This window comes from Acartia tonsa, chromosome 13 (assembly GCF_053477335.1).
Source record: "Acartia tonsa isolate MP-2025a chromosome 13, ASM5347733v1, whole genome shotgun sequence".
In the NCBI taxonomy this organism is placed as follows: Eukaryota; Metazoa; Arthropoda; class Copepoda; order Calanoida; family Acartiidae; genus Acartia; species Acartia tonsa.
Genome location: NC_137272.1, coordinates 3,671,624 through 3,815,802, shown reverse-complemented (window position 1 = coordinate 3,815,802; position 144,179 = coordinate 3,671,624).

The following is a 144,179-nucleotide window of genomic DNA, read 5'->3' as shown; positions in this document are numbered from 1 at the left end:
CACACATACAGACCAGTGCTACACACACACACACACACACATAATAGAGATTCTTAGAGAACCCACTTACTACAAGTTTATTCAATATACCATTACCCACTCATCATTACACACATACAGACCAGTGATACACACACACACACACACACACATAATAGAGATTCTTAGAGAACCCACTTACTATAAGTTTATTCAATATACCATTACCCACTCATCATTACACATATACAGACCAGTGCTACACACACACACACACACACACACACACACACACACACACAATAATAGAGATTCTTAGAGAGCCGACTTACTACAAGTTTATTCAATATACCATTACCCACTCATCATTACACATATACAGACCAGTGCTACACACACATAATAGAGATTCTTAGAGAACCCACTTACTACAAGTTTATTCAATATACCATTACCCACTCATCATTACACACATACAGACCAGTGCTACACACACACACACATAATAGAGATTCTTAGAGAACCCACTTACTACAAGTTTATTCAATATACCATTACCCACTCATCATTACACATATACAGACCAGTGCTACACACACACACACATAATAGAGATTCTTAGAGAACCCACTTACAACAAGTTTATTCAATATACCATTACCCACTCATCATTACACACATACAGACAAGTGCTACACACACACACATAATAGAGATTCTTAGAGAACCCACTTACTACAAGTTTATTCAATACAACCCATTCATCATTACACACATACAGACCAGTGCTACACACACACACATAATAGAGATTCTTAGAGAACCCACTTACTACAAGTTTATTTAATACAACCCATTCATCATTACACACATACAGACCAGTGCTACACACACACACACACACACATAATAGAGATTCTTAGAGAACCCACTTACTACAAGTTTATTCAATATACCATTACACACTCATCATTACACACATACAGACCAGTGCTACACACACACACACACACACACACACACACACACACACACACACACTCTTAATAGAGATTCTTAGAGAACCCATGTACTGCAAGTTTATTCAATATTTTTAGATTTAGAAAACATAAATCATCTACATGTTTTTCGTTGCTTTGAATTAAAGCTCAATGAATATAGCATGTAAATGCAAATTCTTTTATATAAAGTAGCATAATTAATTACTGAACCGATAGAGTATTTAAATTTTTAAGAGAAGCTTTATATAGATCCTTTGATTGTTTTATATCATTTAATTTTCTCATGCCTTTCAATGGTTTTAGGCTAATTCTCTATCCCCTAACTTAGAAAATAAGCTGTGCTTGAGTATCATACTTGTTGAAAACTTTTTTCTGTCATAATTTGTATCTTTCTACATAGAATGATGACATATAACATTCCCCATAACCTAGTATTACTCCTCCCACAATGTTAAATCTTCTACCCATAGAATAATAAAATAGAACATCTACCATGTTTTATATTCCCCATAACCCAGCATTACTCCTCCCACTATGTTACATCTTCTACCCATTAAATAATACAGTAGAACAACTACCATGTTTTATATTCCCCATAACCCTGCATTTCTCCTCCCACTATATGTTACATCTTATACCCATAAAATAATACAATAGAACAACTACCATGTTTTATATTCCCCATAACCTAGCATTACATCTTATACCCATAGAATAATACAATAAAACAACTATCATGTTTTACATTCCCCATGACCTAGCATTACTCCTCCCACTATGTTACATCTTCTACCCATAGAATAATAAAATAGAACAACTACCATGTATTTAATATTATTCCCCATAACCTAGCCTTACTCCTCCCACTATGTTACATCTTATACCCATAGAATAATCAAATAGAACAACACTATGTAATAGTATTCCCCATAACCTAGCATTACTTCCCCCACTTTGTTACATCTTCTATCCAAAGAATAATACAATAGAACAGCTACTATTTTTTACATATATTCCCCATAACCTAACATTACCCCTCCCACTTTGTTACATCTTCTACCCATAGAATAATAAAATAGAACATCTACCATGTAATATTATTCCCCATAACCTAGCATTACTCCTCCCACTTTGTTACATCTTCTACCCATAGAATAATAAAATAGAACAACTACCATGTTTTATATTCCCCATAACCTAGCATTACTCCTCCCACTTTGTTACATCTTCTATCCAAAGAATAATACAATAGAACAACTACCATGTTTATATTCCCCATAACCTAGCATTACTCCTCCCACTATGTTTCATCTTCTACCCATAGAATAATAAAATAGAACAACTACCATGTAATATTATTCCCCATAACCTAGCATTACTCCTCCCACAATGTTACATCTTCTACCCATAGAATAATAAAATAGAACATCTACCATGTAATATTATTCCCCATAACCAAGTATTACTCCTCCCACTATGTTTCATCTTCTACCCATAGAATAATAAAATAGAACAACTACCATGTAATATTATTCCCCATAACCTAGCATTACTCCTCCCACTATGTTACATCTTATACCCATAAAATAATACAATAGAACAACTACCATGTTTTATATTCCCTATAACCAAGTATTAGTATTACTCCTCCCACTATGTTACATCTTATACCCATAAAATAATATAATAGAACAACTACCATGTAATATTATTCCCCATAACCCAGCATTACTCCTCCCACTATGTTACATCTTCTACCCATAAAATAATATAATAGAACAACTACCATGTTTTATATTCCCTATAACCAAGTATTAGTATTACTCCTCCCACTATGTTACATCTTATACCCATAAAATAATATAATAGAACAACTACCATGTAATATTATTCCCCATAACCCAGCATTACTCCTCCCACTATGTTACATCTTATACCCATAAAATAATACAATAGAACAACTGCCATGTTTTATATTCCCCATAACCCTGCATTACTCCTCCCACTATGTTACATCTTCTATCCAAAGAATAATACAATAGAACAACTACCGTGTTTTATATTCCCTATAACCAAGTATTACTCTTCCCACAATGTTACATCTTCTATCCAAAGAATAATAAAATAGAACAACTACCATGTTTTATATTCCCTATAACCAAGTATTACTCCTCCCACTTTTTTACATCTTCTATCCAAAGAATATTAAAATAGAACAACCACTATGTTTTATATTCCTAATTATATAGCAGTGCTCCTTCTACAACGTTGCATCTTCAAAATTAAGAAAAATAAAAGAAAAACTCTTTTTGCTACTTTACAAAAAAACTTCTATAATTACTCTTTGATATTCTTATTCTATTTCTTCGCTTTATTTAAACCTGGCTTAGATATTAAATAATTTTTTTTTCTTTGTCCTAATATTCAAAACCTTTACATTTCGCTGCTAGCACTCTAAATTTTGTACCTGGTAATAAGTCCATCAAATATTTATCTATGTTTTCAATACAAAAGAACATCTATACTTACTTTTTTGCTACTCTAGGCTAATCCGCTACTAACATTCTAAAAGTGACTTTTAAACTCATCCTTATTTCTGTTTGAAATAGGGCTGCCAAATCTTGGCAGTTTGAAAATTTATTTTTAAGAGATACTTTTTGGTTCTTATAATAGCATAGGTAACAATTTTTTTGGTCGCTTTTTGTTTGCTTGTTTATTACGTTAGGAAAGGTTACGTTTAGGTGAAATTGGGTACTGGGTAGCCCCGTAGGGTGAGGTTTAAATGTAGGGGTAGGCATAGGAAAAAAACTTTATCCCCCTAGTCTTATATTTTCCCAAAAGTAAGGGTGGGGGGGGGGGGGGGTCAGTGATCTTTAGGCAATTTTAGGGAGGGCACCATAATGTCAGGTCGGGGTTAGGGTGTTTTATTTATCAAAGGTATTTAGTAAACAAACTTTTGAAAGGGTAGATTCATATTTCTGTAAAAAATAAATTTATCTTTGAATTAAGTTGGCGACCCTGGCATGAAAAGCCTCTTTTTTTGCCGGGAAGCTTTAGTTTATATTTTCCCAAAAGTAAGGGTGGGGGGGGGGGGGGGGGTCAGTGATTTTTAGGCAATTTTAGGGAGGGCACCATAATGTCAGGTCGGGGTTATGGTGTTTTATTTATCAAAGGTATTTAGTAAACAAACTTTTAAAACGGTAGATTCATATTTCTGTAAAAAAATAAGTTTATCTTTGAATTAAGTTGGCGACCCTGGCATGAAAAACCTCATTTTTTGCCGGGAAGCTTTAGTTTACACACTAGTTTTTTGTTTAGGTTATTTTTATGCCGTTCTTCTATGACACTTCATTTTGGCTAAAAATAACTAGTTTTTGTGGATTAGGGCCACGAAGTTGAGGGATTTATTATGACATGTTTAGAAAATAAAACATTATTTTATGTACCAACTGACTTCAATGACTACTGCAACGATAGAGTTCTCCATTTTAGAAAAGCTTTATATAAATCCTAGTATGGTTTTAGGCTACTTTCTTGTATATATTAAAGTCTTGGGATGGTTCTATGGTATCTCTTCAACTTAAATAGATGCTAGAGGCGCAGCCGCTAGTTATATATTTAAACAATATTTATTATCTCAAACCCTGCGGCCATAGGACTCCAGCAAACCTTGCTGAATAAGTCATGTATAGACTGTATTACTTTGTAACTTGAGTATAACATGATAATATGAAACTCTATTAGAGGGTTGGATCTACTCACATGTGGAGAGGACAATTAAATATAGAAGCTAAACTTGTTAAAAAAAACCTTCTAACAGAAATATCCATGATAACCCTGGAGTAAGTATGTGATGTGACAAATATTAAGAGGAGTATTTTTCAGGGATGTAAGAATATGTCATCAAAAATTAGTTTCAAATTTTTTTTACCGTCACGGACAGATGGACCGACCTTATTTATATAGAGCTTTGCTTTTCAAAATGGTTTAGAATGCAAATTTAAATTTTGCAATTGTAAAAAGACAAGCGACCATAACTGTCAAAAAATGAAATATTTCAAATCTAAAGTAGAGTTATTCTTGCGCTTAGGGCTTCAACGTTTGTTCTTTACAGCAAAATATCTTCAACAGCAAAATATGCAAAAACGTTAACTACTCCTTAGAAGCGAAGCTACTCTATAAAGATTTTTTATATAATGGTGCTGTCTATTTGGTTGTTCTCTATGCCATTAAAAGTAACTTAGAACTTAGTACTTTATATACACCTATCTTTCTCTCTCTTTCTCTCATTCTCTCTCTCTCTCTCTTACATTTTATCTTTCTCTCTCTCTCCCCTACATTTTATTTTTCTCTCTTTCTCCACTACATTTTATCATTTTATCTTTCTCTTTCTCTCGTTCTATCTGTTTTTCCCTCTTTCTCTTTTTCTCTCTCTCTCTTTCTTTCTCTCATTCTATCTCTCTCTCGTTCTATCTGTTTTTCTCTCATTCTTTCTCTCTCACTTACATTTTATTTTTCTCTCTCTCTCTCTCTCTCTCTCTCTCTCTCTCTCTCTCTCTCTCTCTCTCTTTCTCTCTCTCTCTCTCTCTCTCTCTCTCTCTCTCTCACTCTCTCTCTCTCTCTTTCTCTCAATCTCAATCTCTGTTAATCAATAATCTAGAAATTGCAAAACGCTGGAATTAATAGTTTTTGGAAAGAACACTCTGGGCTTTAAAAACATACATGCATACTCTGACAAAGATAAAAAGGTCCGAACAAATCCTGCAAAAGAACCTTTTTTCACTTAATAAATAGTACAGTAGTGATTTAAGTGAGAAAGACGAAATACGCCCATGGGATTAAAAGTAAAGCTTTTCTACAATTAGGGATAGCCGTCTGTACAATAGTCCTCCGTAACGGATAGCAACGATAGTTAATCTACAGAGTGGGCCAAATAAAACAGGACTTTTTCTAGTTTTAAACAAATGAACATAAATTGTCAATTTTAAAGATTTTATTAAATTTAAAAAACTGGAAAGCAAACTATATACATATATCACTATTAGCTTATTTAAAAAAATCGCCGCCAGCCTCATTCACCGCCTCTACCCGTTATTTTTTGCTAATTTCTCTATTTCTCATATTTGTTGCCCTTGGTTGTGAGTGAATACCAAAAATGTGGAATAGCTGTAAGGATAAAATATTAGGTGTGCTCAATACTTCGTTTTAGGTTATCATACAAAATTGTAAAAAACTATTATTTACAAATAGCAAACTTAAATAATCAAGATATATTGGTATTTACTGAAAAAACAAAGATATGACAGCCTATATAAAAATATTTTTTTTTCATTTTGTTCTTATTAAGACAATTAAGCATTTTTTCTCATCCCTCTTCTATTCTCAATGAATATGAAATAATTTATTTCAAGCAACTTTGTATAAACATATTTATGAGAGGTCTTCTGACATTTTTGTGGGTGCCTTAGAATTTATAAGAAAATGTAAATAAAATATGTTTTGTCTTTCTTTTTAACCAGATTTTTTTGTTATTTCTTTTAATTTTATTAATATTTTATACTAAAACCATTTTTAGAAATCCCTAAATTTTGAAAGGTAGAGCGCAGGGCCATTTTAAACTGTAGGAGCCCTCGTAAAAAAAGAGCCACTTTTCTTCAGTAAGGGACATGTATTATTGTAAAAATTCATTAGAAAATGTATTAAATAAGTGCCTGTAAAATCATCAATAAAAAAGGTTGGACGATTTATAACATTGTGACATTTACTTGCTTGATTGTCGGGGAGGTGTCGGGTTCGAGTTTAGTTCACATTGCGTTCTACAATAAATTTATACTATAGATGTATAACCAGACAACTACCTGGATCCCCCTGTTAAGGACCTTTTTCGTCTGCTAGGAACACAGTAATAGTGCCTGACTGATTATGACGTAACAAAAAAAATTAGCCAATGAGAGGCCACTATAAATGTTACCATTGGTCAATAACGGCCTCTCATTGGCTAATTTTTTTTTGTTACATCATAATCAGTCAGACACTATTACTGTGTTCTCTGCTAGCTAATTGCTTTCTGCTCTTTTGTAGTGACTTGACTGTGTTAATATTCTCAACTCTATTAGTTGATTTTCAAAGACCCAATTGAAACTCGGTTCTTTGGAAGGGGACATACAGTTATTTACCCCTTTCCCCTCTAATGTTTTACTACTAGAGACGATAAAATACTACCTAATAAAATACTACACTTATATTACACTTAAGAGTAAGGGGAATGTCTTTTCCTGTAAATAGATGCAACTTATTACCAGGTACAGTTAAAACTTTCAGACAAAAGTAGTTTGTTTTGTTAGATGTTACTTAACCTAATACCCTTCGATTCTCTAAATGATTTCTGAAATCGAAGGAGAACTCCTTACGAACGAGGTCTTCATTAGCAAAGAAAAAGGTGCATTTTTGAGCTTAATCTTCTTTTTCTTCAGAATATATATACCTACATCATCTTGCAGTACAATGTTGGATGTCAAATATTTAGGACACTTGCAAAATAAGAAGCTTGGTAAAATGACAAAAAAATATTTTGATTTTACTAGTAAAGCACATTCTTCAGATTCAAATTATTGGTTGAAAAGTTTGGAAAAATTAATAAAAGTACCCAAAGTTTTGAGCCAACAAATTAGATTATATAAAACTTTGGATAACAGTTTAATTTACAGATCTTTGTCCCCTACTTCCCTGAGTCCGAGACAAGGCACATCGCTCAAAAAAAAAACATGTGACGTCGTAAAAATGGGTGATGATACATCTCTTTTTTTTCTTTCCCACTTCTCCTCTCATTTCCCTAATTTTTATGACGTCTCATTGAGCGACTATCTCCATTTACGCACATTGTAAGAAACAACCCTCATCCATGGCTGCATAATATCACACTATCTTAACACTATTTTTGATGTGCAGAATTGCTAATATGGTTTATGGGTACTCGTGCTTACCTATCTATCTAGTTAGTTATCAACCCATCCATTTAATATATCTACCTATTTATCCATCCATCCATCCATTCATCCATCCATCTAAGTAACATATACATATGGTCATATATATTACTCTAATTACCATTTTATCCATCCATCCATTCATCCATGCATCCATTCATCCATTCATCCATCTATCCATCCATTCGTCCATTCATCCATTCATCTATCCATCCATCCATCCATCCATCCATCCATCCATCCATTCTTCCATCCATCCATTTATCCATCCAAATATCCATCCAAATATCCATCCATCTATCCATCCATCTATCCATTCATCTATCCATCCATCTATTTATCCATCTATCCATCCATCTATTTATCCATCTATCCATCCATCCATCCATCCATCCATCCATCCATCCATCCATCCATCCATCCATCCATCCATCCATCCATCCATCCATCCATCCATCCATCCATCCATCCATACATCCATCCATCCATCCATCTATCCATCCATCCATCCATCCATCCATCCATCCATCCATCCATCCATCCATCCATCCATCCATCCATCCATCCATCCATCCATCCATCCATCCATCCATCCATCCATCCACCCATCCATCCATCTATCCATTCATCTATCCATCCATCTATTTATCCATCTATCCATTCATCTATCCATCCATCTATCCATCCATCTATCCATCCATCCATCCATCCATGCATCCATCCATGCATCCGTCCATCCATCCATCCATCCATCCATCCATCCATCCATCCATCCATCCATCCATCTATTCATTCATCTATCCATCAATCTACCCATCCATTCATCCATCTAAATAACATCTATGGTTATATGTATTACTCTAATTACAATTTTATAATACATGCAGCGTAGCAACTCTATAAAATTTATGTTTTTCATTTGTTGTCGTTGTTTCATATTTGTTGAGATTAGTGTTTTTTTACCTATGTTGTCATCCTTGTTTTTTTTGAGAATGTAATCACTTGGCTTTGACCACTTTCGCTTCAAGATCTTTAGATAAACATTTAGGTATTTAAAACCAATTGCTTATGGAATTGCAAAAAGTTTGTTTTGGTATGCTTGTTGTTTGAGGGGTGGGGATCATTTCCACATAATACTATTTCCGCATAAGCTAGTCGTTTGGGAAGTGATTGGTTCGAATCTCGTCCCAAACTGCGTCATAACTAAAGACGATAATAGTTGTACCTACTGATGCTTTATCATGTGCGCGCGACATTAATAGTAAGAAATGCCATGACTTAAAACTTCCAGACAAAGATCGTGTAATCAAAGAGTTTGTCAAAAAAGACACAATAGGCAACAAAGAAGGTTGGGGGGGGGGGGGTGGTTATCAAAAATAAAAGTGGAGCAAAGGCGAACCGTTCAGTGATCTAAAGGGATAAGACAATGGCCAATAAATTGATGTAGATCCCCAATTATTAAATTATGATAAAAAATTACACTTCTGTAGATTACAATTGTTGGTTGAAACGTTTGAACAATCACCTCAATAAACCAACAAATCAAAATTTAATAAAAGTCCCTAAAATTGTTAAGCCAATGAATAAGAAAACGTTATTAAAAAACTTTGGGGACAAGTGTAATAAACAGCCCAATGTCCCCTCACTCCCTGCGAAGGTGCAGTTTTGATAATGTGTTACATGTGCGGAAATGATTTCACACCTTGGATAGTAAACTGTTTTACAAAAAACAATTTTAAGAACAATGATCAGTAAATCTTTATAATTTACTGCAAATTTCATGTATGCTCTGTATTGGTCCCAGCAAAAATAGTATCACATTGCCCCCCCCCCCTTTAGACAATAATGACTAATAAATTTGATAGTTTTAACATTTTTTAGTATACTATAATATATTGATTTAAGGTTTTATATTTTCTGAGGCCCCTAATCTTGAAAATTACAGGTCCGAATTAAATGTACATTTCCAGAAAGCTTTACATATGTATTTTCCTATATTAGAGGCAAAGAAAAAAGTAATGTATATTTTAGGTCTGTCTAGATAGGATCTAATATGTATTAACTTCACTATAGGAGAAGAAATTTTCTTCTATTGTCCTACCCCTACAGTTTAGGTCTATAAAAGCTAGGGTCGAACATATATTATAAACTTCGAGATAAGACAAAAATCTTTGGTGTTTTCAGAAAACTGCTAAATTTTACTGTATTCAGTTCATAATTTGAAATCAATAAGATAATTTAAGAGCACTCAGACGGACATTAAAAAACATATAAAAGCTTCTTTTCAAAAAGGAAGCACAAAAATTAAGTGTTAATTTGAAGTAGTGAGACAAAGTGTCTAAAAAATCAGCCATGTGACGTAATAAAAATAAGGGAATATCCATCTCTTTTTTAGGGGTTTCCTTTTCCACTTCTTCTCTCATCTTCCTCATTTTTTATGACGTCACTTGGCTGATTTTTAAGACACTTTGTCCTACTACTAATTTGAATGGTAGAAAAGTTAGAAGCAAAATAATATTTCTATATTTTTAGCTGCTTCGTAAGAAAGTTAGTACAGTATATCTCTCAGGAATCTCAAGGGATAAGACAATGGATTATAAATTGATGTACATCTAAAAATTAACAACCTCTGTAGATTAAAATTAATGGTTGCTAGTTTTGCTAAAGATTTGATATAAATACCTAACGTTTTTAGACTGCAAATAAGAGAACTTGTTAATAGAACATTGGATACAAGTAAAATTTACAGTCCAATGTCTGTTCCCTCCCTCCGTGAGTATATATCTCCAAAAATCTGTAGTTTAAGTGTGAAAACTAAGTGAAATGGCAAAAACTGTTCCTAACAGAAAATTTCAACTATTTACAATGAGACTGGGTGGCGGGGGGTGGCGGGGTAGGCCAATATGTAAACTAGGCATGTTATGAATATCCGATATTATTACAGGGGGAAAGGGGTTAAATAACTGTATGTCCCCATCCAAAGGACCTTGTGCCGACTCTAAATTAGGTCTTTGAAAATCGACAAAAAGTGTCGGGAACATTAACACAGCCAGGTAGCAGAAAACAATTTGCTAGCAGACGAGTAAGGTTCTTAGAAAAGTGGGGCAGGTAGTTTTCTGTATGTACATCTATACTATAGATCTGTTTATCCAATAATCGTATGAAATTCAGGGATCTTAAGGGATAAGACAAAGGAAAAGATCCACAAAATATTTTTTTTTGATTAAAATCATTGGTTAAAAAGTTTGGACACTAATGGTTTGGGAAAACTAATCACAATTCATTAAAAGTACTCTGCGTTTTTGACCCAATAAATAAAGACACGAGGTTAAAAAAACTTTGAGTACCAGTGTAACTTTCAGTGAAATGTCCGCTCCTTCCCCATGATAGACTGACCTAGAGTCAAGGCTTTAGGTATTACAAAAATTAATGATACATTATCAATAAAATTGCGTTCCATGGTAACTTTTGTGAAGTTTCATGTCAATGTATATATCAGTCAAATTCATAATTCTTTTTGAAGCAAGTTTTATCAGCCTTGAGAACTCTTAAAACAGTCAAAATAACCAGAGAGAGAGAGAGAGAGAGAGAGAGAGAGAGAGAGAGAGAGAGAGAGAGAGAGAGAGAGAGAGAGAGAGAGAGAGAGAGAGAGAGAGAGAGAGAGAGAGAGAGAGAAGGGGGGCAATGGGCTGTTTATTACACTAGTCTCTAAAGTTTTATAATATCATTTTCTTATTCGTTAGATTAAAAACTTTGTGGACTTCAGTGAATTTTGATTTTAATTTGGTTGAGTGTTCAAGCGTTTTAACAACTAACTTTAATCTACAGAATATTTAGTAATTTTTGTATCATCATTGGGGATGTACATCGATTCATCGGCCATTGTCTTATCCCTTTAGAATAACTGTATCCTACACCCCTAAAACCGAATATTTGATGAAACCCTAGCAAACAATTTCCATAGATAAAGAAACTGTTTCGCACATTGTACAATAAAAGCTTATATGTGTACTAAACTGAACATAGAAAAATAATAGTTAGAAATTGCCTTTATACTTCTTGGGGTGGTCTATAACAACGTAGAGCCAAACCTTTATGATAGGTCCTAACTAGGTTACAACTATTGTATACTAATAAGCCTATGTTTGTTAAGACCTTGTTTTGAAGTTTTATCTGAGCAGTATAATAATTTGCGTCTGTTTTGGCCAAGGCATTCCCTTTACTCTTAATACCGGTTCAAACTATAGGCAAAACGTACCTAAGTACTACTCTATGTCTTTTTTTTCTAAGCATATGAACTCTAAGCCACATTTTATATACTAAAATGCGTTTGTTTATGGTCGACTTTACAAATTCTTGTAGTGAAAATGCTTAATTTACAACTTCAAATTTTTAAAAGCGACGTTTTTTCCCATTTTTTATATATACTGCAATTTTTTTTAATTTTTATTCAGCAAAAATTAATTAATTCATTTGATGGATATACCTATCCTATAGGTCATGTAATAGTTTTTTAGATTTAATTCTTTGGACGGTTTTAAACTATCTTTCTAGCTCCTATATGCTCTTTTAAATACAAAGCCCCTGTATTACATAGTTATTATATAAAGAAGTAAGGTTTTTTTGTCCGAAGCTTAAGATTTCGCTCAATACAGAACTGATTTAATTGATCTTTTGGGAAGCTTCACATAGGTCTCAGGATGGAATTAGGCTAATTTTTCTTAAGATTTAAGCCTTGGGATAGTTTTAGGCTATTTTTCTCCCCACATCAACCCATTAAAGAAGAGTCACTAGATGCTAGGGGCGCTAGTAACTGATAAATAAAACTTAAAATGAGATTCAAAACTATTGTACGAAATATAATCTCAAAATGCAATTTTAAAGGTTGGTAGAAAAACATTAGATTATGTATAACACAGTATGGGGAATAAGTTAAAATGTTGCATTTCATAGATAAGAATAGTCATACTAGAGATCAAGGACGTACAAGCTTTTTTATTTGGGGTGGAGGGGGGGGGGGGGGGTGAATAATGGAAAATTAAAATTTTGGGGGTGTTCCAAGTTCATTTTTTTTAGGGGGGGGGGTAATCTTTATATTATAGAGACAAGGACGTCTAGGCTTTTTTTATTTGGGGGGGGGGGGAGGGGGTAATCACATTGCACTATTCCCCGAGGTTTTATGATAACGTTTTCTCATTCGTTGGCTTAACAACTTTATTGCCTTTAGATTGGTTGGTTTATTCAGTTGAGTGTCTAAACGATTGAACCACTAATTGTAATCTACTGAAGGAGTAATCATAATTGGGGATGTACATTAATTTATCGATCATTGTCTTATCCCTTTGTATCCCTGAGATTTAATGCAAATACAGGAGGATGCATAGTTTATCATATCAAGTTACTGTAAAGTGCATCTTATTTGTAGACAATTTTAAGAGTAAAGCTTCTCTGAAATTATGATATTACTGTTGTCTGCCATGCTTTATATATATATTAGCGGCTTCGCTAATTAAAAAAATAAGAACCTGCATAAAAAAAGTTAAGTACCTACCTAAAAATAAAAATTGGGAGGATTTTTATTTCTGGGGGATGGGTTGAGGGTGTCAAATCCCCCAAGAAAATTGCATAAAACCACCACAGGACCAGTTTTATATTCCTTAAAGAGTAGAATCCCATCGGTTCAGTGGTTACCAAGATCTCAAGGGACAGACGGACTGACAGACGGATGGAAAGACAACCATCATTCTACTTTGTATTTATAAGAACAATTTTAAGATATATAGATAGATTTCTAATATAATTTCTTAACCCTAAGCTGCGACGGCTGTACATTAAGCTTTAAGCTGTCAGTTTGGCAGCAGGGGAAAATGGAGATAAGGTGCTTCCTCACCAGCATCTTTCCCTTTTATAAAATTGAAAAAAAGGGAACATGTATTTTTTAAAAGCGAGGCTTTTCTATAATTAGGGTCGGTCCGTCCGTCCGTCCGTCCGTACGTCAGTCCGTCACAGAGAGTTAGCTCTTTTAATTAATTTAGGCATGTTAGAAATGTCCTATAGATTTCAAACTCTGCATGGTGATTCCTGTAGTAGTTAGGTACGATTTAGAAAGCGTAGCAACTCTATAATCATTACCCGAATGTCCGTACGTCCATTTTAAACATGTTGATTTTTTTTACTTTTTAACAACAAATTTTTATGTGATCTAATTATCCAATTGATCTGATTTTTCGTATACTGATTCCTGGGACAACAAAGTACAATATTATACGCGAAGCAACTCTATAATCAAGTCCTAAAAATGTAAGTATGTCCATAAACATTAACCTGTATTAAGCAGTTTTTCAACAAATTTACTTATAATTTTGCTTCGACTCTTATACATTTATATTCGGCTTATTCAGAAAATACAAGTGATAATGTTCGTTTGTCTTACCGTTTCAGTGCTTCGCTTTTATGGATGTTGTCATCCTTGTTTTCTATATACTTAAACCCTTTATTTTTTTGGAGAGAGGAGGTAGATAAAAATCTAACACATTTTAGCTATGGTACAGTTCAAACTTTATCAAAAATATACATTTTCACCTATTGTCCTATGATAAATCCCTGCATCTACGATAAAAAAGTCTCAACATATTTTATATTCTACTTTTTATGACACTAGCGGCTTCGCCCCTAGCCTCTAGGGGCTTTGCCCAAGAGGTGATAAAAAAAATTATTGCGAGAGACCATAAAGGACCATGGAAACTCCTTCAAAAAAAAAAAAAAAAAAAAAAAAAAAAATGGGGGGGGATTTTTTGGTTTTTGGGGGGGTTGGGGGTGTCCCACCCCCCGAGAAAATAGCTTAAAACCACCACAGGACCAATAGGTAGATACCCTGAAGAGTAGAATCCGATCGGTTCAGTGGTTACCGAGATCTTAAGGGACAGACAGACAGACGGACGGACAGACGGTCAGACGGACAGACGGACAGACAGACATCGTTCTACTTTGTATTATAGATGAACAGTAATAAAACCTGCCTTTAAAAACAAGAATAAATTTGTTCGTTGACTATTCCTATACAATTTTATACTACTAAACTTTGTAAAAGCAAGGACAATTATATCAACAAGGATGACATCATCAAAAGCGATGCTCCAAAACGGTAGGACAAACAGACATTAACACTTGTAGAGTGTCAAAACTTAATAATCACAATATAAATTAATACAAGTTGAAGATTGTAAGTAAATTTGTTGAAAAACTGCTTGAATACAGGATATTCTTTAAGGACATTTTTAGGACTTGATTATAGAGATGCTTCGCATATAATATTGCATTTTGTTGTTATAGGAATCAGTATTCCAAAAATCAGAACTATCGGATAATCTTATCACATAAAAATTAGTTGTTAAAAAGGTTAAAAATCAACGTTTAAATTTGGACGTACGGACATTATAGTAACAATTATAGAGTTGCTACTCTTTCTAAATTATAATGCAAAGTTTGGAATCGATAGGACAATTCTAACCTGTTTGAATTAACGAAAAGAGCTCACTGTCTGTGACGTACGGACGGACCGACGGACCTACCCTAATTATAGCAAAAGCTTCGCTTTTAAAAAGCTGTTCGATATTAAATGTTTACCTTTATTTATATAAAAAAGGATCAGTATGATGTCTGTCTGTGTGTGATAGTAAAGTAGTTTGCTAAACGCAGAACTGATATGGTTCTCCTTTACAATAAAGCTTCTTTTAGGTCCAGTTAAGTTTACAACTATTTGAGGGGAGGCTGTACATTTCAACCTACCAACAGAAATTGTAAAAAGATTATAAATTTAATTAAAACTGTAGAGGCCTCTAAGGGCACAGTCGCTAAATTTATATAGAGACACTAAATATGGAAAAGTAATATGAAAACCACACTAAATAAAAACATATGTACATAATGAGAAGCTTTGCCCCAATAAAAAATAAAGAGTTTAACTTTTAACGCTTCAATGCAAAGGCGTCGCAAAAAATATATTGAATGGAAAAATGTAGAACTAGGTTAATAAAGAAGATGATGAAAGTCCCTCAATGACGTCATAAAAATAAGGGACGAGGAGAGGAGGAGTGGAAAGAAAACCCTAAAAAAGTGATGGATAATCCCTCATTTTTATGACTTAACATGCTGATTTTTTGAGGGACTTTTTCCATCTTCTTAATAAAGTCCAAGCACAGAAACCTTGATGAAAGAAAAAAACAATAAATTATCAAAATTATTAAACATAGAGTTGTGGGACAAAGTATCTCAAAAATCAGCCATGTGACGTCATAAAAATGAGGGAGATGAGAGGAGAAGTGAGAAAGAAAACCCCTATAAAAGAAGGGGATAATCCATAATTTTTATGACGTCACAAGACTGTTTTTTTTAGACACTTTGTCCAACTACCACATGGATAATATGTTTAGTATCCTTTATATAAAAGTAACAGGATCTGTGTGTGTGTGTGTGTATCAAAGGATCTCGCTAACCGATATCGTTCTCCTGTACAGTGTAACTTTTCATAGGTCCTGGGAAGGTTAAAGGCATTTTTTGGGGGGGAGGTTAACTTAGGAAAACTGTTCAGTCCCAAGCTACTCTATAACGTTCTCGTTAACTATTTTGTACATGAGGTTGTCCTTTTTTAGGGAATATTTAATATAAGACCTGGGATGGTTTTTGGCTATTTTTAAATTTCAAATTTAATTCATGAGTTAGTTTTGGGCTGTTTTTGCTCCATCTCTACTTCATTCGAATATACAGAGCCCTAATAGTCTAGGGGCGCATTCGCATCTAATACAGAAACAAATATTAACACATACATTTACACACACACATCACGCATACACACATACACTTACACACCCACATACACACCCACACACACAAACATACACACCCACACACACATAAACACACACACAAACACATACACACACACACAAACACATACACACACACACATATACGCATACACACCCACACACACACAAACACACACACACACATACACTTACACACACACACACATGTATAAGCACATGCCTGATTTCTGATAAATTGGGTATTGGAATTTTTATGCTGTATTGTCAAATATTATGTTCATACGATACATACAAGAATTTACAATAGCTAAGTTTTTAATATCCGCCAATAGACAAGAAAGATAGACAGACAAACATTTTGAAAATATAGTTTAGGTTAGGTTAAGAAAGATCATAATCCGTAGGACCTAGGTACATGCGGAAGTACTCTAATTATAGACAAGCTGCGCTATTAAGAATAGAAAAAAATAATAAATTTTATGGCAACGTTTTATGTACTTTACCCCTACCTTTCTAAAACGGATCTTTTCTATAATTATGGTCGGACCGTCCGTCACAGACAGACAGTTAGCTCTTTTCGTTAATTTAAACAGGTAACAATTGTCCTATTGATTTCATGGTGATTCTCTCAGTAGTTAGGTACGAAGCAACTCTATAATCAAGTCCTGAAAATGTAAATATGTCCATAACATTATCCTGTATCAAGCAGTTTTTCAACAAATATACTTAGTTTTGCTTTGACTCTTAAACATTTATGTTCTGATTATTCAGTTCTGACACAATACAATTGTTAATGTCCGTTTGTCCTACCGTTTCAGAGCTTCGCTTTTATGGATGTTTTCATCCTAGTTAAAAAATCAATCCTTTTTAACCTTCCATTTTTAGTCAAAAAAATCTCACTTCCCCTTTATTAAACTTATAATCTAAAAGTCAATGTATTTGGATTTATTTATCTTGAGAAAAATCGGTAAAATTCCACATTTTGTCTGTGGTTTAACCCATGCCCCATCCCTCATTTTATTTTAAATTTGTTTTTGACTCTAAATAGATTTGTTTGAACTTTGACTACAATAAAAGTCATTTTTTGACAAATACATATTTTGTTGAATTTGTTTACAATAAAATTTAACTATTACTAAAGTATATAAGTGTTTTCACTTTTATCAAAACAGGGTAAAACTTATTTTTTTCACTTTTTCTGTCATTGTTTTACAAAAAGGAAAACATGAAAGGTAATTTTGTTTAATATCATTTGGCATGGGATACACTCATTTATCCCCAAACATTTCTGAAAATTTGTGAACAGTTATTGTGAAAAGATATTTGGATAGTATTCCTGTTTGGATGGTCAGACACGTTGTGGCAAAAATAATTTTTCTTCTTGTGACTTATTATGATAACAGTAAATACACATAGAAAAGGGAACAATGGGCTGTTTATTACACAAGTCCCCAATTAAAAGTTTTATAACAACGTTTTCTTATTCGTTCCCCTAACAACTTTTGGGACTTTAGTCAATTTTGATTGTTATTACGTTTTAACAACTAATTTTAATCTACAGCAGGGGTAATTTTGTGTATCATCATCGGGGATGTGCATCAATTCATCGGCCATTGTCTTATCCCTTTAGATCCCTGCAGAAAATATAAGAACAGGTTTATAACACTGACTGTGATTTAAAATTTATAACTTTAAATTAACAGTTAAAATTTGAAACAATTGGTAGTATATTAAATTTATAAGTTTATGGATGTGCAATTGTTTCCGCAACTTGATATTATTGCCAAAATCATAAAAGCAAAATGTTGATTTAACAAAACACGCTATTCATGGTTAAGCCTTTCCATATTTAAGAATATATGTTAAAATTGTCTTATCTATTAAAAACTTGATGAAGATAAGAACAATTTTAAAAGCACAGCAACTCTACGGTGGTAATGGTTCACCAAGTTTGATCTGATCTTAAAATAAAATTTGTATGATTGAAAATAAATGATAAAAATCTTAAAATTGTATTTCAGGGAAAGGTCAATGTAAAATGAATAACCCGGTGTATTTGCAACGTGTCGGCTTGCTGTTGGGGACTTGTATGGTTTTAGTCTAGACAACATTGCGTCATACTAATGACGTTAAAAATTGGTAAAACTGTTACTATATCTTGAGCGTGATGTTATAGAAAGAGCAGGGGAATGCATTCATTAACATGTTCGTTTAGGACTTTATGACTAAGGTTTTGCAATGTACATAAGTGTTGTCTGGTGTTTTTTAATTTATCTAAAACCCAGAATGTTTGGAATGAAAAAGAAACATTCCTCTAAATAAATTATATAAAATGAAAGCTTTTTCAAAATTGTAAAGTTAGCAGGCATAGGGCAATAGACAACAAATTATTATTTTTGTAAAAAAGACTACCCCTCTTTCTAACACCTCTATGGTGGAAAGGGTAATTTTTCTTGAAAATAATTTATGAAGACGAAAAGCAAATTATGTGTATGTATGCTTTTCAGGTGTTAAGTGAATACTGCTAATTGCCCAAATTAAAAAATCCTTTAAAAAATAAAGTAAACTTTTTCAGATCATGGAAAGAAAGCGAAGTGTCGTATTTTCAAAGTAGTTTTTTTTTCATATTTCTAGCCCCTGCGTGGGGCTCTATACATGCAGGGTAATCATTAACATTTACCGAACCAAAAATAAAATAACATATCAAAAGCTACTGTAAAAAATACAACGAAACCCGCTACTTTGTTTTCTTTCCATGATTCATTTTTTTCTAGTAAGAGGCTCCGTATGTTAAGTAACACCCAACCCTTTGATTGCATGGCCATGATCTTTCTAACTGGGCTTGGAAGTTTTAACTGTGCATTGTGTTGACTAAGACTTGCACCAGTTTATGGGCTATGGCATTCCCTTACTCCTACTATTAAAGTCACTTGTCCGACATAGCAGCACAATAATAGCACGGCTAGATTATTAAAATTAATTGGCAGAAGTTTTATTCATCAATTAACGTCTTATCGCTGCGCTACGTAAATAACCTAATTGTTATTGGTAGCTGTCTATAGTGCCCTATCAAAATGGGGATAAATATTACTGCTTTTGGCCTACCTATTCTATTAACGTCATGAAATACCCTATACCCCATCTTTTTTTGGAGGGGGAATTTTTTTCTCACTTCCCTTTCCCTCAACTATGACGTCAATAGAATAGGTAGGCCAAAAGACGTGACATATATCCCCATTTTCCTAGGGCGCTAAACTCAGCTACTTGATATTGAATAAATTTAAAATGTTGGTTGGACACTTTTGTTTGTATTATATAGATGGCTTGCTTGTGTGCTTTCAGTGCCGCTAATGTCTCACATCATCAAATTATCAGAACCGCATGATTTTACATTAATACAAACTGTTCCTTTTTTTGTTGGAAGCACTGGAAAGTGTCATATTTGACGTCATAAAAATACGTCTAAAAAGGAGGGATGAGAGGAAAAGTGAAATATTGAGACGCATTTTTATGACGTCACAATTGACACTTTCCAGCGCTTCCTTTTTTGTATTAATTTCATTATTTATCATTCCATCCTTTTTATTTGCGATTAGACCTTAACCATCTTTTCTTTATTCTAACTAAATTAAAACTTATTGCTTGAGGTTTTTTTTCTATGCATACTCAATGCAGGGGTCCCTAGCCCTGCAGGGAAAAAATCCCCACTCTCCTAACCTAACCTAAAGCAAACAAATAAATGTAAAAAATACTCTCTACCCCTTAGTTTTTAATACATTAAACAATGGGTGGGGAGAGGTTCTGTGCCTGACAAGGCACTTTTAGGTATAACCCTCAAATATGAAAACATGCGGAAGTGAGGGCACACGGCAGCATTGTTTGTTAAACCAAAAAGTGCATTTCTCATAACCAAACAACTTTTACATCTTAGGCTGAAAAACGGGTTGTTTAGGAAAAATCTGTTTAACGGGTTTTGTAGCTAGTTTTAACCTCAATATTTCTCAATATTCAATGGAAATCCTTTTAAAAATCTTAATTAACATCTAAATTTAAAATCAAGGATGATAACATATAACTCAATAGTGATGCCCAATTTTTTTTTAATTCAGCTGTTTATGGTTTAAAAATTGATGGTTTTACAAACGTTAAGTGTTAAAACAAGGATGTCAATATACAATACATAGGTGGCGAAGTACAAAAATTTTGGAGGGAAATTTAGACAAAGTGATTTTAAAAGCAAATATTTATAGGTCAAACATCAGGAAAAGATTTAATTCTTGAAACATTTCACACGCGTTTCACGTTTCATATTTATTTTGTATAAATGACAGACCAACGGACCAAGTAAACTTAACGCTGGATGCTTATTGGTATAGAGAATCATAATAAAAAAATAGTGTCACCGCCCTAAATTATCCTCACTAAATAATAAATATGTACACCTAAATTCATATGTATAACCATATTTGTATACCAACTATATGAAATATGAATTATCTTGATACTTTATCCTAAGATTAAGACAAATAATATGAAAACAAGGATGACAACATCCATAAAAGCGAAGCTCTGAATCTGTAGGACAAACGGACATTAACACTTGTATAGTGTCAGAACTGAATAATCAGAATATAAATGTATAAAAGTCGAAGCAAAATTGTAAGTCAATTTGTTGATACAGGATAATTTTTATGAACATACTTACTTTTTTAGGACTTGATTATAGAGTTTCTTCGCCTATAATATTGTACTTTGTTGTCTAATCTTCTACTCTGTCAGACGCATGACATGAAAATGTTTTTCCCCATTGTATGTCTATTTCCCTGTGATATATGCATCTTATTTATACACAAAATTCAATAGGTTAATATCGCGTCCATAAAAGGTCAGCTAAGATAAATGCCAGGGATATGGGTATGGGTCATCGCGCGTAATTTTTAGCGCGCCCGCTCTTGTCGGGTAGGTGATAGGTTCATAGATCAGCCCAACACCGAGTCATTACTGAAATGGCTTGTACTACTGCTGCTATGTCCGATGGTTTAGAGTTGATTATTAAATTGGCCAACAAAAAAAACACGAGTAAAACACTAGCGGGAGAAAGGGTTAAATATCTGTCTCTCCCCATTGCATTGCACTGTCCATGTGCCGGCTCTCAATTAGGTCATTGAAAATCAACCAATGGTGTGGTGTGTATTAACACAGCCAATTAGCAGAAAACAATTTGGTAGCAGACAAAAAAGGTCATTGAAAAGGGGAGGGATGTAGTTATCTGTATATACATCTATACTATAATTTTGTAATTGAGCTAAGATTATTTATAAACCATTGACCTTTCCCTCTAGCCATGCAAATGCATTTTTCTAAATTATGATCTTTTATTAGTAGCGGAGCTACTCTTTAAGTCTTATATACATCGGTCTGTAGGTCTTTGGTGTACAAGGGGACACATTTAGGTTTAAATGAATTAAGTTCTTTAGGTATACAATTTATGTTAACATATTTTTATTCAATTTCCATTGTAATTATAATATAATTATTGATCGATATAGGATTTTAACTTATTTAATCAATAAACGAATATTTAATATGTTTATTATTTAATTTATTCATATTAGATAGATTTCAGGAGGCTATCTTCCTTCATTCTAAGATTTAGGCGCTAGTCTTCTTCATGTGAGCCAGTTTTTTTTTTATTATTGTCTTTTGAACTAAACAAAACATCCTATAAAACCACAGTGAAACTTTTTTTTTTAGTCCATATAACTATATTAAACATAAACCTAGTAAATTCACAAAAGAATACCAAGGTTCACCGCTCAAGTTGCTCAAAATCACTTGCTTTTCTTTGTGCATAGTCCCTTTTTATTTATGTACTTAAAATACTTCGCTTTTATTGTAAGTGTTCACTCTTGTTTTCAATAAACTTATATTGTATCCAAATAATCTAACATTAACAATTTTGCATGAAAATTATATTTTGGGTATATAGATAGGCCAATACTGGATAAATAAATATTTTTAGAAATTATTGCATCAAAATTCCTAATAAAAAACATTTATACATTTATAAAAGCGAAGCTCTGAAACGGTAGGACAAACATTAAAATATGTAGAGTGTCAAAACTGAATAATTAAAATATAAATGTATAAATATTTATACTAAATCATAACTAAATTTGTTGCAAAACAGCTTAAATGCATGATATTGTTTAAGGATATACTTACATTTTTATGACTTGATTATAGAGATGCTTAACTTTTAACATTGTTCCTTGTCGTAATAGGAATCATTATACCAAAATTCAGATGAATCGGATAATTTTAACATACAAAAACGTACAAAGACGTACGGATAAAAATAATTATAGAAATGTTGACAGAATAGATTTATTGTTTACAGAACATTATTTTTGCTCATTGTCCTATACCAACCTTCCCTCCCAATAATAATTTCAAGCAAATAAAGACAGAAACTTGTTAGGGGGAAAGATTCATTTGTTGTCCATTGTCTCTTGTAATATATGAAATTATAACCTTTTCTAACATTTAAATTAAAACTTATCAAATCACAATTTCATTCTATTCTTATAGTGCTTATTTATTGCATTTAAATTAGATGTAGATATGAAATATAAACTAAGATCGATGATTGTTTTTTTGAAAATTTGGGTTCTCAATGGGAAAAAAAGCTTCCTCATAATAGGAAAAGTAGTTTTTTTTTGTCTGTAGCATAAGATTTGGTTGAGTTCTCCATTTTATGGGAACTTTTCGGATGGTTTTAGCATGGTTTTGGGCTATTTATCTGATTGTCATGTCCCTTCAAATACATAGCTTCTAGATGCTAGGATCGCAGCTCCTCTAGTATATATAATAGAAAGCCAACCAAATTTATAATTTCTATTCTAATTTTATTGCACATTTAAATCAAATGGGAGGATAGATAATAAACAACGCCAGCCCCCTAAATCAAAAAGGGGCCCCTATTAGAATCAATAAGCAGTCGCGCTGTAATAAAATCCACCAATAAACGCGTATCTAGAGCGCTGCTCTAGATGTTCTAATTTTGCTATTGGCCAGTGCTCTAGATTCCAACGCCTGCTCCAGTTTCTATTGGTCTGCTCTAGATAATCCCGCCCTCCCATTGGCCTGCTCTAGTTTCCATACTCTGCTCTAATTGGCGGATTTTCCTAAACTAGATCCTTTGCGCGCGCATTGGTCGCGCGACCTACTTTAGTTTTAGAAAATGCGAGCGCGCCTGGCAACTCTCTCTCTCTCTCTCTCTGGGTGTATGTAGATGATCTGTAATGCGCGTTCTAGTGCCGCACCCATAAATAGATATTGGTATGGCATGCACACAATCTCTCTCTCTTTCTCTCTCTCCCCCCCCCCCCTCTCTCTCTCTTTCTCACTCTCAAGAAATAGAAGAAAATAGGGTGTTTATCAAATTTCTATTTCTATTAAGAAATACATGATACATGAAAAAATCAATCTTGCATTAAGTTCTAATATTAGTATGATACTAAATATTTGTTAAATATAAGGAGATTGAAATTGTCTTTCTTTAACATAAATCTTATACTTAAATACCTCCAAAACTGTAAATTTATAATATAATTTTTTGGGGTCATTGGTGGATTGAATCTCTAACCCCAAAAATGCTAAAATTAAGATTTAGGCGAGGCAATTACCGTCACGCTTCTGACATAGTAGTTAATTTTTTTTTCATCTATAAAATAATATTTTTTAAACACCCTTATGGAGTTAGAATTACGAGAAGGTTATATTGGATAGCCTGATATCTAGTTGCCGAAAGTGTACGCAGTTTCCTGGGTGTTTCCTCATCCTAGCTCAATATTTACTACTAGCTACAAATCTTCAAACTTCCCTTAAAAAAATCAAAATTTGAATGTGTAAACGATTTATACATTATACATTATAAATTTGAATTTTTTAAATTTTGATTTTTTTTTTTGAAGTTTGAAGCTTTTTTAGCTAGTAGTAAATATTGAGCTAGGATGAGGAAACACTCAGGAAACTGCGTACACATTCGGCAACTAGATATCAGGCTATCTTATATTGGAGAGCGAGTCAGATCTAGATGGCTAGAGCGAGAGAGAGAGAGAGAGAGAGAGAGAGAGAGAAAGAAAGAGAGAAAGAGGATCTAAATGAAAGTGAGAGAAATAGAAAGAAGATCTAGAATAAGAAATGGAAATCAGAAGAGAGAGAGAGAGAAAGAGAGAAAGAGAGAGAGATAAAAAGAAAAAAGAAAGAGGACGGAAAAGTGAACTATATCATTCTCGGCACTAACCAAACAAAAAAAGGGAAAATAAATAAAAAGGGGGAGGGGGAGGGGTGAGTGAAAAGTTTCAATGGATTAGTTATGGATGGGGCTTGGGTGAAGTACTCACCCCCCCAAAAAAATGTGTCCCCAAAAAGATGGGGATGGGGGGGGGGATGTATGTTGCAGGAAGGTCGTTCCTAATTTCTAAACTCTGCATATAACAGAATAGGGCGCTTATATTATAAATCATACATGTACAAATATATGTTTATGTTTGTGTATGTGTGTGTATGTGTGTGTGTATGTGTATGGGCATATGAATGAAAACTTTAAATGCATCAATTTTAGAAATAAAAATTAAAGGTATGATAAAATATGTACTAACGTTGCACAGGAAACTTAAGTAGTTTCTTATTAAAAGTAGTAAGTTTTTTTTTTGTTTTTCTAGCCTACAGATTTTGATAACCACTAAACTTCGTTTTTATGGAAGCTTTGCATATGTTTCAGGATGGTTTTAAGGCTATTTTTCATCCTTCTACTAGCTCCTTACCCCTTTAAATATATGCTAGGCCTAGACTTTAGATGCTAGGGGCTTAGCCGCTATACTAGTTGTACAAAAAAAATTTTCTTCAACTTTGTAATAAATATTTAAAAATGCGTTCATGATAAGAAAGATGCAATTGGGAGCTATACCAAAAAATGACTCTCTATCACTTTTTTCCTCTGCTAACTCCGTCGTGGGACAAAAAATCAGCCAGGTGACGTCATAAAAATGAGGGATTATCCATCTCCTAGAACTGCGGTGCCCTAACATTGCAAGTTTACCCACTACTTAATGCAACAAAAAAATAGGAGGAAGAGGTGGTGCAGAGGTTAACTCAAAAACAAAATATAAATTCTCCAAATTGTTTGCTCATTTCAGAAGTCAATATAAAATTCCTAATATGTATGCTTCAAAGATTTAATAGTAGCTAGGTTTTACTTCTATGTCTGTAAGCTAAATTTTATTTTGTTAGTGGCCTTTCGTGCCTTAAAAATTTCAACTAAAAACAGTACGCAAGAAACTGGTCTATTAAATTGTCAGCATGATTAACTTATTATATATATACTTTAAAATACACATTTAGTGCCTTGTCATTAATATCTTAAAAAATTATAATAGATTTCCTTCAGATTTACCTTTTTATAATATATCAATTCAAAATAAATAACCCCCAAAAATTATTACGTCTTTTTTTTACAATTTTGCAATGCATACAAAATGAATCATCCTCTAGCGATAAAAATTTGAACCAAATTCTAATTTTAATGGGAGGAGTTAAAAACTAATAGGAGGGGCAGATTAATCTGTGAAGAAAAGGGGCGTAGAGTAATAAATGTTCTTTTAACAAGTTTATAAGACAAAAGTTATACATGTAGCCTAGTTGGTAGCGTAAGCTACTCTATATAGAATCTATTTAGAATCGGTCTTTCCGTCATAGTAAGTTAACAAAAATAAAATGAAACGTTGTTAGGGAAAGTACACCTATTTCACATAAACTTTATAAAATACAAGTGGCGACGCCCCTAGCATCTTGGGACTTTGAAGGAAGAAGCTAGAAAAATAGGTTAAAATCTTCCCAAGATTTAATTCTGAAAATAAAATATCGTAAAGCCATCAAAGGATATATTTGAAGCCTACCTAAAATAGGGAACCCAATCGAATAGCATTGAGATTTTAAGCTTCAGACAAAAAAAACCCTACTACTATGTAATAATGGGTATAAATATCTAAATACCCAATTATTTGATTTGGCCAGTGTAGGAATTATTTGACCACACTTTTGGTTAGAAAGTGTACACATTTTTGAACGAAAAGACAGTAATCTGGAACACCGTAAAAGTGTCTGACTATGACGTCAGAAAAAATTAACAATTAACCAATGAGAAGCCAGTATTCACAATGGTAAAATTTATAGCGGCCTCTCATTGGTTAATTGTTAATTTTTTCTGACGTCATATTCAGACACTTTTACGGTGTTCAGTAATCTGTTTTTATTATGTTATTTTGGTTAAATGTTAATGATCGCATTGCAGGGATAGGAAATTGGCTCCGCAGGGTTAGAGTGCGCAGGGGCTAGAGATAGGAAAAAATCTATTGCAAAAATACAACGAAACCCACTACTTCGTTTTTTTATTATGATACGAATTTTGCTTGAATTCTACTTTAAAATTGAAGAATTACATAGTCGAGGAGCTTGAATGGCTGATAGGCCTAAATATAGTTTGAATACTTTAAGACATATCACTATTGTCCAAAGTTTATTACTTAACTTATTAATACAATAACTGTTTTTTAACCTGATAGTTTTAAATATTTCTTAAGTAAAAAATAGCAAACAAAGTTGTTTATTTAGCAATTATTGTATGATTATTATTGAATAAAAGTTACATTTATTTTAAATTGATATAAAAGATAAAATTTAAAAAATATAAAAAAGTTTAGAAAACATCTAGTGCTAAAAACTAAAACTAAAATCACTATATAAGGATAATTTTAAACATTTATGGGTGGAGTAACATTCATGAGATCATCATAAATGGGCGGAGCTTGTAAACTAAATTTAAGAAAAAACAGGAGGTAAATGTGCCCATGACTAATATTACCAGGGGTCTGAAGGGATAAGACAATAGCGGATAAATTTATACACATCCCAAATGATGATACATAAAATTGCCCCTTCTGAAACGCCTGTACACTCAACTTAATGAACCAACCAATCAAAAATCATTAAAGTCCCGTAAGTTGTTGAGCCAACGAATAATGTTATTATAAAACTTTGGGGACTAGTGTAATAAACAGCCCAATGACCCCTCCCTCGCTAAGTATTAAGGTTTAATATTGTGGAGCGATCAGTCCTGCCGTGATGATTGGGGGTGATAATCACTACTTTATTTCCCCCCTCCCCCCCCCCCCCCACCACCCCATGCATGTCCTTGAATATAACTATGAAAGGTAATTTTAGTAGGTATTATAAAAAAATCACTAAATACAACAAAATGTCAGTTTATTTGTCCGACTGACGAGGGAACGTAATTTATTCGGCTGCAATTTTAGCTGGACTGCAGATTTTTTGGTTGTAGATTCCTGGTCAATGCACATCTACTAAGTATTACGAACGGACAAATTAAATTAAAGGGTAGCATTACTAAAAACAATATGCTATTTGAAAGACACTTTAAACAACATGTTAGGGAATAATTAAAGTTCTTTATAAGATGAAATAAACTAATTTCCGGCTAAATAGATAGAGGAAAAGATACACTGAAAACAAACATTTTTTTGAGTAGGGATTTGAAGAAAAAATGGATTAGATGTCGTTTTTTTTGGGAAAGGGGGGGGGGTTATATCCCCCAAGAAAACAGCCTAAAACCTTATTATTGCCAGTATAATTTGAACACAGTAAAAGTGTCTGACTGATTATGACGTAACAAAAAAAATAGCCAATGAGAGGCCACTATAAATTTTACAATTGGTCAATAACGGCCTCTCATTGGCTATTTTTTTTTGTTACGTCATAATCAGTCAAACACTATTACTGTGTTCGTATAATTTTGTATAACAATAAGCGTTAATGATTTTATTAGTCGCAACAAACAAAGAAACAATGAAATAAAAAGCCTGCAAAGGTATCACTAATTACATCACTTCCTTGAAAAATGGAGAGGGGAAGGGGGATTTGGTTGAGGTCGGTGTTTTTTTACACTTATGCCTAATACCTTCGGGCGTCTCTGATTCTGGAGGGATACCAAGTATAGCACCTAACCCTAATTAATATACAAACAAAAGCCCAAAAAGCTTTAAAATCTTCTGGATGACTTACGGAGTAGCTTTGAGTTGAATAAAACAATGCTAGGTCTTATAAGAAGCATAACTTGAATTAACAGCGTAAAATTACAAACATACTTACATAGTGTCTTGCATATAAGGTAATATCTATAGAGGCACAATACTAGAATTCCTTCCATTAGGGGGTTTAGGGGTGTTAACCTCCTCCCAAACAAATTTTGGAGATAACGTAGGCAACATCAAAAGTTTTGAGGGTGCCATCATTATGATTTTTTTGTTATGGGATACTACCCCTCCAAAACTTCTGAAACCTCCAAATAAATTGAATGGTCTGATGTACCAATTTTCTAAAAGTTAGATATTTTTTGCAATTTCTCACTCCCCCCCCCCCCCCCCCCAACCAAATGTTTAGACGTAGGGAAAAAACTTCCTTTCCCCCTTATTTATAAAAGTAAGGGGGTTACTGTGCTTGCTGGGTACTTTGAGGAAAGCACCAGCAATACTTTTCTCTATTTCTAATATATAAATTTTTGGTAACAACTGTGTTCAAGACAAAAACATAGATGTAAAATATCAACTATTTACTCAATTTATAAATTCATTTTGGGTGCCTGGCAAATTAGCTACAAGCAATATTAATAATTTCTACTTTAATTATATACAAGCGGCTAAGCTCTAAGGGAGAGGGGAGTTAAATTTGATTTTTTTTAGACTTAAAAAGAAAAATTAGTTTGGGAGATAGGTCCACACCCCCCCCCCTATTTTTTATTTTAGTTTCAAAAAATAAATTTTTTGGTGTGGGGGAGGTGTAATTTTCCTAGGGGAGATTTTTCTAGGAAGGGTGATGGTACCCTCTTCCAAAATAGTTATAAACCGTCCAGGACCTATGAGAAGCTACCCTGTAAAAAAGAACCTTATAGGTTCAGCGAGATCCTTTGGTACAGACATACAAACAGATATCCTGTTACTTTATTATAAGGATGTAGCAATAGAACACTTGAGAGAATTGAGGGAAAAAAGGAAGGGTTAATTTGACCCTCAACTTTTAATTCTAATTATATTTTTTAACGGTTAAAGAAGGAGGAAGGTATTGTTTTGTAGAGACATTTTTCTTGAGAGGATGAGAGTACCTTCCCCCTAAATAGTTGCATTTAAGACGCAGAGGACAGATATTTATCCTGTTTTTTTTATACATGTGTATTTTTTCTTTAATCACCAATTTTAATATTTTAATTTTTGGCTGTTTGTCTGTATTTTTGTCAATAGCCTGACTGTATTTGTCTGTTATTGGTCAGTCTATCTATAAATAGGCTGACTGTCCATACTTTGTGTTTCTGTAGTATTTCTGTATTTCTATGATATGTCGTTCTTTATTTAGGTTTTTTGTCTGGAGATTTCTTTTTAAAATCTGTCTGTATGTATATGTGTTTTTACGCATACGTGTTTTGTTTAACTCATTGATGTAAGTTTGTCTTCTAAAAATAAAACAAGTTTTGCAAATGTTACCAATCTAACAGTTGCAATTTTGCCAGGTACTGGCTATGTCACTTTAGCAAGAGTATAAAAATGAATAACTTTTTGGTTCCATTACCCTTTTTTTACGCAACCCCATAATTCTCAAGGGTATATAAAATAAGTTTGAAAATTATTGTTCAATTCTCATATGATTAAAAGCTTTTTACAATTTTGATAAAAAAATCCCTTCTTCTTAAAGAAATCTAATAAATTAAACTTTAATTTTTAAAAGCCAAGCTTTTCTAAAATTAGGGTCGGTCCATCCGTCTGTTACGGTTATTTCTTGTCGTTAATTTAAACAGGTTAGAAAAGTCCTATCGATTTTAATCTTTGTATGATGATTCCTATAACAGTTAGGTACGACTTAGAATGCGCAGGAACTCTATAATCGTTACCAGAAAGTCCGTATGTCCATTTAAAACATGCTGATTTTTAACAGCTTTGACAAATATGTATGTTAAGATTATCCGATTCTTTTGATTTTTGGTATACTGATTCCTATTACGACAAGGTACAATATTATATTTTTTGAGAATATTGTAAGCGAAGTCCTAAAAATGCAGGTATATCCATATGCAGTATCATGTATTTAAACAGTTTAGCAACAAATTTATTTACAATTTAGTTTATACTTATATATATATTTATATTTCGATTATTCGGTTTTGACACTCTACAAGTGTTAATGTTCGTTTGTTCTTTTATTTCAGAGCTTGTCATCCTTGTTTTTTTTTTTGATATTTTCTTCTAACAAGTCATAGAAATGTTGTTTTTTATTTTTATATCTTTTTATTTTCCAACTTTTGTATGTTTAAAAAACCTTGAACTGTTCTTAAGTTTTTGACGGTTCCCGCTGTTTTGGATTAAATTTGGGTGCTACTTCTGTAATATCGCAGGGATAGATAAATGGACAATAAACTAATTATTTCGCTAAATAGTTAACTATTTGGGTTCTCCATATTATGCAAGCTTCACATTGCTACATAAATGGTTTTTAGACTACTTTTTATTTAAATAAAAGTCTTTGGATGGCTTTAGGCTATTATTTGTCCCCTCCCTTCCCCTTAGATAAAGCCTCTAGATGATGAAAAATCATTTATCGCATCTCATGCATTTGTTAAATTTTAGTTTTGTTGGTCCCAAGGGGCCGAAGTTCTGGGCCAACTTTATAATTTTATATGAGATATTAGTTTGCTAAAATTTTAAAGTATTACATTTTAGTGGTAAATAAGAAAAGCGTTTCGAAAACAATCTTTTAGAACATGCGTTGCGTGTTTAACTATCTTCCCATATCCTATTAAAAAAACACCTTATAAATCCCATTAAAAAGCACAAAAAGTGTGGCTTTCAATTGCTCTAATGCGTGACAGCTCTACAAGTATTCGGATATTTTTTTCTTTTTCTCTTACTTTAACTCTCTCTCTCTCTCTCTCTCTCTCTCTCACACACACTTTCTATCCCTCTCTCTCTCTCTCTCTTTCTCTCCCTCTCTCACACACACACACACTCTCTCTGTCTCTCTGTTTCTCTCTCTGTTTCTCTCTCTGTTTCTCTCTCTGTTTCTCTCTCTCTCTCTCTCTCTCTCTCTCTCTCTCTCTCTCTCTCTCTCTCTCTCTCTATTTCTTTTTCTCTCCCTCTCCCTCTCTCTCTCTCTCTCTCTTTCTCTCTCTTTCTCTCTCCCCAATAATCTTTTTTTCTTCATGATTATATTTTTATTTAATCCTCTTTTTATCCATTTCTAAAATCTCTCCAATTAACTTTTAAAATATCTGTTTTATTATTATCTTTAAATTTCTCATCCTTTTTTATGCATCTGCGCAATTTTTTATTCTTGTGTTTTATGGCTAGTAGTCCATTCATTGCAAAAATAAAGTGGTAAAAAAGGGTCATGCTAAAAAAAGAATCCTTACCGCGTCAAACTAGGGGTTAATTTAAAATTTCGCACATCAAAAACGGTGGCCAAGTTTTGGCCCAAAACTAATTTGCCACTGAAATAGTATCATTATTGGCTAATTGTATTTTTTTGGCATATTTTGTGCAATAGCATGTCATAATTGTTAAAAAGTAGTTAAAAAATTCCAGACAAGCCTTGACATAATAAATGACTGACGTACTTTTAAAATTTTATTATTTCTGTGACATTATGACATAGATTTTCATTCTGTCAATTTTTTTAGTATTTTGTCGCGAAGACAAGCAATTTTTTTTGTCGACAAAATAACAATGCATAAAGTATGTCAGTGCTAACACCACCATGTTTTTTTTTTGGGTGGGGGGGGATACATTTTTAACGTTATTTATGTCGACAATTTGGCAATAAACAAAAGAGATCATGGATGACATTTCATCAACTAAACAACATTCTGGTCGTTAGGTTAGGTCGCAGATTTAGAGCCCCTGTAGGGGCTACAAATAGGAGAAAAGCTACTATGAAAATATGATGTAACCCGCCACTTTGTTTCCTTTACATGACACCAACATTCTACTAATGGCAATATGACTACGTATTTACAAGTGCACAGCCAGTGGCGTGCACATGGTTTCGCTAAAGGGGGTTTAACAATAATAGGATGAAAAAGGGGATGTAGATCCTTTAGAATTTCAATTTTTAATGTCAACAACAAAAATCCACGAGAAATCAAACTTGGCCACCCGCTTGACCGCGCAGTATATATAGCTGTCATACATTCAGACTTCAGGAATAACATTTTTATTTCTCAATGGTTTCCCAACAAAACATCCAAAAATAGTAATTGGTAAAAGTATAAGATTTGACGAACTACCAAACAAAGACGTTAAAAATATTACATACTAGTAAAGTGTCAGTCGACTGACATAAATGAAGAAGAAATGCTTTGGGCCGAAAACAGGCGTTAACTATACAGCATTCACTGTAAAGACTTTCAGGTAAATTATCGTGCAATCAAAGGGTTATATGCTGAATGGGCATTAGGATGAAATTTTACCATAAACTTTTCATTAATCAATTTATGCTAAAACCTTTTCTTAATTTAAGAACGGCTGTACGTCCGTCTGTCCGTTCGTAACGTATTGTTGATTTATTGTTGTTGATATTGTTGTTGTTATTGTTGATTTAGGTATATTAGAATTAGCCTTTTAATCGATTTTAAACTTTGCATGACAATTCCTGCAACAATTTAGAAAGTGTAGCAATTCTTTTAATTATTACCAAAAACTTTGTATTTCGGTAAAAACGTGACTATTTTTACCTTTTTAAGTACAATTTGTTTTTACAATTGTTCTGTAGCTGATTGCTAGAAAAATTACGTTTTCGACAAAACACCAAATATAATTTTTGCATGCAAAACTTTAAATTGCCATTCGCAAAACTGGCATCACACATTCTACAGGAATAAGCGAACAGTCCAATTGGTCAAATTAAAAAAAATGGCATGTTTTCTGTAAAATTACATTTTTTTCGTTTAAAATACATGGTAAAACATAACTAAAGTAAGGAGAGAAATAATACAGTGGACGATAATTTGATATTCATCCTCAATGATGGTAAACATAATTACCCCTTTATATATTCAAATTATTGGTATTTACCCCTACCAATCAAGATTAAATATAAGTACCCAAAGTTTTTACGATTTAGCATCAATTGTTGGTTCTATAAAATTTTTAAAAAGATATTTGTATTCCTTTACCCCAGATATCCATTCATTCTGTAACTTTATTACATTCATTCTTATATTAGATTACTTCTTTATTCATCTTCTCTATCTATATATCCGTCTAATATCTATCTATCTATTAAATTATGTATCTATCTATCTACATATCTATCTATCTATTTATCAAAGTTTCAATTTTTAGTAGCGAAGCTACTCTATAATTCACTTTGTCCGTCCGTCCGTCAGTCCGTAACGCTATGGGGGAAATGGGATTTACTCAGCTCCAATAAAAGATAGAATGCTGAAATTTTTGGACAACATTCCCATCATTAAGGAGCACAATTAAGTATAAAACATTGATGGCGGTAGGACCGCTTTTTAGCAGGTTTTAGGCTATTTTTGTATTTTTCACATTTTTCTCCATATCTTTGGTGTTTATGGTACGACTTCAATTTTTTTTTCAGTTATGCATATCAAAATTAAATTTCCTGTTGTTTAAAGAAAACAACCATTACGGTCAGACTTCCTTTTTGCAGGTTTTTGGCTATTTTTATATTTTTTACATTTCCCCCCATATCTTTGGTGTTTTTGGTCCAATTTTAAAACTTTTTTTGGGATATCATTATCAAAACAATTTTTCCCATTGTTATGAGCATCTTTTATGTTATTTACTTTGACCGTCATCATTATACAAATAAAACAGGGTTTCGTGTTTATTTCTCCAATAAATCAATTAATAAATGCACTTCAAATCTACTTGTACATAGTACCATCCATGATTTTAATTTTTATGCTTCGCTACTTATGGATGTTTTCATCCTTGTTTCTTCTTATTTCACTATTTATCTATTAATCACAATGATATTTTACGATCTCTTTCTATGTATCCAAAGAAATCTCTTTCTCTGTATAATTACGAAGAATTTTCTTACATTTTTGGCCTGTCCGTCCAACTGTAACGAATAGCTGTTCGTAAATTAAGAATTGTTAGAATTGTCCTATATATTTCATGGCATTATGATTTATTTAACACATTTAGAGTGCTTTAACTAATCACTGAACTGAAAAAAACTTTACTATCTTAGGAGAATTTTTGGTCCAAATTTGGGATCTAAAGGGATAAGATAATGGCCGATAATTTCATGTACATGATGCATATGTACAGTGTTAATACACTAACTTACTCCTTCAGTAGATTAAAATTAGTGGTTGAAACATTTAAAAACTCAATGAGCCATCCAATCAGAATTCATTAAAGGCCCCAAAGTTATCAAGCCAAGTTTAACGTTATTATAAAACTTTTGGGAATAGTGTAATAAACAGCCAATTGTCCTCTCTCTTTCTCTGGGTCAAAAGACTATATTTAAAAAGAAATCTTCAAAATACATAAAAAAAAATCTGCGAAATTTTTGTAATGAAAATAATTGAAGCAAATAGTTTGTAACAATTATGATAATAATAATTATATTCAGAAATGGCAAATTGGGGGCACACAGTGCAAATATAACCAGGTATACAGGGATGGGAGTCTAGAAGATAAATCAATCTTCTATCTAAAATTCTTAATGCAATTGTTCAAAGGGATGTATCAAAACCTACTCTACCCCCATAGATAGCTGACAGCTCTAACCCTGCAGGGCTCTTCAAACCTTACCTAAAAAAAGTACCTTTTAAATAATTGAAGGTTTTTAAAGATATCTGTAGTCTACATATTAACCCTTGATTAATCATCAATTGATACCTATAAATTAATATCAAAAAAGTTGCTAATACTAGTTTTAGGCAAATGGCTGAAAAATCATCCTCTAGTATCTCTGAGAAAAATTAGCATTAAAGTTTACTTTTATGCTCTACTATACATAGACAAAAAATCATTTACAGTTCCAATCGCAAAATCTTAAGGAATATACAATGTAGTATAAATTAATGTACAATGTATTGTACATAACCAATGATAATTATCATAATTACCCTTTCTGTAGATTAAAATATACTTGAACATTTCAGACACCTTTGTAGCAACCAATCAAAATTGAACAAAATTACCCAAAGTTTTGAACTGATGACAACGTATTTATATATCTTCGGGTACCAATGTAATTTACAGCCCAATGTCCCCTTTCTCCCTGGGAAATTAATCAAAATATATAGCCAAAAACCTGTCTTTGGCTTTTGATTTTTCACATGGAAAAATCTTATCAAAGAATGTTCCTATCTATCTATTAATTTTTAATCTATGGAAAGCATAAACCATAAAAATTGAGTTAAACGGGATCACTTATTGAGGGGTTACTGAAAGGGAAGGGTTAGGTCATAGGGGTGTGTAAGATGTCCCTTAAAAGAGGGTAAAATTTTTTTGACACCTAACATTTCATCTTGTACTAGCGACTACATTAGAGGCCTCTAGGGGCACTTGAGGAGGGGGAGTTGAATCCAAACCTCTCCCCCCTTCAGTTTTAGTTTTAAAAAATAAATATTTTTTTTTTTGGGGGGGGAGAATTTTTTTTCTTCTAGGAACGATTTCTCTTGGGAAGGTGGTGGTACCCTACCCAAAAATAGTATAAATCTTCCTGGGACCTATAAGAAGCTACACTGTCAAGGAGAACCCGAAAGGTTCAGCGGTTAGCTAGATCCTTCGGTAAAAATATACAAACAATCATGAAGACTGACAAACTAACAAACATCCTTTTACTTTATTCTAAGGATTGATAACTTCACACTCTTGACAAAGCATTACATGCATAGACGTCCAAGGGGGGGTATTTACCCCCCAAACAATTTTGGGGGGGGTAAATACCCCCCCAAAATAGAAAATCTATAACAAAAAAATTTTTTTCGCGCTTCGCGCGCATTTTTAATACTAAATTTTTGATAAAATTAAAATTACCCCCCCCAAAAATTTTTGCCTCAAAGTTCCTAGCGGGTAGTGACCTCCCTTATTTTAAAAAAGAAAAAGGAGGTGTAGTAAACCGCGCAGAGGGCTCTAACCCTACGGGGATCCTGTACACAGTAATATAATCTAACTATATGACCTAAGGTAAAAAACACAAAAAACTACCCCACCCTTCATTATTTTCAATTTATTTCACTTTCAAGGGGACCCTGGGGGGGGGGGGGGATGCAAGTGCTCCTTTAATTCGACTGGTATAAAAGTTAAAGCTTTTTCTTCCGTTGCCCTATCCTTGTCTTTTTAAAGTTTTTTTTTACATTTTTGTAAGAACACTTGTGTGAACAAACGATCTTGGTGTTTTACTCAAATATTTTTCTTTTAATTACTATTTGTTATATGTTTTGTAGGCCATAGGTTGGTAATAATCTAACCTTCGATCTAACTTCATTTGGAGTTTCCATAAAAAAGATAATAAACAAAAAAACTAAAAGCTCACATTTTTATTGGTAACAAGGAAAACAAAATTTGGGCAGTGTGAATTTTTACTAGTGACCAGGGTTCTAAGGGGTGGGGGAGTATTAACTCCCTACAAATAGCCTAAAACTTGCCCGTCACCAATACTAAACTTCACTGATGCGAGATCTAAGTAGACACACAATTGTGTTTAGTAATACATGCTTAACAATTGTAATAGATCTATCGCATCAAAAAATTGTTTTAATACAATTTACGAAACATTGTTTTTCAGAGTGGCTCAGAACTGGTTCTAATTCAGCAGAAATTAATCAGTCACATTTGGCAAGTTTTATATCAGAAACTACTGATGCCAGCTCTCATATAAATTAAAACCCCAAATTGGGATATTTTTTATAGATTATTAAAAAAAATAATCTATATCGACTATTTGTAGGTCGAACGTTGCAAACCTTTAATTGCAAATATTGGCATGGCAAAAATGAGGTCAGGTACAAGATCAAAAAAGTCACGGGGCGTGGAGTGGATTTTAAACTCAGGGGGGAGGGTATGGTATAGTGAGTTCTAGGTTTTTTTAGGTTTGGTAAAAAATGATTGGAGGCAAATACAGGACACAAAGACATAAATTTTCAGTTAGTATATGACTAACTCGGTTCGTTTGTTTGTCGGCCATGCAGAAAAAGACTTTATATATGTAACTCACTTTTATGCGTCGCTTCTTATGGGTGTTGTCATTCTTGTTGGATTAAATAAAACAGGAAGGGATAGAGCATCAGAAGAAAAATGTAAATTTATTCTCTGCAAAACTATTCAATTTTAAGTTCTATATATAAGAACACTTTATCTTCAACTACCGTGGAAAGGAGAACCATATCGGTTCAGCGGTAAGCAAGATCCTTTGGTACAAACAAATAAACAAACAAGCAGAGACAGACATAAACCTGTTATTTTATTATAATAATTTACCTATTCCTGTAACCATGGTAAACCAAATAGGATTTATAAATTATTGTTTATGATATCTAGACTAAGATAATCTGATAATCATGATCTGTTAACTATCTTTCTATCTTTAGTTTCTTATCTTTCTATCTTGTAATTTCTCTACATATTCATTGTAATTTCTATCTTTTTTATGTGTTTGATTTAACTTTTAAGAATTCACCCATACTGATTAATATAAGATTGCAATATTTTATCTTATACATCTTCTGTTGATTAGTTCTACCTTTCTAATATCTAACTAGCAGCTATGCCCCTAGAGGCCTCCAAACCTTCCAAGGATCTTACAACAGCGGTTAGAGAGATCCTTCGGAACTAACAGAAACACGGACACGAACATCATGTTATTTTTATATATGGATCATATATTCATCTATATTTCTATCTATGTTAATCAGTATGTGGCAGCTATAATCCAGTATTCATGATGCTCTGATCAGACCAATGCTTCCCTTTAAAATACATAAAATTTATGGCGTCCCGATTTAGGACATTTTAAATTATTTAATGCCTTAATTTTAGGCACTACTAAAATTAATATTTAAAATTAAAAATTGATGTAAATTTTGCAAGAAGTTTTGCAAAAAGCACTTTTATTCCTTGACTGTTATATCCATCCATACTAAACAAGAATTTAAAATGGAATTGACCTAAAAAACGGTACCTCCAGTAAGCCACACGTTTGATTTGGCCATTATCATAACATACACAATCTCTTTTAGTATTTGTGGTAAAAATTATAGTCTTTACTTGTCTTGGACCTGAAGAGTTAAATTTTTGGACCAAAGGGGTTAAATTTTATTTGGAGTTGACCTAAAAACAGAACCCCCAGTAAGCCACATGTTTAATTTGGCCATTATCATAACAAACATGATCTTTTTCACTGAATGTGTGAAAAAATTATAGTCTTTGATTGTCTTGGACCTGAATGGTTAAATTTTTGAACCTAAGGGGTTGAATTTTATTTGGAGTTGACCTAAAAACGGTACCCCCAGTAAGCCACATGTTTGATTTGGCCATTATCATAACAAACACGATCTCTATCACTATTTACTAGAGAATTTATGGGTTTATTGTATCGAGGATATTCATGGCTGGGTATTACAGATTATGTGTTCTTTATTCTAGTATTGAACAGGTCATTTTGGACAGCAAAGGTTTTTTTTCTGGCAAAATAAAAACCGAAACAAAAGTGGCTAGATGTATTTGTGTCGGACAAAACATGTTTATGCGTCCAGTAAGATTTTCTAAAACCTTTGGTGAACAGGTCTACAGATGTCGGGAAGATTTTTTTGTTCTTAGGCAGGTTCCAGGCTATTTATTCACATCTAGATGCATTTTGAAATGTTTATTACACTAACGATTTTGAAAAGCAAAGCTTTTATACAAATAGGGTTGGTCCGTCCGTCCGTAACGGTTAGCTCTTTCGTTAATTTAGACACGTTAGAAATGTCATATCAATTCTAAACTTTGCATGGTAATTCCTATAACAGTTAGGTACGAATAACCGAAACCAAAAAGTCCGTAGGTGCATTTAAAACATGTTGATTTTTAACTTTTTGACAACATTTTTATGGTTATAATTATCAAAATAGAGATGTTAGAATTATCCTACCGATTTTAAACTTTACATGATGATTCTTATAAAAGTTAGGTACAGTTTAGAAAGAGTAACAACTTTATATTCGTTACCAGTCCGTATTAGACCGTATTAGTACGTCTGTTTTGCTCATGAATGTTAAGTTTATTATGATTGGATGTAATTGTACTTTTCTGACATTTTTTTTTAAAAATTCCTAAAATATCAGCATCAAAGTTATAACAAGCTTTAAACCATTTTGAGTACTTTTTAGCTTAACAATATAGTCAGGATTTAAAGGGCAAGTAAATGGGTTTAAATCTACTAAGGATTGAAAGATGTAAGATTGCGAAAGCATCATTATCATCAGTATGTTAAACACCCCAATACACATATTTCACCCCAATAAGATTAATTCCCTCCTGAGATGGAGTTTTTTTTTAAAAATGCCGCGTTTTTTTCGACAATTTTTTAGACATGTAGAACAAGCGCGGCATTCGCAAATCTAAACAGAGTACACAACTATTTATTTAATTATTTTGCTTTTGTTGGTAGAGCCTTCATCAAAGAAAAACAAATTATCTTAAATCCATTTTTGCTGCATATTAATTAATACATCTTTTTAGAGTTGTATTAGAAATTATACAAATGGCTAAAATAATAATTTTACAATTTTGAATGCTTAAGTTTTATACTCTGTTAGAATCCTATCGTCTTCGTTCAATCAATCAATGATAAAAAATGTCGAAAAAACGCGGCATTTTTTATAAAACCCTATCTCTGGAAAAACCCTGTGCACGACACAGATCAGTATAATGCAACATCTTTCAAGTAACCAACCATTTCAATGGATATTTTTTTGAATGCAGTGTTTAGGATCTTGCCACTGCTACCCAAGATTAAGGTACAGTACCCCCTTCCCTTAAAAATAATGAATGAGAGGGAGGGGGGCCTGGGGGGGGGGGGTCCCCTAGTCTCTGACCCCAATATAACTAAACATAACCTGTCCTATAGTAATAAAAAGCGAATTACTACCCCCCCCCCCCTACCACTTATTTTCTATTTATTTAGATATAAGGGTGACGGGGGCTCATTACTCAATAGGTACTTTGAGGGAAACCGCTACCATGCCTGACCCTTTATTCCTGGTTATAATGCAGTTCTATAGACGATTTTCACCACAGGAGTTAAAATGGGATATTTTAGTCGTAAAGAAAGCAATCATATAATCCGTTTTTCAAACTTTCTATTTTATCTATCTATCGATATTTCCTTTCTATTTGAATATTATTGCTATATACCAATATTTTATCGGGCTAAATAAAAGGTCATAGAAATAGCCCTTAACAAAATCAAGATTTCTATAAAAATAGCATAAAACCAACTTAAGTTCTAGCTTGAATATATTTAAAAAGCTTTTCTAAATTGGAGAACTCAATCTGCTAAGTAGTAACCATTACAAAAGGCTATATAAAATAGCCTGAAACCATTTCAGTACCAAGAATTCCCTAATTGAAAAAAAACTTGCATATGATAGGGTTGCATACATGCACTGTCTGTTGAATGTCGACACTCCCATATTAGGTACTATCGGATACTCCCCTAGATGCCTCTAGGGACAATTTAGGAAAGAGGTAGGGGGGGGGGGGGCGAGTAGTCTCTACCCTCCACTTTACAATTTAGTTTTTTTTTAAAATAGTAAAAAAATGTTTGGGCTTGTTCTCAAAGGTCCTCTCCAGGACATATGAGAAGCTGCGCCGTTAAGGAGAACTATATCGGTCCATTAGTTAGCGAGATCCTTCGTTACACACAGACAGACAGACTATAGCCATCCTTTTACTTTTATATAATGGTAAAAGTATATAATTTCGACGCGCCCGTATCAAATGACCAGAAGCAAAAACTCTATCTTCTTTAAACAGACACCCATCTAATAAAATTGCACCCGCAGACTGATGGCGTATTTAGTAAATGTATAAACGGGGGCAAGAAAAATTTCATTTTCCGACGGTCAAAGTCCTTTCCATAGGTATAAGGTATCATATTTTATTTATTAACACAATTAGAGCATGCAATTTACAATAAGAAATTTCAATTCAATGATAATTTTCTTCTAGCCTATCTAACTATCTAGACAGACCGACGGCCAAAGTGAGTAATATATCATAGGCTCATTGGGCATCAGAACTGCAAGAAAATCACAAATCGAGAAAGTTGCTCGATGTGACGTCATAAAAATGAGGGAGATGACAGGAGAAGTGGGATGGATCACTCTTCCTATTTAGGATGGACTGACAGATGGACGAACTGACAGACCTTTGCTAAGTAAAGGTGTGTTAATGAATAGCTTTAATGCTAAACCCTAAATAATACTCTTAAACCCACCCTTTCAAAATTAAAACCCGCTTCCAACAACATACAACAATACAAACAGTAAGAATTAAAGGTAAACATAATCTGTTTTAGATTGTATTATCACAGTAAAAACTGTATTTACATGGTGTTGCAATAAAAAACATCACTGAATTATTTTTGAAAATTGAAATATTATTTAAAAGCGCTAACTTAGTATTCTAGTTGCTACTGTAATTAATCAACTTACAAGAAGCTTCACTGTAAAGGAGAACCTTATAAGTTCAGTGATTAATGAGATATTAGGCTTCAGATATAAATATATACATGTAGATAGACATCCTGTTACTTTATTATAAGAATATAATTTAGAATAATAATGTCTATAGAGCAGTTTGGTAAAATAGCCAATAAAATTCGTTGAAATCTATCGAAATTTAGATTTAAAAGTTGCCCATTTTGAAAGTGACACCCTGTATTAAACGCGCCTGAAAGGAGCCCAAATTAAGGTGTTTTTGATGCCTTAGTGTCCGAGTTTTTGCCAACTTCATTGAGACGTTTTTATAATACTTACAGTTTTCTTTCATTTAGCATAATGTGAAATGCGTTTACTGATGATGATCTGTTGCAAACTACGGCATACTAGAGACGTTAAATAGAGCATAGTTGGCTGGAATGTCCGACGAATGACAGTAGTATTAAAATTTGATGGACTTTAGGTTAAATGGTACCCAAAGTTTTATCTAATTGGTTGGCTTAAGTCATTGGGTACTTTTATTGAATTTTATTATGTTGGTTCAAACTATAACATATATATCTCAAAACATTGCAACCAATAATTTTATTCTACAGATGGGGTAATTTACATCCTTTTTCTTATCCCTTGAAATCCCTAGCGTTCAACAGTCGGCTGCACTCCTAGCATCTAGTGTCTCTAAATTAGAAAGTAGAGGAAAGGGGTAGAAAATAGCCCTAAACTATTATTAAACATAAATTTACAAAAATATGGTTAAAACTAGAATTCAAAGCTTCTCTATTCGTTCAGTGGTCCGCAGAATCTTAACTGACTATTTTATATAATAAAATAATGACATTTTGATAAAGATAACTAATTTTCATGTTTTTTGATTAGCTATTTTTCATATGATTTTTTTAGGGCAGTTGTAGTAACGTTTTTTCATTCTCTCTGGCATATAGCAGCCACTATAATTGATTTTAACTGCCCTAGGGTTCCATCATGAGTTTGGGAAAAGGAACAAAAAAGAAAAAAAAGAGAGAGATAGAGAGAAAGAAAGGAAAAAAAGAAAGAGAATGAGGGAGACAGAAAGAGATAAATACACAAATAGAGTAAATAGATTTTGGTAAATAGATCGATAGATTACTTAGTTTGTTGTTTGAAATGATCGAATGGGAAAGAGATAGATAGATGGACAAATAAATAGATGGATAGAAAGATATATGGATAGATAGATGGATGGATAGATAGATAAGGAGATAAATTTATATATATATAGATAGAGAGTGATAGATAGATAACAAAAATCAAAGATAGATATATATATAAGAAAAGAATTCGAGCATAACTATCCTAATTACTTTATATAATAACTAGCGGCTGCGCCCCTACAGACTTCTAGGAGCACTTGCAGAGGGGGAAGTTGAATTCTATAACTCAATTTTTTAACATAAGTTATTTTATGTAGAAAAAAATTTTGATGAAATTTATTTTTTAGGTGGTGGGTTGAACAACCTCCCCCACCCCTTTACAATTTTAGTTTTAAAAATAAAATAAAAAATTGGGGGGTTGCAATTTTTCTAGTGGCGATTTCTATTGGATGAGTGGTGGTATCCTCCCACAAAACATTCATTACAAACAGAAAAACAGACAGTTAGACAGGTAAACCTCCTGTTCCTTTAATAAGGATACAAGCGGCTGCGTCACTAGCATCCAGGTGCTTTGTACTTGATGGAGTAGGAAAAGGCAAAAAATATAAACTTAAACCATCACAAGATCTATGTGAAGCTTTCCTATACTAAATAACTCAATCGGCTCAGTAGTTTTCGAAATCCTCAGCTTCAGACAAAAAAATATTCATTCACCTTCTATGAAATGATAATTTATGTATAATAGTTATTTCTCGTATCGTATTATAAACGGCTTTCCGCGGATATAGAATGTACAATTATAAGATTAAAACTAGTTTTAATCTTATGATTGTACATTTCTATATTCGTAGAAAACTGGATATAATACGATGCTAGACATAGTTTTTTCGTATTCATGAGAACCGGTTCCTATCCACCGGATTCGAATGAATACGAGAAAATATTATAAATATATAAATTTAGAATCATGATTTTAGCTTCCGAGGAATATTATTATGCTGAAAAAATAAATATGTTACTACAAAACAACAGAAAAAAACTTATTTAAGAAAAATGTTACATTGGTATTAAATTTAATACTTTCAGGGAAGCCTTGTAAACGCATATTTATTCTTTAAAGTTTTTTAGTATTTAGACTATTTTAAGATGAAGGAAAGTAATTTTTTTTTAAAAGATAATTGTTTTAGATAATTTTTAAAAATAAATTGATACTACTAGAAAAATTAGCAGAAAAATATCATGAAAAGCTGAAATCGAAGAGGATAGCTATTGAAGAAATCTTTTAATTAAAATAAATATAAATATTAGATCTACATAAAAATGCCAAAGTTTATTTGTAATTAATAAGTCTTCTCCCTTAGATTGAATTCATTCAATTTTTTATTCCTTGATTATTATTTTTAAAGCTAACTATCTTTGATCAAGCCCTACTGTACTATGAAAATTATAGAATTATAGATATAAATAATTGTCATTTTTTCTCAAAGTGCATTGTTGAGCCCCGAAATTTAAGCCTTATTTTCAAACTTGATTTTAAAATAGTGGAGAGAGTAGTTTTGTTTATTTCTTTATTACAATACTAACGCATTCGCCCCTAGCCTCTAGGAGCTTTTAAGGGATGGACGGACGGACAGACATGAAGCTACTTTGTATTATAGATGATAGACATGGGTTAGGCAAAACTATGAGGGAAAAACCACATTAATATTCAATTTATTTAGAAATAAGGATGGTTTGGGTGCGGGGGTTCAGTGGTCCACAGAATTTTTTTTAACTTTTTGGTATAAACACTAAAAATGGCGCTAAAATTACAGGGCTTCGGCTTCATAATAGCTGCATATTTACATCAATAATATTATTCAACATAGATAGATAGATGGCCATCATTTTTCCGGAATAGATAGATTAATTAATCAAGGACAATCATCATATTATATAAAGAAGTAAGGTTTTTATTTTCTGAAGCTTAATATTTCAATATACACAACTGTTAGTAGAGCTCCACCTAGATCAGAGGATGGTTTCAGGCTATTTTTCTGCCCCCTGCGAACCCCCTGAAAGACAAGGTCCTTAGATGCTAGGGGCTAAGCTTATCTTTGAATGACGTTTGTACGACAGCTATGCAAAATCTACAAAAAAGTTAATTGAATAAATAGATAGATAAATAAATTGATAAATATGTAAATAGATAGATAGATAATATGGCACCTTCAATCAAAATCAATAAAATTCTACAAGATAATAAATGCACATCAAAATATAATTTTATGTACATCAAAATAACACCGGCAGCCAGAACAAAAAAGTTTATCAAAAAAAGTTGTTCATTTTTTTTGTAGTAATGTTAATTTCTTTTTTAAATAATATGCTAAATTGTAAGTTTAAACATTTAATCTAAAATATCAGATTAGGTGCAGTTCATGGTGAAATGTTGCTGGTGACGATTGTTTATTTCAAGGTTCCTGGATCCAGAAGCACAAATAATTTGCTAATTTCTAAAAGCAGAAAGATTCCCTAGTATCAGGCAACCTGCAAATTTTTCCTTGTTACCAGCAGTAAAAGAAGGTTGCTGGCTAACAGGAGTTTTTAATACCCCTATTTTAAAATTTCGAAAGGTTGCGCTTTTTAAAATTCTACTACTTCAACAAGCTAAACTTTGGTAGTTCGGTATATGTTAAAAAAGTGTCTTGCTGCCGGCCAAATATACTTTTTGTGAATCAATTAAAGACTCTTTATGGGCGGATACATTCTATTTACCTTGAACATACAAAAAATTGGATGGTAGTACTACTTTATTACACCCGAAAATATTGACACCCCTCTAGAGATTTTGCACCCCGTAAACCAAAATTAAAGGGGTGTGGAAATTTTTTTCATATACCCCTTAGATTAAACTTCTTCACTTGACATCCCTATTGGTTGTTTTAGTGGGGTGTATCAAAGGGGTTTAGTCCCTTTTCAAGAGGGGTGAAAAGGGATTTATTTACCCCCCACCAAAAAAAAATGTTGCGAGATGGTGGGGGGTGGGTTAATAACATATGTTGCTCACGCCTCTCACTACAATAGTTATTCCATTAATATAACAGTTGTAATAAAAAATTGATAGCAATTTCGAGTTATACGTTTTAAAGGAAAAACAATGGACTAAATAAAAAGTTTAAAAGATTTTACTTCTAAGCTGTCTTTGAATAATACAGGGTGTTTAGCCCCTCAATTTATCGTCCATTTTCTATCACTTGAAATTCCCGGTTACTACTGATCCTATTATATAAAATGGTAAGGTTATCCTAAAGTTTTAGCTTTCAATATTATATGAACTGATTGAGTTAGGGAAACTTTTTTAGATGCTAGGGGAGCTACCGCTATTATTTTGAAAAGCATGTGACTATATCTTTAACTCGCCATATTGCACATATGATAGAGCATCGTCATGACAACCTTACTTTTACATCCAGATTTTTAGAATGATGACTATATTATTTAATAGGCTTATGACAATTAATCTTTACCGAGAAAAGCTTAACATACGGACGGTAAGATAAACTATAGAGCAGTTTACTATTACTGATTCAAAATCTGTATATTATTGGGGACAGATTAACGAACAAATTTACCTATAGAGAATAGGTCGTTTTGAATAACAATTTTTTGAGAATCCAATGTATAATTTTCTTGGTCCGTTGGTCTGTCGGTCTTTCTACAAGAGACATAATATATATATTTATATGAAAAGGTTTCGAGATTTTCTTACGTTTACAGTAAGTGTTCTTTTTCTTTTTTAATTATCTCTCTTTTATGGCAAAAAAAACATTTGATAGATTATTCACATTTTCCATATGCCCAGCCATGTTTTTAAAAGCGAAGCTTTTCTATAATTAGGGTCGGTCCGTCCGTCCGTCCGTCCGTCCGTCCGTACGTCCGTCCGAGATAGATAGCTTTTATTCGTTAATTTAGGCATGTTAGAATTGTCCTATCGATTTCAAACTTTGCATGATGATTCCTGTAGTAGTTGGGTACGATTTAGAAAGCGTAGCAACTCTATAATCATTACCAGAATGTCCATACGTTCATTTTAAACATGTTGACTTTTCTACTTTTTTAACAACAAATTTTCAAGTGTTCTAATTATCCGTTTGATCTGATTTTTGGTATATTGATTCCTGGGACAACAAAGAACAATATTATAAGCGAAGCAACTCTATAATCAAGTCCAAAAATGTAAGTATGTCCATAAACATTATTCTGCTTCAAGCAGTTTTTCAACAAATTTACTTACAATTTTGCTTCGACTCTTATACTTTTAAATTCAGATTATTCAGTTCAGATACTATACAAATGTTAATGTCCGTTTGTCCTACCGATTCAGTGCTTCGCTTTTATGGATGTTGTCATCCTTGTTTTTTTATGATTCGCTACCTATAGTTGTTGACATGTTTAGTTTGTAATTGAAATAACAAAACTTCGCCCCAAGCCTATTTTCCACATACATATTAGACATAAAAGTTATTATAATATTACATGAATAGAAAAACCGCCATATGCTATCAAATTATTTTAAATAGGCAGATTCTAATAAACGTCCCCACGTTTAAGTAAATGTGTAAAAAGACAATTAAATTTTTGGATTAACCCTCAAATATCAACTGGTTCTGCTATTTGCTGGCTTAAAATTTAGTAAACTTTATTGGTAAAATAATCCAAACATTCGCAATTTACATTTGTATTTGTAATAATAATTTTATTTAGCATAATTGTTTTTTTGGGGGAAATCAATTTATAACTTATCCCTTAAGATTTATGTTAGTGTCTTTATTGTAGAAATGAAGAAAATATGGGTATAGTCCCTTTCGTGGCAACGCCTCTTAAGGGGCATTTCTTCGTGTTTTCAAAGCAGCCTTTCCCCAACTTAACCTAACCTAGCCTAAAATAACCGATAAAAACTAATGTGAAATTACGATGTAACGCCCTTTAAGAGGTATTGCCACGAAAAGGACTATGTCCATCAACACCCGAAAATATAAATCTTCAAAAAAAGTTGATTTTTGTTCTGCAAAATATTTTGGTTGATTTTTAAAAACACTTTTAATCATCATATAGCACAATGAATAATGTTATGTTAGCCATTCAATTTTAATTTAATGTCTATTTCGTCAAGATATTTTTATTCCCTGGCACAAAATAATAAGTGTTTTCTCTTAATATCCTTTGCTGATCACAGAACCCCCTCATTTTCAATTTAAAAAAAAAAAAAAGGGGTGTCAGTACACTGCATGCACTTTGAGGAAAAGCACTAATAAATCTGATAACTTCACCATAAGCAGACCAAAATTTTATGTTAGTTAAGGTTAAGTAAGGGTAATTAGTAAGGGAAAAGGTTTTAACGTCGTATTTTTTTTATTTTTCAATGCCCATTTCTAGTATCCTTGGTTGCAGGGAGGGAGGGGACAAGGGATGTAAATTATACTAACCCCCAAAATTAGTTGACTTGAAACTTTGTTAGTCTAGGTTAATATATGATTGGTTTATACAAAGTAACAGTGTCCAAGATTTTCAACCAACAAATTTTAATGTACAGCATTTATTTATTGGCCATTTTCACATCCCTTAAGCTCCTTCCTTGCTTGTTGTACATAAAACTTAAATATAGTGAGTTATTGGTTTCATTATAATTAATTTTCTACCTAGTATGTTTGTATATGTAAGAAGGTATGGGCCAAATTTATCCCTTATTACGCCAGTAAACCACAAAAATAACCCCCTCCTATTTTTATGATTTAAAGAAATCAGGTTTCATTTGTAAGGTTAGGTCAACCAATGTTCTAGATAGTCTGGCAGGGTTAATTTTTCACTCTAAGGATATAAACAAGTTTCTTAAAAAATGATTTATTTTGGCTGTATAAAAGTAAGAGGATAAAAGTAAAGGGATAAAGCAATGGCCGATAAATTGATGTACATCTACAGTGATGATACACAAAATTACCCCTTTTGAAGATAAAAAAAACATGGGTTTTAAACGTGTGAACACTCAACTTAATGAATCAACCAATTAAAATTCACGAAAGTCTCTAAATTTGTTAAGCAAACCAATATTAAAAGGTTTTTATAAAACTTTGGGGATAGCCTATTGTTCCCTCTCTCTCTCTGAATTCGCTAGCGGTATAAGCGATTCTACCAAATACTGCATAACTAATATGTAGCAAAAACGTGTGAACTAAAATAACTTGAATATGGTTATATGAGTTCCTTTCTTTTCTCACATAATAATTAACAGAGGTATGGTATCCGAAGAAAAACTAATTTGTCCAATAGTAGTAATGATAATGTGCAAGAGAGAGAGAGAGATAGAGAAAGAGAAGGACAGATGAAGAAAAAGAGTGAAAGAGAAAGGAGAAAGAGAGGGATACAAAAGGAAGGGAGAGAGAAAGAAAGAGAAGAAAGGGAGATAGATAGAGAGAGAGAGAGAGAGAGAGAGAGAGAGAGAGAAGAGAGAGAGAGAGAGTGTATGTTTTGTATTTCAGAAGGACAGTCATACAGTTACAGTGACGTATAGAGTAGCTTTACTACAAAAAATATTTAATGAATGATTTTCAAACATTGATTAGTTTAATATTCTAATCTTGAACACGACCCTTTTACACAGCAAAGCATCAATAAATACACAGACAAACCGACAAACTGACAGACAGCCAGACAGACAAATAAAATCCAGCTATATGGCATCATGGGATGCATAAAGTCTCCTCGGTAAATTCATGGATGCAGGGAAAGGCAAATAGTTTTCAATAGTTTTTTAGCGCTTTTCCCTCATAGTTCCTGTCGAATACTCAACCCCTCTCCCCTTCCCGTCCATATTTTTGAAATATATTTCAATGAGGGTGCTGGTACAGTTTTCATTTTACCATGCTTTACCCCTGCGGGTCTACCCAATACCTACCTAACCTAACATAACATTTTATGAAGTAATAAAAAAGAAACTTAAAACTACCTAGCTTATTTCAATTGATTTTAAAAATAAGGGGGTTTGGGGTTTCTGTGCTCAAGAAGGCACTTTTTGGGAAAAGTCAATTTTGTTAAGTAATGCAACTATAGATTAAGAAAAATACTTTTGGTGGTCTTAATCCTGTAAATGCTTTTGCTGTTATTGTATCAACGAAAGACTCAATGTCATTAGAATAACTTTATATTGATAATATGTCAGCAATGTCTTCTTAATAGTGATCATAGTATTATCATCATGATAATCATAATAACCTTAAACTAATTTAAATATTTATCATTTAAAAAATAATTTTTTATTTTTTGTAGATAATTAAAGTGTGATTTTAAAATTATCAATTTTCTGGCCTTTTTCTATATCCCTGTGGTAAAAGACACGCCGACAAAATGAGATTTGTACCAAAAAGTGACCCCTGAGGGACCCCACACATCTGGTTGATTCCATAGTCAATTTTATACAATTGTAACACAGCTGCTGTTGATTGATTGAGGCTTATATTACGCTGTGATTCTTATATGTATTAGTAGTTTAGGAACCATCTTCGCGATATCAATAGACAAGCCATCTTATTGAATATACTTGAGTTAGCATCTAGACTGTCAAATACATTTTTTTTGAATTTCAAATCTTTTAGAAAGGAGTAATTTCTTTTCTGATGCTATTGATGCGAATATGCAACTGAAAAAATATTGAATTCATTGTATTGTTTTGCTGGACAAACATAAATTGATATGTTTATCATTCTGAGATGGACTCTTTAAAAAATTTGGGTCGCTGACTCGCTGGTGGCAAAATTTTTTTTTTTTGAAAAATCCTCCAAAATCACATAAAAATCTACAAAAATTAAATAAAATCTAATGTGAATAACTCTTCTAGGATTTTATTTAACTTTTGTAGATTTTTTATGCGATTTTGGCCTCACCAGCGATGCAGCGACCCATATCTTTTTTAAGAATCCACTTGGTTAATAACTGGCTTGGAAATAAATCTGACTAGAAGCAGTTGTTGATAACTCTAAAAATACTCTGTTATTGCGGCAAAGCTAAACATCCTGACACAAACTAATAAAAGTGTGCTAAAGCAATACAAAATTTTATTCAATCAATTCTGCAAAAAAAAACTCTATTTTTTTGCCTTTTTTTCAGAGAGGGTAATAGCTCACCCTTTTAGAAAATAGCCTAAAACCAAGGCATGCCCAGTGAGTGTATTTTCAAAGAACCAGAATTTAATCTGTACATCAGTTAGGAAGATCTTAAGCTTCATCCGTATACACATTTTTCTACAGCTGTGATGAAACACCATCAAAAATCACATTGCTTAAAAATACTTTTTACAGACATATGTGAACTTTTAGGGGGAGTGATTGATTACAGGTTTCTGTGTAGCAAAATGAATATTTGTTGTTCTATCTGTAATGCTTTTCTACATATCAAATTATTTTCAGACAGGGGTCAATCAATCAAAATATTATTGAATGCTTACGTAAATGCATCAATAAACAAGTCAGTAAATGCGTCAGTAAATACGGCAGTAAATGCGTCATTAAATACGTCAATTAATGCGTCATTAAATGTGTCAATAAATGCTTTAGTAAATGTGTCAGTAAATTCGTCAAAAAGTGCATAAGTAAATGTATTTTTAAATGCGTCAATAAATGTATCAGTAAAAGCGTCAGTAAATGTAATAGTAGTTGCGTCAGTAAATGTATTAGTAAATACGTAAAGAAATGTATTAGTAGTAGCGTCAGTAAATTTGTTAGTAGTTCTGTCAGTAAATGTATTAGTAGTTGTGTCAAAAAATTTACTAGTAGTTGTGTCAGTAAATGAATTAGTAATTTTGTCAGTAAATGCACTAGTAAATCCGTCAAAAAATGCGTCAATTAATGTGTCAGTAAATGCGTCTGTAAATATGCAGTAAATACTTCAGTAAAGGCATCTGCAAATGCGTCAATATAAAATTACTAGAGTTGGCTCGATATAATTATCTCCCTATTGGCTAGTTTTCTATATGCATATCTATTTCTCAATAAATCTATTTTCCTCACCCGGCATTACTATCTAAAAGAAAGTAAATATTTAATAATTTAAATGATTTTTAAAAGATTTTTTTAAATTGTATTTTTTTCTTTACATTACCATCACCAAAGGGTTAATGATGATGATTACAATTTTAGTTTAATATTTGAACACACAAAATGTCGCCACAATCGAATTCTTTTAAAACATAGTTTTCTTAAATTTATCATATTATAAATTTAAATTTTCTTTTTTATGATTAGAAATTAAATACATCAATATAAGGTAAATAGCAACATGAAATTAAAAAAATGAATTTATTTTTAATAAAGTAAAATAATGGGTCTTATCGTTCTGGGCAATGGGAGTTTATTATGGATTATTGGAGCACTATGAGTTTTAATCATATATTCCTTGGAAAACTTGAGCTCGTTTATAGACATTTATTTCCTATATAGATCTGACATGGATCTTGAAGCAATTAAGCAGGCCGTTTTGTACATGTTAAAAATTGGAAGATTTCATTAAATAAAAGTAATCGCAAATATACTTAGTAAATGAGTCACCCAGTCAGTCAAAACATAATCTTAAATCCTCCTAAAAATTCATGAATTTTGCATGAATTTCACAGGAACCTTTGGTCCCCAAAATCTGCAGGAGGAATATGTTTTCTAAATAATTAAATATAAGACTGATACAGATTACAGATAACCACGGTATCTTATTTGTTGACTCAAAATGTTTGGATACTTTTATTGATTTTGAGTGGTTGGTTTTAACTAGTAGAAGGGGGATTTTATTTATCATCATTTTGGATATTTTCATTTAAGATACCAAAATTTATTAATGCTTTTTATAAGCTAATATTCAAGTGGTAGGATGTCTGAGTGTGCTGTTGACTGTCTTTACTAAAAGATCTCGCTTACAGATGGGTTGATTTTCATTTTAAAAAAAACTTAACTTAGATCACGAGCAAGTATTTATGATATTTTGTGGATCAACATTTCCTTTGATAATTATCCCCAAGCAGAACATTTTTTATCTTGAAGACGAATCAGTTTATATAGTGACGTCATACAATACAAATGACCAAAGATATGCCAGTGTACATTTTACCATTGGTCAATTACATATATGCTGGTCTGTTATTGGTCCTTTGTATTGCATGACTTCGTTTTTATTAAAATTTGTTTCTTGAAGACTTCGGCGAAAATATGAGCAGAGCTTAGACATTCAGACAAAAGCTATGCAATCAAGGTGTTAATTTTTTTTCTTTCGTTATAATTATCCGTGTCCTGCAGACATCATCCGCTTAACCTATTGCTCAGAAATCAATGAATGAACTTTTCAGGTATAAGGGAAATTTTAAAATACTTAATTTAAATAAAAGTAGCGTAGCAATAAGAAGCTTACAGTTTAAAAAGATAACAAAACAATAAAAATATTGTACAAATAGTTAGTTCTTGAAAAGTTGTAAAAATTATTTTTTAATTTCATCCATTTTTTTGACTATAAAATATGACGTCATACAATACAAATGACCAATGATAGACCAGTATACATTTTGCCATTGATCAATTGAAATATATACTGGCCTATCATGGGTCATTTGTATTGTATGACGTCATTTTTATAAGCTCTATAAGCTGCTTCAATTTATTTGAAACATAGTTTTAAAGATGTAATCATCAATTGAAAGTTGTTGTTAAAATTGTCTAAAATATATCTGTTAAAAAACAAAAAAAAGAATAAAGATGAATGTTCTGACAAACATACTCTAGATATTAAGTAGCTGCACTACTAAAAATTCAAGCTATCCTTTTTCCATGTATAAAAATTGTCTTAACTTTTATTCAATCTCGGATTATTGGGTTTAGATTAAATTTAGATTTTAAACAATTTAGATTTATTTAAAAATTTTATTTTATTCATAAAATTTAAAGTTTTTGTATGTTCATTGAGACTAGTGTTTTTGCTTCTATCTTATATAAGCTATGCCAGTTGAATAATCCTATAATATTAAGAAGTAAGGTTTTTTTTTATTAGAAGCTAAAGATCTCATAACTACAGAGTCCACTTTTAAAGTTAACAAAGCTTCTGTATTGGTTTTAGGCTATTTTTTTTTTAGAATTAAGACTGGACAGGATTTTAGGTTAATTTTTTAACGCAGAGGCTGTAAGACGGAAACGGTTAAAATGTAATGAAATTATTAGTGTTGGTTTTACCATACACTTACATAACCAATGACGATAGAGGATTGTCGATCATATTAATTGTACAAATATTAGCCTATATAATAACTATATTTCAATTTTATGTTAATATTGTTGACTTAAAAAAATTAATCAAATTTGCCTTTTTATACATATATACTTACAATTTTTTGGTCTCTAAATTGAAAAAAAATATATTTAAAACAAATATTCACTTAAAAGCTGATAATGTAATAATGTAATTATTGTTTGAGACACCTAGCGGCAAAAATATCAACTTTTTATAATACAAATAAGAATATTTTGTACAGTAAAGCTTTTCTATAATTAAGGTCTGTCCGAACGTCCGTAAGTCCAGGGACGTCTAAGGATGGAGGTAAAGGAGTGATAATCCCCCCTCCCCAAAATAAAAAAAAGCTTAGACGCCCTAGCATACATGATAAAAAATTAACCCTCCAAAAAAGTTTAATTATTACCCCCCCCAAATAAAAAAAGCTTGGACGTTCTTGCGTACGTCCATAATGATTTAATCTTATTGTTATTTTAGGTATGTTAGAGTTGTCCTATTGATTTCAAACTTTGAATGATGATTCCTGGTTACATTAAAATCTGTACAGATGTAGAGTATTTTTTAAAGTTTTGCAAGAATATGAAGTTAGAGAAATGATTATAATGACATCAAATTTAGGACTTATACTTTTCGAGGGGATACGCCCCTTGAAGTCTCTAGTATTAAAAAACAAAACTAAAATGATCAACCTAATTACATTACGATGCATGTCGAACTGTCCTTTATACATCACTTTATTGTATATCCAGGGATACTAAGGGATAGGGTTGGGCCGGATATCCGGTCATTTTCAATATCCGGCTGGATACCGGATATTAAAACTATCCGGTTACATGATATCCGGCTGATTTTTGACGCCGGATATCCGGTAAATTGCCGGATATCGAACATTGCCCAGATATCCGGCCCAACCCTACTAAGGGATAAGGTGTAAGGGACATTGATGTACTTCATTGATAATGATAGATAAGATTACTTCTTCTGAAGATTATAATAATTCTTTAAATTCCATGGACACACTACTAGTTTGGAACCAACCAATCAAAATTCAATAAAAGTACACTAAGTTTTTGAGCAAACGAATACGAAACCCTGGCAATAAAACTAGGCACCAGCGCATTTAAAAATCCTTTGTCCTCTACCTTCCTGCATTTATACCACCCTTTAAAATTTAACTAGCAATATGTAGGTACATGCTTTTCACATTTTTTTGAGTCTGTGCCGATGAAACTCGGTAATCACTGAACGATATGGTTCTTCTTATAGATCCATTAGAGGTTTATAATAGTTATTTCTCGCATCGTATTTTAAACGGCTTTCCGCGGATATAGAATGTACAATTATGATATTAAACCAGTTATTTAGCCCCTTAGTGCCGAAGGCACCGGCTAAAAAAATGGTTTTAATCTTATGATTGTACATTTTTATATTCGTAGAAAGCTGGATATAATTCGATGCTAGGCATAGTTTTTTCGTATGGATGAGAACCGGTTCCTATCCACCGGATTCGAATGAATACGAGAAATATTTTTATAGTATGTTTCTATGCTACATTCGCAATTAATAAGAATTCTTCAGGGATAAATGGATAGGTCAGTTGAAGATGAAGTATGAAATAAAGTTTAAGAACAAGGGAAAGGGTAGTGGAAGAAAAATTAATCCTCTACCAGAGGTGAATTCTTAAAAAAAATGTTTTGCCTCACTGCCTCACTAAAATCAGTTTTCAAAGTACAAATCACTTAGAGGAAAATTTATTCACCCTCTATTTTCATTTCTAAGATATAAATTTTTTCTCATAACCTTTCCCTGAAACCCTGATTTTTTGCAAGTATATCTTTGACATATCTTAAGAAGTTGCAATGAGTGTTTTTAAAATTTACAATGTGCGGCCAGAAAGGGGTCAAGCAGTTTTTGTTGTCCCCTCACATTGACCAGATCTAAAGGAAGGAAAGGAACATTAATTATAAAAAATAAAAGCATTACATTTTAATGTAAAAGAAACAGGATGTCTGTCTGTCTTTGTGTGTGGAGCCAAAGATCACTCCTATTGCTGAAATATTTATAACTTTATCCTTTTAAAACTAAAATCAAAGTGCCACAGAGGCCTCTAGGGGCGTAGCCCCTAGTGATGTTAATATTTTTATCAATTATCAAATTGGAACAAAATCTATCCTAACTTTTCCAGTTCACAGTAGGGCAAAGGCAGGACAAAAGTGAAGTTTTGATGTTTGGTTAACCATGATGCTAACTTAAAAATACCCCACTGCAAAGAAAGAAGAATTTACACAAGAATTACTTGAAAGCAAAAAGACAGGAAGATAAATGACAATGAAAATTAAAAGAGAAAAGCTGGAAGGCCAAATCACTTGCACAGGAAAAAGGGTTGCAATAGCCTTACATATATATAATTAAGGAATTATAAGACTTAGGAAACCCTAACTCCTAGGATAGCCTACGATTTCCTATATGATTTGGCTTAGTATTTATAACTTGATCTCTAATTTGAAACAACAATTATATTTGAGAATACTATTACTAATCCAAGTTTGTAACTAAACATATATTTATAGCAATGAATGTTTTACAGAGTGTACAGCAAATATGTTCATTAATATCTCTGAAACAGCTGTTGGAATGCCAGAAATAATTTAGTCTTATTATATTTAGGTTAAAGATAAATACCTTCTTTTTAGATAAGATGTACTATATCCGTCATAATGATTTACAGAGTAGCTTTACACCTTTCAAATCAAAGGTGGGCAATGGCCAGGGATCTAAAGGGATAAGACAATAGCCAATAAATTGATGTACATCCCAAATGATGATACACAAAATTACCCCTAGTGTAAATTAAAACGTTTGCACACAAAACTAAATAAACCATCCAATCCAAAGTCACTTTATTTCCCAAAGTTATTATGACAACGAATAAGAAAACATTGCTATAAAACTTTGGAGACTAGTGAAATAAACAGCCCAATGTCCCCTCCCTCCATGGGAATGGTATATTGTACTTCAGTGTATGGATTGTTATTCAAGCTTTGATTCTAGATAATCTTGTACAGTATTAATCAACGTACATCACGAATAAAGGCAGTGGCGATCACAGGAATCCCAAAAAAATTACATTCCCCTTTTTACAATTTTAAACTAGACATCCCCATCTAACAGTGGGTGTAGACCCTTTTATGTATCCATCCCACATTATTTTGTCCAGGGGATGAATAACCCCCCCCCCCCCATACTTCACGCCTCGGAATAAAAAGATAAATGCCCCGGCCTTAATTAGAGGAAAAAACTCATTGCCAGGTTAAGTAAATATATCTTTCCTAAAATAGAGAACTCAATCGGCTCAGAGGTTAGCGAGATCTTGAAAAATAAACAATAAAAGCTTCCTACTTTATATAAAACTAGCGGATACTCCCCTAGCCTCTAGGGGATCTTTATTTGAAGAGGCAGAAGGGGTTTGGGAAAATAGCTTAAAACCACCACAAGACTTAAATATAAAAATATAATGGTCTAGACTATCTAATGAGCTATGCGAAGCTTGCTTAAAAATAGAGTTTAATTTGTTCTGTACTTATTGATATCTTAAGCTTCAGACAAAAACGAACCTAGTAAAAGTGTCTGACTCTGATTATGACGTAAAAAGAAATTAACCTATGAGAGGCCAGTGTACACTGTAATTGACCCATGGTAAAATTTATAGTGGCCTCTCATTGGCTATTTTTTTTACGTCATAATCAGAGTCAGACACTTTTACAAGGTTCCTATTTCTTTATTTTAGTTTATTTACTTATTCATATTTTTCTGATGTAAGCTAAACAGTTAAACAATTTTTATCAAGACACAAAACAACTAAAATAATTTTTGAAACAGCCAATAATATAATGTCATGAAATAAAATTATAATAAAAGTTCTAGTTATACGATGTTTCTTTATTTCTACGTTAAATTCACCTTTTTATATTGAATTGTGGCTTCTACGCAAAATAGTTCCTCCCTGTAAAGGAGAACCAGTTGGTCCAGTGCTTAGTCTATTCTTATACAAGCATACAGATACACATCCTTTTTTTATGAGAAGTTACTCCATGAGTGTTCATATCTGTCTTCATCAACCAGTTGGTCCAGTGCTTAGTCTATTCTTATACAAGCATACAGATACACATCCTTTTTTTATGAGAAGTTACTCCATGAGTGTTCATATCTGTCTTCATCAACCAGTTGGTCCAGTGCTTAGTCTATTCTTATACAAGCATACAGATACACATCCTTTTTTTTATGAGAAGCTACTCCATGAGTGTTTGTATCTGTCTATCTCTTTATCAACCTGCTGGTAAAACTGAGGTGTTCTGTTTTATTTTTTTTCTTCTGTTTCCTGAAGAATAAAAATAGCTACACTACTATTTGACGTAATAATCCTTTTTAGTAAAGCAATTCTTGTGTATATTAACTTTTTTTCTTACAATTATATCCTCTTTACCTTATTACTTTTTACTGAAATCAATGAACAACCCTTGAGTTTAAAAGTGTAGTTTTAATTTGATTTTGACCCCCCATCTATCATTACAATTGGGCACGTACGTATAGCAAAAAAGAGCATACCCCTGTTGAATAAGGAAACATTATGTTGAAGTTAAATTTCAATAATTTATGTAATAGTTTAATTCGTACGCATGCAGTAGGGGCGGGTGGTGTCAACACCCCCCTTAAAATTGAGATTTGAATGACCTTACTTTCTTTTAATTTTAAAAATAATGGAGTTGGTTTTTTTACTCGGGGTTAAAACCGTCTCTTGACCAATGTAAACTTCTGTAAAAAATTATCCCAGCCGTTTATGAGATCTTAGTTGACACATAAATGATGCATGCAGACAGATAAACCCCTCACACTTCATAGTTTGTTATTCTTTTTATCTCATAGATTTCTAGATTTTTGTGAATGACATCGACACTAAATTATGGATGTGGGTGTGCCTTTTAAGATCTCAAAAACGGTTAGACAGGCAATATAGATAGATAGGGTCCTGGTCTTGTTTTAGACTATTTACCGGGTCATGATGTTAGCTCTAAATTAGATTTTTAACGGTGTAACTGAACAAAGAGTCTCAAAAAATCAGCCATTTGACGTCATAAAAATTAATGATTTTCCATCTCTTTACTAGGGATTTTCTTTCCTACTCCTCCTTTCTTTATCCCTCATTTTCATGACGTCATATTGCTTATTTTTTTATACACTTTGTCCAGTTAATATACGGTCATATAATTGCCCAAACCTGTGAATTTTTACTTTTGTTGTTATGGATCATGTTATTCTTGTTTTTAAAAATTAAAACTTATGACATTTCTTTGGTCAAAGTCTGTATTGTTAATTTTAAGTGTTTTGAATACAATACTCAATACATAACAAGGAAAATATTGTACTTCTGTAGCGAAGCAAAAATTGATTAAATAACATTCAACTCTTAATGAGGGGGGGGGGGTGCACCTCTCAATTTCTTTTTTTCTCATTCTTTTATGTAAAGAAAATAAACTCTAAAAAACTGACTTTTTAGATTAGTAACTAATTTTAGACAAATTGTAATTGTAATTTTAGAATACATCCATCCTAGCGGACACAGAATGCCAGTAAATCATGCTGGCTCATCCAAAAATTGTATAACCTTTTAAGACCTAACAATGTATTATACGGTGAAAACGTACTAAAACAAGAAATAAAAATAACAACAAGCAAAAACTTAATAAAAAACGTTAATATTTCAGATTGTTCTAACACTAATGGCGTACGGACAAACCATATTTAATATATAGCTACCCAATTCAAAAGAATGATTTTAACAATTGTTTATCGTTTTCTTTTGATGTAAACTTACAATATGCAAGTTGTTGAATATTGATTCTTTTAACAATATCTTTCAATACAGGGATCTAAAGGGATAAGACATTGGAAGAAAAATTTATAAACATCTTTTATTAACAAAATTACTAATTTTGTAGATTTAAACTATTGTTTTAAAAGTTTTGCCACTACCAATATACAATAAAACAATTAAAATTCAATAAAATTTTAATTTTTTAAATCAACAGAGAAGATAACGAGATTATTTCGATCACTAGTACAATTTTCATGTTCAAGTTTAATGTCTTTTATTGATATGTACGCTAATTGTAATAAACAAAATTGATAGGACAAACGAACATGAACACTTGTAGAGTGTCAGAGATGGAATTACTAAAAATAAATGTATAAGTCTAAACAAAAATTAAGTAAATTTGTTACAAAAGTGCTTAAATACAGGATACTGTTTAAGGACATTCTTACTTTTTTAAGACTTGATTATAGAAATCTACCATTGTACCTTGTTGTAATAGAAATCAATACTAAAAAAATCAGATAAATAGGATAATTACAACACATAAATAATTGTTAATAAAAGTTAAAAAACAGCATGTTTTAAATGGACGTAAGGACTTTCTGGTAACGATATAGAGTTGCTACGCTTTTTAATCGTACTAACTGTTATATGAATCAACATGATAAGTTTGAAATCGATAGGACAATTCTATATTAATGAAAAGAACTAGCCATTCTGGACGTACGTACGGACGAAATGACCCTAATCATAGAAAGGCTTCGCTTTTAAATAGTTTTGACAAATAAAATAATTAAAGTCAACATTGAAGTCCTCTGTGTAAATTGTAGTATTTCAAAAATGACCAAGGATATGAGGGAGGGGTTTGTTTAATTAGAAGGGGCTACCTTACTCCCCCCCCCCTAAATTCTTACACCGCCAAGGAAATTTCCTGTGCACGCACGTGGCTGATTATGAGCATTGAATTAAAATATCTGTATGCATACAATAAGCTTATTATACAAAATGATAATATGCAAAGTAGTAAAGCAAAATATCTAATTTTGTCATTTGGGATATTCTTAAAAATGACGTCAAAAAACACGCAATATCTTTTTTAGTGGTGATTTCTCTTGGGAGGGAGGAGATATTCTCCCCAAAAATGGTAAACCTTTTCTGGACCCTTAAGAAGATTCACTGTAAACTTAAAGGATAGCCATATTGATATGGCTATTAGATATTGATAGACACAGATAGGCAGACACCTGTCTCTATTATAAAAAGTATTTTATTATTTATCAAATTATTCATAGTCATTTATTAGCCTTTTTCTATAGAATTTATAACTTTCAAACAGACAAAGTCTACTACAGAACAGCTACGCTGCTCAGTACTTGAAATGAGGAATTGTTCTTTGTTGAAAAGTTAACAACATAATTTAACATTGTACAAGAACATTTCATTTAATTGAACGCATAACTTTTTATGGTATTCACTCGCTTCCGCATTTTATCATAAAGACAAATTATTACGTAATTGCAAAAAAAACATAATAGCATAAATATATATATAATGCAGTAAGCTATAGCCTAACATTTTCGATATCAACTGAACTGATAGAGTTCTCCAATTTAAGGTTGCTTTACAGATGTTCTGAATTGGGATAGGCTATTTTTTTTAAATCTAGATTTAAGTTTTGGGATGGTTTTAGGCTATTCTCTGCCTCCTTCCAACCCATCTTAATGTAAGGCCCTTATGTTATTTTTAGAATTTTGGGACGGTTTTAGGCTATTTTCAGCACTTTGCTACCCTTCAAATACAGAGCCTCTAGATTCTAGGGGCGCAGTAGCTAGTAGTAAAAGGGTTGGGTTGATTTAGTGCAGTAGTATTAATTTGCTGTTCTGATTTTTTTATTTATGATGCGGAAGTGATGTCACACCGAACTTTTATCCCATAACTTTATGTCAATTAATATTCAAGCCGCGAGTATTCCTCATGAGGTGTCCTAACGATTCCGCCAATAAGATGTACTGCAAACTGTGCGTCTCCAGGGGGTGTTTAAATGAACCTGTTAATAGAATTGTATGTTTGTAAGTGTGACCGACCGTTAAAAATAAATTCTAGTAAAATTGGGCGATTTCCTCCAAAATTATTATAAAATGAAAGGATAAAGCTTTTATAATATTGTATTCACACTGAATTTTTGAAGGTGCGTGTGTGTGTGTGAGCTATTTGAGCTTTAAAAATGTGTGTATTTTACCAGGAAGGAAGGGAGTTGACACTAGTTCCCAAAGTTTTATAACCATATAATACTGTTTTCACACTGGATTTTTGAAGGTGCGTGTGTGTGAAAGATATTTGAGCTTTGAAAATTTGTGTATTTTACCAGGGAGGGAGGGGACGTTGGACTATGATTGGCACTAGTACCCAAAGTTTTATAACCACATTAGAAGATGATTAAAGTCCCTCCACAGATTATGACGTCATACGATAGAATAGCCAATGAGAGGCCAGTATATTTGACCAATATGGTAAAAATGATGTTAGCCTCCCATTGGTTCTTTTATCATATGACGTCATAATCTGCTGATGGACTTTAATCATCTTCACCACATTATCTTTACCACATACGGGCGAAGATGCTGTCCATGACACTCTAACATCAAATCAAACAACCCAGCATAACTAAGGGGAGCTAAATCTCTCCTTTTCTGTCCAAACACCTGGGGTATTAAATAACACCCAACAGACAACCAAATATTTGATTGCGAAACCTTTGTTTGAAAGTCCTAAATGTACATGTTTTAGGCCAAGGCATTTCCCCTGCTCTAACTATTAATGACGCGAACCTGACATAGCAGTGTTTGAAACTATTTTTTAACGTCCGTAGTTATGACGCGGTCTTTGCAGAGATTCGAATCTATACCCTTCCCGACCACATTACCTCATTTAGTGGGACAAAAAAAACTTGGATTCTTTTGGGTTTATTTTGAGCTTTCACCTTTAGCTAACCTCGTGGGTTGTGCTGTTCTTACTTAACCTAACCTGCAAATTTATACTTAAAACAATTACCGTTCCATTTATCCCTGAAAACATGTTAGAAAGATGAGCCAAAAAAGTTTTAAGGTTGACCAACGAAATGAATACCACTTAGCAGGGGCGTGCAGACAAGCAAATAAATGTGGGGCAAACGGGTAATATCATCCCCCTTAACCCTTAATTTTCGTAGAGGGAGGGGGAGGAAGGGGTAAAAATACCTCACATTGAATCTCAGCCCCAATCAAACAGGGATCTAAAGGGATAAGACAATGGCCGATAAATTAATTTACATCCCCCCAAAAATACTTATTCTATTGATTAAGCTCCCAAAGTTGTTAAGCCAACAAATAAAACTTTGGGTACTAGTGTAATAAACAGCCAATTGTTTCCTTCCTTCCTACCAATCAAAGCTATATATCTGAAAATTTTAGCGTTGTTCAAATTTTCTAGGTTAGGTTAAGTTGGCTTGTAAAACCCCAATGGGCAAAGGGGGGAATGAAGTCTTATTAGAAAAGTGATTTTGCCTTTGTAATGTTTTTTTTGTAGAATCTAACGAATTAAAACATATTATATTTTTACATATGTTTACATAATGCCGTTTTAGGGGACAATTATGCAAAACATAATCACCCCCAAAGATCATAAAAATAATAAAAATGTGTAGCAAAATTAGAAATGTCCCACTGTTTGAGGGGTCGTAAAAAACAAACATGTGCCCCATCTAATCTTTGTGTAGACAAAAAAGGGTTAGCATTCATGAGTATAGGAATTGGTAAATTATATTCAAACTAGCAGCTTCGCCCCTAGCCTCTAGGGGCTTGCCCTAAGAGGTTTGATCAAACCAATTTTTCGTATTTTAGATTTAAATTAAAAAAGAAAAAAAAAAAATTTTTGGGGGGGGTAGTCGACCCCACTATTTTAATTTTAGTTTTAAAAAGAAAAATTTTTTTTTTTTTTTTTGGGGGGGGGGTATTTTTCATTTTTGGGGGGGTTAGGGGTGTCCCACCCCCCAAGAAAATATTTATAAACCTTCCCGGGAACTATGAGAAGCTACCCTGTAAAGGAGAACCCGATCGGTTCAGCGGTTAGCGAGATCCTTCACTACAAACAAACAGACAAACACACAAACACACAAACAGACAGACAGACAGACATCGTTCTACTTTGTATTATAGATTATGAGAATATTTTGCTCTAAATTTGCATTTCAGCATATGCAACGGCCGTCTGAGGTTATGAAAGTACCAAACCATGCATAAAATTATGTACTTATGTGTCATAATTTAATTTTTTAGTGTGCTTATGTTGAAATACAAATCTATCTACCTATCCATCTATTTATATCAGACCCGCTAGTTGTCAGGAAGGTATGTTTAAGAGTCTGTCCAGAAGTCCATCATACTAAAATAGTACCAACTGCGACTTTGTCAGATGCATGACGATTATAGAAAAGAAACCACAATATAATGTGCATATCTAGGTCTTATATAACTAATGTTGTGATAGCAAAGGATTGGTTGTCGGTAATGCTTTTATCCAGTAAAGTATAAATACATAGAAAGAGGGGTAAAATATATAGAGAGAAAGAGAGCGAGAGAGAGAGAGAGAGAGATATAGTAAAACATAATGAAAAATCGTTCCAATAATACTTTTTTTTACGTTTTGAACTTACATATTAACATGAAAATCCTATACTTAAAGTTAATTCACTTATCATTAAAACTATGGTAAAGAATCCTTAATTAAAATTTTCCTCATTAAAGCTTATAGCACTAGCAAGCCCTCTCATATGACAGGACACAATTGGAAGGGGGGAGGGGGTGAGCAAGGCACCCATCTTTGACAGGACACTAAAAGGGAGAAAAAAAGTCAATTTCCAATTTCTATTATGATTAATTTAGACCCCAGAGAAACAGTGCATTAGTCTAAAAAGATAAAGAATACAAACTGAAACTTGATAATTAGCTTTAAATTAGATCTATCCTGAAGGGTTTTTTACCCATAGTACCCTTGTGAGCACTCAACCCAAACACCTTATTTTGAAATGAGTTAATAATTATTACTCTGTTTCAATTTAGGTTAGGTTATAATGGGTACTTAGTAACCTCACAGAGAAAAGGCACCGTAGGTAAGACAAAGGACAAAAAACTACCACTCCACCTCTTATCATCAATTATTTTGAAAATTAATTCAAAAATATAAATAATCCTGTCTGAATTTTGACTTAATAATCACCATTCACTTTTAAAAGTTTAGATTTTTTTAAGGATGAAATAAATCAAAAAGGATAATGACAAAAGAAAAGGGCGGGTAATATGAAGGATGGTGTACGTGCGCCCCATACCACAACAATGCCGCGCACAGTGTTATTCATCTTCAGAGCAGATTTATGGCGCGCTCACATGGTCAAATCTCATATCTTAAATCATGTTACATGTTCAATTGTGTATGTTTTTATGTGTGTGTTGTGTATGTACAAGTGAAGCTTTTCTACATTTTCGTTCAGCGTGTCTGTTAGAAATTGATTGCTCCATATTTTCATCAGCCTCAAACTTTGCATGAGGATTCCTGTAACAATTAGGCATTGTATGAAAAAAACTTCATTTTTATGATTTTATTTGAATATTGAGTTCATTTTTAAATATTTAAATATTTTTATCTGAGCTATCCTGGAATTTGATTTGAAATTCAGATACTATTTCTCTTTACTAGCGGCTACGCCCCTAGAGGCCTCTAGGGGCACTTAAGGAGGAGAGAGTCGAATTTAATAATTCAATTTCTTATTTTAGATTTTAAAAGAATAAGTTAAAAAATATTTTACGTTTGATGTTTGTTTTTCGTTGAACTCTCTTTCTAAAATTGGGAAATTTTTAAAAAATTTATTTTCTCTAGGGAGGGTGGTGGTACCCTCCCCCAAAATAGTTATAAACCTTCCTGGGACATATGAGAATCTACCCTGTTAAGGAGAACCCGATCGGTTCAGCGGTTAGCGAGATCCTTCGGTACACACATACAGACACACAGACAGACACACAGACAGACACACAGACAGACACACAGACATCCTGTTACTTTAGTATAAGGATTTCTTAGTGCTAGTTTGTTCATTCTGTTGAGCTTTGTTTTATGGATGTTGTCATCCTTGGTGAATGTGTGTTTGTCAGTGTGTGTTTTATCAGACTTATGAATTATGGACCCTTTTTATATTTTGCTCAGCGAAAAATAAGAGTTATAGGTTTGAATCTTGACCTAAACCCTGACAGAAAGAAAGACAATTAAACTTGTACCTACTGCCGCTATATCAGATGCATGAGATTAATATTAAAAAGAGTATTCAGAAAATGCCCTAGCATCATAAATTGGAGATATCCTATTCTATAAAGTAGTAGGTTTTTTTTTGTATCAAACTTGACTGATCGAGTTCTCTTTTGGGAGAAGCTTTACACAAGTTAGGTTCTGGGATGGTTTTAAGCTGTTTTGTTTTAAATTTCAGCCTTAGGAGGGTTTGAAGCTAATTTTTTTCTACCCTTTTATATATAATACAGAGCCACTAGTGGATAATAAAAGTAGGATAATTTTTATGGCCTAAAAACAGGCTTTAAACATCATCATGTAATGTTTGGACTTCCAGACAAAGATCGTGGAACTAAATGGTTGCTAATCGGAAGTATATATTTTGAATTAGACTTGAGTATTTGTATCTTAGTGAGAGTATATAATATGGAAAATAGCTCTACCTAAAACTGTAAAACATTTTTAAAATTGTAAATATGAAACCCAAATATTATGATGTTTCTAAAATATTTATGTGTGTGTTTGTATGTTATTTCAGCTTTAAATTTTATCATTCTTACATGGTGACCTTTATTATTAGTGCGACAAGGATAGATCAATTAGAGATAACAAATCCCTTTAAAAAAATTCTATCACCCTCCTATCTTTTCCAATGCTTAGCCCCTTAATATTGGGCATCCTTCAGTATTTATTCGATCAATTTAACAATATATTAAAAATATCTTTTTAAACTGCGGTGACCTAACCTGCGGGCCTACTCTGTGCGCAATATAACCTAAACTAACCTAACCTAAAGTAGAAAGGAAATGGTGGTTCTGTGCTTTATTAGGCAATTTGAGGGAAAACGCCACTGCTGTTTTTTACAAGTGCATAAATGTTATCATTTGCTAATAAAGTTTTGATATTAAATTCAAAGATTTGCTTTTATTGGTGATAATTGTAAAAGTAATGTCAAACTAGTTTTTAGTAGCAAAGCTACTCTACAGTATCCTGTCTGTACATCCTTCTGTTTGTATGAGAGTAATGCTGATCTATATCATTATTAGGGTTGTACTAGGGGCACTTTAAAGTTTAAAAAAAATACGTTACCTATCTATGTTGCGTTCAAGTCTCTATATGTAAAACAAAATCGATTATTTTTGTTATTTCTCTTGGGAGGGTGGTGGCCCCTTCCATCAAAATAGTAATAAACCTTCCAGGGACCTATTGGAAACTACACTGTTAAGGAGAACCTGATCGGTTCAGCGGTTAGCGAGATCAGACACACAGACAGACGAACATCCTGTTACTTTATTATAAGGATTATCTTATCCCTTTAGATCGCTGAGTCTTTCTTAATAACTATCATACTAAATATTTTAAAGAGTAGCTATGTATTTAAAGGTTAAAAGCATTTTGCTAAAGACACAGTAACTAATGTTTAATATTTATAATAGCATCGGATTAAAGACAGCTTTCCGTGGATATTAGAATAAAAAAAATATTAGATTGAAACCATTTTTGTTAGCCCTGAGGGGCTAGAGGTAAGTCCTAAGAAAACATGATTTTTTAGTATGGTTGAGAACCGGTTCTAATCCAGCAGATATCAATTGGTTTCAAAGCCAAACTAGTAAGTAAGGTATTTACACCCCACTATTAATCAGCAAGGTATGCTGTAAACCTTAATTTTTAATCAAACAACCCAATAAAATGCTTTTTACATTCCTAATTTTCCTATTGTATTTGCAAAAAGCCAATTGGCATCTCTAAAAAGCGCTTTTACTTTATTATGGAAATAGCCATTTTGGGTCATCCGGTCCCCCTATTATAAAGCCTTAAAATACCCCTTATTTTAAAAGTTCGATCATTAAAATATATGTTTTGTAAACTATTTGAGAAAATCTATTTAGGCTTGTATCAAAGTTTTATAAGTTTTTTATGCACTTAGAAATCCTTCCTTGAATTATAATGTTGATTATTAAGATCTATTTTTTTAAGGTTTTGACTGCATTTGCCATTTTTGATACATGTAAAATATTTAGGATTTTTAAGGCTTAAACTATGCTTGGTCGTGGTTTATGTAAATGCAGTAAAACCTGCCGTAAACGTTGAATATAAAGACCATATCAACAGTAAACGTCGAAATTAAGCGACTGATAGCAATCTCCTGGCTATCTTGCAGTACATCCTATGAACATTTCAATAATATACTAGGGCGGTTAGTAAGGTAGCTATGTTTTAAATATCCAAAAGTATAGCTCATGATTACGAAACTGTTATTGTAAGGTGGATAATCTCCTGACTATCTTACAGTGCAGTCTATAAACATCTTAATAAAACAATTGGGCGAATAGTTTTTTTTGCTATATTGTAAGTAAATACTATTGTGGCTCTCCCAAAGTATGGCACATAAACATCATAATGCTATTCTGGGGCGGATAATCTCCTGGCTGTCATGCAGTGCAACCTATAAATATCTTTCTAATATACTAGGGCGGTTAGTTTGCTTGTTATGTTGCGAGTAAACACTATTTTGGCTATCCTACAGTATAGTATATTTTATTAATCAATACCAAATTATTATTCCAGGGCATATAATCTCTTGGCTATTTTAGGCTGCAGTGGAGCCTAAAAACAACCCACTGATAAACTGAGGTGAATAATCTGTTAGATTATTTTTATAGTTTAGTCTATGGATATCATACTGATAGACTAGGACATATAATCTCCTTGAAGTGCAGCTATAAACATTTCACTAATTTACTAGGGTGAAAAATCTGCTAGATTTACTGTAATCTAGTATAACAAATTACACATATGTAGTAGGTCATACAGCATTAAATTTCTCAAAGAATATGAAATCAAATATAATGTAAGAATTGCCATACTAAGTTTTTTTTTCTCATTTTTATCAGTCAAAACTCTGTGTGACATACTTGTAAGAACAAGGCATGTAATTTTTCTCTATAATATCAGTAAGACTTAATGTGCTCTAATGTAAAATGGACGATTTTATAATTTGGTATCTCTTGTAAGAATAAGACATGTAATTTCTCTCTATTGTATCAGTTAGGATTTCACATACTCCACTGTAATAGGGATGCTTTTATCATTTGATATCCCGTGTGAGATTTTAAGAGGAGTAGTTTTATAAAACAGCGAAAATTTATGAAAAATATTAGTATTATTTTGATATTATTAGAATAATATTATTTTTTTTTGTTTTATTAGTGTAAAACCTACTTTACAATTTATTCATGTAAGTAGGTTTATTTTTAGCTATATATTTCCCTATTTTAATTTCAAAGATTTAAATGAAAAAATCTACACATAAACAATTATTTTACCTCATATAAACACTTTTGCATAAAGTTTTGAGAAGCGTATTCAAGAGGTCATGTGCAAATTACATATTTTTTGCAGTAGCAAAGCTACTCTATAATTAAAATGTCTAAAGCGAATGATTTATTATCAATGATACAAAGTAGTAAGGGTTTTTAATTGCTTGAATTAGGTTTACTTTTCAGGAATGATTTTCTTGGAGTGGTTTTAGGCAAATTTCCTGACATTATTCGCCCTCCCTATGTCCTATTTCTTATATAATCAATTAACAGCACAAAAATTGACAGGTTATTTTGCCTCCCAAATAATTATCCTGATTACGCCTAATGCAATATGATCTAAAGTCCAGGAAGGTCACATTCTCCCCCCCCCCACACACACACAATCAGAAACTGAAAAAAATAATTCTAAAAAAGAACAAATTCACCTTAATCATCACACAAAATTAAGGTCTATTTCAAGGGAACTTGCAGTAACTATTCAATTGTAAATAAACCTGTTTATAAAACTTACGAAAGTAATTTATTGTCCAATGTGTTTCCTCAATCTCCAGATGTTAAAACATGCTTTGTTTGGAAAAGTAGACATTTCCTCTTCTCCTCTTCCAAAGCAAACAAACATTTTTTAAATTCCTTAAAATAGTTCCTTTACCCTTAAACCTAATCTATTATGATCCTAGATTTTTTATAGAACTTCATATGAAGTGTATTATCAAAAAAAGCCTTTCAGAGACATGAAGCTAAATTTGGTATGGGTAAAAATGAAGCAGCTTTTAGATCCTAATAAAATATGACGTCATACAATACATATGACAAATGATAGGCCAGTATATATTTTACCATTGATCAATCAAAATGATACTGGTCTATCATTGGACATTTGTATTGTATGACGTCATTTTATATCTAGCATGCACCATAACCTGTTTTTAAAAGATGCCCATCTGCAATACTAGATATAATAATCATCTAGTAATGATCTATTTTGGATCATAAAAGTAGTAAAAATTATGGTTTTATCTAAAAAGTAAATCCTAATACTAGAGTAACAGGATGTTTGTCTGTGTGTCTGTACCGATGGATCTCGCTAACCGCTGAACCGATCAGGTTCTCCTTAACAGGGTAGCTTCTCATAGGTCCCGGAAAGGTTTATAACTATTTTCTGGGGGGGTGGGACACCCTCAACCCCCCAAAAAAAATGAAACCCCCCCCCCCAAATTTTTTTTTTTAATTATTTAAAACTAAAATTAAAGAAAGTTAATTATTAAATTCGTCTCTCTCCTCCTCAAGTGCCCCTAGAGGCCTCTAGGGGCGTAGCCGCTAGTATAAGATAAAGGAGAAGGCATATTAGTTCTAGTTTTTAAATTGGTATGCTCCTGTATCCCTGAAAGGTTAGAGGATCATTAAAAGTGCAAAATTAAATAAATTTCTATAGTATTTAACAAAATGGAACTGGACATTTATTATTGTGCGCGTCTCAGGATTTCAGGGATAGATAAGTTTGAGAAAATTTTTATTTTATCCAAAAAATGTAGTTTGTTTGGGATGATATTAAACCTTTGTGTTGTATAATGACCTAATTTGACAAGTATTAATGATCAGATCATACCCTATTATATAAAGTAGTAAGCGTTTTTTAGTTTGTCCCGAAGGATCTCGCTAACCGCTGAACCGATACTATTCTCCTTTACAGTGAAGCTTCTTATAGGTCCTAGAAAGGTTTTAAACTATTTTTCGAGAGGGTGTCTTCAACTCCCCATTCCCCCCTAAAAAAATATCTTTTTACTCTTTTGAAACTCAAATTTAAAATGGAATGAGGTCGACTTTTCCCCCTCCTACATTAAGTGCCTCTAGAGGCTTCTAGGAGGCGTAACCGCTAGTATGTAATATATTATCAATCAGAAAACTGCAAGGATCTAAGGGGGTCATAGAATGAAGGATGAAATGATGTACAACTTCAATGATGATACACAGGATGATAATTTATTGGTCACCACTAGTTTGGAACCAAATATTCACAATTTAATAAAATACCTGAAGTTAAAGTACTAGTGTAATTGACAGTCCAATGTCCCTCCCCTTTCCCGTATAACTTAAAGTGTACAAACTTTTAACTAATAAATATGCTCTATAAAAGAATAAAATAGTATATCATCATTGGGTATGTACATGAATTTATACTCCATAGTCCTGTCCCACTGGATACCTGATTGGATATACTTTGGGAGTATTTAACGGAACATAAGACAACAGCTAAAATACCGTTGCGGAGTGGTCTTGCTTAGCTGGCCCTAGTTATAGAGTAGCTGCAAAACTAAAAAGAAAGTTAGTTTAATGGAAGATGGTTAAAGTCCCTCAACAGATTATTACGTCATACGATAAAATAACCAATGAGAGGCCAGCATAAAGTTTACCATTGGTCAATTACAATGTATACTGGCCTCTAAATGGCTATTCAGTCGTATGACGTCATAGGCTGTTGAGTGACTTTAATCATCTTCAGTTTAATGTATTACGGATCTTAAAGGATAAGACACTGAAGATAAATAAATGTGAATTACCAATGATGATAAAACAAAAACACCACTTCTGGAGATCAAGATTATCGGTTAAAAGTTTGGCACTTTGCAATTTTGAAACAACTAAATCACGATTTAATAAAAGTTCCCAAAGTTTTCAATCCAGTTAATAAGAGAATATGCGTATAAAAATTAGGTACCAGTATAATTTACAGTCCAACGTCCCCCCCCTTCCCTGGGTATATGCAGACTATTAAGAATATTTACATGCACTTTAATGGCTCTTAAACAGACTAACAACTTTAGTGGTGTGCCCTCGTTACCGCATATTCTTTAATTATCAAAAGACTCGATAGCAAACAAAATTAAAGGAATGTTTGGCCAAGGGGGGAGGGGACATTAGACTGTAAATAAAACTGGTAACCTAAGTTTTATAAACAAACTATCATATTTGTTTTGTCATAAGAAATAATATAATTGACATGAGGTTTGTCTGTCTGTTATGATTTCGTTAACAGCTGGACGGAAAGTGTAAGGGGAGAAAGTCACCCATAATTAACCACGTGACGTCATAAAAATGAGGGATTATCCATATATTTTTTTAGGGGTTTTCTTTCTCACTTCTACTCCCAGCTCCCTCATTTTTATGACGTCACATGTCTAATTTCTGAGTGACTTTCTCTCCCTACCCGAAAGTTTATTTTTTTTAGAAAAGTTTATTTAGTCAGGTTTTAGACTATTTAACGGATGAGAAGGGGCGAGTTTCAATCCATCCCTTAATTTTTTAACCACAATATCTCTAGGGTCGCAGTCATTTGTGTCAAACTTTTGTTTTTCCTTTAACCCTTGTAAACAGATAGATTGATAAAAGAGATCAACTGAAAATTGATTACCCATTTGTTCCCTAATTTCAGAAGTTGTACGACAGATAACCCGACTATTTCTAAAGGTATTTTCAGCTACTTCGGTCAAAGGGACAAGCGATATAATGTATAAACGGTTTATACATTATGCATTCAACATTTAAATTTTTAAAATACTGATTTTTTTAAAGGAAATTTGAAGCTCCTTTAGCTAGTGGTAAATATTGAGAAAGGATGAGGGTGATACGTACACAATCGGAAACTAGGATTCAGCTGACCATAAAAGATGTATAAATGTCAAACAAACTGCCCTTCTTCTTTTCATTTACAACATTTAAATGGATTTAAAGGCTGGTTAAATATTTTAAGCTTTTCTAAAATGTTCGTGATTTTCACAATCATCAAAATTTGATTTTAAGATAAACTTTTTGAATTACAGAAAATAGAAATGAATTAAACAAATGTGATTAAACAAAAAGATAGTAGCAAAAAATTAGCCTTGTGACTTTTGTAGGGTTTTTTTTTGTTTCTCATTTCTCCTCTCATCTACCTCATTTTTAAGACGTCATATGGCTGATTATTGAGACACTTTTTCCAGCTACAACAAAATCTAAAAGTGCTCTTAAAGTCCCGCAAGGTACAGACCAATAATAATATTAAAATCAAAGGTTTAAATATAATTTTTGATAAATCTAATTTATAATTGTATATAATAAAAATGTTCTAGTTCTTGAATCTAAATGAAATATTATAATCTAATAATAACACAAATATAATTATTGTTGAGTTTGAGTATTTACCAAGGAAAGGGAAAGGAAATTGGACTGTAATTTAAACTGGTACCCAAAGTTTTATAACCACGTTAACTCTTTCGTTGGATCAAAAACGTTGGGTACTCTAAACTTTGCCATGCTTAAGTTTCCCTTATTTAAAAACTGAATTTGTGCAACCAAAGGATTGGTTGTCTGAGAGTTTTTTCTTCTGGATAGCCTGGATGTTAACCAAATCATGGCCCATAAACTAAATAAATATTTACTGATATTAAAAATCTAATAAATATTTGTAAGCTATTAAAAAGCATAAAATAAAGTTACAGTCATTTTAACAGTTAATACAAGGCTATTTGCTAATTTACATAAGAGGTAAGTTAGACTGTGCATAACAAGTATTTCCTTAAACACTAATTGTCAGGCCCCTTGGTCTTCCAGATATTGATCAGTTTTTTGGAAGGTAGTTTTCGACGCCCTCCCACCCCCCTTATATTATCTATTACATCGATCTTTTGTTAAGCAGCATATATATTTATTCTTTGGCCATTTTTCTTGAAAACTTATGACAACTTTATTTTATGAAACTAGAAAATTGCAGCTTATACCAACAACAAAATTAATTCGAAACAAAATCACAAAACCTATACGTATTTTCAGCTGTCGATTTTTTTTTTTTGGGGGGGGGCAACATATTTTAAAATTGTCATCTGCCCCCCCCCCTTAAGTATTTTTTAGATTTATTTCATTTATTTCTCTTGTTGGTTATACCTTTATGAGAAAATTATCTTTTTTTTCAGAGAATGTTTTACATTCGTTATACTGAATACAATTAAAGCAGCTTAAAAAAGTCTGATAATGATTTTTATAATGGCATATATAGTCTAATAGTAATTGGTAAGTGTATTCTATTTAGTAAGTATATTAGGTAATTAATGATAATTTATATTAGGTCTACTGCTGATTTTTACTACTTAGGTTATTAGCTTAAATAGTCATAAATGACCAGGGGTTTTAAGGGATAAGACAACCAACGATAAATTAATATACAAACGTAAATTTTTCTTATAAACTAACCCCTTTTATAGACTACTAGCGGATGCGCAACTAGCATCTAGGAGGCTTTGTATTAATAGTGGTGGATGGGCTACAGAAAGAAAAAAAGCCTAAAACCATCCCAAGGATTAAATCTAAAGACAAAGTAGCCTAAAACCATCCCATGACCTGCGTGAAGCTTCCCTAAAAAGGATAATTAAATCTGATTAGTAGTTTGGATCAGGAAATCTTAAACTTCAGACAAAAATCCTTAGTACTTTATATATTTGGATTATTGGAAATGTTTGGACTTTCAATTTCCAGAGTAGCTGCGCCACCGATTTTTATCCCCTGGATTAGAACCGGTTTTCGGCCATGCAGGGCTAACAAAACTGGTTTTAATCTTATATAAAATTTTTTATTTTAATATCAGCGGAAAGCTATCTTAAAATGTTGGTACGTCTTTATAAAGAATATTGAGGAAAATTTACAATTCTTTACTTTAGATTTCACCAAACCTTTTACATTTCTAGATTTAAATATAAACATACTAGCGGCTGCGCTGAATACATAAAATGCAAAATGGGAGAGAAGGGGCAAAAAATAGCCAAGAACCATCCCGAGACCTATGTAAGCATCTATAAAATGATGTAATCGTTAGCAAGATCATAACCGACAAACAAACAAAAATTAATATTTTATATGATAGATAAGCAGCTACGCCCTCAAGAGTCCTCTGGGTCACTTGAGTTAGGGATATGAAAGTCGAGCTCTCTCATTTTTATTTTTAGTTTTTAAAAAAATGTTAAAAAATTTATGGGGTGGGATTTTTTTTTCTAGAGGAGATTTCTCTTGGAAGGGTGAAGGTACCCTTCCCCAAATAGTTTGAAACCTATTCTGGACCTATGAGAAGCTTTATTGTATAAAGGAGAACCATATAGTTTCAGGTACGGGGACAAAGTCACTCAAAAAATCAGCACGTGACGTCATAGAAATAAGGGATTATCCATTTCTTTTATATGGCTTTTCTTTCCCACTTCCCCACTCATCTCCCTCAGTTTTATGACGTCACTTGCTGATTTTTTTAATGACTTTCTCCCCCTACGATCCCAGAAGATCGCAGGAGCTATATATCAAATTACTTCATAATGATGAAGATTTGGTAAGCCATATTTACTTTATAAAAGACCTACAAGAGTTACTTGATGAGTAGCAGTGCAAATAAGAAGAAAAGTGAAACATATGTTTCTAGGTCTTTATAAAAAAGATTTATTGAAGGACTAGGAGAAAATAGTTTTTACCCAGGAGAAATAACTAAAAGGCTGGGAAATAATTTTTGATGAAGTTTAACTGAGGTCCCTGGGCCAGTATAGTTTAGGCTATTTAAATTTTCTTAAATCTAAGCCTTTGAATGGTTTTAGGCTATTTTGCCTACCATACCTCTTCCTATAGATTAGAGCCCTAAATGCTAGGTGCGCAGTCTTTATTAGTTTTTACATGTTAATAATTTTATAATATTCAATTTAGTAATATATTAATAAAATGTAAAACTAGATTATTACCTAACTTTAAGAATATAATCTTAATTTTCCTAAAAGTTTTGGAGCAAAAAGTTGCACACAAAGATTCTTTAGCTGTTCACCTAAAAATAAGAAGATAAATCTTTAAAAAGCCTTTTAAACTTTAAAGAGTGTTTAGAATTTCAAAATCAGCAAATTTAGGATTTATAAGAAAATAGATAAGATACATGTAGAAAATGATAAGCCTACAACTTTTTTGCAAGTCAAAAAGATTTTTGTTATGATTTTTGTTTACTAATTTTTATCATAAAAAGACATTATGCTATTATCCTTATATAAAAATAACAGAAGGTCTATCTGTCTGTGTTTACAGAATGATAACACTAACCGCTGAAATGGTATGGTTCTCCTTTACAGTGTAGCTTCTCATAGGTCCTGGGAAGGTTTAACTATTTTGAGGATTGTATCACTATTCTCACAAGATAAATCGCACATATTATAGAAATTACTCCCTCTAAATACCCTTTTTCTCTTTAAAAAACAGAAAACGAAAATTGGGATGGATTTAGTTCCTCCATCTTAAATGCCCTACAGGCCTAGTGGCATAGTCGCTAGTTACTAATAAAGTACTGATTTTCAATAATGCAGACAAATAACTTGAGAAAACAAATGATTTTGAGACTTTTGAATTTTGGAGTAGACCCATTTTAGGTCAGAAGCAAAAAGTGCAAAGTATTTACACACTTTCTGTCACACTCACTTTTTTACTAATTCCTTGGTAACACTCAAAATAGGCGAATTTTTTAAATGGCTACACTGTGTACAGAATAAAATTGCAAAGTATTTATAAACTCTGTCACACTAATTTTTTAACAATTCCTTAGTAAAACTCAAAATAAGCTCATTGCTACACACTTTACACTGTGTACAGAGAAAAATTACCAACTGTCTGTCAGATTCTTAAAAAAAAAATTTTATTCTTAAGTAATACACACAAATGGCTATTGAATTTCTGGCGTCACAGCTAAATATGTTAACGAATTCACATCTACTATCACCAATTATATGATGATTCTTAATTAGCAAAAAGAATATCACTGTAACTTTTTGTCACAAATTATTTTGGCTAAAATAAGAATTAATAAATAGAAAATATAGAAGAAAACTAGGGCTATTTGCTGTATTCTAGTATATTAAACTAAAAAAATAGCATATAATTTTCAGCTCCATAAAAAAAAGTTTTCTTTTTGAAGTGCCTAGAATAAAATGCGCCATATTTGAGTTAGGCTAGTTTACCTAGATAAATATATTTCTGCATGGTGGGTCCTTTTTTTGCTAGTTTACATCCTTGCTTACAAATTTGTCTCAATCAGGTAAAAAGAAATTTAGAAATTGAATTGTAGGTAGGGAGGGAAAAAGGATAACATGTGTTTACAGTAAAACTGATAAAGTTCTTGGTCAGTTGACTTACAATTTTTTCCATAAAAATAAAACCACAGAAAATGTTAGATAAAAAAGTCTTATTATTTACAAATAACAAGGATTTAATTAAGAAAGTTAGTCTTATTTAAAAGCATGCATCTTATTGTTTCATTAAAATGCAAATATAATTATATTTAATAGTTTCGCTCTGGTGTAAATTTTATTTCTTGTTATTTGTTTCGCAAAGGGTTTGAAATAAATAAAATATTCGTTGAATTTGGAACATTTATTCTCTAGAAGAAGAACAATATACAATTTTTTATAGAGATCTAAGGGATAAGACAATGGCCGATAAATTGGTGTACATCCCCAATGATGTCATACAGAATTTCCCTTTTTAAGATTACAATTGGTGGTTGAAATGATTGGACACTCAACTAAATGAACTAACCAATCAAAATTTAATGAAAATCCCCAAGTTAATTCTTGAAAATAATTGAATTAAAGTGTTCAAGCAGTTTGTGGGATCTTAACAGACAGAAGCAAACAGTCAACTTGCTGTTTTAAAGTAATAGCAACTGTACCTTTAGCTACTTTGTAGAAAATAGCTTAAAACCAACTAAAGAATTATTCATATTCAAAATAATTATTCATATGCTTCCTTAAATGAAGACATTAATAGCTTTAGTGGTTTGAGAAATCTTATCTTACATTCTATGTATATTGCACTCTGTATGTTCTAGTAAGATGTAAATTATTGACTGAACAAGTGATTTAGTACTATCTAGCAGGTATCTAAAGGGATAAGACAATGGCCGATAATCGATGCATTTCTCTAATGATCTTACACAAAATTTCTCCTTTTATAGAATACAATTAGTGGTTGAAACAATTGAACACTCAACTTTATTAATCAACAAATCAAAATTCAAAGTCCCCAAAGTTATTAAGCCAACGAATAAGAATGCGTTATCATAAAACTTTGTAATATTACGTTACCTTCCAAAGAATAATCGCCCCTAAAAAAAATAACCCCATCCCCCAAAAACATTTTTACTTTTTCTCTTTGTACCTAAAATAAAAAAATGAGTTATCGAATTCAACTCCTTACTCCTCGAGTGACCCTAGAGGTCTCTATGGGCGTAGCCGCTAGTTAAAAATAAAGTCTCAAGTAAAGCTTAAAGTAATTTAATAATAAAAGTGAAAAAGCCACATAGACTGCTAAAGTATTGGATGTAGGGCTGTATAGAACATGCTTTGCATATCAAAGAATGTTAGGCAGGGTGGTCTCATATTCCGTGAATTATAGATTACCATGCGAAAAGGTTGTCCTTGTTTTCTCGCAGATTTTTTTTTCTTTTAAAAATAGCAAACCTAAAAACATTATGCAAATTGGATTTTTTTTGCATTTTAGGCGCTTTCACGCCAAATGGAAGAGCGGTGACTTTTATTTCTTTATGTCAGGTTAAGTTATATTGGTTGACAGGTAGCCGAGAAGGTTAGGAACCCACAAAGGTTATAAAAAGGTCAAATGTATCACCCCTTTTTAAATTTATTTTTGATAAAAGTGGGGAAGGGGGTTATAGGTGCTCAACAGGTGCTCTTTGTGTGAAAGCACCGGCTAATATTAGATACGCTAGTGCAATATTATTTAATTTTTCCGTTCGTCTGTTTGTCATAATAAATCATGCATATGAAAAAAAGTTGCAAACAAAAACTTTCCGTTTTAGCTGTTTTGAAGCATGTTTTATTTGTTGCATTAATTAAACACAGCTGTGAATAGATGAATATAATTCACTCTTCTATCTTCTTTTTTTTCTAAAGCGAAGCTCCTATAAAACTAACGTCGATAATTCCGTCCGTACGTCCGTCTGTCTATAATGGTTAGCTCTTTTCGTTAATTTATACAAGTTAGTATTGTCCTATAGATTTTACAATTGTCTTCAAATTTTCTGGATAAATCCAAATTTCATGGTCTTTCAACGAAAACTCTTAAATTGAATTAATTGCCCATTGTCCCCTCCCTTACTCCCTGAATAAATTAGCTAGAATTCGGCATACAAATTTAAAATTTTAAGATAGATATCCGTGTCTTAGCTTTATAAAGATAAAAAAAGAAAGAAAAAAATCTTTGTTGACCTCATAAACTCTTTAAACATAATTGGCATATTTTATGTATAAATCATTACCTCTCTGTGCTATACTTTCATTTTTTATGCTTTAACAAGGATTACAACATCCGTAAAGCGAAGCTTTAACTAAAATAGATAAAAAGTAACCTAATGTTCTTTGATTTAAAGAACAATTGTAAAATAGAAGATTATTTTATTGACTTTTTGGATTGTAATTTTGTCTAATAGTCAAAATATAAAATTAATTGATAATTCTATCACTTCAAATCAGCGTGTTTTTATTTTTCAGACATACAGAGCTTCTATTAGAGATTTATAGAGTTACTGCGCTTTCTAGATTTAAAGGCATTTTTTTACGCCGGTCATAATTTGAAAGAGTTATGAATATTTGAACATTTTCGGGCATTTTATTCAACCAGTAGATTTTATATTTTAGCCAATTTTAGTAGATTAAATTTTATATGGAAAATCTTTAATTTTAGTAAATCAAATGACACAAATTTAATTTAGTTTAGACAACGCCGCATTTAATTTGAATCAATTTATTAGGCTCTAAAATTGCAAATCCTTATAATCCTTATAATAAAGTAGAAGGATCTTTGTCTCTCTGTAAAAAAAATTTGAATAAAAAGATTGGTTATCAAATTCAACTCAGATACACCTAGAGGCTTCTAGGGGGAGTAGCCACTAGTGAGTTAATATAGAACTCCGTGTTATATCGTTTTATAAAGCATATGAAGGTTTTACTTAACATTTTTTATAACGACATATAGACTATGAATTTAATTGGCAGTTTTGGACAGACTCTGCAAACCTTACTGTTATTTATCTAAATTTATGCTCACTCCAAAACTATTTTACATCAATTAACCCAGAAATTTTTCTTTTGAACTCGAATTATTTTCCCGGAAAACCACTAAAATTGTGTAAAAACAGCAAAGCAAAGAGTATTAAATAGAGAATTATACAATTTACAATAGTAACAATTAGTTTTACTTCAAACTAGAAGAACAATTTCTTTAAGCTGCTATGCTAGACGAGTGAAATAATTTGTAAAGGGGGGGGGGAGTAAGTCGACCCTCCACTTACCAGTGTCTTACCAGCGGTTAACGATATATTAAGCTACAGACAGAGAGATAGACATCCTGTTACTTTTATACAAGGATATATATAATTATATTGCATTAAAAATGTAATCTTAATACTTTTTTTACAATTTTGATGAAACACCTTTTCCTTATGTATGGGGTCAAAACTATAGGCAGTAAGTTTTAGCAATAACTTTTACCTTAAAAATACATTTTTCTTTTGCTTTTCATTAGGGAAGATTTAAAAATATTTAATATTTTTTTTTAACTATGCTATAATTAGATAGATTTTGACAAATTTGTTTTTAGGTAGTGCAGAAAACACAATTTTGGTGATTTCACATTAAGTACCCTTGCTGCGCACTGATAAACCCTCCTACCTTATTTATAAAATAGATAGAAAATACTTTAGGTCAAGTTAGGTTAAGTTATATTGGTTATTTGGTAGCTCCCCATTTATAGACCCCCTCGTAGGGGTTAGCCAAAGGGGGAATTATCAGTGTAAAAATGGCACTGTTTTAATTACAGTAAATTGAATATTAGAGAAACCATAAATAAATATGTAAAGCAGTAAAATCTTTTCTATAAACATGTAGGTAAAGAGAATCTTAATAGCGACTAACTCATTGGCGAGTTATAGTCGAAAAAACGGACATATCTTGCTTACACAAAAAGCAACTATGCTTCCAAAATATGCTCAACTATCTATAATAAAACCATGTAATTGATTATTTTCATCATAAATAGACAAACGTCCGACTACTTTAACATATTTTTAACAACCTCCCTGAAAAGTGGAGTAAAATTTGCCTAGATAAGATCAGTCCTAATTTGTTTTTGGGGCCAGTCAAACTTTAAAGTATTTATGAAAAGTTTAACCAATTGCGCAAAAAACAGGTTCAGAACAGAAAACGTTTTAGAATACAAATATGTTGTAAACAAGGATGACAACATCCAAACGCACACAAAAAAATCAAGAAAAATAACAGACGGACAAAAAAGCTAGATTCGCTTATGTCATAGGAATATTCACTGAAAATTTCAGCTGTATGTCTTCAATAACAGCGGAGAAAATCACATTTCCTCCTTTGCATTTTGGACTGACTGACGGAAATACAAGTGAATTATAGAGTAGATTCAAGACTAATAAGACTTCTTTAAAATGCGTAACCCTTTCGGACCAGATTTTTAGCTTCAAGACAAAAAAAAACTTTCTTTGCTACATTCAATGAACATTAGTTTATGTTTTTTTGCCAAAAAGGAGTTGTTATGGCCATTAATCAATAGATGAGTATTTTTACGAGTTTGGCCTACATGCCTCAGTTTTTAGCAAATTTGCTTAACCCTATACAAGGGTGGCTCTTGAAAATCCTTATTCAGGGGGTGGGCTCATTTACTCCTTTCCCATTTTTTCTTGGAAACCACAAAAGATATCAAAACAAACTAAAAGCAAAGTGCTTGTAACTAAAAATCAGGAAAATTCAAATAAATTCAAATTAATTCCGTGGCACTGTTATTTACCGTTAAAAACAGTAGAAAAATTGGCAGCTAAGATAAAATTAATTTCAACCTACCTATCTGTAAATTACAATTAGTGGTTGAAACGTTTAATCAAATTCAATCAAAATTCAAAAAAAGTCGCTAAAGTTTTCAAACCAACGAATAAGAAGACGCAATTATAAAACTTTGGAGACCTATGTAATAAACAGCCGAATGTCCGCTCCATCCGTGTAGAAAAAAAAATAATTTGTTTTACGTTATCCCATCCCTGTATCCCAGGCCCAAAAATCCAGGGAGGGAGAAGACAATGGGTTCTTTATTACACTGGTCTCCAAAGTTTTATACTACCGTTTTCTTATTCATTGGCTGAACAACTTTAAGGACAACTTGTGAATTTTGATTGGTTGTTCAATTAAGTTGAGTGTTAAAACGTTTCAACCACTAATAACCCATAAGGGATGATTGTGTATATCATCATTGGGGATATAACTTTACCAGCCATTGTCTTATGCCTTTATACCTCTGAAGAAATGTAATTCGATCATGTGTAACTAGTGTGGTGTGAATATACAAACTTTTTGACATTTGTATGATCCATGAAGATACACCAAGATGGAGCGGTCTAGGGTCAGCAGGAGACTTCAGGGATATAAAGGGATAAGACATTTTATGTACATCACACAAGATGACACACAAAATAACCCCTTCTTCAAAATTAGTGGTTGAAATGTTTGAACACTTAACTTAATAAACCAATCAATCAATATGTAGTAAAAGTCCCCAAAGTTGGTAAGCCAACTAATAAGAAAACTGTATTTAAACTTTTGGGACTAGTGTAATGAACAGCCAATTGTCCCCTCTCTCCCTGAGAAGACTTCCTATATGCATGTACAGTACAGACAGGTAGTGACTACAAACCAGTAAAATTACAATTACTTTAATTAGTTTTTTCATTCGTTGACGTATAATTTTAGGCACTTTAATTCAATCTTGATAAATTGTTTCAAACTATCATTATCTAAACTTATCAATCAATAATTTAAAAATTCAAAAGGTGCAGTTTTGTGGAGATGTATGTAAATATTTAGTCCATTGTCTTATCTCTCGCTGTAAATAAAATACAGACATTAATATATAAAAACTAGATATGTCACTGAAGTCAAATGATAAACTTAAGCTTATAATAAGAAAATGAAAATTTGTTTGTTTAAATGTAGTCACACTTATGCATGAATAAATGTTATACTTGTTACTTTTCTGTCAACATTCGCTTACATAACATTACGTCAAAATATTTTGATTTAGTTTTTGAGGGGGGGGGGGATTCATTACTCAACAGGCATTTTGAGGAAAAGCACAGGTTTTTCTTTTAAATCTGTAAGCTTTTTAAACAATGCTAATGCAATGAGGACTTTCCACGAACAAGAGCACGTTATTCTAAGTACCTTCCAGCATTGATCCTGAGTATTTTCTTTCAGAATATAATAGGTCACCATATATTATTGATATATTGACGAGAAAATTTATGTTTTACCACTTCAAGTTGAAGAAAAGTAAAAAAATGTCCACCATTTTTAGTTAAAATTCTATCAAACGTTTTGTTGAGTTCGGGGTGTCTTTAATTGTCCATGTTGTCAAATGATAAAAATAAAAAAAAAGTCAAAAGCACATTTACTATATCTCATATGTATGTTTAAATTAATGCTAATATGGATTAATTTACAATCTATATAATACGAGTATTCGCATATGTATCATCAAATATCCATTTTATTAAAAGAATTAGCTTCATAAAAGTTTTCAAAATCAATTAAAATACCTAAAAAAAACATGGTGAAACATAAATTTTCTCGTCAATATATCAATAATATATGGTGACCTATTATATTCGGAAAGAAAATACTTAGGGTCAATGCTGGAAGGTACTTATAATCATGTGCTCTCGTTCGTGGATAGTCCTCTTTCATTTTATATGACCATTAGTTAAGTCTTACAGGATAAGACAATGATCGATAAATTGATGTACAGATCTATAGTATAGATGTATATACAGACAACTACCTCCCTTCCTTTTTCAAAGACCTCTTGCGTCTGCTTCTAAATTAGTTTCTGCTACTTAGCTGAGTTAATATAAGCAACACCATTGGTTGATTTTCAATGACCCAATAGAAAGGTTGCACAAGGTGGTTGCGATGGGGAGATACAGTTATTTAACCCTTTCTCCCTCTAGTGTTTTACTCTAATAATTGATATACATTCCCTAAGATGTTATACAAAATTACCCATATGAAGATTAAAATTATTGGTTTGCCAGTATATTTCTAGTATAATACCAACAAAACCAGGTAGACCAAAAACAACCTGGAGGAGGGAATTCCTGGATGAACTGAAAGAGAAGAATATATTATCTTTCAATGATGCCTCTACTAAGGCCCAATTCAAAGAAAAATGGAAAACCATTGTGCGTGGCCTATGCTCTGTAAAGAAGATGAAGATAATACCAACAAATGTCGATTCAAAATTACATAGTTTTTAAACCGACAAATCCTTATACTAAAGTAACAGGATGTCTGTGTGTTTGTCTGTGTGTTTGTACTGAAGGATCTCGCTAACCGCTGAACCGATCGGGTTCTCCTTAACAGGGTAGTTTCTCATATGTCCGGGGAAGATTTATAACTATTTTGGGGGAGGGTACCACCACCCTCCCAAGAGAAATCGCCCCTAGAAAAAATTACCCCTCCCGAAAAGAGACTTGAACGAAACATAAACCAATTATTTCTCTAATTAGATATTTCAAATAAAAAACGTTAAAAGTGCCACTAGAGGCCTCTAGGGGCGTAGCCGTTAGTATAGGGGATAAAGCGTTGAAAAAAAAACTTTGGATACTAGTGTAATTTACAGTCCAATGTCCCCTCCCTCTCTAGGTATATTTCCAAAATTTGCTTACATATTTTTGAATTATACCATTAGAGTTTTAAAAAAATAGAGGGGGAAGGGGTTAAATAACTGTATATCCCCATCCAAAGGACCTTGTGCTGACTCTAAAGTGGGTATTTGAAAATCAACCAATAGTGTTGGGAATATTAACACAGCCAAGTAGCAGAAAACAATTTGCTAGCATAAACAGGGGGATCCATGTAGTTATACATCTGGTTATACATCTATTCTATAAATTTGTACCATGTACTACCAAAGGAAGAATCTTTTTCAATAGACAAAATGTGATCGCACCACCTTCATGAGAATTCTTCATGATGACCAAATTCATCTTATTTAGGATTTCAAAATGAACCATTTTCTAATTTGTTTTGCAACAAAGGTGTTGCCATAATAACACAAACATAACATAATGCGCATACAATTTAGATATATTTCTTGATTTTTGCATTAATTACGTAATGTTATTGTAAGATTTTTAGTTTTTTGGCATCAAAGAAAATATTCTTATAAAGTAGAACGTTAACAGGTGCAACTCATTGCCATGCGCAGTTAACACTTCCAGACAATGGTCGTGCAATCAAAAGGTTGGTTGTTATATATTTCGTAGCCTAAGGTCCTTGAGGATTATTTGAGGTACCTCACGTTTACTAGGTAGAAAATAAAAATAGCTAAATTTTGCGGGTTTTTGTTGATAGTTTTGGGAAAAGTTAGGAATTTAAAGGATGTGATTGCAAGCAGGGGGGGGGGGGGGGCAGGGTGGTATTATGGGGAGTAGGCCATCCAATTTACATTTTTGATTAGTATATCATGCAAAACAACAAAAAATATGTAAATATATTTCCACAATCGCTTCGAAACCTATTATTTTTTGGTGGATTAGAACAGGTTGTAATCCATCCTGAAATATTATGTATAGTATCGAATTATATTCAGTTTACTACACATATAAAAATGTAAAATCATAAGATTAAAACCAGTTTTTTAGTCATACATCACGGGGCTAAAAAAATGGTTTTAATCTCATAATTGTGCATTTTTATATGAGGTGAATTCTTTAAAAAAAACTTTTGCCTCACTAAAAGGCACCCTATCTAACTATTCGCGCTATTTTAAAGATGGATTTTTTGCGAAAATGTATGACAACTTTTTAGTATGAATGGTAATGATAAACGATGTACTAATGATGGAAACATTTACTCTCTATGTTATGATTTCATTAGAATCCGTATATAAAAGTAGCAGGATGTATGTCTGTTTGTACCGAAGGATCTTGCTAACCGCTAAACCGATATGGTTCTTCTTTACAGTGTAGCTTTTAATGGGCTCTGGGATGGTTTTTAACTATTTAGGGAACTAAATGGAAATCTAAAGTTTTTTGGGGGGGAGCCACTACCCTCCTATGAGTTATCGCCTCTACAAAAAAAATAAAAAAAACATTAAAAAATCAATAGATAGAAAATTTATGAATAGGAAAAAAAATAATTAACTATACCTAATATTAGAAATCTAAAGCTGTTTTTTTTGTAGATAGATAGATACAGATGAAATATAAAAAAGAATGTAAAAATATCACAACAATTTGTGTAAATAATTTTAATATATTTTAAGTATATGAAAAAATGTAATGTAAACACAAAAAGTTTTCTAAAAATGTTATAAAACAAATTTCTTCTAAAAATTTTTCATTTCATTATCTTTTTTTGGCAGTGGGGGGGGGGGGGGGGATTTGAAGCTCTATTTTACTATAGTTATTCCTAATGGAGGGTTTATTTTCTCCTTTCATTTAACAGAAATTCGATTAAACTCAAAAAATTCCTTTCTAAAGCTATGATATGAACAAAATTAAATCCTAGAAGATAACAAAAAAAGTACATTCAAAGCTATAGAAAAAAAACGCTTTTAAAAGTAAAGGAACAAGATTTAGAGATTTTAGGTCAAATATTTGGTTCCAAATAAATGAATAGGTGTAATAACTCTTTCTTAACAAGGATAAACTTCTTGTGTTTTGTTCACAAGAACATGGCCAAATATTAAATAATCGGTTTAAATAAATTAATCTTGTAGAATAGATACATTTGGATCATCCAAGCTTTTTTTTGTGTTCGAATGAGGGGGGGGGGTAAATCACCTCTTTATTCTTTTCTAAGTCTCTGGATACCTCAACCAAATAAGGTAGTAGAGGATCCTTCTATGAATTTGTTTTAAATTGAAAGAAAGTAAGTCACACTTTAAGAAGGGGGGCATGATAAAAACCTTCCTGGATAGGAAAATAGGTTTGTCCAGCGGTTACCGAGATAATGAGTATACAGGTTAAATTATACAAATAAAACTCCTTCCCATAAAGTACCTATTAAGCACTGAAGACCTGCCTCCGTTTTTTTAAAATAAATTGAAAACGAGGAGCTACTTTTTTCTTATTTCTAACCTATGTGGTAGGCATGGGGTCTAAACTTGCCATGCCCTTACCCTGCGGGGCTACCAAATATCTAATATAACCTAACCTGTCATAGTAATAAACAAAAAACTGCCCATCCCCCCCCCCACACTCATTTTATTTTTAATTCATTTCAAACTTTAAAGGAGGTTAGGGAGTAAGGAGGGTAAATTAATGCATATCCTAGCACTTTGAGGGACAACGGCAATAGAGAAGCTCCGCCCCAGTAAAAAGTGTGCTGCTTTAGCCCCCAAAAATTGCAAAAACAACCCATCTCTGCAGGATTGTATTTACTGGTGTTACAACAATATCTTTTATTTAGATAAAAGCCCAAACTATACAGAGAGAGAACATTTAAAGCTAAATCTAGAATGGGAATACATTTTTTTCTCTTTCTTTCTCTCCTTTTTAAGAGGGGATAGTAGTAGTACCCTTCCCTAAAATAGTTTTAAACCTAACCTGGATCTATTAGAAGCTTCAATGTAAAAGAGAACCATATCAGTTCAGTGGATAGCAAGATATTAAGTTACAAACAGACAGACACACATATCGTTACTTTTATGTAAGGGTAGTGTTCTACCCTTTCAGTGATCATAAGAACATATATACAGCCAGAAACACTACCTACTACTTGAATATTTGTTGTAATGTATGAATAACAAGGATGGCACCCAAACAAAGAAAACAACAAATTACGAGGAATCTTTCAATGCAAAAACATATCCTGGCTTTGTATGACAAAGTGTTCATAGGAAACCGCTAATTATTTTCATTTTAGTTTAAATTTTTGGTGATTTCCCTCAAAGTGCTTTTCGAGTTCCTTACACCTTCCTCCTTATTAAAAAATGAAATAATGGTGGGAAGTGTTGTAATTTTGCTATACCTAACCCAACGGGGCATATACCTTTGTACCTCACGGGCTATCAAGTGCTCTAACCTAACCTAACATAAAGTAATTTCAAATTAATTTAAAACATTTGGAAGGGGTTTCTGTGCACGACTTGTCACTTTGACTAAAACCCTAAATTTGTTTATAGTCATACAATAAAAAGACAATAAGCTAAAGTATTCCTATCAAAATCTTTACCTAAGCTTGACATTACTAAATTTAAGGGTAGACTATCTCCCCTAAACTAAAGTAAGGCTAAAGATACCCTTATTTTTAAGGGGTCCCTAATAAACCGTTTGTGATTAGCTTTAATAATACTTGAAAAGCAAAAGAAATTGACTTTAAAAATAGAGTAGCTACGCTACGCTAATTATAAATTTCTAAATATACTAGCACCGTTAAAACACCTGTAGTAGGTGGTTAAAGGGGGTGGTAGGGGGGCGTGTTTTCAAATTTAGCCTTAAAATTTGTTTTTACCTAAATAAAGATGTTCTATTTGTTACTAGGGTGCTTTTAAAACATAGTTACTTTTTTTTAAAAGCAAAGCTTTTATATAATAAGTTATTTAGGCATAATAGAATTGATTTTAAACTTAAAAATGGGATTCATGTAATAGTTAAGTATGATTTAGAAAAGGAAGCAACTCTATACACATTGGTAGAAAGTCTGTGTTTCGGCTTTTGGAAAACAAATTTCATACAATATAATTTGTATCATTTTTGGAATACAGATTCCTGGGACAATTAGGTACAATGTTGCATAGCAAGGCATTTATGTAATCCATGGTGATTTGAATATTACAATACTTGTCACCGAAATTATGAGTTCGATTTTCGATCTAAACCGAGTCAAAATTAAACATTGGCTTTCAACTTTTAAGGCCATTAATAAAAAAGTTCATGGCTTACAAACCATCAAAAAGAAAAATGATTTAGATTTTAAACCACCCTAAAAAATAAGGATATTGTATTCAACTATATAAATAACTTTACATAATAGCCATAGGACACTAGCAATACATCTTTTAGGGTTGTTGCAAAAAAATACAACAATTAAAATGATATCTCTTAGATTTGCAACCAGAATCAAGAATTAGCGAAATTCAGAAAGATTTTTAAGATTACCTCAATTTTTTTTAGATTTAATGCAATCCTACCGCATTAATGGTTAGAAAGTGCACACATTTTGGTACATTTTTTGCTTTAAGTGTGGTGTAATTATATTTATTAGGATAACTTGAGGTAGTCTATTGTCCATAAATTAAATGTGTTGCTTGTATAATAGGATCTAATAAAATGTTACAGCTTATGTAAAAAGTAAAATAAAGTAAATACCTAGGTTTATCATAAGTGATACAACATATATATATATATATATAACTCTAATAATTTATTAAAACTTTTTTTAAATGAATTTGAAAAATCACATTTTTGAAAGATTTAAATCAGCATTAAAATGAAGTGATAAGTTATTCTTCGAGGGTACCGCAAAAGCCTATATGACAATGCAGGAAAGGATCAAAGTCGCTAAGGTAGTACACGAAAAAATCTCCAGGGCATTTAGTTATGGTTATGGGGAAAGTTCTATCGCATATTCCAGGAGCTTCTGCGGATGCATCCTGGCAAACAAATGCATCAACCTCATCTCCAACAAGAATATTAGGCAGAACATTGTCTGCATCTTCTAAATACAATGCTCCATGAGTGCTGCAGGTGTTTTAGTTGATAACATAACTCCTGCTGGTTCCACAAATCTGTAGTAACCTGTACCTTGCCAGTCAGGGAGATGATTTTCCTTGTTTATGCTATCACAGAACAAGCCATTATTAACATGTTCATTTCTTTTTTCAGAGTTTAATTCCATGTAGTCAAAGCATTGGCCGGGATTAACACAATTGGATGATCCACTAACAGTTCCTGGATTAGGGTTTACTGATGGACATTCATTGTACATGAAACAGAAATTTGGAAAAATTGATGACTTTTCAAACCAGGTAAACCCAGAGCAACCCTCCGTACCAACACAGGACAGATAGCACTCATCAGGCGATTCAGTGGAGATTTCATCTAGGATATTTTCTGGGCTAGCATCACAGGCTCCTTCAAACATAATTGGAACGGTGCCGCCATAACAGTCTTCACAGTAGTGAATACCTTCAAGTTCAGCAAATTCATGACACCAGCCAGCAATCTCATCAAATCTCCAAGTGTAACCTAATTTGAGAACTTGTTTATAGTATCAGGTTTAGGATTAATTAATTTGTTAGATGTTAGGAGCATCTTTACAAGTATCTTTTTGATTGACTACTTCCCCAAGAAATGTTGTATACTGCTATTAGAGTTCCATAAGATTCAAAGCTATTTTAATGTAAGAAATTTGTACTTTTTATTAGATTCTTACAAAAAAATCAATGAAAATATTTGCCACACTTTGTATTTTCCAAATTTTCCAGGAGGTAGAGGACAAAAATCAATATAACCCTCTCCCCCCATCTCTTTTTCTTTCTGTTTATATAATATATATATGTTAATTCTTTGTTAAATATGATTAAATTACATAAAGCTCTATACATCTATGACCGTTTTAACCATTATACATAATTAAAATTAAACCAAAGAAGATGAAAGATACTATAAACTAGTCGTTCCTTTGCAATCAGAATCTTCTAAACACAGTGCTTTGCAATCTTGAACACTTACGACACCATAGCGGGAGATGTCTCTGCCTGGAACAAAATTCCAGGTAATATCCTGAACTTCTACAGCACACTTCAGACCCTCTGCTATATTCAGAACAGCAGCTCCAAAAACAAGGGCCAGCATGGGAAACTTATAAAATGTTACCATGCTTCAACTTCTATTAATGTACTAGGAATATTGTTTATTTGTTGAGTGCTTAATTTCACTTCTTATCTTTCTTTTAGCTTAACAGAAAACATAAAAAACAATTGATTTAAAATAATAGTATGCCTAGAACATTTTCTAAGATAAATTTATTCTTTTGAGGTAATTAAAATTCTAATATCTATTTTAAAAGCAGGTGTCTTAACTTTTTTATTTTTATTTTAAATAGCTAGTCAGTGTTTTTAGTAAGTATTAGGTGTAAAATTTTCCATAGAATTTAGATATGCAATCAATTTTGTTTGTAGATATCTTATTTTTTAAGTAATTTAAGTTTAAAAAAAATAATTAAGTCGGTTTCAAGGTACACAGGCATAAAAAATATGGGTTCATATATACCTTAAGAATCAGAAAAATATTACAAATCCATTGTAAGCAAAATTTTAAAGAAGTAAAAAAATCTAAATAAAAAAATGGCCTAACATATTATATTATACAGGCAACACTTACTTTAACCCCCTTTTTCCCCCTTCCCATTTTACTCTCAAAACAAGGATTTAAGATGGTTGCCTGTATAACATTTTCAGATAATTTCTTTTCTTGTAGTTTATTTACTATTTTGTAAACTTTTTATTTAAATTTTGCTTAGAATGGATTTATAACATTTTTCTCATTCTAAAAATATATATAAACACCTATTTCTTATGCCTGTGTAATGATATATTTAAGTTCAAAGTTTTTATTCTCCTGGGTTCAAAAAAATTGATTTTTTCAATAATTACTAAACAGAATTAAAAAAAGTAAGGTGTCAAATTAAAGATATTATTATTTTTGTTCATAATGACAATTTTCTTTTTTTTGTTGTGTTTCAGTACCCTAAAACCCACTTAATTTAAAAAAAAAACTTACTTTGAAAATAAGAGGTCTACAAAAAACCGATTGCATATCTAAATTCTATGGACAATTTTACATCTTCTACATACTAGAAACACCGACTAGCTATTTAAAATGAAAATAAAAAAAGTTAAGACGCCTTCTTTTCTCTTTTCATTAATTGTTAAAAGAAAATGTGTTGTAATAGTTGTTAATGTTCAAGAACTTAATGATTTTTTTTGGATTGTATTAATCATCTTATGCAAAAAAGTTACTTTTTGTTAAGTTTTCTTAGATTTTTAGATTCCTATCTCTAATTCAAATTAACTGTGAAATGTATTTAATATTTGAAAACAAAAATGTAAGTTCTTATCTTTAAATGACTTAGCTGTTTACTTTTGAATATAATAATCCTATTTTATAAGTTACACTATTATGAAAATTGTTTAGCACTAAAATATTTAAATTATAACTACTTATGTACATATTTTTTTATTTGCAGTAATCGCAGGAAAATGAATGTTTTTATTTTTCATTTTTTCTGGGCTTTTAAAAAGCTTGTTATTACTTTTACTTTCATCAGTGGATGTTAAATTAAGGGCGTGCTTACTATTTTGTTAAGAATTTTTTTTTTTTTTGGGGGGGGGAAAGAAGGGTAACTTTCCCTGCTAAACAGCACTGCTATCATTATATCAACATACTTCTTTAATTGTAAGTGCAAGTCATTTTCAATCTGATTCTGCTATATTTCTCTCTCTCTATTAGTTTTACTTTCTCTTTCATGCAAATTTATATTTTTCCTCTTAAAGTGCCTTAGAAGCACAGACCCTCCTTCCAATTACTTTAAAATAAATTGAAAATTGGCGTAGAGGGGAAATTTTATCTTTAAGCATAACCCCTGCGAATGTTCCTAACCCTGTAGGGCTGCCCAGCTCCCAAGCATCCAATATAACGTAACCTAAGGGAACAACAATTAACACAAAAAAAATATCCCTCCACCTTATTTTCGATACATTTCAAATAAGGGATGTGGGGGTTCAGTGGTCAACTTACCACTCTGAGGGAAACCAAATTTGTTCCTGCTTTCTCCATGCTAACTCTGATTCTTTGCTATTTTATTCTGTGTCAAAAGTAATGGTCGTTGACAGCGGGATATTATTATTGGGTGTGGCACAATTTTAGCAAGTTGTTTGACAAAATAAGAGTGTGGCTTAAATATTGCAAGAATTATTTGCATACTTACTATTTACATTTGCTTTTTTTATGTGTATTCATTCCTTGAAATTGATGAAATATTCAAAATTTGCAGCAATATTAAGGGAAAATACAATGGATGATAAGTTTATGTACGCTCCAATTGAAGATATACAAAATTGGGTCCTAGGACAAACGCAGGAGTCCCAAACGTCAGAGTGGAAAAACGTCGGAGTGAAAACTTAACCTATTTGAACTATATTATAGGTATTCAAATGCCTAACCCCTGCGGGAGGCTTATTTGTATATTTATATCTTAACCTAACCTAACCTGTATAGAAATATGTTATAAAATCAATATTCTAACACTCCTGCGTTTGTCCACTCCGACGTTTGGGACTCATGCGTTTGTCCTGAAACCACAAAATTGACCTTTCTATAGATTTATATAAAGTTCTGCACAACCTAATCAAGATTTGATAAAAGTATGAAATCATGCAAGTTAGTGTAATTTAAAACTTTGGGGACCACTATAATTTACAGTCCATGTTTCCTCTCTCCCTGTATAATAAATTATTGTTTCGTCTGGGTATATCCTATTATATAAAGTAGTAAGCGTTTTTTTGTCTGTCCCGAAGGATCTCACTAACCGCTGAACCGATATTGTTCTTCTTTTCAGTGAAGCTTCTTATAGGTCCTAGGAAGGTTTCAAACTTTTTTTGGGGAGGGTGTTTTCACCCGCCTACCCCCCAAAATATTTTTTTATTCTTTTGAAACTCAAATTTAATATGGGATGAGGTCAACTTTTCCCCCTCCTAACTTAAGTGCCACTAGAGACTTCTAGAGGAGGGGGGGGGGGCGTAGTCGCTAGTAGATTATATATTATTGCAGATTTGTGATTAATAAAACAGGTTAATATAAGATTCTAGACTTAACATCTATGTTAATATCGGGTAAATTAGTTCTCATGAACTATTAAAAATGTCCATAATTTGATTATTAGTGTAGGTTAGAATGAAACAGAACAGAGATCTTAAGGGATAAGACAATTGTTGATAAATTGATATGATTTCCCAATGATGGTAAACAAAATTATTCCTTCTATAGATTATGTATATTGGTTTAAAACTTTGGACACTTTTAGTTTAGAACCAACTAATCAAATTCAATAAATGAACTAAAAAAACGCGATCATAAAAATTTGAGCACCAGGGCAGTTTAAAGTCCAATGTCAATTCTCTCTTTCTACAGACAGACAGACAGACAGATAGGTATCCGCGTATCTTTTATATTATATGGTTGTCTATATGGGACCTCTGATCCTATTGTAAAGAATATATTTCAAGCCCTTCTGCATGCCAGGAATAACAAGGTACCTTCATACTAAAAATTTTAAGAATTTTCTTAAGCGAAGGTTTTACTCATTTGGGAATGTTAGAATTGTTCGTTAAATTTCAAACTTGTCCTAATAATTCACATAAGTGTTTGGTAGAATTTAGAAAGCGTAGCAGCTCCATAATAATTACCAGGAAGATCCATTTTAAACATAGTCTACAATTGTTAACATTTATTAGTTTTTCCATTGTTTAGTTTTAACTTTAGGTCAGGTTAGGTTAGGTTATATTAGGTACTTTGCAGCCCACAGGGTTAGGGCCTAAGACATAAAAAAAGAAACTATCCTCCCTTATATTACAATAATCTTTCTATGGAAATGGGGAGGGGTTATGGTGCTCAATGGGCCATTTGAGGGAAGACACTACACGGTTGGACCCTCAGATGTCAAAACTTTATTTAAGTGTTTGGCCAAAATGACTTTGCAATTGTATCTGTAAGTACGTCTAATAACACCCTTTGCTATTTTTAAAATCCTAGAAATTTTTTTTTGCAAGAAAATTGCATAAATTCGCAACCTTTTTTAGAACCACTACATAACTTGAGTTTTAAAACTTTTTATATAAAATCCTTTTTACAAAAAATATCAATAATTACTTAAAATTAAACCTGAAAGAAAAAAAATCTCATTACACGTGTTAATTTGCATGTTTTAGGTCTTTTTTTGAGGAAAGTATAACTTCCACATTTTTGACAATAATTATATTTTTTTAACATTTCAAAGTAAAATATAGTAAAACTTAAACGATTTTTCTTGAATTATCAGTTGAAAATTTCATCAAACATGCAATTTAAGTGATGAAAATTTAATAAAATCATTTTTTGAATGTTTAGAATTACCAATTTTCTACATTTAAAACAAAATGTTAACAAAATTTAAAAACATTTTAACATATAACTTCAAAAATAAATAACATTTTATAAAAAGATGTTTCAAAAAATAAATCATTAAAAGGTATTAAAATGCATTTCAAATTACTTAAAATTAAAACGAGAACATCTTTTTACACTGTATTCTGTCTAATAGAGTTTAAATGACATGATTAGTGAATGAAATATTTCCTAAACTCATTAAGCCTTTTTGTGACTATATTAAAAATAATTTATTTTGTCTTATATTGTTTTTTTATTCAAATATTTGACAAAATTTTCCCTACGTCAATAAAATAAAGTCAGTTTTTTACTGTTTCCAGGTTTTTCTTTATAATTATAACAATTAAATATAATATAAATCTTCATTATCTTTTATTTGAATTATCATACACATTAAAATGTAAAGTATAAGCTAGAATAGCACTTTTTTTAACGAATATTTTAATGACATTATATCAAAATAATTCCTCTTAAATATCACACAACATATGATTGGGAAGTATAGCCATTTCTTGGAGGTATAATATTTACAAAAATACCATTAATTCTGTTTTTATCAGAAGTTAAAAAAATTGAACAATTCTAAAACAATGGTTGGCTGTCTAGATATTGAGTACACTAAGACTACGGCTCTGTTCTATTGAAATAACGTTGCAAAAAGAGGGGTTCTGAAAGTAATCTACCTAATTATTTTTAAAGAACCAACAAGTACTGTCAGTATCTTTTTTCTTGTAATCTAGCAGACAATCAAATCATAACACAATTTTCATGATAAAATATTCAGGTTTCTACTTCACATTTTAAAAAATATACTGATCAATAAAATGTTCAAAATTTTACTTTGTACTAATTGAAAAAATATGTTGTAATTCTTATTTTAAAGTCACATTTTTATCCCTGACAAAATCATAGACGACTTTTAAAGGCATCTTATCTAAACTTTTTGAAGAAAAACTTAAAAACGTTAATTAAGTATTAAAACTATTTTCTTCGATTTTTCTGAAGTTATTATCGCATTCTATGGGTTTTTTATTATCATTTACTTATATCGAAAGTGCCAAACATTGTACCCTAACTTATTCATTTAATAAAAAACCAAGCGTGACTAGTAACACTTATAACTTTTAAGTCATAACCTAAAATGGAAGGGTATTTTTTGTTAAATTCAAAGTCCCTTGTTCTTAGGAACATTGCTCCTTACAATAAGAACTCATATCCCACCTTTTACACTCCCCTGCAGGGAGGTATTTATACGTTTTTACCAGAAAAAATGCGTCTTTAAATTCTTTATATTAGAATTTGGATAGGTTTTGTATAGTCTAAAAAAGACCTAACAGGGGCAAATCGAGATAGATTTTACTTTAGATATTATGTAAATAATAAAAATAATAGTCATCTTAATTTTTCGTTTTTTTTTTTATTGGTGAAGCACGTAGAAATTCTTATATTGAAGTAACAGGATGTCTATAAGATTCGGGTAGGTCCAAAAAATATAATTTAAATGCATTGGTTGACTTCTATCTATCCTTCCCTCTAGTGATACTAGAGGCCTTCTGGGGGCGTAGCCGCAAGTAAATGATACAAGTCTAAAATCTTCAATAAGGTTTTGATTAACTGTTAGAACATCCTATGTGAAGAAGAGTGAAGCTATCCTTATTGCCTTCTGAGTCAGGGATCTTAAGGGATAAGACAATGGACTATAAATTTGTATTTATCCCCAATGATGCTTAACAAAATTACCCCTTGTTTATATTGAAATCATTGGTTAAAAAGTTTGAAACCAACCAAAAAAATTTAATAAAAGTACACACAGTTTTTGAGTTAAAGAATAAGATAAAGCTTTGGTTTCTAATGTAATTTGCAATGCAATGTGCCCTTCCTCCCTGGCCGAGTGGTGGTGGTGACCCCTATAAGTAACCCCAATAAAGTTGTCTAAGTGAGAGGTGTAAAATTACAACAGTATTTTATTTGTACCATATATAACTTGCTGCATTTTTATCATTCCTCAGTTATATGGTATCCATCCATCTACCTATCTAAACATCGTTGGGGAGGTAAAGGGTTTGAATGTCGGCACTAGCTGAGTCATAAGTGAAGACGTTAAAAGCTATACCTACTAATGCTGTGTCAGAAGCGAGATATCAAACTATGCACAGTTTGGACTTTCTGACAAAGGTTGGTTATCTACTTATGTGTTTTCTTGTCTTTCTAATAAACAATCTATAAAAAAAAAATAATAAATGAAATAGCCTAAAACCATCCCACCTTCCAAAGGAGTGTTTGATCGGTTCAGTGGTTAAAATATAACATAATGATATGCATATTAATATATAAAAAATATGTAAAGCTCGTTGAAAATATCTTTATTGAAAATCTACATAATAACTCTTCAGTTTTTGCATAAGGACTAAAAACCTCCTTCCCCTACGTCTTGTGGCAAAGCCACTTTAGTCTTTTTTAGTAAAATATGGAAAGTTAAGGATTTTATTTCTAGGACAAAAAGTAGCAAAAAAGGTTTATTTATTGGTAAACTTTTTAGTTATTTTAAGAGCGTAGCTATTCTATAATTAGCATTTTTCTGTACGTCCATCCAACTGTCTTTACCACAAAATTTTGTAAAAATGAAGTTTTAACAAATTAGAAAGTTTTTTTTCCGCTATCAAATTTACTATTGTCAAAGACTTAAGGAATAAGACATGAGACAATAAAATTAATATTTCCCTAATGATGATAAACAAAATTATCCCTTTGGTAAATTAAAGTTATAGGTCGAAAAGTTTGAATACTATACGTTTGAAACAAACCAAACACAATTCAATTAATGTACCCAAAGTTTTATTGCCAATGAATAAGATATCGTGGTTATGAAACTTTGGGTACTAGTGTAATTTTCAGTCCAATGTCCCTTTCCTCCCTAACTATTAACCGAAATACTTAGCCACTTAGATATTTCTTTTTCTTGTTACTGCGCTATGTTAGAAAATTATTATTCTTGTTTGATTTTAGAAAATACAATATAATGTAACCAATACACTTTTTACATTACTTAAAGAAAATATTTGAGTAGTTTTTACCCTACTACTTCAAGATTGTTTAGATCGAACAGGCGTTAAGATGTTGCAATATGAACAAGTTTTTAAACGCAAAGCTTTTCTATAATTAGGTCGGTCCGTCCGTCCAGAACGGATAGCTTTTTTTGTTAATTCAGGCGTGTTAGAATTGTCCAGTCGATTTCAAACTTTGCATGGTGATTCATGTATGTTAGGTACAATTTAGAAAGATTGTGTAGATTTAACATGCATGAAGATGTTGCAATATAAACAAGTGTTTAAACGCAAAGCCTTTTTTATAATTAGGTCGGTCCGTCCGTCCAGAACGGATAGCTTTTTTTTAAATTTTGGCGTTTTAGAATTGTCAAGTCGATTTCAGTTTTTTAAACTTTGCATGGTGATTCATGTATTAGATAGGTCCAATTTAGCAACTGTCCGTACGTCCATTTTAAACATGGTGTTTTTAAAATATTTTCAACAACAAATTTTTTTGTGATATAATTATCCGATTTATTTGATTTTTTAAAAATATTGATTCCAAGGGCAACAAAGTAAAATTTTATAGCTCCACAAATGATAATGTTCGTTTGTCCTACCGTTTCAGAGCTTCACCTTTATGGATGTTGACATCCAAGTTTCCCATATGCTTAAACCCTTCGTGTATAAATCATTGTTGCCCTAGCCCTGCAAGGCTACCCCGTTGAACCTAACCTAACCTGTTCTAAAGTAAACAAACCAAAAAACTGTTTTTTTATTTTAAATTTTCAAACTTAAAGGAAGGATTTCCGTGCTCGACATGCCCTTTTGAGGAAACCACATACCCAAATAATATAATATAATATTGTTTAGATCTATTATATATAAAGATAGGATTGAGAGCTTGATTTATTCCCTAATGTGCTATTCCTATTTCCCATATTGTGAAAAGTCCTACTTGTAGTGTCATTTATTTAAAATATTTTAAGGGATAAGACAATGGAAGATAAAATTACCTTCTATAATTTGTAATTATTGGACACTAGAAGTTTAGAATCAACTTATGCAAAATCAATAAAAGTACTAAAATTTTTTGCGGCAACGATTACAAAAAAACAAACAATGTTAGATAGCTTTTAGTACCAGTGTAATTTACAGTCCAATGTCCCCTCCCTCCCTGGTTAAAAGTCCTACTTTTAGTGCCATTTATTTACCTTTATTTATTTGTGTGTGTGTGTGTGTGTATGTGACATTTAAAAGTGTTTCCTCAATACGACTTAAAATTGATTTAGCCAATTATATCTCCATATAAGAGGCTTAGAGCTATCCTAGAAACGTTTGAAAATAGTTCCTAAAGCTGCTATATCAGTCGTCTGTCTCCAACAGTAAAATGCTCAGATTTATAGAATAAAGACGTTGAAGTTTGAACATCCTGCTGCTATGTTAGCAAGTGCTACTAATTGTTAGAGTAGGATGAATGCTATGGCTCCAAAAAAGCCACAACTCATTACCACCCAAAGTTAGGACTTCCTATCAAAGGTCGTGCAGTAAAATAGTTGTTTGTCTGCAACTGTTGGGATGTTAGGGCCTTGTGTCAAGCTTATGTTGTTCCGTAAAAACAATAATAAGGTATTAGAACAATAGAACTGATAGTACCATGAACATATAGTACTTACAGGCAAAGGTCTGACAATCAAAGAGTTGTATACATTTATTGTCATACTTTTTGCAAGAGTCTACTCTATTAAAAACTCGGGGTATTGTCCCTTTCTGGCCACGCCGTTAAGGGAGGTTTCGGCATATTTTCACAATATCTTTTCTCCTACTTCTAGATACAGTGGGGGGGCTCTGACCCTGCGGGGAAATCACTTAAACCTAACTTAACCCAACCTTACCTAAAATAACCTATTAAAAGCTACTGTGAAAATACGACTAGCCCCCCCCTTTTTGAGGCGTTGTAACGAATGGGACTATACCCAAAACCAATAACAATTTCTTCTACCCGCTAGTCAGCAAGTTAAATAAATTTGTACGTTTGTATGTTAACTGATATAGTATCCTGATTTGCCATCTTTATTTCTCTTTACTACTACATGTGCTTGTGTACAGGGAGGGAGAGGACACTGGACTTAGAATTGGGATCCAGGATACCTTTGTTTGATATATTTTGGGCAAAGTAGACAGATCCATAGTGATCTATTCATGGTTACCCGGGCAGAACTGATTAGGATTTAGGTTGTTTATTGTTATAGTAATTTTAATTGTATATTATATTTTTTTTGATTTTATGACTTTGTTTTGTTTAATTTTTATGCCCAAATAAATATGTTTATGTTTATGTTTTATGTTTACTGGTACACAAAGTTTTGTATCCTAGTTTCTTATGCGTTGTCTCGAAAAATGTAGCAGACTAACACTGTTGAAATTTTTCTACCATTAACTTTAACCTACTGAAAGGGATAATTTTGCTGTTCATCAAAGTTTAACATTTTTATAGTAGAAGATAATCTGGTGAAAGATCCAAGTAACAATAAATCTATTCTTATAGTCCATTTAAGTGAAAATTTCGTTTGATAATAATATATCAGTATAAACTAAGTTAAATCATTTTATTTTAGTCGATTCAAATAAAAAGTTAAGTTTTAATGCTGTCTGAAACCACATGGTCTTGAAGAGGTCTAGCAAATAAAGATATCAAATCTTTATAACATAAGTACCAGAGGAAAAAGAAACAGAAAAATTATGATTTTTAAAACAGCAATTTTAGATTTTCAAAGAAAATACAATTTTAAAAGCAGCTGGACAAAGTGTCTCAAAAATTAGCTTTGTGACGTCAAAAAATGCGGTAGATGAGAGAAGTGGGAAAGAAAACCCATAAAATAGAGATGGAAAATCCCTCAATTTTAAGACGTTACATTCTAAAACGAAATACTTAGATTTATTACCATTTTTATTGGTGTCTATATCCCTGTTGATATATGGTGGTGATACCTATATTCCTGAGATACTTGGTAGTAAGAAAAAGATTGATATATCTTGTTAATTTAGTGATACCTATATTCCTGAGATACTTGGTAGTAAGAAAAAGTTTGATATATCTTGTTAATTTAGTGATACCTATATTCCTGAGATACTAGGTAGTAAGAAAAAGTTTGATATATCTTGTTAATTTTGGGATACCTATATTCCTGAGATACTAGGTAGTAAGAAAAAGGTTGATATATCTTGTTAATTTAGTGATACCTTTATTCCTGAGATACTAGGTAGTAAGAAAAAGGTTGATTTATTTTGTTAATTTAGTGATACCTATATTCCTGAGATACTTGGTAGTAAGAAAAAAGTTGATATATCTTGTTAATTTAGTGATATCTATATTCCTGAGATACTAGATATTAAGAAAAAGGTTGATATATCTTGTTAATTTAGTGATACCTATATTCCTGAGATACTTGGTAGAAAGAAAAAGGTTGATATATCTTGTTAATTTAGTGATATCTATATTCCTGAGATACTAGGTAGTAAGAAAAAGGTTGATATATCTTGTTAATTTGGTTACATTCTTGCATATAAATGTTTTCATCCTTGTCAGACTTTACACTTTTGTACAATTGCTTTAAAAGTAGCGCTGCTACTTTATTATTAATTATTTTTATTAAAGCATTTAGTTATTCTAAATAAAGTTAATTTCTGTGGGTTTTTACCCTGCTTCCCCCCAAAAAATGCTTTGAAGTACTTATCCATCCATATAGGAATCATCTTTTTCCTATAAAACTTTTGACTATATTTTTTTTAGTTTGAAATTGAAAAGGCTGACAACTTTCTTTTCCTTCGTCATGGTCACATTTATGGTCAAAAATCGGCCATTATGATTGGTCTAAAAAATTAAGTATTAGGATGAACGATGTATGTATGTTTGTCTGTCATATTTCAGATACTATTCTGTTCATAAATCTAGTATTGTAAATCTATGTAAAGCCTGTGTAATTCCATAATAAAAGTTCTAACTCGGCTTGTAGTTGTACCATGGGTTCTTTATGAATATTTAAATCAAGAGTGGGTTAGAAAAAGTCAGAGAGAGAAGGGGAAAAAATGGGCTGTTTATTACACTAGTCCCCAAAGTTTTATAATAATGATTTCTTATTCGTTGGCTAATCAACTGAGGACTCAAATTTTATTTTGATTGGTTGGTTCTTTAAGTTGAGTATCCAAACGTTTCAACCACTAATTGTATTTTACGGAAGGGGTAATCATCATTGGGGATTTAAATCTATTGATCGGCCATTGTCTCATCCCTTCAGGTCTCTTGATAAAGTAAATTTGTTTGGTTCAGCTAGTTGTCGGGTAGGTGTTATCATTATGCAGTTTGCAATTGTGAACTTTATATGAAAGGCCGTGCAGTCAAAGAGCCAATATTTCTGGCGCTATGAAATAAATTTAAGTTATTAAAGGGCCCTTAAGTAATAAGACAATGGTTAAAAAATATGATAAACATCACAAATAATGATAAACTAAATTAACCCTTCTTTAGTTCAATATTTATAGTTAACAAGTTTGTTATCAACCAACCAAGTTAAAACAAAAAAAAATTAAATACTTAATGTTTTTAAGCCAATGAATAAAAACAACACATAAGATTGTCAGATTATTAAATTTTATGCCTTTTTCTCACCTCCTCTTTGGAACTATGACAGTTTATCAGTGGTACGAGTGATAAAAAAGTTGTTATGCGTTACTTTTCCTACATTTCTGATAAGAACACATTTATTATAAAATTTTTGTGTGTACACAAAACCAATAAAAAAATAGTTTTCCAACGTAGCTGTCTATAGTATCAAAGCAATATGGGGAAATATGTCACTGATTTTTTCCTGCCTATTCTATTGACGTCAGGAAATACCCTATACCTCATCTCTATCCTAGGGGGTTTCTTTCCCCCTTCCCTTTCTCTTTCCCTTTACTATGACCTCAATAGGATAGGTAGGCCAAAACTGGCGACATCTATCCCCATTTTCCTAGGGCACTAAACGCAGCTATCTTTCAAACTGCATATTATTTGCAAAATGTCTGTAAGTCTGTTTGTCCATCCGTCTGCTCTTGACAACTGTCTGTAGCGCTATGGATAAAATGTAATTTTCTCAGCTGCTTTTTAAGATAGACAGCAAATTTTCCTTTTTCTAATAAGCTTCCAATTTATAATTGTTTTTTCTGTCCTTCTGTCGGTCTTCTTAACTTTCTATAACAACTGAACATCTTAACATTTAACCATCTTTGTCTGTTTGTCAAGTTATGATTTTTTGTGCTTCGCTATTTATAGATGTTGTCATCCTTGTTAATATCTAAACCTTTACTACTAGAATTTTCAATAATTATTTATACTTCACTATGGGAACACCATTAATATAAGAACATATATATTATTATACAACCTGAATTTAAATATCAAAGGATTATCACAATGGAATTATTATATAAGAAATTAGACGATTTTGATGAAAATTTGAGAAAGGCAATTATGGTATTAGACAAAATTTCATTATCAGAATAATGTTATAAGGTCTTTAATATATACTTATAGTGTTTTTCCTGTTTAAACTATATTTATTGTTATTTTTGCTATGGCTTGTTTTTGTTTCGCTACTTATGCAATTTATCGTCCTTTTATGCTCTTACATCTTTATACAAAAGTAATAGTAGGATGACTGTCTGCCAATATGTCTGTAGATTAAGATTCGCTTATTGCTGCATCGATATGGTTCTCCTTTAAAGTTAGGCTTTCTTATAAGTCTACAGAAGATTTATAACTAGTTTGGGGGAGGGTATCTCAACCCCAATAAGTGAGCCGCCCCAAGAAAAAAAAGTTAGTGGAGGGTCGAAAAACACCCCTCCCCCTAGTGCCCCTAGAGGCTCTAGGAGGCTAGCTGTAAGTATAATACCAAAATAGTAAAACCTTAAAAAAAACGCTACATTTAAGTGTCTTTTCTTTAAAGCCCTAGTTTATTTCCTGATAGCCCAAACAACCATTTTTGACCTATAGGCCAATAAAAATAAAAATAAAATTTTAGTACTTTAACTTTCTTTATTGAACTGTTTAAGTCATGGAAAATGGAATATTAAAATGCACAAAAAAAATAAATAGATTGATACATAAAGTATTTTACTAAAAAATTTTATAATCATAACAAATTAAACTTTATTAGATATCTACGTCTTACCAACGAAAATTTAAAGTAAAATTAGGAATTTGATTGTAATAGTAAGTTGTAACATTATTTTTTGGGATGGTTGTCATCCCCCAAAATGGTTATAAAACCTCCCTTGACCAATGAAAAGTGTCACAGTAAAAGCGGTAAGCGAGATCTTGAGCAACAGACAAACATATATGTATTCTGTTACTTTAAAATAAAATATAAATGAGCAATTAACCCCCACCATATCTCTGAAATGCCACAAATAAAAACATTCTTTATCTAATTAACATGTTCTGATACCAGGCCATTAACAGAGATGTAGGGAAAGGTTAATTTTAATAAAAATAGAAATGTACTTCTTCTTTATTATAAAGATTTGAAATTAAAATATTACCTTATGAAGCATTCTGTATACGTACAACTTGATATTATTAACACAGCACAAACTGATCTTTTCATGTTGCTTTATCATCACCATTATTAAAATAGGCTGTTTATTACACTAGACCCCAAAGTTTTATAATAATGTTTTCTTATTCGTTGGCTTAACAACGTTTGGAACTTTTATTGAATTTGGTTTGGTTGTTTCATTAAGTTGAGTGTCCAAACGTTTAAACCACAAATTGTTATCTACAAAAGGGTAATTTTATGTATTATTATTTATCGGCAAATGTCTCCTTTTCTGTCCAAATACTGGGGTATTAGGTTGTGTAATATACATCATTTAAAAACCAATTAACTCTTTGATTAAAAAACCTTTGTCCAAGAGTCCTTATTGTTCATAGTAGCTAGTTACGCCTGTTTACGGCCCAGACATTGTCTATTTCTAATTCTTAATATCATGCATCTGACATAGAAGCAGTAGGAATAATTTTTCACGTCTCTATTTTATTGATCCGATTTTCCAACTCATCACCACCCCGACGACTAGCGAATGCACTATGGGTTGGCTGTATGGCACGCCTATGACTCAGCCCTGTTGGACATTATGAATATGGAAACCATTTCAAATCAACATCATTCTAAAAAACGCTAAGATTTTACGTTACAGCGATGTGGTGCCTACTTGCTCATATATGAAAGAATACAGCTACTCTATAACTAGTTTTATTAGTTTTAGCATTTAGATACTAAGTAATTAAAGAAGGATAGAAGGCAGGAATTTATTAAATACTTCTGGATCTGGCAATGAACTATTTAAGAAATCTTCCCCAATTGTTAGAATTAGAGATAAGTGGGTGAATTTATTTACAAATTTTTCTAGGAAAGATTCATTAAAAGTATATTGTGGCTCTGCACCCCTATTTCATATTTTAGTGACTTGCAACATTCCTTAAATTAGAGAAAACGGACTGCAGAAAATCTTTAACAATTTTAAAAACTAAAATAAAAAAAAAACTTTTTTTAAAATCTAAATTAAAAGAAAAATTTGGAATTCAATTCCCCCCTCCCCTAGAGGCTTCTAGGGGCGAAATCGCTAGTAGAATACATTCTCTAAATGATATCTCAATATTTTTATTAGTCGTGATAAAATTACAGTGATAAACAAATAGAAGATATATTATTGATTAATCTGATCTCACTTTCCTCTAAAAGCTATTCAAAATTGAGTACGATCTTGCTTTTCATAGAAAATGCATATATATACATATATATGTTTTAGTCTTTTTAGAGACGGTAAAGGTTAGCTAGTTACTAATAAAAACAAGAACGCTAATTTTCATAGAAGCGCAACCAAACTTACATTGTTAAAATTGCTGTTAAAAAGGTTAAAAAGCAACATGTTTCAAAAGAACGTACAGATTTTCCAGTAAAGATTATAGAGTTGATACGCTTCCTAAATACTTCCTAACTGTTATAGGAATCATCATGCAAAGTTTGAAATTAATAGGACGATTCTAACATTTCTAAATAAATAAAAAGAGCTAACCGTCCTGGATGGACGTACAGACGGACAGACCGACCGTAATAATAGAACAAAATCGCTTAAAAAAATTGTAATTTCATATATTCTTCATTTAAGGAAGAGATTGAATTATCTTCAATTGAACTTTCCCTGTATTTTATTAGGGTGTGGTCCTTTTTAAAAGTGGTGAACCCTTAGTTATCCTATTATACATTTATGCTCCTTAGGCCAATGTACAGGGGTGTATATTTTCTTTTTGTTCATGATAGTTGAAGACAGGGATCTAAAGGGATAAGACAATGGCCGATACATTAATGTACATCCCAAATGGTGATACACAAAATTACCTCTTCTGTAGATTAGAATTAGTGGTTGAAACGTTTGAACACTCAACTTTATCAAAAAATCAATCAGAATCCACTAAAGTCCTCAAAGTTGTTAAGCCAACGAACAAGAAAACGTTATTATAGGACTTTGGGGACTTTTTATTTACTTTATTTCTACTTTTTGCTTAACATGAAAGGTTTATACAGGTCAGAGATAATTTAAATTAAATCCAAATCTGCTACATAAGATTACTAAAAATGCTGCAACAATATAACTCAATACTTTTTGGACAATCTTTATATTGGTCAAACACAGGTTCAATGCTATTTTTCAACTTAGAAATTAATCTTTTTTAATTTCAATTTTCAGTTTTTTTCTTATACTTTCAAACCTTTGAACATTATCGTTTTTTTAAATGCTGTATAACTTAATTTCTAAAGTTCAGAGAGGTATAATTTCCCCTGAAAATTGATAAAAAGAAAAGGTCAAATCTAAATTCTTTTCGCTCATTAGCATTCAGATATAAACATACCTCACGTATGTATGTATGTATGTATGTATGTATGTATGTTTGTATGTATGTATGTATGTATGTATGTATGTATGTATGTATGTATGTATGTATGTATGTATGTATGTATGTATGTATGTATGTATGTATGTATGTATGTATGTATGTATGTATGTATGTATGTATGTATGTATGTATGTATGTATGTATGTATGTATGTATGTATGTATGTATGTATGTATGTATGTATGTATGTATGTATGTATGTATGTATGTATGTATGTATGTATGTATGTATGTATGTATGTATGTATGTATGTATGTATGTATGTATGTATGTATGTATGTATGTATGTATGTATGTATGTATGTATGTATGTATGTATGTATGTATGTATGTATGTATGTATGTATGTATGTATGTATGTATGTATGTATGTATGTATGTATGTATGTATGTATGTATGTATGTATGTATGTATGTATGTATGTATGTATGTATGTATGTATGTATGTATGTATGTATGTATGTATGTATGTATGTATGTATGTATGTATGTATGTATGTATGTATGTATGTATGTATGTATGTATGTATGTATGTATGTATGTATGTATGTATGTATGTATGTATGTATGTATGTATGTATGTATGTATGTATGTATGTATGTATGTATGTATGTATGTATGTATGTATGTATGTATGTATGTATGTATGTATGTATGTATGTATGTATGTATGTATGTATGTATGTATGTATGTATGTATGTATGTATGTATGTATGTATGTATGTATGTATGTATGTATGTATGTATGTATGTATGTATGTATGTATGTATGTATGTATGTATGTATGTATGTATGTATGTATGTATGTATGTATGTATGTATGTATGTATGTATGTATGTATGTATGTTTGTATGTATGTATGTATGAATAAGACAATGGATGATAAATTTATATACATTCTTAATAACAATAATCAAAATTACCCCCTCTGAAGATTAAAGTTATTGGTTGAAAAGTTTGGACACTACTTGTTTGACCAAATTAAAGAAAATAACCAACGAATCAAAAAACGAGGTTTCAAAACTTTGGGTACCCATGTAATTTACAGTCCAATGTCCCCTCCCTCCCTGATATATAGGTACATTTAGATTCAAAGATATATCACATACCTATTAAATGTTTGTTTCTATTGTTTTATTTCAAACACAAAGCTAGTTGTATAAAGCTTTGTGGTAGACTTTGTGGCTTCTTAGTCGAGGATGTGATGAGTTTTTTAAAGAAGTAAAAATGGTTCCTACTGCTGCTTTGTCAGATGTGGGACTTTGATAGAAAGAGTAGGTGGGAAAGCCATGGCCTAAAATCAGGGGTTATTCATTACCATGCACAGGTAGGACATCCAGACAAAGATCATGCAATCAAAGTGTCATGGACAGCAGCGAAGACGAAGAAAGTCCCTAAAAAAATCAGCATGTTACGTCATAAAAACGAGGGATTATCCATCTCTTTTTTAGGGGTTTTCTTTCCAACTCCTCCTTTCCTCATTTCTCATTTTTATGACGTCATTGAGGGTCTTTCTTCTTCGTCTTCGACAGCAGCCTCACCCGTATGACATAAATGATAGGTATACCGAATGTATTATTTAATTCTGATTGAATAATTCCTAATCAGTTATTTCAAAACTTTAAAAACAATAATCATAGTCGAAAGAAGTGTTAATTTTGTTTATCATTATTGGGAACGTATATCAACTTATCATCAAATGTCTTATCCCTAAACAACCCTGCGAATCCTAAACAAATTTGAAAAAGCCGCAGTTTATCTAGTTTGATTTCCCCAGAGACTTAAGTTGATTGTTATCCCTCAGGAGAAACTCAGCAAATAATCAGATAAATTCAAGAATTAAGGGATTTAAAAAAAAAAATATTTTAGCCAAAATCTAAATAAATCATGTGCTTTTCCTCAAAATCCCTGTTGAATACTTGTTTAAACATCCTCTTATTTTTAAAATAAATTGAATAAAGCTGGAGGGTTGTTTTTTGTTTATCTATGGCTAACCTTAGCGGAGAAGGGCCTAAAGTAACAAACAAATAATAAACGAGAACTAATTTTTAAAATAGATATGATTTTTTGGTTTTTAATTTATGTCTGTTCAGGTTATATGGTTACCGTAGAAAAAGGCCCTGCAGGGTTAGGCACCAAAAACCAAGAAAACGTCTAAATATTTAAAGACTAATTTTACTTTAGGGTTTCTATATAGCATATAACCCTAGAAATTTATCTTCAAATAGCTGATGTGCCCCTAGCCTCTAGGGGTATAATATCCGAAATAGAAAGAACACAAGATGCAAAAAAAAGTTTTAAATCCATTTTGGAACCTATATGAAGCTCCCCTGAAATTGATAACTTACAACTTAAATTATCTTCTATTGACCTTTCCCTATATTCCTGAATATAATAAAGCTAACTGCAGCAGTAATTAATAAATGTTAATCTTAATTTTTTTATCAGCATCTCATTTTAATCTCCTAACCCTAACAAAAGAAAAATGTTTATAAACTAGGGGAACTTGAGAAAAGGGGTGATGGGGTTTTCGACCTCCATTTTCAATTTTAGTTTTTAATCAGTAAAGATTTACATTTTTTTAAAGTGCGATTTATCTTGGGAGGGTGAATGTACCACCCACTCCCTGCTATTTCGAGAACCCTCTAAAGTAAGTTTTCTTATTTTTCTTATTTTGAGGCCATGGAAGCCCTTTAGAATTCAGTTATACTGAAACTCATTAGTTATAAGAAAAAAGCAATTTTAAAGTATTTTCAAAATATTGAAAAATAAAAAAAGTGTTTTTTTCTTGTACTTTAACCCATTAGTGCCGAACCGGGCATTAAAACCCGGTTCCGAAAAATGGAAAAAAAAACGGTTTCCGGCTTCATAATTGCATCATTCTCAGTAGGAATCCCCCCTCTACTACCCTGGCTTTCATTTCCCCCTGGAGCAGGCAGTTTAGCTTACTTCCGTTTTCCAGTATAGCTCAACAAAATTTGAAAATCATGAAAATTCAAAAAAACCCTTCTAACTTTTTTGTTTTTATAGTAAAGTCACTGATTTTTTTCGTGAAATCTAATGTTTATTGACAAGTACATCTATTTGTGAATTCGATTTATTCAAATTATTTTTTTTTATATGATTTTTTTATCTTTTTTTTACGCCCTATTATGACCCGGTTCGGCTTGGCCATAAATACCCGACAGTTTTAAAACCCGGCTCGGTTTCGGTTTTTATTACCTGGTTATACCTTTTTAACCAATAAAAATAACAGTTTACGTCATTAGTAAGGGTTTGAGCCACCCTAATAACCCTAGTAATCTCTATAGGTGTCACCCAATAGTTTTATTCTCGTTTTCTGATATGTAACACCCAAATTTTATATGCTCTTTTTTTTGTAGTGTGTGTCTTTTAAAACTTTGAGCAACGGGTTTTTTTACCCGAAAACGGCGGCACCTATAGCCGAAACACTAAATTTGAAATAAATCGCTTCGTATTATACTTGTAGCTCTATAGATTACATGAGGTTGTGTAGTTTTCAATTTCGGATCGTATGAAAGTTCTAAAAAGTGTTCATCTCACTTTTGGCGTTCAAAAATTACATTTTTTGATTTTTGGTCGAAATAACTGGGTTTTTACAGCAAAACCGAGTTTTAACGCCGGCAGAAACCGCCCAAAACGGGTAATAATGCCTGGTTGGTATTTATGACTGAGCCGAACCAGGTTTTTTTGCAACTTTCCTGTGCACGCCACTAGAGCAAAACAAAAAAATGCAAATTCCGTTTTGACCATTATAAAGCTTCCCTGAAACTTTCAGCTCGATCGGCCCATAAAAGTGGCGCTTGGCACTAATGGGTTAATTGTGTGGTCAAAAAGGCTCTATATTCAATATGAACTAATTACTATTAGACATTTAGTAATTTTCAAAAATCTTAAACTATAGCATCTGGAATATAAATATAAGAATGAATTACATAGCCTCTAATAAGAAGTTTTATCTGCTCAATTACTGAAAATAATGAAATATAATATTACTAATTAATTAGTGCAGATTATAAAAACTGCAATAAACCTTTGTTTATATAAAAACGTACAATAAAACGTTTTACCACAATTTACCATATACCAAAGACAAAATCTTACATATTGGAGACTGGAGTTCTAGAAATGAAAGATCAACATATTTTAAATCGAATTCATAAATAAGGGTAAGGGTAAATTTTTGTTTGTTTGTTTATTACTTTAAGTCAGGTAGGTTAGGTTATGTAGGGTACTGTGTAGCCATACCAAGCATGGTTAGGGAAACTATTGTATAAGCAGCATGTTCTGCCCTCCAAATATTATTTAATTCGGTTGTTGGCTATACCTTATTCCTAAAAAAACTAAACAAATTGAAATAAAATAAAAATAAATATCCATATCTACGTCCCTGAGATATATTAGTAAAATATACAATACATTACATACAGAATTAAACATCCATGTCTACGTCCCTGAGATGTATTAGTAAAACATACAGTACATTACATACAGGATTAAAAAGGGATGTATAAAAACATCCATGTCTACGTCCCTGAGATATATTAGTAAAATTTACAATACATTACATGCAAGATTAAAAAGGTATGAATAAAAACATTTATGTCTACATCTCTGAGATATATTAGTAAAGTATACAATACATTACATACAGGATTAAAAAGGGATGAATAAAAAACATCCATGTCTACATCCCTGAGATATATTAATAAAATATATAATACTTTACATACAGGATTAAAAAGGTATGAATAAAAACATTAATGTCTACATCCCTATAATATATTAGTAAAATTATACAATACATTACACAGAGGATTAAAAAGAGATGAATAAAAACATCCATGTCTACATCCCTGATATATATTAGTAAAATATACAATACATTATATACAGGATTAAAAAGGGATGAATAAAAAAAAACATCCATGTCTACATCCCTGAGATATATTAATAAAATATATAATACTTTACATACAGGATTAAAAAGGTATGAATAAAAACATTAATGTCTACATCCCTATAATATATTAGTAAAATTATACAATACATTACACAGAGGATTAAAAAGAGATGAATAAAAACATCCATGTCTACATCCCTGATATATATTAGTAAAATATACAATACATTATATACAGGATTAAAAAGGGATGAATAAAAAAAAACATCCATGTCTACATCCCTGAGATATATTATCAAAATATACAATACATTACACAGAGGATTAAAAAGGGATGAATAAAAATAAATATCCATGTCTACATCCCTGAGATTTATTAGTAAAATATACAATACATTACATACAGGATTAAAAAGGGATAAATAAAAATATTTATGTCTACATCCCTGAGATATATTAGTAAAATATACAATACATTACACAGAGGATTAAAAAGGGATGAATAAAGATAAATATCCATGTCTACATCCCTGAGATATATTAGTAAAATATACAATACATTACATACAGGATTAAAAAGAGATGAATAAAAACATCCATGTCTACGCCCCTGAGATATATTAGTAAAATATACAATACATTACATACAGGATTAAAAAAGGGATGAATAAAAACATTTATGTCTACATCCCTGAGATATATTATCAAAATATACAATGTCTTACATACAGGATTAAAACCGGATGAATAAAATATACAATACATTACATACAGGATTAAAAAAGGATGAATAAAAAAGATGTCTGCTAATCATCTCAAATTTCACCAACAGGGAAAAGAACTATAAAAAAATATAACAAAATAAATAAAATACCACTTCTATATTTTATATTGACAAGTTTAAATACTGCTACAAATCAAGAATCAAAAAAGTTCCCAAAGTTTTAAAGCCAACTAATAAGATAATGTGTTTATAAAACTTTGTGTAACAGTGTAATTTACATTCTAATATCGTGGTATTTTTTCTTATTTTCTCAGTTTATAAATCTCTCTATTTCTCCTTCGTACTCCTTCGGTAGATTAAAATTATTAGCTGAAGAGTTTAGACAACACTAGTTAGAACAAACCAATCAATATTCAACAAAAATACAAAATGTGTTAATGCCAACAAATAAAACTTTAGGTACCAGTATAATTTACAGTCTCCTGTCCCCTCCATTCCTTGTATCTATTCTTATTCAGGGGTAGCTATTCTAACAATCAATTCTAAAAAAAAACGAAACCTTTTAAAGTAAGGTGGAAGTATGTTTTTTTATGTAATTGAAGTGGGGTTAATAAGAAGGGGAGGAAAAGGGAAGGGGGTTGTGGGGAAATTTTCCTTTAGAATTCTTTGTCTGAATCACATTCCCTTTTCCCTGATTCTTATTATATTTCAGTTTAAAAATCTCTCTCTCTCTCTCTGTATGAAAGGGGTTATTAAGGTAAAAACTGAAGCAAAGGGAGGGTTAATGAGGAGAAAAAAGTTTGATGTCCAAAGAAAGGAACCAGGGGTATAAGGAACTGTAAACAAGAACAGAGGTTGAATTACACTTTAATTACTCTGAGATAAGTCAATGGATGATAATAGTTATTTCTCGCATCGTATTATAAACAGCTTTCCGCAGATATAGAATGTACAATTATAAGATTAAAACCAGTTCATTTAGCCCCGAGGGGCCAAAGGCATGGGCTAAAAAACTGGTGTTTTTTCTTATGATTGTACATTTTTATATTCGTAGAAAGCTGGATATAATACGATGCTAGACATAGTTTTTTCGTATGGATGAGAACCGGCTCCTATCCACCGGATTCAAATGAATACGAGAAATTGATATGCAACCCTAATGATGATGAATAAAATTACCCTTTAAGTTAAGACACTGAATGTTTGTAATATATAAGATTATTAAAGGTATTTTAGCCAACCAATGAGAAATAGTGCCAAAAAAATTACTAGGTAATATACAAATTAACAAATAGGCACAGTTTTATTTCACATTATTTGGGGAAGATTGTCTACTTGTTTACCCCTTTATTTCTGCAACATTCTGACACATGTAGCAGTCTGTTTGATACCACTTTTTATAAAAATCAAAATCAAAGAATATTTGTTTATAGGTTGATTTTCTATTAGTTTATCTGTATTTTAGAATTATTTCCATTCGTCTATTTGGATTGCTTTTTCTGTCTATTTGTTTGTTTGTATGTGTATTTTTTTTCCAGATATCTTAACTCTGATTGTGAAGCATGTAGAGGGACAAAGGGACTCAAAAATCAGCCATGTGACGTCATAAAAATCAGGGATTATCCATATCTTTTTTTTGGTTTTCTTTTCCACTTCTCCTCTCATTTTATGACGTCACATGGCAGATTTTTGAGTCACTTTGTCCCACTACGTAAAGCATTTTTAAAAATTATTAAGTTTGGTGTTCTAATGATTCTCTAAATCTTAAATAATCTATGGTATACCACTATAAATCATATCATTTACAATCAGTTTAGAGTAATTTGTATTACAATACATCAGATTAATGTCTAATGGCAAGAACTATATATACATACATGATAAGGGTAATTAAAGGGATAACACAATGGTCGATAATTTATATATATGGTGCATTATTTGCCAAGTGTTCCACTTTTCTGCACTACCTCTCTGATTCGGTAATACTCTATATTTTGGTCCTTTGAGTGATTCAAGGATGCTGGATGGCCAAAAAACAGTTTCAGAGTCCCTGGATGTCTCGATATCTAGCTATCTATGAAGGTAGGTAAAACAAATTTTTAAAATACCCTTTTTTCACAATTTTAAAAATTAATTTTTTCATCAATCTCTTTCATCTAACCTATACATTTTATACACCAAAATGATCGTTTATTCATGTAAAAAGCACACATAATGCTATTTTGGCCAAAACTCTAGTTTTACAGGGTGTCCAACAAAAAAGTGTATTTTGGATAGCTAGCATATTACCCAAAATACCTAAGGTTGTCAAATTTCACTTTGGGACACCCTGTAAATGTGATTTTTTCGTCTGTAGAGCTAAAACTTGATCCAAATTTGCTATTTTTTTCTAATTGCTTTACAAAGTGTCTAAGTATGGATAAGATAAATGAATATGTTTTAAAAAAAGGGTTGTATGTGCGATTGAGGGAAAGTTTTTTTTTGTAATCTAGTAACACACACACACACAAATGTAATTCACATACTAATTTGAACCAGGGAGTGAGGGAGGGGACAATGAATCGAATATTCAATTTTTAGTAGTCTCAGACTTTGGTTACTGGCTTAAAGGGAATGTTCAAGAATTTAGCAGTTTCTGACTGAGTTTGGGTACTAGCGCATAAAATGCCGCTACTCGTTGTTTTAGTTTTGAATCTAGCAGACAGAGAGTTGAGAATACACGACCCCCCCCCCCCTCCATACTCTATTTCACTCTCCTCTCCTCCCATCTCCCTTTCACATGATAGGAAAAGGGAGAAGTGAGGTGGGGGCATAGGGCAAGGGAAATAAACTGGATAAAAAGGGGCAGGCTGGCGTATTGGTTCATATTTTTGCCCAGCCAGCCAGCAGTTGGCTGGGTCCAATAATCTTGTAAGATAAAAATCGCACTATAAAACCTCAATATATTTCATCAAAAACAAGATGTGATTTCGCTTTGCATGATTTTTTTCTTAGTTTATATTATTCTAAATTTAATGAACAAACCCTTTACAATTTCCCCCAAATTTTATGGATTAGTGTGGATTTCATGGCCTGTCTTTGAAAACTCTTAAATTGAATTAATTGCCCATTGTCCCCTCCCTTACTCCCTGAATTTGAACACAGACACACACAACGTAAATTCTTATGGACAAAGTTTATGTTCAAGTAAAATAATGTACACAGTAAAAGATCCCCAATAAATAACAAAATGTTTTTTTTATGGAATTTTGTTTTGGGGTATTTTTTTATAAGGGACAAGTGTAATTTATTAACTCTTGAATAACCAAAAGAATCATCTTTAGTATGACCTAAAGCCTAAAATGACGTCTAAGCTTTGTAAAAATATATTTAAAAATTAAAGTTTTGGGCAGTACAATACTTTTAACCCAAAAATTACGTCTCTCCAAAATGTTTCAGACAGACGCATATTTCAAACTATAGAGTAGTTTCGCTACTAAAAAACGAAGTAACACAAATTTAGGAAGTCCTGCAAATGAACATTCTGAGGCTCTTAGGATGTACTGTACAATGTACATCAATTATTATTACGCAAATTTCTGTAGAATCTTTGTAAAATTACTTTCCCCAGTGTGGGGTAATTATGGTTGATCACACCTCATTAACATGATAATGAGTTGTTAATGTGGACCAGGGGAAGATAAGCTGCAACCAGGGATCTAAAGGGATAAGACAATGGCCGATAATTTGATGTACATCCCCAATAATGATACACTAAATACACACCCCTTCTGTAGATTGAAATTAGTGGTTAAAACATTTGAATACTCAACTTAATTAACCAACCAATGAACATTTACTATAGTCCCCAAAATTTGTTAAGCGAAAGATACGTTATTAAAAAAGTTTGGGGACTAGTGTAATAAACATCCCCTTTTTCCCTCTCTAGAAAAGTTTATAACTATTTTAGGAAGAATAATACCACCACCCTCTCAAAAGAAATCGTAATAGAAAATATTATCCTCCCAATAAAAGTTACTTTATTGGTTGTAAAACTAAAATTCCAAGTGCCTCTAGAGTCCTCTAGGGGCGTAGCCGCTGGTTGTATTATATTTGACTAGCAAAAAAGTTTGAAAAAAATCAATTTATGTGGGCAGGGGGATAAAAAGTTTAAAAGAAATGTTGCAACCTAGAATCATCAGTCATGTTTTGTCAGGGGGAGTAAAAAAACAACGAAAAAATAAATTTTTGTATTAAAATGCTAATTATGTTACAAATATCTATCTATCTATCTATCTATATATCTATCTATCTATCTATCTATCTATCTATCTATCTATCTATCTATCTATCTATCTATCTATCTATCTATCTATCTATCTATCTATCTATCTATCTATCTATCTATCTATCTATCTATCTATCTATCTATCTATCTATCTATCTATTTATCTATCTATCTATCTATCTATTTATCTATCTATCTATCTATCTATCTATCTATCTATCTATCTATCTATCTATCTATCTATCTATCTATCTATCTATCTATCTATCTATCTATCTATCTATCTATCTATCTATCTATCTATCTATCTATCTATCTATCTATCTATCTATCTATCTATCTATCTATCTATCTATCTATCTATCTATCTATCTATCTATCTATCTATCTATTTATCTATCTATCTATCTATCTATTTATCTATCTATCTATCTATCTATCTATCTATCTATCTATCTATCTATCTATCTATCTATCTATCTATCTATCTATCTATCTATCTATCTATCTATCTATCTATCTATCTATCTATCTATCTATCTATCTATTTATCTATCTATCTATCTATCTATTTATCTATCTATCTATCTATCTATCTATCTATCTATCTATCTATCTATCTATCTTTCTATCTTCAATCCAGAATCAGATTGATAGGCAGAGTTAAGAAAAATGTAATATAGCATGTTAACATTTTTTATAATCCACTGTAATCATGGATATAGGGAAGTGCCAATGAACAATAGTTTACTATTCAGCCATTTTTTATGTCTTTTTTTTATCTCAGTCTTTTTAATTATAATTACTGAATTTTCATTATAATTTGACAATCATTAACCTATCCCTTCCTGTATGATATATAATGGTAATGTGTTTCTTAATATACATAAATAAATTAACTTTATAAATTAGCTTACAGAACTGAAGGTTCAATCCTATATTGCGATTAGGATGATTTATAACCCCCCCCCCTTGGCTTCTCGTAATTATCTTAGTTTATGTATCTTTCTGTTTGTGTGTGCAGAAGGATCTCGTTAATTGGAAAACCGATAAGGTTCCCCTGGGAAGGTTTATAACTATTTGGGTGGTTAAACCCACCCTAGAAAAAAATACTCAAAATTTATTTTACTTTTTTTTAAAACTTCCCCCTATTTAAAGTGCCCCAGTAGGCCTTTAGGATCGTAGCAGCTAGTTATGAAATAAAGTTGGGAGGGGAGGGGGGGGGGGGGAGGAGGGGAGTTATTAATGCTTTACTTACAGTAAAAAGGATTCAGCAATGTGCAAAGCTGCTTGTTTTTGCTCGTTTTAGAATAATGAAAGAAGGGACTTGGATGGAAAATGAAAGAAATGTTTCACATTCAACAATAAGAATAATAAGATAAAAGCCCTAATTTTTAATCTAACCAGAATCAAATTAATAAAAGCTTATTTTTATGCTCAGCCAAAGTATGTATCATAAAAAACGACTGAACTTATTATTTGGTTTTCAATATAGGAAAGCTTTATAATTATATAAATATTGCAAGCCTGTTTTTTCTTTCCTTTTGAAAATGCCAGATAAATCCATTTTTGAAAGAAATTTCTCTCAGCCTTTACCAACAACGAAATTAATTTGGAAAAAATCACGAAACCTATACGTGTTTTTCAACTATCGTTGGGGGGCAACACATGGACGACCTTTCAATCTGCCCCTAAATATTATTTTAGTCAATTCCGCTTGTTGGTTATACCTTATTCCTGAATTACTTTCCTTTTAAAAAAAGGTCTTTTTTGTCCGCAAGTTAAAACCTGTATACAAGGCTTTTACAGGGGAGCTTTGATGGGCCTTAATCAGGTTGAACGCAATTTTCAATAAAAAAAAACATTTATCAAAATTTGATGCCAAAATAAAATTTCTTATCAAAATTACCCTGGAGGTTTTTAGTTAATTTTAACACTTCTAACTTTGATAAATACAAGAGCCCCAGAAAAAGATAGAATTCCCGCATTCCCAATTCATTATACACAATTTATTCTTTATTGGTTTACACAGTGCACACGCTAGATTCGCGGCATTCCATATCAGAGATGCGCGCAGCAAATTAAAGTATTAGATATAGAGGCTTAAAATAAAAAAGAATATTCGTATAAATATGCATATGCTAGATTCGCGGCATTCCATATCAGAGATGCGCGCAATATTTTAAAGTATGAGATATAGAGGACTAGATTTCCAAAAATATCAGAGAGGGATGTAACATTGGACTGTAAATCAGACCAATACCGGTTCCAGGACAAACGCAGGAGTCCCAAACGTCGGAGTGGACAAACGCAGGAGTGTTAAAATATTAATTTAAGTTAGTATTTCTATATAGGTTAGGTTAGGTAAAGATATGAATATACAAATAAGCCCCCCGCATTTAAAAAAAAACCTTAAATATGGTTTAAAATAGGTTAGGTTAGGTTAAGTTTTCACTCCTGCATTTGTCATAGGACCATAATACCCAAAGTTTTATAACCACCTTGATGCCTTTAAAACACTGGGTACTTTTATTATATTTTGATTGTTGGTTCAAAACTTTTTTACAAATAATTTTCATCTGCAGATGTAATTTTTATTATAATTGTTTATCAACATCAACTAATCCTCCATTTACAAAAAAGTAGAATATGCAATTTTATTTCTCTAAAATTGCACACATTAAATGAATAAATAAGGTTAATTTTGATTTTACAGACATTGTCTTTTTTCAGGGAATTTACTCTAGCAAAAACACATTGGATAGTGGTATGGCTAACTTCCCTGGAATAAAGTATAACCAAAAAGTGAAATGAATTAAAACTTATATTTGGGGGGCAGATAAAAAGGTTGTCAATTCTACTATGTATTGCCCCACAACGACAGCTGAAACCCATATATAGTTTTTTTTCCGAATTAATTTAATTGTCGGTACAAGCTGCTGTATAAATTCCCCTTTTTAGACCAAATTAACTAATTTTTATACTAATATATTTATAGCAGGAATAGTTTACACAGTGTAGATGATTTCATTAACAAATTTAGATCTATTAATCTACATTATATCAAAGATCTAACTGGCCATCTATATGTACAGTCTCGTATGTCTATTGTGGGCACAGTCCAAAAGAGTTAGAGCATACCATCTTTAGGCTATTGGTAATAAAATACCGCTGAGCAAAAGGGCATAAATAATAATCGACTCAAAATTATATAGGCTTGTAGTGTAGTTTGTTTGTGTGTGTGTGTGTGTTATTTGTCAAGGTTCCTTAGGGATAAGACAATTGCAGATAAATTGATATGCATCCAAAATAATGATGAACAAAATAACCCCTTCTGTAGATAAAAGTATTGGTTGATAAGTTTGGACACTTCTAGTTTGTAAATAACCAATCATGATAAAAAAGAGGTATCCAAAGTTTTTAAGGCAAACAAAAAGATAACTTTGTAATAAAATTTTGAGCTAAGTGTAATTTACAGCCCAATGTCCCCTGCCTCCCTGATTATTTGTAGTTTGACATAAAAAAAATGTTTGGTTTTAAATCAAGTTAACATAAAGGTTATCTTAAAAGCTTATTGTTAAAGGGCATATTTTTTTAACATAGCTGCTCTATAACTTAATGCTCTTTTAAAACTAGATTTAAAAAAGATTAGATTAGTTAATTAAATTAGATTTTAATTGAAAACTCATATTATCATATAATGATATAATTATTTTTAAACACACATTATTTGTTAATTATATGTCTTTTTTTAAAATCTAATTTCTATAAGTTAATTAACGTGTAGTCGTTATTCGTCTTTTTAACCAATCTGATGTGATGTACAAATATCAAACGAGACCTAATTGTTAATCACCAGGCAAAGTAAATTATTTTTTAAAAAATTGTCTGAAAGGTAAGGATACAAAATATAGATAAGTTTTGCTTTTTAAGATAAAAACGTTTTATTGGTCTAATATTAGATTTATTTTTATAATAATTGAAATATTTCACAAGTGGCTACGCCCTAAGAGGCTTTTAATTTTAATTTTAAGAAGAAGACACATTTTTGTATAGAAGCTACACTGTTGATTCAGCGGTTAGCGAGATCCTTCAGTACACTCAGACAGACACAATCCTGCTACTTTTATATAAACTAGCGGTTTCGCCCCTTGCCTCCAGGGGCTTTGCCCCTCTAATGAAAATGCAAAATAATATGTGAGGTTATGGTTTGTTCTTTTTTTGTTATTTTTGGGGGGTTGGGGGTGTCCTACCTCCCCAAGAAAATAGTTTAAAACCACCAAAGGGCCAGTAGATATATTCCCTGAAGAGAAGAATCCAATCGGTTCAGTGGTTACCGAGATCTTAAGAGACGGACAGACGGATAGAAAGACATCATTCTACTTTGTATTATAGATATTATTAATATCATTTATATATCAAAATTTCTTTGTTAGTATTTATATATCTTTTTTAAATTGTTGTCTACTTATTTCGCTAAAATTAAAAAATGTTTAAAATCAAATTTTATGCCCATTTAACAAATTACAAACTTTTATCCATCTATCTATAAAAATTTCTATCTATTAACAAAACGAAATAAATGTCGCTATCTCTCAACCTTACTTTATGCCCTTTAGTATGTAGTGGTGTGTATTCACTTTCCCAATTTTATCATGTTATCAAATCATAGAAACTGCATATCCTTTTAATACAAAGTAGCTTGATGTCAGTTTGTCCCTTAAGTTGATTATAATAAAGTAACAGGATATGTGTTTGTCTCTCTTTCTGTTTGTACCGAAGGATCTCACTAACTGCTCAACCGATCGGATTCTCCTTTACAGGGTAGCTTCTCATAGGTCACGGGAAGGTTTATAACTATTTAGGAAAAGGGTACCACCGCCTTTCCAAGAAAAATCATTAAAAAAAAATTTTTACGAAGAGACTTGAACGCAACACAGAAATGTTACGTATTGTTTAAAAAAACAAAAACATTTAAAGTACTTCTAGGGGTGTAGCCGCTAGTTATTATAATAGTACAAATTGCCCTTCATCTATTCTACCCCTCATTGTTAGGCACTCCTTTAATCTATTTCTATCATATGATAGAAGGACGTGCAAGCTTTTTGATTTTTGGGGGGTAGAGGTAACATGAGGGGTTTCAAAGGTTTAGAGGAAAGGGGGGTTAACTAATTTAATACACCAAATTTTGAGGGGCGTAAACAACTCTCTACTCCCCACTTCTTGGACGCCACTGTTGTATTATTGCGAATAAGAAACACTGCGCGGTTGTGCCAATAAGCGGAGGTGAGGTGACACCCAAGAATGTAAATATCTGAATTATCAAGAAGAACAATGGGCACTAGAAAATTCAGAAAATTTGGACATTCCCCGACCAAAAAAATGGCCCAATTTTGTAGCCGCATGAGGCTTTGCAGGCGTAGGGATAAGAAAACCTTAAACAAATGTCCAAATTACAGAGATGGAGGGGTTGACTGTAAATTACACTGGTACCTAAAGTTTTAAAAGGACTTTATCTGCTTCATTGGCCCGAAAAATTTGAATTTATTTAATTTTGGTTGGTTGGTTCTCAACTTGTATTGTCTATACTTAATTAAAACAATAACTTTAGCCTACAGATTACGTATTTTTTGTTTATCATATTTGGGATATAAGTAAATTTATTGTCTAATGTCTTATCCCTTAAGATCCTTTTGAGTTTTGTTTTCCATTTTGTCTCCCAACGCAAGACATAAATGATGTTAGGTTAAAGTAAAAATTTTGCCTTGGCTCAAAAACAGTCGTAACTTTTGTGTAGTTTGTCCTTATAAAGGAAAGGTTCTATTTGTTAATTCAGATTACATATCCCTTTCCAAGAGAAAGATTTAAAGATAAAGAAGAGAGAGAAAAAATAGAAAGAGTAGAAAAGATGGTGAATAATAGAGTTTAATAGAATGTTCATTTTAAAAGCAAAGTTTTTCTACATTTGAGTCGATCTATAGTCTGTTTAGGCTAATTAGAATTTTCCATACCAATTCCTGAAACACTAAGGTATAATCTGAAAAGAATCTCTAGAAAGTCTACAAGTCCATTTATTATTATTTAAACCTTATTTAATAAATATCACATGTATATAAATGTGAATTTTAGAACGATTGTTAATTACGTCGAAGGATGTTAAGGATGCCAACATGTAAATTTCAACTGGAAATAACAAAAAAAGGACTTTTTTCTTTTGCTAAATTTATGCAAATTTGGCTTTCCCTTTAAGATAAGAGGTAAATCTTCCTATGATTAGTTATATATGAGTTAAATAATCTAATATTTTAAGCTGCTTAATCTTCCTATGAGTTATATAGTCTAATATTTGAAGCATCCCAAATATTGAGATTGTTCTATCTTCACCAGATAAAAGTCTAAAATTATTTGCATGCTAGGGTTTGACAATAACACAGGGCTCGAACTTGCAACCCTTACACCATTTTTTGTAAAAAAAGATATTATTTTACAATTCTCTTTCATTTACAATGAAATCTTATTAACTTTTTCATGGTTTATATTCATCCCTGCGGGAAACAATAGCAGCATAATATCCTAACCTTTTCTGACCCAAAATACCTAACTAATTAGTGGCCCTCCTTTTTTGCAACCTTTCCCCTCTTTTTTTGCGGCCTTACCCCACTTTTTATTTCACCCTTCTTGGTTGGTAGGTCGGTATGACCCCCTGCCCTTAAAATCCATATATCACATGGAGGCTAGCTAGCTATATATATCTTTACATATAAACAACCAGCATTTTAAAATCCGTTGGCATAGTGTCATAAAAAAAAATAATTATACTTCTTTTTAATTCTTGGTTTTCTAAGGACTCTAGACTCTTGATACCCTTAACAATTACAGCATGCTATCTTATATATTTCCATTTAATAGGTAATATATTTTTAAAGAATCATATCTATGTAAGTATTCATTTTTTTTGTTATTACTTTTGTTCCATAATTATCATTGAACAGACAAGTCAAAGTTAAGAAAGGGAGAGTTGTATACATTCAAAAGTTTAAATTTAGGGAGGACTAAATCATTTATTTTCTCACAGAGGGAACGATTCTCTTACGCTCCTACCTGTAGAAACTGTCTTTTTCATAATACTTAAAATATAGGAAATAGCCTTAAACCAAACCAAGCTAATTATAAAGCTTCTCTGATAAGTACAACTAATAGAGACCAGCACTTTCCGAGATCTTTTGCTTCAGCCAAAAAAATACTACAACTTCATATGATAGGACTAGCGGCTGTGTTTCTAGCATCAAAGGACACTTAAGAAGGTTAATTATTAGTATGTTTTTTTTACAAAGTTAAAACTTTGACAGCGGTAATTTTGCCAGTGACCTATGCATATATGTTAGTTGCCCTCTAGCTATTCTATACCCCCATGCTATATAATTATACATAGATACTTAATTATATTACCATACTATGAGCTTGTCATCAAGATATTTAGCTATCTAACTATCTTACTATCTTCTGATGTTTCTATCTTTTATTTAGGATCTATCTATCTAGAATCAATCTTATATACATAGATACTTTATAAGGTCAGCTTGTCCTCAAGATATCCTATCTAATTATTTATCTATCTATCTATCTATCTATCTATCTATCTATCTATCTATCTATCTATCTATCTATCTATCTATCTATCTATCTATCTATCTATCTATCTATCTATCTATCTAACTATCTATCTATCTATTTATTTATCTGTCTATCTATATATTTATCTATCTATCTAGAATGTAAATACATAGATACTTAATTATATTACAATGGTATGATCCTGTCATTAAGATATCTAGCTATCTTCTGATACATCTATCTTTTTTTGTGTTTATATTTCTGTCTATCTATTTTTCTCTTTCTATCTAAATCCTTTTTTCATGAATTATACTCTATATCTATCTATATGTCAATCTGTCCATCTAAATATATTTCTAATTATCTATCCATTAGGGTTGGGCCGGATACTTTTTTAGCCGGATATCGGGCTGATTTCTAAACCCGGATATCCGGTTCCGGCTTGATATCTGGCCAACGTTCGATATCTGGCAAATTACCGGATAACCGGATATCCGGCGTCAAAAATCAGCTGGATATCATGTAACCGGATAGTTTTAATATCCGGTATCTGGACGGATATTGAAAATGACCGGATATCCGGCCGGATAACCGAACGGGCCGGATATCCGGCCCAACCCTACTATCCATCTGTCTATATTCATAAATTTTTCATCAAGACATATAACTACCATTCTATTTACATACCTATACATTTCTATCTTGTAATCTATTTATCTAATAAAATAATATTTCAATTTTGGTCTAGAACTAAAAAGTATGATTGGTCTTGGTTCAATGTTAAAACTATTAATTTTGAGTGAATTCAGTGAAGTCATTCAGTTAAGTGTCTATTCCAAAGGTTTAAAAATGAATTTCTAAACACCTAAACTTGTATGCACTTTCAAGCAGGAAGGGGTCATTTGTCATTATTATTGTACCTAAAGTCAAGCTCTCTCATTTAAACTTTGGGTATTTTTTCCAAGCTTGATTGGTTGGTTCAACCGACTATTTCACAAGGGTTAATTGAGTTTATCATCATTTAGCATGTACATCAATTCATCGTTCATTGTCTTATCCCTGAAGATCCATAATGCACTTAACTAAGTGTATTTAGGACTTACTTACTTTTTAGTAATGATAATTGATTTGCTATGCTCTCTAGATTAAAGGAGGACGGACTGACCGATCCTAATTGTAAAAAGCTGCGCTTGATAATGCAATTTATTCATGAAAGTTAATATTTTGGATGATATTCAAATTGTAGTAATGAGCTTTCTCACTGTGAGAGCAGATTAAGTTAAGTTCAGGGAATTTGGGACAGTCAATAAAGTAGAACCATATTTAAAAGATAACAAAAAATGTAATATAAAACCTCATCGCCTAAGGAATCTTTATATTCAAACAATAACTTAAATACCCTCGAATAATGATAGTACTGAGGTTATATGAAATAAATAACATAATCCTTTAATTTTATTAAACACTTTAAAAATAAAATGATAAACTGGATCATGGAAAGAAAACGAAGTAGCGCGTTTCGTTGTATTTTCACAATAGCTTATGATAGTTAATTTTAGGTTAGGTAAATCTAAATATTACCCTGCAGGATTAGAGCCCCAGACAGGGGTTAGAAATAGGAGAAAAGCTACTGTAAAATTACGATGAAACCCACTTCTTCGTTTTCTTTCCATGATCAAAAAAATTCTTAAACCTTTGCTTAAATTGCATTGAAAATCTAATATATGATTTTAATTCTGCTTTTAAACTTATTACTAGACCCATGGTTAGGGTAATAACAACTAGCTTATAATAATGTTTTTTTTTGTGTAGCCATTCTATGACTTTCTTTCCCGATATCATTTTATATTTTATTGACTTTATTACTAAAGTTCCTGGAAATAGAACAAACAAATATTCAAGTAAATTAATTTTAAGTTTAAAATTCGTTTTATTTGTTGACTTTGTAAATAATAACCTTTGTTTTTTAAGAATAATGTATTTTCTCAATTATGTTTTAATCATCTGTTATTTATACTTTCCTTAGTTGTATCTCCTTTAGCATATTTTCATTCTAGATATTGTGATGAATAGGTTATGGAAAACCTTAGAAAACTGTGCATTAGTTTCTGCCAAAGTAGCATAATTGCAAGTCTCGGTTTATTTATACTATTACTTTTATCTAAGGATTAATGAAAGTCATTGACAAAATAAAATTGGTGATGGCACACCTTTTAGAAAACATTGCACTTTTTACACTTTCGTAAGTATCACTTTCTCAATTTTTAACAGCAAAACTTACCTATTCATATATTTTTCTGACGTTTACTAGCAACCTATAAAGTTTAGGTAGGTTTACTTTATAATTTGAAAGAATCTTGATTTCTTTTTTTTAGTAATACAGAAATAGACAACCAACTCATAAATTTGTATTCTTATTGTTTTCAATTTTGACCAGGGGTCGGCAGCGACGCCTTCAGCCACACAGCTAATTGCTAGGCAGTGGCTGTGGTTTAAGGGTGACTTAGGGTGGCTGGGGCTTTGAAAGATTAAGGCTGACTACAGCTCATTGTTGCTGCAGCTGACGGCTGTTTAATGGCTGTTGCTGATGGTGGCTGATTTTTCCTCTTTTGTCATGCTTTCCTGAATCTAAGCGGTTAGTTGCAGTTTATTAAATTATTGTTTCTATGGCTAAAGACTACTGTGTGGCAGAGTAAACCACCTGTCTTAAAAATTTACTAAGCCGCTCAGAGAACATTTCTTCAAGTTGAAGTTGGAAATGGTTTGATTACACTTGATAAGACGTGAATTCATTTTATGCATAGTTACCAAAGAAAGCTTGAAATGTTAAGTAGCCCACTTCACATCCTCTTTTCTTTTATTATTCAAAGAAGCAACATTAGAGTTAGCTATTAGAGTTTTAATTGGTTGTGCAAAGTATGGTAGATTTCAGTCTTTTTTTCAACAAATAAGATATGGAAAGTGTTACGTGTGACGTCATAAAATACTCCTGAAAAGGAAGGATTATTTTAATGACGTCAACAAGACAATTTCCGTATCTCCTTCAACAAATAATATGCAAAATTATATAAGCTGAAAGTGAATCACAAACAAACTTATGAAGATTATTATTTAGGTTAGGTTAGGTAAAGAAGATATAAGGGGAGCCAGGCAGGGTTTATACCCTGCAAGGGTGGGTTCTTGAACAAAAAAGATAAAATCATCTTTTTAAAAAAAATAAGAAATGGAATCATACCATCTTAGTTTCTAAATAAAATTCATAAGTAACCATCTGAAGACGACCAAAAAATTGTGGGAAAAAGTACGTGTGATGCTGGGAGCAGTTAAAAGTTTTGACAAGCTGACATCACATGCGCGCAGAACAATGCCGCGTAAAAACTGGATCATGTCGTCTTTTTGCTTCCATACAAAATGGCAGTGCCTTTAGTTTTCCGCTTTAAAACAAAAATTTAAAATTACAACAAAATCTTGACTAAAAGTGAACAAAAATGTACTGTAATATTTATGTAGGAAAGTTTTCTAGGAACAATACAATGTTCACTCTTTTGAAAACACAAAGTTGAACTTAAATTTTTAACATAATTCATTGATTATTATCGACTATGAACTCACGGATGCAACCAAGCCTTTAATTGCAGAGACATTGTAAGCAAGTCCTAACTGTCTTATCAAAAAATCTGTCTGAATATGGGAGAAGGTTTTCCCAGGGATCTAAAGGGATAGGACAATGACCAATAAATTGATATATGTCCCCAATGATTTTACACAAAATTATATATATTACAATTAGTGGTTGAAACTTAATAAACTAACCAATCAAAATTGATTAAAAGTCCCCAAAGTTAATGAGCCAACGAATAAGATAACGTTAAGTTAAGACTTTGGGGACTAGTGTAATAAAGAGCCCATTGTTCCCTCTCTCTCTCTGGTATTCTCCCTCCTATACAATTAGTATCACGCTTCTGATAAAATTCATAGTGGTTTCCCTAAAAGTCAACTGTTGAACAGAAAACCCTCCATCCACTAAATTAGACAAAGTTTTTTATTGTGATTGTTTTTCATGTGTAAGGATAGGTTTGGTTACAATGAATATTGGGAAGTCTTGCAGGGTTGGTGACCCCCCCTCCCCCCCCTCAGGGGTTAGACATAAACACTTCCCCTTCTAATACATCCATTTAAAAAACTTTTAAAATCAATGAATCAACAAAAAATACACGCTACTTGTAGATTTCAAGTGTCTCTTGAGAGTGGGATAAAAAGTGATGAATGGAATAGGAATAAATATATTAGATCTAGATGGTCAAACAAGCCCCATAATCCATCAAATATAAAAAGGAAACTGTAGCAGACAAACACCTTTGTTTATTTTTTATATGCAATTCATTTGAAAGTAAAGAAAGCGACAAATTTTTCGACAATATAAGTTCCCGAAAGCTAGCTTTATTCTAAGAAATTAAACTTTTCCTAGCTGACTTATCCTATTATATAAAGAAGTAAGCTTTTTTTGTCTGTAGCGAGAGATCTAACTAAGCGCTGAACCAAGATGATTCTCCTTTACAGTGAAGCTTCTTATAGGTTTTTAAAGTATTTTGGGGGAGTTAACCCCCTTAATTTTTTTACCTTTCTTTCTAAAAAAATTCCATCTGCTTCACATTATACACGATAACCAATTTTTTACACAATACAACATTAGTTTAACAAAATCTGTACACTCTCTTTCCAATAAAATGACCGGATTTTTCTTCATTTGTTTTCCTATTGGCTGATTTAAGGAGTATGTATCTGGGATATATCTATTGGAATTGGATAAATTTAGTGTCATGCATTCAGAACAATTATTGTAGCTATTGTCTACACTAACTTGGAATGTTTGTCGGAATAATCCTTTATTTTTCTTGTGACACACCACTGAGTGTGTGTGTGTGAGAGAGAGAGATTCATTAGACAGAGAGAAACAGACAGACAGACAGACAAGGAGAGAAAAAGAGTTAGAAAGACAGACAGATGAAGAAATATATAGTGACAGAAAGACTGGAGAAGATAGAGAGAAAAAGAACGACAGACAGAAAGACAAAAGAAGAAAGATTTTTAGAGAGAGAGAGAGAGAAAGACAGACAGACAGACAAACATAATTAAAGAGACATAGAGACATAAAAACAGAAGAAGAAAAATTAAGAGACAGACAGAAAGACAGAGACAGAAAGACAGATGAAATAAAGTTTGAGAAAGAGAGAGAGTGAGAGAGACAGACAGACATATAGATAGACAGACCGAGACAGAGAGAGACAGACAGATAGAATTACAGAGACATATAGAAAGAAGAAGAAAAATTTAGATAGATAGACAGACAGACTGAAAGACAGAGACAGAAAGATAGATGAAATAAAGATTGAGAGAGAGAGAGAGAAAAAGAGAGACAGACAGACGGAATTACAGAGAAATAAAGACAGAAGAAGAAAAATTTAGAGAGAGACAGACAGACTGAAAGACAGAGACAGAAAGATAGATGAAATAAAGATTGAGAGAAAGAGAGATAGAGAGAGAGACAGACAAACAGACAGACAGACAGACAGACAGAATGACAGAGACATAAATACAGAAGAAGAAAAAAATTAGAAAGAGATAGACAGACAGACTGAAAGACACAGACAGAAAGACAGATGAAATGAAGATTGAGAGAGAGAGAGAGATAAAGAGACAGGTAGAATAACAGACAGACAGAAAAAAGATAAAGTAGAACTATGTCCAGTGGTTAGCGATATCCTTCAGCAAAAAAAAACAGACAAACTGACAGACAGAGAGACATCCTGTTACATATGTATAAGGATAGTTTTGAGTACATTGTGAAATACAATGTTCAACTCATGTGTTTCATTTATTTTATATTTTCTGTAAATACAATTTTAGATAAAAAATGAATGTAGACATTTTTATGAAAAATTACATTGTTGAAAACATAATTTGCACATTCCCTCAAGGTGCCTATTGGGCCCTCTATACCAGCCCCACCCTTACTTTTGGGAAAGATCATTCACATAAATGAGTAGAGATAGTCTTGAAGTTTTATGATATTTCCTTGCAAGGGCGTCTAAGCTTTTTTAGAATGAGGGGGTAAAATGACGCGCGAAGCGCGCCACAAATTTTTTACACCACCTAATCTGTTGGGTTGGGTTGGGGGATGGGGGGGGGGGGAATTGCCCCCCCCCCTTAAAAATAACTCACAAGTCTTGCTAACTAATGAACCAATATGATTCTTCTTTAAAGTGTAGCTTCAAATAGTTCTTTACAAGGTTTTTAACTAGTTTTGGGAGGGTACCACCACCCTTTCTTTACCACCCCCGACCACTAGTAATAAAATAACTAAAATGTCATTAAAATAAAATTTAAGTAAGGACAAACCCTTTAAAAAACGATATTGTGGTTTACAGCTTGAACTAACCAAAAGTATTTAATACATATAAAATGTTAATGTCGTGTGGGTGAGTTGCACCTGGACTGTACAGTCAACTTGTCAACTCAAGGCCAGACTCTTGGTCCTTCACCTCATACCCGTGGTACAGTACATTACAGACAACCAACCCTTTGATTGCACGATCTTTGTCTGGAGATCCTAACTGTGCATGGTAGTGAGTTGCGCCTGTTTGGGGCCAAGGCATTCCCCATACTCAAACTCTTTGATGTCCTGTGCCGAACAGAGCAGGTAGGTACCCTTTTTAACGTCTTTGGTATGACGCGGATTTGAGTTTGCATCCTTCCCATCATTTCCCTTGACACTTTAATTAGGGCTTGTGGGTAATTTACACTTCAACCTTATGGATGGTGAGTTAAGGTTTCGTGATTTTTGTCACGATATTATTGCGACTTTTAATGCAACCAAGGCACAGGACGTGGCGCTGTTTCAACAACGACACAATGAAGTCACATCAAATCCTAGGGACTTTTCAGTCAACCTAGTATTTAAGGGTGACTCCCAGTAGATGAACTAACAAACGCCACTAACACACTTGTTAGCTACTACACAATGCTAGTCCACAGGGACTTTACAGTCAACCTATGACTGAGCAAAGTTTTTCGATCACTAGTGTACCATGCCAAGGACCACCCATGCATACCTGATTTAGGGCTAAGGCTTCCCCCCTACTCTTACTCCAAATCTCTAACGCCTGAAAGAGCAGCAGTAGGTACTAATTTTTACATCTTTAGTATTGATGCGGTCTGGGGACTCGAACCCGACACCTCCCCAACAGATAAGCGGACGTTAAACCACTGAGCCATATCTGCGGGTCTAATACATATAAAAAGACACTTAAAGTTTTTCTTTGTAGATTTGCTTTAAGACAGGGATATAAAGGGATAAGACAATGGACGATAAATTAACATGCCACGAAGATAAACAAGGAACTCCTTTTGTATATTGGAATTATTGCTTGAAAGATTTGAAAACGGCTAGTTTGATTAAAGTTTTAAAAACACAGTGCAATTTCATCTTTTCTTCTTTCAGTCAAAGTAGAATAGTTTCCTTTTGTTTGTTATAAAAATACTTCACATGGCTTATAAGTCATATTCAGTTAGGGAAATAAATACACCTTTTTTCTCATTTTAAAAATAATAGGTGATTTCCCACAAAGTGACTATAAAACACTGACTCCCCTCATCCCCCCCCCCCTCTCAACAATCGTTATTTTAAAATAAATTGAAAAGGCCTAACTCTGTAATGCCTCTACCAGCAGTGTGTCGGTATGTATTTCTTGTATTCCCTGGCAAGTTCGAACCCATTAATTCCCTTTTCCTTACACCAGAGAATGAGTGTGTTACGCGGCATTCCTAACTATCTCCGCGCGTGGCTTGTAAACAAACAAAAAAGACGCGCACTTTTCCTTTGATGATTCCCATGTGAGGAGCTACGTGAATGAAAATAATGTATTGCTTGAATATACATGCGCTCTAATCCGTGGAAGATCTCAAATAAGCCTTCCTGCTTAGTTTGACATCATATGTGGTAAGAATTTATCTTTTAATTCTTGAAAATAAGCGTAGAATGGTACAATTTTATGAAGAAATTCAAATCATTAATTTTTCAACAAATAGACCATTTAACTGCTAAGTTTTGACGTACGAATATTTTCCTTTATATTATTGATTATTTTATTCTAAATTTATCAATTTCTGATGCGATTTAATATGTTTCGTGCCAATTTAAAGTTTTTTAGAAAATTAATATTTTTTATTAAATTGAAATCACGCAACCTCGATGTTACAAAAATAATAACCATTAATTTTATGTAATTAATTCTTATATTTTTGTTTTAGACTTACTGTTTTCATGGTAATAAATACACATTCGTAAACTTCACTATGTTGGTCATTCGGAGGGCTTGGAGATAAGATTTCGAGAACGGCTAGGCATTGCGTTCCGAAACAATGAAAACAAGACAGAACAGATGCAGCTAAGAAGAATCTGTAAAGTTTTGTGAATGTGTTGGTTGTGATACCTTACCACACATTATTATAGTCGTAATCAGTACAGTTAACTTTAGTGACAATCATGGGTCCTAAAAAGAATAAAGGCGCTCAATTGGGATTGCGGCTGCGCCCAGCCGTCGAGGCCCTAACCAGTGAACTAAGTAAAGTGATGAAGTTGGTCAGTGAATCTTCAGAGCTTGATGTTAGACATTTCACTAAGGAGTCAATCCTTGTCCATGACAAGTTCGAGACATTCGATAGCATCATGGTCGGTTTTAGCAAGCTTGGTGTGAGAATCCAAGAGCTTGAGGAGTTTAGTGACATTTATTCTGATATAGTTACTGTGCAAAAAGACTATAGTGCTTTGAAAGATGCTCTTGATGCTATAGAAGAGCTTAGTGACATTCAAAGTGTTGTTGATTTAGTTGGTGATAATTTGCCTGACCATAAGGCTGAACTATATGATCGATGCTTAAAGATTGTGAAAGTTATTAAAGGGTCATATTTTCCCCTACCTGAACCAATTATAAACACTTTGTCTGCTTTGATGAAACGGCTGGCTGAGGTTAAGCTTGAACCTGTGAAGCCACCCACAACAACGGCGGGTGCCTCGACAGCATCGCCATTTGTGTCACCGTTTGGCACACCACAGTTCGGCACCGGTTCTATGTTCACGCCAGGATATATGAATCGTGTCGACGAAGGTCTTCTTCCCAGCTTTGACGGCCAAGAAGCAGCCTACGTAAGTTTCAAAGACAATTTTAAAAAGCTTACTGTAGGACAGGACCCGTCATATTTACAGTTATTGTTGAGCAGTGAAAAGGTCTGTAAAAATAAAGAGTTAAGACTCCAGTTAATTCAGATTCAATCGCATGAATCTCAGTGGGCTTACCTTGATGCGCGTTTCAAGTCCAAGACACGTCAGATGCTCTGCCTTTTCAACCAATGGGAGAAGAAGTCTAAACCGTCGGACTCCAACCAGATTGTGACTGTGTTAGCAGAGTTTGGTGGTGCAGTTAGCCAGCTCGAGCAGCTGACTAAAGATGATGATGATGATGAGGTTACCACAAGCCAGTGGTTGACCGTGATCCTTCTGGAGATGTTATCCAAGAAGTTGCCCCGTGATTTTCAAGATAAGCTCAACCTAGCGTTGGGCTCGATGGATGTCCCAGATGTTCCAAAGTTGTTGAAGATTATTGAGGAACAGAGGGGCCCCATTTTGATGAGGTGCTCGACTGATGTAGACACCCCCTCCAAGAAGAAAGGTAATCCTGCGGCCGCAGCTACAGCCGTAGGTAAGCCTGGGTCTCCAGCTAAGACCAAGAAGAAACAGCCTTGCCCGTCGGAAGGTTGTAGTTCTGATCACCTGTTGTTTAAGTGTTCCAAGTTTAGGGATATGTCTGTTCCTGAACGTAAAAACTTCATCAAGAAGATAGGAGCCTGTTTGTTGTGCTTGCAGAAAGGGCATAGGGTTGCCGACTGCCCTAGGGCCGATAAACTTGGCAGCTGTACCATAGACAGCTGCAATCAACCCCATAATAGTTTGATTCATGAGTCTGTTGCTGGACAAGTTGCGGCAGTTTATGAATCACAGTTGTTTAGCAAGAACAATTTTATGCTGATGTTGCAGCAGCTCCCAGCATTGGCGGCTGACAAACGTCAAGTCACCGTCAATGCTATGTGGGACTCTGGAGCAAATCTGACATTGATTTCTAGAAGTATCGCCAAGAAGTTAGAGTTGCCATCAACTGGTCGCACAGCTACTATTTCTTTGGCAGATGGTAAGAGCCAAGCATGTCCTACAGTTAAAATCTGCTTGGTTGACCGCAACCGGAATTGCCATATTCTGGAGGCGGCGGTAGTGCCCAGCATTGGTACTGAAGAAGGGTTGCGTTCTATTGATCCTGCAGCCGCCGCCGAAATTTTCAACATGAAGCCTGATAATTTTTCTATGGTTGATGGTAAGATAGACATTCTTATCGGCCATTTAACACCAGCTATGTTCCCGTGTGCAGATAAAATGGTTGGTGATTCTAGACTGTACAGAAGCTTATTTGGTACAGGTTATTTAGTTGTGTCTGCGGACGGCAGGACTGTTACTAATCCTGTTGCTTGTAAAGCTACTAAGTTGGAGGTCAGCAAGATGGAGTTCCTGAGTACAGAAAGTTTGGGGATACAGCCGCCATCAATGTGCAGCGGCTGTAAGAACTGCCGTCATTGCGCCGCCATTGCCGCCGGGCAGTCCACCTTGTACGTGCGTAAGCGGCAGCTGATTGAAGAAGGTTTGACGTTGGATCTTGAGAACCGTATCTGGACGGCCTCATATCCTTACAAGCAGCCGCCAAGTGTGTTGTTTGATAACTCAGAGCAGGCGTACAAGATCTGCTTACGTGACCGGCAGAGGATGGTCAAAAAAGGTGAATATGACACCTTCTGCCAAGTGTTCCAAGAAGCTGTTTCTCGTGGCGTGTACACAAAAGCGTCGCCAGAAGATTTAGCTTATACTAAGTCTGTGTATTATTCGAGCTTAGTCTGCGCATATAAAGAATCTATTTCCACACCGTTGAGGATATGCGCCAATTCTAGCCTCTGCTGCAAGGGGCTAAGCCTCAATAGTATTATGATGGACGGGCCAGTTCCATTATATTCCCTGATGCACAATCTTATTCGGTTCAGAAGTTACAAGTGTGCATTCGAAGCTGACATTCAGAAGTTCTATAATAGTTTGTTAGCTACCTCAGCTGAAACGTGTTTTTTTCGCTGATACAGTTGATGGAGAGCCGGAGGTTTATCTCACCAGAACCATCAATTTTGGTGAAGCCTTGGCCGGCGATATGGCCGTGACCGCCCTCAGACTCACTGGTCGTATTTTGGTGGACGTTCCCTGCAGGATGTTCATGATGTTTATGGACCTGAGAAGATTAGAGGTTCTGATGTTGTAGCCCAGCAAGATGTGTGGAGAGATGTTCAGCAACCACACAGATCTGAATTTATTTTGTATCAAGATCCTCCTTCGGTCAAATTGGAGACTTGTACTTACGTGGATGACTGTTTAAGCGGTCATAACAGTAAACCTGAAGCTGTCCAGCTGGTCCGAGAGCTGGAAGAGATGATTGAACCTGGAAATTTCAGATTTAAATCTGTTATTTATTCTGGAGATGATGTTGACAGTGTGAAAGTTTTGGGCATTGTTTGGGACCCGAAACAGGATAAGTTGTTCCTGCCTGTCAGAGCCAACCACGGCGAGAAGATCAAGGGTAGAAAGCTACTAGAAGACCTGGATCTGGAGGATCTCTGGAGAAGTCTACCTGAGATGATAACTAAACGAGAAGTTTGGAGAATTGTGCAACAATTATATGACCCGATGGGTCTTGCAGCGCCATTGCTGCTTAAATCCAAGCTTTGTCTGCGCTCAGTTTGCATACATGGATGCAACTGGGATGATTTCATACCTGGAGAGTTGAGGTCAGAGCTCGTGAGCAGCCTCCAGGACCGGGCGGCACTTGGAAATGTGTCGTTCAGACGTTCGATGGTTCCTGATAAGCCATTGGGGCTTCCAATGGTTGTTGGTTTCTGTGATGCATCAAACCAGGCCTATGCAGCCATCACCTACCTGAGATGGCCAGTTTCTGGAGGATTTGATGTAATTTTGTGTTGCGCCAAGTCACGTGTCGCACCAGTGAAGATAGAGTCTATACCAAGGTTAGAAATGCTTAGTTGTCTGATTTTGGCAAGGCTTGTGGATACAGTTGTCAGAGCTCTACCTTTCAGCATTTCTGGCAAAGTATTTTTTAGTGATAGCAGCTGTGCCCTGGCTCAGTTATCCAGTGACAGTGTTATGCTAAATGTTTTCAACAGTCATCGTGTTTCTGAGATACAACAGTTGACGAGCCCTGAAGATTGGAGATGGGTTCCAACCCAACACAACATCGCCGATTTGGCGACGCGAGGTTTGTGTACGATTGAGGATGTACAACCTGGATCTACATACCAGGAAGGTCCAAGCTGGTTGCGCCTGGAACAGGACCAGTGGCCCGTTAAAACGGCGGGTGAGGTTAATGCATCTATTCCCGAGAGTGAGCTAAATCCAAAGATGGCGAAGCTCAAGGTAATGTTCACACAAGCAGTGGACAATGATTTCTGGAGGTCCCTGGCAAGAAGGACCTACAGGCAAGCAAGGAGGACTGTGGCCGCAGTTCTTAAGGCTGCCAACTGCTTTAAAATGTTGCTTGTCAAGAAACGTGGTGTTGCAACAAATGAGGATGGTGTTAGCAACAATGATAGTTCTAGGTATTATGAGAACTATACTTTCACAAACACTTACATGGATTCTGTTTGTGACCTGTTTTTGACATCCTTCAACCAAGAGAAGGAGATGACAATGGACGCCGAGGGGAAATTCGACTCCCTTCAACCCTATCATCACAAGGTCCAGGTTTGTTGGCCCATAGTGGGTCATGATGGATGTTTTCCTCTTAGGTCATTTACAATATTGAAAATGGCCGCCAGAGGAGATGAAGCTCTTGAGGCCGCAGCTGGAGGCCCCAGGAAAGTTATGAAGGACAGCCCAGGTGTTGTCTTGCTCAGCCGCCACAACAGGCTGGCGAAGCTCATCCTCCAACAGTCTCACGATGAGCTGGGACATGGAGGCCATCGTAAAACATTGGCGCAAAGCCGAAGGTATGCTTGGATCACACATGGCCGCATGGAGGCTATGAAGGTGGTCAAGAATTGTGCTGCATGTTCCATTGAATATGCCAAGCGTTCGAGTCCTGCAATGGCTAATATTCTGCCAGACCGTGTGGAGCCCTCAGTGCCCTTCCAAGAGGTGCACATGGACCTTGCGGGGCCGATAGAAGTTGTTAAACCTGGCGTTGGCACCAGGAGTTCCAAGACTAAGTACAAAGTCTGGTTGTTGATTGTAGCTTGTAGATTTACACAGGCTGTGTTTATTGATGTGTTGACCGATTATTCAACTGAAGCCGTGCTGGTCGGCTTAAGAAAACTTCAGGCGTTTTATAACATGCCTAGAAGGGTTACTACAGATCGTGGTACCAATATGGCTGGTACCAAACGCATTCTAGATGAACTTTTGAAGGATACCAGGATGCACTTTGAATGGCATCTTGTGCCCACCGCAGCACACTCGTTCGTTGGTACTGTGGAGAGGCAGGTTGGGCTGGTCAAGCGTGTGTTGAACAAGAAGTTGGCTGGTGCTACTGTAACCTTCAATGATTTATTGGTGTTGTGTGCTGAGACCGCTAGAGTGTTGAATTCTAAACCATTGACGTATGCCACCCAAGGAGAAGACGTCAATACCTGGAGGATAATTTCACCTGCTGATCTGTTAGGCGGCAGGACAAATGATGCAATCTGCACCTTCAAAACAGGTTGCAAGGAGCCCATTACCAGGAGGCTGGAGAACTTGGAGGAGTTGACCCGTCAGTTCCATCAGGTGTACAAGGAGCAGCTCATGCCCGAGCTACTCAAGTCCGTCAAGTGGCGCCGCAACGAGGTGCTGCTCGAGCCGGGAGACGTGGTGCTGATTGATGACAGCACAAGTTTGATGAAGAAGTTCAGATTGGGACGTGTTGAAGAAGTGCGCCCAGGTGGAAGGACCGTGGTTTGCAAGTATAAATTATCAGATGACGCAGCCGCCACGAGTAACGAGACTTCCGCAAGACGTCTGCTCAAGATCAATCTACCCAAAGTTTAGTATAAGTATCGTTCTTGTTTGACTTTGAATTTTATTTTTTACGGTAGATTTATCAGATTTTTTTCGAAAGACAAAAAACGCAATTTTTGATGCAATTTCGTTTAAACTTTCAAATCGACGCAAGATTTTTTCATTTGAAATGCAAACTTAAGTTTTTTATACGTTTACGCAAGTTCTTTCAATGATTTAAGTCTTTCCGGGACCAGGGATTTTTTTCGCGGAAAATTTCCTAGGTACCTACGCAGATATAAACATTTTTATCCTTGTTGGATTGAAATTTGATATGATAAGAAATTAACAAAATGAGATTTTTTACATCATTTAAATATTTCTTTAAGATTTATTACAATCACATAAATAATTTAATATTACATGCAATTAAAATTATTACTATTTACCTTTTAACCGATGTACCTAAAGAAAAATGCAGATTTTTTTCGCCGATGAATTAAGTAGATTCTTTGAGTATCGTAGAATTAAGCTTAATAAGACCGCTTTACGCCGTACCTAAGCTCTGTTTCCTCGGCCAGGCATGACGCAAAATGGCAAAACTAAAGCATAAGATAATTTGTTTTAATTTCGATTTGCTTTGATTGATGATTTTAAAAGTTTTCTTTGAATTATTTCATGATTCTTTTTATTTTAATTTGATTAAACATCACTAATTATGTTTATTTTCAGTTGATGCAGCCCTGCGCCAGAAATCCTGTTGGAAATTATGCAGTATCAAAAGTTGTGATGGAAAGACATAACGTCCGACAGGATAGCTGGAACATGGCAATTATTAATATTTGATGGATTTGTTAGTTTGTATCTTGAGGGATTCATTCTGACTGAGGCCCCAAATTGCCTTAATTATGACTGTTTGAATATGTATAAGTTGCTTTCTTCTTAAAACAGAGAGAAATTGCAAATTCAGCATTTAGAGAAGTTCTTTTCTTATATTGAGCTTTTGTTTTATTTGGTAAATTTAATTTGCATATTTCAATTGCAATTTTAATTTTACGCAGTTTTGATTCACGAAGATTTAAAATTATGAAATTTTAATTTTCAAAGTTTGATGATTTTTTACAGTCATATTTTATTTAGATTTAAGTATCTATTTTATTAAATCATGTTTATATTTAAGGATCCTACCTATCTTATCTGAAAAATGTTTAGATGTAAGCAAGTATTTTTCCGTCGGAGAAAATTTCTAATTATTGAGAAGTTTTTATGCAATTTTACTTTTCTTTTCTAGCAAAAAGATTTAGTAGAAGAAATGTCATTATTTAATCTTTCTTTCTTTTGATGAAAAAAGTTTGAGTTGATTATTTAATTATCGATGCGATTTTTAGTAAAAAATCATTTGCCTATTTATTATGTAGGTACCTAATTGAAGTTTAGGTACTATTGATTATTAATTCATGTATTCGCAATTACATGGTCTGTAATTCTAATTTTATTTGAGATTATGAGGCCATGATATAATGAGATGTGTGAGTGGTAAATGTGCAATTCATGTATGTTGAATGCTTTTCCCATTCCTTATTCCTGTCCTTATGTGGTAGCTGAGGCGGTTTGAGTTATTGTGGTGTTCGTAAGTTACCATAATTAACTTTAGGCCTTATGGCCATGATATTTAAACTCTTGTAATTTATGCGTTATGAGATTGTGATTTTGTGGACACTGTCTGCACGCATGATGCTAAGATGAGTTATTGTGTTCGATTCCCAGTGACTAGACGGGTGTGTGTCGGTATGTATTTCTTGTATTCCCTGGCAAGTTCGAACCCATTAATTCCCTTTTCCTTACACCAGAGAATGAGTGTGTTACGCGGCATTCCTAACTATCTCCGCGCGTGGCTTGTAAATTTATCAATTTCTGATGCGATTTAATATGTTTCGTGCCAATTTAAAGTTTTTTAGAAAATTAATATTTTTTATTAAATTGAAATCACGCAACCTCGATGTTACAAAAATAATAACCATTAATTTTATGTAATTAATTCTTATATTTTTGTTTTAGACTTACTGTTTTCATGGTAATAAATACACATTCGTAAACTTCACTATGTTGGTCATTCGGAGGGCTTGGAGATAAGATTTCGAGAACGGCTAGGCATTGCGTTCCGAAACAAGCAGTCAACTAACCCTGCCGGGTACATAGTACCCAATATAACCTAACCTAACTTGACAAAAAGTAATAAACAATCCTTATACTAAAGTAACAGGATGTTTGTTTGTCTGTGTGTCTGTGTATCTGTGTGTCTGTACCAAAGGATCTCGCTAACCGCTGAACTGATCGGGTTCTCCTTAACAGGGTAGATTCTCATATGTCCCAGGATGTTTTTAACCTTTTTGGGGGAGGGTACCACCACCCTCACAAGAGAAATCACAAAAAATCAAAAAAAAAATTTACGTTCTCGATTTTAGAAATGGAGTTCAACGCAAACATAAACGTCAAACGTTATAAATTATATTTAAAATATAAAAAAAAACATTTAAAGTGCCACTAAAGGGCCTCTAGGGGCGTAGCCGCTAGTTCAAAAAATACTTTTGAGTTGTCCAATTCCAGAGTCTGATTCAATCCATGTCATACAAAAGATGTTTAAAACTATAACTTTAGTTGTTAAATCATGAGATTATCATTAGATAAAATTATTGGTTTCATGTCTCATAAACTGTATATATGATGATATAAATAAATAAACTAAATCAATATTAGATCATACTTATATACAGATTTTAACAACAAAAAAATAAACTGAATTTATGATGATATAAATAAATAAACCATATCATTGCAAAATTATATTTATAAATACGTTTCATGTCCTCAAATAACATATAAACTGTATATATGATGATATAAATTAATAAACCATATTGATACTATAATTATATTTATTTCATATACAGGTTTCATGTCTCCAACTAATACATATAAACTGTATATATGATGATATAAATAAATAAACCATATTAATACTAAAATTATATTTATAGATATAATTAGTTTCATTTCCCCAACTAATACATATAAACTGTATATATGATAATATAAATAAATAAACCATATTAATACATAAATTGTATTTATAAATAGGTTTCATGTCCACAACTAACATATAAACTGTATATATGATTATATAAATAAATAAACCATATTAATACTAAAATTATATTTATATACAGGTTTCATCGCCCCAACTAACATATAAACTGTATATATGATGATATAAATAAATAAACCATATTAATACTAAAATTATATTTATAGATAGTACGAACAGGAATGAGAGTTTACACAAAGCTGCAAAAAAAGAATCTACAATTGGTTGGAAAAGTAATCAAATTAAGATTAATTAATTTCTGCTGATTAGTCAGGATCATTAAAATTGTAGCAATAATAACAGGAATGGCTTGGCCCCGAATAATGTTAAATTATTTTATTGAACAGCTAGTGTTTCATGACAAAGGACTTGAAAACAGCGAGTGGCTTATCTGTTTGTTACATTTTAAGGTTACATTAATAAGCTTAGATTATTGCTTGGGTAAGCTATTTTGATTTTGAAAACCAAAAGAAATAATATCAATTTTGAAGTCACTAGTGTGATGCAGTTAAGACATTTTTGTTTA